Source organism: Gobio gobio (assembly GCF_949357685.1).
Source record: "Gobio gobio genome assembly, chromosome: 24".
NCBI classification, from domain to species: Eukaryota; Metazoa; Chordata; class Actinopteri; order Cypriniformes; family Gobionidae; genus Gobio; species Gobio gobio.
In genome coordinates this window covers 8453526-8560774 of record NC_137120.1, presented here as the reverse complement: position 1 = coordinate 8560774, position 107249 = coordinate 8453526, and the positions used below count along the sequence as shown (strand labels likewise).

General features: G+C 39.3%; 2 protein-coding genes across 3 annotated transcripts; one reads left to right on the top strand and one right to left on the bottom strand.

Moving 5' to 3' along the window:
- Nucleotides 1–15360: 15360 nt before the first annotated feature.
- Nucleotides 15361–24764, bottom strand: LOC307120825 (CD48 antigen-like; the record flags this gene model as incomplete). The annotated part of the gene is made up of 7 exons (XM_079808000.1): nt 15361–16046; nt 16200–18188; nt 18705–18772; nt 22425–22538; nt 23530–23832; nt 24035–24364; nt 24716–24764. The coding sequence occupies 6 exons, from the start codon at nt 24762–24764 to the stop codon at nt 18135–18137; spliced, it is 918 nt and encodes a 305-aa protein (XP_079664126.1). The 3' UTR covers nt 15361–16046; nt 16200–18134.
- An 8109-nt stretch (nt 24765–32873) lies between these two features.
- On the top strand, nt 32874–83072 carry LOC307120289 (uncharacterized protein). Of its 2 annotated transcripts, XM_079807256.1 has the most exons (7): nt 32917–33052; nt 50778–50953; nt 77261–77590; nt 81529–81888; nt 82160–82288; nt 82393–82430; nt 82633–82962. In XM_079807256.1, exons 3-7 carry the CDS (start codon nt 77296–77298, stop codon nt 82660–82662), a joined length of 852 nt encoding a protein of 283 aa, XP_079663382.1. In that variant the 5' UTR covers nt 32917–33052; nt 50778–50953; nt 77261–77295; the 3' UTR covers nt 82663–82962. The 2 variants fall into 2 exon arrangements, with proteins under 2 accessions (XP_079663381.1, XP_079663382.1); XM_079807255.1 differs by lacking the exon at nt 50778–50953 and having other exon boundaries at nt 32874–33052; nt 82633–83072.
- The last annotated feature ends 24177 nt before the right edge of the window (nt 83073–107249 follow it).

Below are 107249 nucleotides of genomic sequence, written 5' to 3'. Positions count from 1 at the left end.
ATCACGATGTAACTATTTATTGGGTTATAGTTTTTCCATTATGACATGTTGGAGTATGATTCTCAATTTAATCAGCCAGCATTATTTTATTTACATTTATTGATTTGTATTTACGCTATTCAGACACGTTTGAAAGTAGCCCAACCCCGCCCCTTAACCTACCCATTTGCGTTATATGATATAAAACACAGAATATAACAGACAACATGCACACTTTATTGAAAAATGTCAAGTATTCCAACTGTTCCGAGGCCAAACGATTGATTTGTGTGAAGAAAAGACCCAAAAGCGATCTGCGTTTCCATCCGCCCCGCGGCGTCATATTGAAGACGCCACAGGTACGGCCATACCCCCCGGCGTCAGACTATAGACGAACTGGGAACTCCATTGCTTTCAATGGGAAACCTTTGCCGGTATTCTATCGGTATGAAATCTCGCTGATGAAGTCTCATTCAGAATACATCGCGGTGTTTGGCATCAGTGCACGTGGGCCACATGTTGGTGAGTAGCCATGAATGTTTGATATAAAGTATTTTCTGTCGTTATTCATCAGATTATGTTCAGTCACTGCATTATATCTTTCATTTCCACTCAGGCTTCGCTTTTCTTTGCTTTCTAAATCAACACACCTTGCTAATAGGGCGATTAAACACTGTCATGTGACGTGCTATAGACCTTTTAAACAGTTATTCATATTTAATAATAACAACTAGTGTAGTTCCAACGTGGCATTTGTAGTAGAAGCACAATAAAAACAACCTTAGTTGTAATGTGATGTTTGTTGTAAATAGACAGTAACCACAACACTTACCATGCTTTTACCACAGTATTGGTAGTTTTAATGTGATTTTTGTTGTAAATAGACAGTAACCACAACACTTACCATGCTTTTAATGCCTTTTAATGTAAAATCCAAATATTGTGATGTAAATAGTACTTTGTCCTGTATATAATGTATGTGTTATATATTATGACTTTTTCTCTTTTTTTTTTTTTTACCTGAAAAGACCAAAAGGGCCTTTCGGACTCAGTCAGCCCATTCTTGTTCATGGAAAAGTAATGGAGAAGACCGAAAGCAGCAACAGCAAATATTTGCAATGGTAAGTATGTGTTGGTTTGAACTCTTTATCAAGCATTTGTTGTTTCTTAAACATATTCTTACAAACCCCATGGCTCAATCAGTGAGAACATATTCTTAATAATTCACAAGATTTAACAAGCTGTCAAATTCATATGATACTCGTACATATTTGTACAAATACTCGTACATAATCCTGCAGCTTTTACTCCGACTCCTGCCATTGGCTACAGCCTCAATTCCTGTACATATTTATCATGATTTTTGTAAATCAGTTGCGCCCCTTCTTGGAAAGCAGTCCCAGAAAGAAAAGTTTATATTAGGTCCAATGTATTCTTTAAAATGATTACAAATTGGGCCATTGGGGAGGTCTCTTCACACCTCATGACCTACCTCTGTTTGCAAGAGTGGAAATGCTCACATAACATCAGATATTCTATTATTTTGTCATCAGTTGCACTGCTGATAACGTCCCGTTTGCATGTAAATAATTTACGTGATCAAAAGATTAAGTGAATAATCAACATTTTTTAAACAAATTCATATGTGCTATTAAAAATATACTTTTAATAATGGAAATGCACACCTATCAGTGAACTTGTTACATAAATGTATTTAACATTTAATTATGCAACACTTTTTACAGAAGGAAATCCTACAGTTATGTAAAGGGACAACAACAACATCATCATCATGTCCTGTCCTGGGCACACTGGGCAACATGTGTCCTCCAACATATTCGATCTGTGGCCACGTTCTTCACATCTTCTCATGGAACACCTGCATTCTTCAGGTCTTCACGAAACATCTGTCTCATGTCTTCCTTGGTCTTCCCTGTCTCCTGCGTCTTCCTGGTGGTGTCCACTTCATAACTGTTTTGGGGTGTTGTTGTTTGGGCATGCGTAGGATGTGTCCAGTGAGGTGCACCCTTTGCTATGTCACAGTTTCTCTAAGTCTTCACGTGGAGTACCACTCCTCCTCATGATCTCTTCGATATATGCAGAACCAATATTCATAAACTGTACTTGATGTCTGCTTATGCCTTTATCAAAAAAGCATCAGTGCTCATCAGGAGTTTTAGTAAAGGACATATTTATTGCCATCGACTTCATGATGCTATATTCCAATGTATATATCTGCATTTGTATATTTGCATATATATGCATTTGTATAACAGTGTTTGTTTGAACAAATGAAGATAGTGAGAGTGAACACCTTTTGAAATCAATATGTATTTATTAAACCTTTTATTACAGTGGGATAGTATTCACTATAGTAAATGTCCACCATAACTAAATATATGGTATCATTATATCACTACCTTGCTAATGTACATGTAACATGAATGTATTTTATTAAAGCATTTTCTTACTGAAAATGGTTAACATTTATAATAATCATTAACTATTTGAATTGGCCTTTCATTTAGTTACAATAGAAGTGAACAATAATCACAAGGATATAGTTTATATAGTTTTAAAGTTGAGAATGTAAAATGTTCTTAATGTTTTTGCCTTAAAGGCAAGAAACCAATATATTTTCAGATAAAGTTTAACCTCATTTCTTTTATTTGTACCGCAGCATGGTTATTTTATACTGTTGTGCAGTAGTTTGGCCGCTACATTTGTATTTAAACTGTTTGACATTAAATATTGGAATATGCTTACAAAATTGTGTGCATTCATTATGCTTTTGTTACATTTATTTTAATTCCAAGAGTTCAGATGGTGAACGATGGCATAAAGTGATCTAATATATATATATATATATACACACACATATATATATATATATATAAATAAATAAATACACACACACACACACACACACACACACACATATATATATATATATATATATATATATATATATATATATATATATATATATATATATATATATATATATATACACACACATATATATATATATATATACACACACATATATATATATATATATATATATATATATATATATATATATATATATATATATATATATATATATATATATATATATACACACACATATATATATATATATATAGAGAGAGAGAGAGAGAGAGAGAGAGAGAGAGAGAGAGAGAGAGAGAGAGAGAGAGAGAGAGAGAGAGAGAGAGAGATATTTATGCATCAGTTTAACCACACAAAGGAGATTTTTGTTTTAAAATGTGAGTTGTATTAATTAATTAAAAGAAATAAATATTTAGCAGCCTAAATATTAAATATTTAAGGATATCCCTTCAGTTGGAACCGGATGAGATCTGTCATCATTTTCCATAAATGGACAAGTAAGTGTGACGCCTCTGTTCTGCTGCGTTGTCATTGGCTAGGACTTTATCGCAGAACTCGCTGTGATTGGACAATCTTTTAACCGATATAAAACGGCGTTTCATGTTACAAAGTATGTTTTGGTGTTATTGTTACGTTAGTAATACGTTAAGTTAACTATAAAGTGTCGCTATGTTGTGAGAAATTACTCCTTTACCGAGATCCCAACCCTAACCCTAAGCATTTCTGCACACTTCAATGAACTACAGCGCCATGTTTCCCATTGCATTGATACACTGACAAAGGTATATGGGTAATGTAGTTTAAAATGTTTAATAATGAGACAATAAATGTTAAGTAAATGACATCTTTAATGGACAACTGGATATCTAATTATGTTCATTGTGTAAACCTTTATGACATATATGAGGGGCAGGCTGAAATTTGATATTTTACTGTGAGCACTTTTAGAAAACCTTTATGCCAGCTTTCCATATCTGTCTGAAAACTGTGCCCAACATTATTTAGTAAACATAGCATAAGCAGTTGTCCTGCCAATTTTCTCTGTGATACGCTAACCAGACTTTGAGTAACAGCCATTTGAAATGTGCTTTTTTTTGCCCTTCCAGGGGCCTCCATTGGGTCCCTGAGGGCGGAAGGGCAGTACAACATACACAGATCTATTTTCCTCATCATGGACAACAAACTTTGAGTCACATTTAAATATCAGAGTATTTTCTCTTTTCTATTCTAACATCATGCTTGTATTAGGTTTTGATGGGTATTGTGAGACCATCTGATGAAATACAGAAATATTTGAAAGAAATGTAATATAATTATTAATATTTATTTTCTTTTATGGATAAACACCCATAAATATAATGGATGAACCCACAACAACTTGCCATTATCCAGTTTCCAGTGTAAACAAAAACTATTTAGATTTACACTTCACTATTATTATTAAATATAGGACAATGCACCATTAAGTAAAATAACAAAAGAGACATTGCCAAAATTGTATGTATTTTCACGTACCTGACATCGGTAATGTGCATACTTTAATTTTTATTGCAGTAGTAAATGTACCAGATTTATCAACATGGATCATCGTCAGTTAAGCTTGAAGTGTTTGAAATCCTTCCCTTTATTTCACTGAAAACTGGCGTATTGTCACAGCATGCAAATACAACTTTTTTGTGCATTGTTGTACCAAATATAATATAACCAGATGAAAAATGTTTATGTTTCAAGTAAAATAATATTGTTAATTACTTTGATAACCTAAATCAACTCATAAAATGTGTATTTACTTTAAAAACACCATACACAATATTCACCATACTTTATCACTCAACTCTTTATTGGAGGATACAGTATACAGTTGATAAAGTAGCATAAAGAAAAATTAGATTCAAGATAAATAAAAATGGGTCTTCAAAAATACATTAACATCATATTAATCCATTCACAGCTGCTGAAGCCACACAAATGAGTGCCACAGAATCCCATCCAGTCAACTATGATACAGAAAACAGATTTGATATTGTGTTGAAAAATAATGATTCATTATCACAGCTAGACTGGTTTCTTGCTCTTCCCTCTATCATGTTCATGTTCTATCCTGTTCTTCTTCTTCTAAACAGTTTGCCCACTTGTACCCTACAGTGTATAACTGATAAACAGATGATGTGGTCACTGATGTGGTGTAGCCTTTTCTCAACCAGAGGAAGAAGTTGTAACATCCCATTGTCAGGCATTCTCCAGTCCTGGTCTAAAAGTAAAAGAAAAAACACAATTCAAATTAAGTTTAATGTAGTCAGGTTAGCATATGTTCTGCATGATTTAAGCAGTGGTTGGCTACTCTGGCCCTCAGTGTCCATTGTCCTGCAGATTTAGCTCCAACCTCAAACCCACCTGCCGATAATTATCTATAAGTAAACCTGAAGACTTTAGTTACAAATTCCAGGCATGCTCGATTAGTCTTGGAGGTAAACTCTCCATTTCAAAAGGCCCAGAGTTGCCCATTCCTAATTTAAATTTACAAAGCCGCAGTCAGTACATTATATAATATACACATTGAAGCATTATGTATATAATATTGCAGCACATTATATTAGCCAAGTACTGACAAAAAATATTTTACCCATATCAACAGCAACCTTTTAAACAGCAGATCTTTAAAAATATATTTTAGAAAGGCATGGTCTCTTCTTAGCCTTTGCCAGTGATGCTAGATTTCTTTTAAGACAACATACTCTTCTGTCACTTGTTTCAAGAGCATCACTTGTGATAGCCTGCACAATGTAAAATTGTTAAAATACGGCAATACAATAGGTACAGAGGCACAGGACTTACCATACTTATGAAGCACCCATGGCCATGCTTATGAAGCACCCATGGCCATGCATAGTTCTCAGAGACTGGAGTTTTTGCCTCTTGTATTCCTCCTTGGCTGCACATTAGTCTTTTCCTGTAGAATCTTCTGAAGTGTGTGCCTTCTCTTGCTATCCATCTTAAAACACAAATGCAATGTGTTTTAGTCTGTGGAGTATAAAGCCTTGTTTCAAGCCAAAAAACTAACCAGATATTTCACATAATTCAAAGAACATTTACTATTTGATTCCTAATATATGCCACAACTCATTATCTTCCAAAGCTACACAGAACCACCCATGGTCTACAAAACAATAGAGAAATACCTGGAGTTTATACCAACTAAATGCTTTTTTTAACCCTTCAATACATGTCTGCTTTTATCTAAGACAAACAGACGGTGCCATTTTTAAGAATTGAAGGCCAAAAGTGTTCCAGCCTTTATGCTAAAAGGCAATCATTTTAATAATAATTGTATCAAAAAGGGAGACAAATATTTACCATTTTAGATAAATCCAAGATACAGAACCTAATTTGCTCATTTTAGGAGTTATAAAAAGATTTAGACATGAATAATGGTGTGTATTTTATCAGAGTATAGAAAGAATGATCACAGCTGTTCTTTGAGAGATCAACATCAAATTCTGTACTACATATTAAAGCAAGACAATACATCAATACAAGACATACCAATGGACTTGCGCACTTTTCTGTCGTCTTTGGGCACAAGATGGCCATGTTCCTTCCTCACCCTAAACAAAGGACTTATTCGATTAGCTTGCTTCGATATAAGGGTCTGGTCTTTCTTCTCTGCTGTAAAACAAGAAAGTCTCACTTACTCTTTGTGCAATTACTATTGTTTTTGAAACATATAAATTAAGACAGTTACAATAAAATGAATTTACATACAATTCAGGGGAGCATTTCATGAGTAAATACTGATATTCTAAAAATATTATTTACCTTATTACGGCAAGATTCGCTACAACTAACTAGTAGCTCTTGTGAGGGTTGGCTCATAAAAGTAATCTGCAAGTAATCCTGCAGAACAGAAATAAAGGAAATTTCATTACATTGCATGCAAGTTGTGATTTCATACATAACTGTTTCTTTCTTTAAAAAGTGTTGCATAATTAAATGTTAAATACATTTATGTAACAAGTTCACTGATAGGTGTGCATTTCCATTATTAAAAGTATATTTTTAATAGCACATATGAATCTGTTTAAAAATGTTGATTATTCACTTAATCTTTTGATCACGTAAATTATCTACATGCAAACAGGACGTTATCAGCAGTGCAACTGATGACAAAATAATAGAATATCTGATGTTATGTGAGCATTTCCACTCTTGCAAACAGAGGTAGGTCATGAGGTGTGAAGAGACCTCCCCAATGGCCCAATTTGTAATCATTTTAAAGAATACATTGGACCTAATATAAACTTTTCTTTCTGGGACTGCTTTCCAAGAAGGGGCGCAACTGATTTACAAAAATCATGATAAATATGTACAGGAATTGAGGCTGTAGCCAATGGCAGGAGTCGGAGTAAAAGCTGCAGGATTATGTATGAGTATTTGTACAAATATGTACGAGTATCATATGAATGACAGCTTGTTAAATCTTGTGAATTATTAAGACTTTGAGAACATGTTCTCACTGATTGAGCCATGGGGTTTGTAAGAATATGTTTAAGAAACAACAAATGCTTGATAAAGAGTTCAAACCAACACATACTTACCATTGCAAATATTTGCTGTTGCTGCTTTCGGTCTTCTCCATTACTTTTCCATGAACAAGAATGGGCTGACTGAGTCCGAAAGGCCCTTTTGGTCTTTTCAGGTAAAAAAAAAAAAAAGAGAAAAAGTCATAATATATAACACATACATTATATACAGGACAAAGTACTATTTACATCACAATATTTGGATTTTACATTAAAAGCATGGTAAGTGTTGTGGATACTGTCTATTTACAACAAACATCACATTACAACTAAGGTTTAAGTTGCATACAACAAATGCCACGTTGGAACTACACTAGTTGTTATTATTAAATATGAATAACTGTTTAAAAGGTCTATAGCACGTCACGTGACAGTGTTTAATCGCCCTATTAGCAAGGTGTGTTGATTTAGAAAGCAAAGAAAAGCGAAGCCTGAGTGGAAATGAAAGATATAATGCAGTGACTGAACATAATCTGATCAATAACGACAGAAAATACTTTATATCAAATATTCATGGCTACTCACCAACATGTGGCCCACGTGCACTGATGCCAAACATCGCGATGTATTCTGAATGAGACTTCTTCAGCGAGATTTCATACCGATAGAATACCGGCAAAGGTTTCCCATTGAAAGCAATGGAGTTCCCAGTTCGTCTATAGTCTGACGCCGGGGGGTACGGCCGTACCTGTGGCGTCTTCATTATGACGCCGGGGGGCGGATGGAAACGCAGATCGCTTTTGGGTCTTTTCTTCACACAAATCAATCGTTTGGCCTCGGAACAGTTGGAATACTTGACATTTTTCAATAAAGTGTGCATGTTGTCTGTTATATTCTATGTTTTATATCATATAACGCAAATGGGTAGGTTAAGGGGCGGGGTTGGGCTACTTTCAAACGTGTCTGAATAGCGTAAATACAAATCAATAAATGTAAATAAAATAATGCTGGCTGATTAAATTGAGAATCATACTCCAACATGTCATAATGGAAAGATTATAACCCAATAAATAGTTACATCATGATAACATTCACATGCCCAACACGTCTGTGTATGACGCCAAAGGTGTCTCTTTGGAATCACTGCAGTACCCTTAACGTCGTAAAATGCCTTTCAAGGGGTACCCTGTACGTAAAAAAGTGACGACGAGGGGTCCTGACCAAGCGTCAATATGTGACGAGTGGGAGTGAGACTGTGTTGGATGAAGAGATCATCAGTCTTATTCACTTCTCCTAATGTTCATAATGTTATGCCTGATCGGTTTACCACTGACATACATAAATATTAGTTAAAAACATCAGTAAACTCAATTGTCAGTTCATCTCTACTATGTTTATATGGGAATGTGATTTCTCCCTCTAGTGTTCAAATGATGTTTCATTTCTGAGGTTTTACAGCTGCACATGTAACAGCAGTCTCTGATCCAGTCTTAAAATATATCATATCTGTGATGTTTATGAACAACTTCACTTTTCAGTAAAGGTAACATTCAGTTCAATTCTACAGTGATTTATTGGTGTGACAATATTTTTACATTTATATCTGTGGGGTTGCTGCATACAATTATACATCAACATGAAAACAGAAACATAAAAAATAAAACAGTGTAATCAACAAAGAAATGTAAAATAGATGGCATTGCCAAATAAAATGAAATATTCAAGAATATTAATCGTTTTGGCCACCAGATGGCCCCAATACACCAGATTCAGGTGATGAACTTTTACAATCCAGTTATCAGAGAGAATAGGTAAGCAAAGCTTCACAATCAATAAACAATTAGTATTTGTATTTGTATTTGAACGAAGTATTTGTACTTCATTACTTGACACCTCTGATCCTCGCTCATGACTCCTCAGGAAGCCTCCTCGCGATGCAATTAGAGAATTGAGATGTCCTACAAGATGGCTGAGCTCCGTCGGTTTCCGGGTCATAGGATGGAGGACGGATGAGCGAGGAAACGAGGAGGGATGAGAAGCACCCATTGTGACGCCGGGGTGCGTCTTTTCTTCACACAAATCAATCGTTTGACCTCTGAACAGTTGGAATACTTGAACTTTTTCAATAAAGTGTGCCCGTTGTCTGTAATATTCTGTGTTTTATATCATATAACGCACTTGGGCAGGTTTTGGGGCGGGGTTGGGCTACTATTAGTGTCTTAATAGCTTAAATAAAAATAAATAAATAAATGTAAATAAAACTATGCTGGCTGATTAAATTGAGAATCATACTCCAACATGTCATAATGGAAAAATTATAACCCAATAAACAATTTCATCATGATAACATTCACGTGTTGATATCAGCGTCCATAGCAACCAAAACATTACAGTTTCACATATTTCTGGAGATCTGAAAAAGCTTCGCAACAACGAGCAAGCGAGTGATTATGTACATTCACTGAGTGAATATTATGAAAATAAAATATATATTTCTTGCTAGAAATGTAATAAAAACTTATTTTTATGCAGAAACTAACTCAAAATACAGATTTTTTTCCCACTAAAAATGAGAGAAATGTCCGCCATGTTTTTTGTTCGGCTGGAATCTTGAAAGTCACGTGACTTGGACGCAAAAAAAGAGGAAAAGAATAGGCAAAAAAAAAATTAACAGTCATACAATTCAAGGGCCATTATTGTAACCCCTCTATGTTTTGCACTTTTGGACCAATGTAGTCAGGGTACGTTTTTATATGAGACTGGGTTGTTTATGATTCAATTCAAAGGAAAGCATTGGTAAGCAAAACTTTATTTCGAACCCCTAAACAATTAGACCACACATATTTTTTAATCTTTACTGATTAAAACTCCAATATATATCACAATATATTTATGACATCGGTTCTGTTTTCTCTGTTTTAGCTCTTGTAGCTCTGACGTCATTGAGCAGAAGAACAGCAGCAGCCGCAGCAGCCACGCCCATCAGCGCAGTGACGACCAATCGGAGCACAGCTTCAACAGAATCACAACAGTGGGCGTGGACTTCTGAAAAAAAAAAACAATACAAAAAACAAAAACAAGTGAGCAATTATAAAACATAATTGTGGTTTGCAACAAGATGGTTTTGCTGCCACAAACTCAAAGTCAGCATAAAAAAGCCAAAAAGATTTTGCACAATCTCCTTTTGTGCTCCAAAAATCAAACCTGTTTAGAAAGACATGATTAAATGATGACAGAAGCTCATTTATAACAGGCTTGTGCAAAATGCAGAATTGGGCTCCATTCAGTTCATGAATTTGAATTTGAATTGGCTCCGCCCCACAGGAAGTTGAATTTGAATGACAGGAAGTGGAATTAAATTCATGGCAATTCAAAGCAATTCCACACAGTCACACAACAGAAATAATGTGTTGAATCTCACATACATTCGGTGTTAGGGAGGTTACTATAGAAATGTAATTGCTTACTGTTATAAGTTACCCATTATAAATGTGTTATGGGTTATACTTTATCAATGCAAAGCAATTTCCTTTTAATTTTTTTTTGTGTGTGTGGAATCTACCTGAATAAATTAAGTAAAATTTCCTAAATGATTTAGTCTATAGCACATGATGAATTTAATATTATTAGTGGAATGTGCTTTTTTAATTTAAGTTGACTTTATAAAAAAAGGTATAAATTAGAGGAAATAACTGTTACTGCACTAGCATTAGCAAAGTTATTGCTCATTGAACAAAGCAACATGCTTCATAATAATAATATTTGAAGTTATGCACATCACAAGCTAACCATAAGCTCTACTCTTCTGCACTATGGTAACGGTCAAAATTTCAACATTCTTAAAATTCGTTCAAATGTCAAACATAACTGATAATTAAAGGTCCCGTGGCATGAAATTTTAATTTTTAACATTAATATGAGTTCCCCTAGCCCAGGGGTCTCCAAAATTTTTTAAAAGGGGGCCAGATTCTATGTTGTGGACATACCTGGGGGCCGGTCCCTTTTCTATTTTATATATATATATATATACTGTATACATACATTTCCTGTGTCCTATCTCAAGCTACTCTACTGTCAGCTCAAGCTTTTGTCAAATCTGTCATGTTTCCATGTTTCAACAAAACACGTCATTATATATATATTTGACAAAAGCTTGAGCTGACAGTAGAGTAGCTTGAGATAGGACACAGGAAATGTATAGATATTTAACAATATCTGTAAAACTTTCATCAACCAAAATTTTTAAATGGGTGAAATTTAAATATTATTACTGAGTTAGAACTCTATTCTTATTTAAATTTAATAAGTGCTCTATTTAGATCACCACAGGTAAAACCACACTACAAAAAATACTTTTCTTACTTGGTATTTCTGTCTTTTTTCCAGGGGGGGTTCAAGTTTTTGCTTGAAACAAACAAAATTATTTGCTAATGGATAAGAAAAATAATCTTGTTTCTGTTTGGGACAGAAACAAGATTCCAAACAGAAACATTATTTTTCTCACCCCTTTGGCAGATATATTTGCTTGTTTTAACCAAAAACTCTTCAATTTCATTTTATTTTCCAGAAAATAAGAAAATATTTAATGTCATTTAACTTATCTAGTAAATACATCTTGATTTAAGAATTTTAGATATATTTATACTAGAAACCAGACAAAAATACTAAATGACAGCATTGTTTGCAGTGCACACAAGGCAAAAAAAAAACAAAAAAAACAATTCTATATCTACAATGGCTTTAAGGTATTTAGTCTATAAACATATAAATACAAATGCACAAAACTGAAAGTTTATGACAAAAATAGTCTGCAATTTGGCCTTTATTACTCATTTAATACATGTCTACATTACAACTGAAATAAATTTAGATATTAACCTACATTTCTGACAAATTACCACGGTTACAGGTAGAGTTACCACAGTAATAAACACATGATAAATGTTGGTGAACTGTTGTTTGAAAAGTATTTTAACTGAATCGGCTCAGCTGATTTGCATGTTAGTGTTGTTGATTAAGTCAGTGCTGTTTAACTGGATTTAAATTAAATCAAATCACAGAGAGATTCGCTGCGCCGAACTTGAACACTTCTCACGGGCTGTTTAGTGGTCGTGTGATCGAGACACTCAGCAGGTAAACACATTTTGTTCAGAGTCAGAGCTCGCGAGTTGTGCTCAAAGGGGTAATGCGGCCCCTGGAGAGCGTACCTTCCATAGGGGCAGCCATTGCTAACCAAGTCATCACCTGCTGTTAGCATCCCATTGACTCCCATTCATTTTGGCCTCACTTTGACAGCGAATAACTTTACATCTGAGGCGTTTAAAGACTCCATTTGTTCATTTCTAAAGAAACACGACAATGTATAAAAGGCTCCATTACCTTGTATCTTACACTATCGTCCCGTAGAAGCCGTTTTTGTAAAAAGTAGGCTAACGATTGCGTCATAACCACGCGACTGTGTCGCGCTGTACCGTATAGACCCGAGGAGAAGCTCGCAGGCAATCTATGAGGCAATCGGGGGGACGTGGAGGCATAAACGCCGATAGAGATGTCGCAAATCCTGCTTCATTCATCAAAAGTTGCTCCTGCTCACTCTCTCTGTCTCTGCAAGATTCGGTGATTCAGATTTGACTTTGCACATCTACTAGAAGACTTGCCACTGTCAGACTGGTTTGCTCTCGTCACATCTCCATCGTCAAGCTCAGTCTGAGGTTGCGCAGTACATCAGCCATCAGGAAGTGAGTACTTCTAACTGACTTAAATTTTCCCCGTCGAAGCCTATGGGGTCGCTGTGTCCATTTCTTTTACTGTCTATGGTTGTGCTGCGCACAAGTAGCGCTGTTTCGTTCCACTTTGGCCGCTGTTTCCCTGGCCTAAAATCTAGTACTGCCACCTTGCGTTGACATCGTGAAACTGCACGATTTGTAAATTATCCGTGGCGGGCCACATATAATATATTTTAATAGACAAGCTGCGGGCCGGACGTTGGACATCCCTGCCCAAGCCTGTATATGGTCCCCAAGTGGCTAGAAATGCTGATAGGTGTAAACCGAGTTCTGGGTGTCCTGCTCTGCCTTTGAGAAAATGAGAGCTCAGACGAGCCGATCTGGAATCTTCCCTGTAGGTCGTCATACGGGGAACAGTTACCTCCCCTTCCTCTGCTTTGCCCGCCCAGAGAGTTTGGGGAGAATGGATTAAGTTTATTTTAGTCAGCACAGGCTTTACAAACAGACTTTTACCATATGGATTCGACAGCACCGCCACAAACAGTGAGTAACAGTGTTCATTAATGCCTGATCTGTGATCAGTGATTTCTGATGTGTAGCTAATCATTCAAGTTCACGCAGACTTTCTTTCTAAAGCGTTTAATACTGTCAGTCCCGCCGCTGGCCATCTTGATGCCCTGAGTGTAATGCATCAGTGAATCAAGCCAGTGACTAAAACGATAAACTTCACATTGTTTCTGTTAGTAGCTGTGGCGACCAGCGAGGCTGAGGGTTCCCAGAGAACCGCGTGAAAGGCAGGACGAGGCCGCGGTCATCAAGGATGATGAGCGCCAGCTGCATGCCGCATTGGCCTCGTGTCTCACGGAGGAGTGACGGGAGCATAAAGGAGGAGCGACGACAGTGAAGGACAAGAGAGGACCAGGCCTGGATTTTACGTTGTGTTTTGTTTACGTTTTGTTTATGTATGTGCATGGCAGTCGTCCGTGAGGGGCTGCCGCTTTTACTTTTTACATTTTTGGATTAAAGTCTTTTAAAGGTTCGCCGGTTCCCGCCTCCTTCCCCTCCCTATTACTTATTCGTTATGATGTTTCTGAATGTAAAAACCACGCAAACGTCATAAGTTGACCTCAGACAACAGTATAAAAAAATGAAAAAAGCCAGTTCATGGCATTAACAGATGTTTCCCTTCACTCAAAAACACATAAAATAACACTTAATTTCAATATTAACTCTCCATTTCCAGCCATATGCAAACCATGCTGGGAACTAACAATGGTGTCTTTAAATAAAACTGCATAATTTAGCTAATTCTCTTAAAATAAATAGTTAACCTTATTTTCCTAAATTTTATCAGCTTAATCGGTTCTTCGATTGAAGCCTCAAAATTGCTTACATTTCCTTAAAAAAAAATTGGAAAATGTATCTCTTGGTTTTATTAGTGAAATGTTCTCAATATTTTCTATACATTTCTATACATTCATTTTTACAGTGTAGTCACTCCTCAACCCTGCATACATTTTGTTCTAAAATATTGATAATGATCAAATTCTTGAAATAAATTACCCCCTCAATGTAGTTTAATTGGTTTTGTTCAGTGTTGCCACAGTTACTTTGACAAAGTAATCTGATTACTGATTACTCCTTTGAAAGGTAACTTAGTTACTTTACAGATTACTTGATTTTAAAAGTAACTAAGTTAGATTACAAGTTACTTTATTAGTTACATTCAGCAGTTGCCGACAACACCCCTGCCGCCTCAACATAAAAATGACAACCATTTTTGCCAACACTCACTTTATTGGAAGTGCATTTTTAACCGTAACGTTCAAAAATGTATCTCCTGACATTTTATAAAATATTTCCTGAAAAAAAAAACATGTTTTAATAAAAAATTTAATAAAGACGGTCTTTCTTGACTTCGCTTAACATAAATACTCTCCTCGAGACGCAAGAAGAAAGCAAAAATATATATTTTTGCTAAGGAAAATGACAAAAATAGTAACTCACAGTGACTTGTATAAGTTACTTTAATCTGATTACTGGTTTGGAAATAGTAACGCGTTAGATTACTCATTACTGGAAAAAAGTAGTCAGATTAGAGTAGCGTTAGATTACTCATTACTGGAAAAAAGTAGTCAGATTAGAGTAACGTGTTACTAAGTAACGTGTTACTGGCATCACTGGTTTTGTTCAAGTGTTATTTTCATTTCAAAGTAATCAAATAACACAAAGTCGTTGTAAATGCAGTTGTCATTTATTCCAATGCAAAACTCACTTAGCAACACTGTTGCATCTAATTCTCAATCGCTCCTCGAATGTTTTATCATCGAGTCTGGACCATTCTGGTCTGAAGATCTTTCCTGCAACACTAAAGATTCTCTCAACAGGTGCAGAGGAAGCTGCTATGGCAAGATGGACATGTATATGAATTTCTTTGAATTTTTATTGAATTTCAATTCTGCTTCCTTTAATTCAAATTCAAATTGTAATTATAGATCCTGTTTTTGACATCAATTCAAATTCAATTCATTTTCAAGAATTGTGCATAAGCCTGATTCATAATGTCTCAATAAATGTAACAAATTAATTCAATGAACAAATGCTAATATCGTCGCTGCTGTACCTGCACATGTGTGACAGAGTCGACTGATGTCCAGATGTTGAGTCTGGTTGCTGATGGGATTGTTGAGCACACAGCTGTAGGTGTTTTTATCCTGATATTCCACCTCCAGAGGTAGAGAGAGACTGATGCTGAGATCAGACACACTGAGGCTGGACAATAAACTGTTTCCTTTGTACCAGGAGAGAGTCACATGACTCACATTCACCACTGAACACACCAGTGAACAATTTGAGGATGATGATGATGACGATGATGAAGGACAGTTTGAAGAGTTACTGCTGATGACAGGAACAGGCAGACGAGCTGAAAACATAAGAGAATAAACAAATCTGGATAAATCTAATCAACATCTCTGTGCCATTCAATGTGTTAAGTGTGATCACTGTGAATGTTTCTATGATCTGAAACTATAAAATTGAATATCTGAAGGATGAGACAAATGACGTCTCCACTCACCATAGACAGAAACACTGAATGTTTTTGTTGTCAGTTTCGCTCCATTTATCTCTAGTTGATAATCTCCAGCATGTTCAGTTGTGATGTTTGTGATGGTCAGAGATCCAGTTTGATCGTCCAGCTTCAGTCTGTCTCTGAATCTCCCATCAAGAACATCATCATATGTGGAGAAGATTCCAGCAGCTCTACTGATTTCAGCTATCAGAGAGTTTTCAGCTCCATATTTCCACAGTAAGTCTTCATCATGTATTTCAGTAACATCAGTGTTTAGAGTGACTGAATCTCCCTCCATCACTGACACTGAATCACCAAACACACCTGAAGAACAAACAGATTTTTCCTCACAGATTAAGATTTCCTCCTCAAGGACTCCTCTCACCCAGCCCACAGACTGTTTTCTCTCCTGCCCTCCGGCAGGCGTTTCAGGATCCACCGGACCAGGACCAGCAGACTAAAGAACAGTTTTTTCCCCAGAGCTGTCTCTTTATTGAACTCAAACCCCCGTTGATCCACTTCCCTCATAAACTGATAACTCTCCTACCTCACATCTTCCTTCACTTTGTTATTTGCACTTCCGACTGTTTATCACAGTAACAACTGTTTACATATGCATCTTGCACTGCCATATCTTAACTGGATTATGCTCATTTGCACTGCCGACTGTATTTATAGTACCAATGTTTACATTTGCATTTTTGCACTGTACTTCTAAATGTAATATGCAACCACTTTCCACTGCACTTTACACTTTTTTTTCCGGATAGCTCTGTCCATAATTTATTGCACTACCCTAATCCACTGCTATTCCTCATATTAGCCTAACATATTATTGTATACCTCTATCTGTAAAATTCTGTTTATAGTAATAGCCATCTGTATATTGTATTCATAGTACATATTCACCTGTAAATTCTGTTTATAGTAATAGCCATCTGTATATTTATTCACTGTACATATTCACCTGTAAATTCAGTTCTGTTTATAGTAATAACGTCTCTCTATTTATACATATTTATACATATTCAGTACATATCCATGTCCTGCACTTACGCATCCATTGTATATCCTGCACTTGCTGCTATTGCACTTCTGGTTAGACCTAAACTGCATTTCGTTGCCTTGTACTTGTACTTGTGTAATGACAATAAAGTTGAATCTAATCTAATCTAATCTAATCTAATCTAATTTGCAGGAACGGGCAGATGAGCTGGAAAAGGAATAAAGTGTTCAGTGTTCAGCATCAGTCAGTCGGTGTGGTCAGTGGTCAACGCTGATACTGACAGTCCTGATGTTCTAAAACATTGTGTGTGAAGGGTTTTTGGGCTGTCATCACGCGTTCACCACACAGAGGAAGGAGGAGTTGAGTGGAGGAAGAACATTTTCACTACAAGTTCAACAAAACTTCAGATCATCTACAGTGACTGGACAGTGGATTGTGTTTGTGTGTGAAGAACGAGTTGTGCTGTAGCGACAAAACTGCTTAGTTGGCATCACTGAGCGCGGCGAGTGTAGTCAGCTTTGTGTGAAGAAAAAGTGCACACTTCTGAGTGTGTAGCAGAAGAGTAGACAAGCTTTTCACATCACACAATATATATATATTTTGTAATAAAATATCCAAAAAAACACTTACACAGTGTGATATGTTTAATGCTGTTCGTGATCCCAAAAGTTCCCAAGGATTTGTAAATAATGAGGGTGAGTAAATCATGGGGTAATTTTCATTTTTGGGTGAACTTTCCCTTTAAGTCAAACATGAAAAAGTTGTAGGTCATTTAAGATCATAGATCGTTTGAATGCTCCTTGCACAAACTTTAAGAGAGAATTTCACTAGTCCATCATTGAATATCACGCTTTAGGAATCTTAAAACTCAACTCAAGAGCTCAGAGGAAACGGCAGACTCTGAGGTTTCTGTGAATGTGATCACACCAGTTTGATCATCTTCTCATGGCGATGGGCTCATACTCCACATGATCGTCCTCTTTCTCCTCCTGTCAAAAACACAATATATAATAATAAATACATGTCCTTGACATCATGTTACAATACGCAGATGTAAAACCAGCCTGAAGTGTATCACAAAACCTCCACAGGCCTGCGAGTGAGAGACTTGCATTGTTTCCTTCTGTTTGTTTCCTCATGCCTTTCTAATGCTTGCAAAAAAACAGTTTATTCCAAAAATATATTCCAATACAAATGATAGATTTCCCAAAAGCATTGTAAAAATCGTAAAAGCACACACAGTATGTAGATTTGGACTGTGAAAAACTTAATCAGTGGCTCATTTTGAACACTGGAAATATTAATTGTTTATCTGTTACTCTTTAGTTACATGGTAGAATGAGTGTTGTGAGTATTATGGCATTTGTTTCTCGCATTGAATGCTGATCTAATAAGGTGCTGTTTGTCTGTATAATGATCTATCACACACACACACACACACACACACACTCACTGCTGAAATGATACACAGACACATAACATGAATCAGTAATAAATGATCTTACCGATTTCTGTGCTTTTCTTTTGTAGAACGTTGGCTCGACGTAAGTGATTTCTTCTTCACTAGTCTCAACTGTTTGAATGATAAGATGTCAAATAATAAATACATTTATTAAAACAACAAAACTCAATGTTATTAACTAGATCTGGTTCTTTACATCATACACACTATATTGCCAAAAGTATTGGGACACTCCTCCAAATCATTGAGTTCAGGTGTTTCAATCACGTCCATGGCCACAGGTGTATAACTCAAGCACTAGGCATGCAGACGCTTCTACAAACATTTGTGAAAGAATGGGTCGCTCTCAGGAGCTCAGTGAACTCAAGCGTGGTACTGTGATTGGTTGCCACCTGTGCAATAAGTCCATTCGTGAAATTTCCTCACTACTGAATATTCCACATCAACTATTAGTGGTATTATAACAAAGTGGAAGCAATTGGGAAAAACAGCAACTCAGCCACTAAGTGGTAAGCCACGTAAAACACTGAGCGGGGTCAGCACATGCTGAGGGTCACAGTGCGCAGAAGTCGCCAACTTTCTGCAGAGTCAATAGCTACAGACCTCCAAACTTCATGTGGCCTTCAGATCAGCTCAAGAACAGTGTGTAGAGCTTCATGGATTGAGTTTCTATGGCCGAGTAGCTCACCCAAGCCTTACATCACCAAGTAAAATGCAAAGTGTGGGATGCAAAGCACGCCGCCACTGGACTCTAGAGCAGTAGAGACATGTTTTCTGGAGTAACCAATCACGCTTCTCTGTCTGGTAATCTGATGGGCGAGTCTGGGTTTGGCGGTTGCCAGGAGAACGGCACTTGCCTGACTGCATTGTGCCAAGTGTAAAGTTTGGTGGAGGGGGATTATGGTGTGGGGTTGTTTTTCAGGGGTTGGGCTTGATCCCTTAGTTCAAGTGAAAGGAACTCTTAATGCTTCTGCAGACATTTTGGACAATTTCATGCTCCCAAGTTTGTGGGAACAGTTTGGGGACGGCCACTTCCTGTTCCAACATGACTGTGCTCCAGTGCACAAAGAGTCGGTCCATAAAGACATGGATGAGCGAGTTTGGTGTGGAGGAACTTAACCTTTGGGATGAATTTGAGTGGAGACTGAGAGCCAGGCCTTCTCGTCTAACATCAGTGCCTGACCTCACAAATGCGCTTCTAGAAGAATGGTCAAAAATTCAAACATCCCAAAACTTTTGGCAATATAGTGTGTGTTTTTAGGGATGTCAAAATTGTTAATGCACACATTGCTTCTTGATATTAACTAACTGATTCATTTTTGACTTTCACTTACCCACCAGTCACAGGGTCACTTTTATACATACATTCAGAAAGACATAATTTGCACATAATTCAAACCCAGAAGAATGTTTTATTGAAGTAATTAACATGTTTTGTATGATGAAATTAAATTTGAATTGAAGAAATAGAGATGTTCATCTGAACAGGAAGCTGAGTGTAGAGGAAGCTGATTCCTATTTGCATTTCTGTGATTTAATGAAGAATATTTGCGACGATTAAAGAGCGCTGCCCAATGTCACTATGTAGATAACTGCCAAACCCAACATATTATTCAGTGTTTAATCCATCAACCCTTGCTGCTTTGAAATAATCTGTATTGTATAAAGCACTATAAGGTGACTTGGCCTTTTACTAATTGGGTGTTCCCAGCCTTTTAAAAATCGCTTGTAAATCCAAGATTTTGCTGTATTTCCAGCAAATCTTGGATTCCATCTTTTTGTCAACTTGTTTTCTTTCAGTTAGCACAGGTTTAGTGTTTTTTTTTTGTTTTTGTTTTTTACTGAACGGTCATAGGCCTCATTGATTTGAAACCTATTTGTTTCATTCATACTCGACATCGGAGGGCGCCCTCGAGCAGAAAGTCCACAACTGAGACCCATAGAAGGATTCAACTTTAGGAAATCCTTAAAGGTCCCGCTCTTCGTGTTTTTTTGAAGCTTTGATTGTGTTTACAGTGTGCAATATAACATGTGTTCATGTTTCGCGTGTAAAAAAACACAGTATTTTTCACACTATTTACTTATCTGTATACCGCTGTTTCCACTGTCCTAAAAACGGCTGGTGATTTCCTTGTTCTATGAAGTCCCTCCTTCAGAAACACGTAACGAGTTCTGATTGTGCAAGCGGTTCCTGTGCTGTGATTCGACAGCAGCTTAGCGCACGTGAAAGCGGTTCCTGTGTTGTAATTTGACAGCAGCTTAGCACACGTTGGAAAGGTCACGCCTCTTAACGGAGAGATGTATGCGTTCAATAATCTCTACAGCGTCCCTGGGAAAGCCAAACAAAGGTGATTTGACTCCTGGATGAAAATAACAGCGTCTCGATGACATGGCGATAAACACACTCAACGCAACACTTCCTTTTCTCCACGCGACCGTCCGCTTCTCCACGTGGGACAGCAACAAGACCGCGCCCCCTTTTTCGCGTTTCTTTGTGGGCGGAGGTTAGTCTGTTCTACTGCTCTACTGACGTAATTAAAGAAGGAAGTACCAGGATGTAGTCCAAGCCAGCCGTTCGCTGTAGGCTTTGAAAGGGAACTTCTGTTAAATAAAATATCTCGCTTGGCATTGAACTTTGAGCTTTATAATTTTACAGGTATTATTTATGCTCTAACAGCAACATTACACACTAACTAAAGTTTGAACAATGGAATCGCGAAGAAGGGGACCTTTAATATGGACAGCTACAGCAGAATAAAACGCAGATAGAGATGATTGAACTGTACTGATTAAACATGAAGAGAATTAACACACCATTGAGACAGTATATGGTTTATCTGTGTTCTTCGAGCCATGTTGGTTATTTTTGTAAGAATAATTTAGATTTTATAATGCAATGCTAATCAACAAAGCATTTCTCACTGTATAGCTATAGGCTACAATAACAACCGTTCTGCCTCATTCCGTGATAAGACATTTTATTTGTATTTTAATTAGGCTATGCCATTTCTTTAGGGTATGCTATTTCTTGGATTTGGGTTCCAAATGGGGATGCAAGTTGACAGGTTAAGGTATTAGTGTTGTAAAGTTTATTTATAATAGCCTACTGTTGAACTTGACAGTATTTTTTCTCCTGGTTATTTTTTAGGCAGTCAAAGATGCCAGAGAAAGCCATAGTCTCAATTGTTGTAGTATGCAATGTGATTCATTGGCAAAAAAGAAAACAAAACACATAATAAACAAAGTAGAGATGAATTTAACATTGTTTTTCCCCCAATGTTTCTATAGATATCCGACATTTTTCCGTGAATTTTTTTGGCGACGATAACTGTGGTGTGAAACATCTGATATTTTGACAGCCCTAGTCCTGATAATGCCAAATGTCTTATGTTGCCAATAAAATGTGGCCTAAGTTATTTAAATATAGTCAGTGACAGAGTGCAGGCATATTTATCTAAAATAACTCTGTATTTTCAGCTTCAGAATCATGAATATTTTTATTCTGGTGTCACCATTGTTCTGTACATTGGGCACTAAGTCTGAGGCTATTCATTTCCACCCCCAATTGAATACCAAATTTAGTATTTTAAATAAACTTTTACCATATGTCTTGGAGTATCACAATAATATTGTATCGTGATATGTATCGAAATGTGACATGAGGGTATTGTTACACCTCTAGGAACTATTAAAGTATATTATAATTTGTTATAACACTTATTACTTTAACAAATTCAACAGCTGTTTATGATTTAACACTTGCCTTCTTGATGGGTTTTTCTACATTTCCTGCAGATGCAGAAGATCACAATGACAGCAACAATCAGCAGAGATCCAGCGGTGGCAGCAGAGATCAACACTATCAGAGACACTGAGTCTGTAACCATAGAGAGAGACAGTTATTAGTGTGATCTAATGCCAACATCACAGTTAGTAGTACTTTGCTGCTTTACATTTAAATCAGTTTCTAGTTTATTCCATTCAACTGTGGGTTACAGTAAAAATCAATGCTGACGACACAACACTGAAAATAGGGAAGATATAGAACATCTGCTGAGGAAGGTCAAGAGAAGAGAGTCAAATGATGGGACTAGAACTGAACATGAGGAAGACCAAGATCGTGAGCTCAATGGAGAAGAAATTCAGATTGTTTCGAGTATGAACCTTTTAAGTGATCTTGTGACCACTGATTTGACTAGAACTCATTAAATATTACATCATTTGGTGGTGGGCAAGATGGCTATGAAGTCTTTAGACAAAATATTCAAAAGCAAAGACGTCCGACTGCTGACGAAGATGAGACTAGTTCAGACCCTCATATTCTTCTATGTATTCCTCATGTTGATCCAGAAACAAGACTGAAGGAAGATTGACTCATTCGAAATATGGTGCTGGAGAAGAATCATGCGGACCAACAAGTCAATCAGAGGAATTCAAACCAGAAATGGCACTCAAAGCACAAATTATGAAACTGGATTTGATGTACTTTGGTCACGTGGTTTGAAGGGAAAGATCACTGGAAAAGGACATCATGATTGGGAAGATTGAGGGTAAAATGTCCTCCAATGATACGATTACAATGACCACAGGACGGACGCTGGAGGATCGCATCAGACTCCAAAACCAAATCCTATCAAGTCACCAAGACTCGAATCTGAGCTGTATACACAACATGTGTATATAAATAATCTATAACAGAGATCTTTATGTTGAATAAACACAGAAGAGAGAACATAGTTCAACAGTTAGGAATCAATGTAATTTCTAAGCAAACAAATGCTGAACATTTGTTTTATCATCAATCATTGAAACCAGCTCCAGTCTTTATTATCAACAGTCAATGAACAATAATATAATAACTGCTGTACCTGCACATGTGTGACAGAGTCGACTGATGTCCAGATGTTGAGTCTGGTTGCTGATGGGATTGTTGAGCACACAGCTGTAGGTGTTTTTATCCTGATATTCCACCTCCAGAGGTATAGAGAGACTGATGCTGAGATCAGACACACTGATGCTGGACAATAAACTGTTTCCTTTGTACCAGGAGAGAGTCACATGACTCACATTCACCACTGAACACACCAGTGAACAATTTGATGATGATGATGATGATGATGATGATGATGAAGAAGAACAGTCTCTGCTGACGACAGGAACAGGCAGAAGAGCTGAAAACATTAGAAACAATAATTATATTATCTGCTGAATTAGTGTTTGTGATTTTCAGATATATAAAAAAATTACACTGAGATGCCAGTATGAGAATAATTATTGATTGTGTCTCTTAGAATTTACCATTTTAAAATTGAAACATCATATATTTAGGATATGTCTAAGTGATTAACAAATATTACAAAATATTACACTCACAATGGACAGTCACATTGAAACTCTTGCTCGGATTTATGATCATCTTTAGTTGATAATCTCCAGCATGTTCAGTTGTGATGTTTGTGATGGTCAGAGATCCAGTTTGATGATCCAGCTTCAGTCTGTCTCTGAATCTCCCATCAGGAACATCATCATATACAGTCATGCTATTGGCTGTTACATCTATTTGAGCTATTAAAGTGTTTTCAGTTCCAAATCTCCACACAATCAGATCATTATCCATCATTTCAGTAAGATCAGAGTTTAGAGAGACTGAATCTCCCTCCATCACTGACACTGACTTCAGTCCGTCTGTATCAGCAAACACACCTGAAGAACAGAGAGTTTGTCACAGATTAAAAGGTCAACAATATTCCTATAAAACTCATGGTCTTTGCAGTTTGCAATAAGAGATTCTGATGGTTCCAAAATGTTTGCCCACTAATTTTGCTAAATACAAAAAACATCTAAACATCTAAACTAAAACTATATTTTGTTCAAATATTTGAATGGGATATTCTTCAGTCAATTTTTATGGATTTGATGAGCTTATGAACAGGCTGACTGAATCTGTCCCTCATGTGATCGATAATGACAGACCTAAATCCAAAAGATCATAAATCCAACGTATTACTTTGTATAAATCAAAAGCATGAAACGCATTAAACATTTGTTACTTACCATCCAGTTGCCACAAACACAAGCTGAACAAAACGCACGCATGAACCATTTTCCTGGAGCACTGTAACATTAGTGAAAATCTCTGAAAGAACTCTGTTTTCACTTGACAGAAGTGTGACATTAATCTAGTGTGTGTGTGTGTGTGTGTGTGTGTGTGTGTGTGTGTGTGTGGATCCTCCCCCAACAGGACTCGACCACCCTTCACTGACCACACACTGGGTTTCATCGAAATTACACTACAATAGCATTAGACTCACTCTATAGGGGCAGAAAACATGCTATACCACAGGCAGTTATTATGCTAGTTTATTATTTTAGTCATTCATTATTTTTTGTAGCAATATCGCTCTGTGTGTTTGTGTGTGTGTGTGTGTGTGTGTGTGTGTGTGTGTGTTTGTAACTGGAATAATTAATGTCATGGAATGAAAATATAACTTAATTTATTAATGTGTGAATGATTTAAAATGATGAGTATGTGTTACCTATGACTCTTATTTGACTTTTTCTCAAACATCAGTGTCTGTAAAGCTGTTTTCGTGAAAAAGGAAGTCTGATCGTGAGGTTCATAATAACAGGGAGAGGAAATAAGACACTCTTTACCCACAAACGACTGACACACACATCAACTTGTGTCCAATCACACATACACAGGTTTTCCATCCACCAGGTAAAAATAAATTTTCTTTGTAAATAAATGAGACCACAGAAGTTTCACTTTGACACAGCTGCTGGTGTCACAGTCGGTGAATTGCGATCATTCTCTGCGCTAGAAAAAGAATGCGCTGTGGTTTTCTATAAGTCTGTGGTTTAAAAAAATATTGTCTATGTTCAAATGCCACCATAGTGAGGGCCTGAAAATCTTGTTTCCCTTGAAATTAATTCTTCTACTTTCAGTTTGACGTATGCGAGTCTCATTGAAGCTGCATTGACATACACCTATCAGGCATAACATTATGACCACTGACAGTTGACGTGAATAACACTGATGATCTCTTCATCAGGGCTCCTGTTAGTGGGTGGGATATATTAGGCAGCAAGTGAACATTTTGATGTGTTAGAAGCAGGAAGAATGGACAAGCGTAAGGATTTGAGCGAGTTTGACAAGGGCCAAATTATGATGGCTAGACGACTGGGTCAGAGCATCTCCAAAACTGCAGCTCTTGTGGGTGTTCCCGGTCTGCAGTGGTCAGTCTCTATCAAAAGTGCTCCAAGGAAGGAACAGTGGAGAACCGGCGACAGGGTCATGGGCGAACAAGGCTCATTGATCCACGTGTGGAGCGAAGGCTGGACCGTGTGGTCCGATCAAACAGACGAGCTGGAACTCAAACTGCTCAAGAAGTTAAAGCTGGTTCTGATAGAAAGGTGTCAGAATACACAGTGCAACACAGTTTGTTGTGTATGGGGCAGCATAGCTGCAGGCCAGTCAGGAGCCCATGCTGACCCCTGTCCACCGCCGAAAGCACCAACATTGGGCACATGAGCATCAGAACTGGACCACGGAGCAATGGAAGAAGGTGGCCTGGTCTGATGAATCACGTTTTCTTTTACATCACGTGGATGGCCGGGTGTGTGTGCGTTGCTTACATGGGGAACACATGGCACCAGGTGCACTATGGGAAGAAGGCAAGCCGGCGGAGGCAGTGATGCTTTGGGCAATGTTCTGCTGGGAAACCCCGGGTCCTGCCATCCATGTGCATGTTACTTTAACACGTACCACCTACCTAAGCATTGTTGCTGACCATGTACACCCTTTAATGGAAACAGTATTCCCTGGTGGCTGTGGCTCTTTCAGCAGATAATGCGCCGCCACAAAGCAAAAATGGTTCAGGAATGGTTTGAGGAGCACAACGAGTTTGAGGTGTTGACTTGGCCTCCAAATTCCCCAGATATCAATCCAATCGAGCATCTTTGGGATGTCTTAAACAAACACGTCTGATCCGTGGAGGCCCCACCTCGCACCTTACAGGACTTAAAGGATCTGCTGTGTTGGGGTAACAGCTTAGGACCCAGAACCAGTAGTGAAAAATGAAGACCAGGAGTCAGGAGTCAGATTAATTAAAGAAAATTTTACTGAAGAATAGTTTGCAGTTTCATCAGCAGAAGCCAGCTCAAGAGGAGTTCGTAGGCCGGGCTCCCTCTAACAGTCTCCCCGCCTCCGTCTAACGTACATACAATTTTCTGAACAGTTATACTGTTTTCAAGGTCTAGACACGTCATTACTGCCATGTGGAAATGATTCTGATTGGTTCTAACAACATGCAACGTAAGCAACTTTCCACACGTAGACAGATAGGAGCATATATCTCTAAAAATGCGTAGACTTGATGTCGCCCAGGCCCAGATTAGTCCCCAGTGACCTCGGAGGTCATAGAAAAGACGCCTCCAAGTCTAGAATCGTCTGCCGAAAGGACCATCTCCAATACTGGATCTGCACAAATCATACAACGCACACACACAATACTCCAGAGAATACCAGTTTCCATCAAGGTCGGGACATCTTAACTAACTATCAACAAAGCTGAATCTGCAAAACATGCTGATACTACATTTAGTACAGAAGTGACTTTATTCTATTCTATAAAGAAAGAAAAGTATATCAGAGAGGTACATTTCTGTTACATTTTGAGTCCCCAAAAGAGTCACATAGCTGTAACATAGATGACCCCGGGGGTCGCTTTAGGAAGACATACAGTTAACACATGCTGAGCTCTTCTCACTTCAAACACCAAGGACATTTGCCTGTCAGCACATCTTGACACAGACATCAGAGCTGGATTCAAAAGCACAGAGCAACTAAAACACTACAATATTCAAAATCACTCCTTGAATATAGAGAACTGATTTATCAAATGTAGGACACTGTTATAACTTGATTATCATTCATTCTTATTTTAATATTGAACATAAAATCATTCTTGAAGGATATGTGTCTGATGAAGAGACAAGTGATGTTTGGCTTGACCCTTGACCCTTGAGCTGCTAACATCTTGGCGCCAGATACCACAGCACACCTTCAGGGGTCTAGAGGAGTCCCTGCAGGGCTTTTTTGGCGGTAAAAAGGGGGCCAACACAATATTAGGTCATAATGTTATGCCTGATTGGTGTACGTAGCAAATGCATTCATGTAGAAAATGCATGAATTGAAAATGTGTACCTTGCATATGAATGTGATGCAAATTGCTTTGGATAAATGTCTCTGCCGAATGCATAGGTGTAAAAGCATCATCACACACATTCACAGAATAAAGTTACTTCATGAATGGTATCCTAATTCAGTCCATTACAATAGTTTAAGTTCGTGCAATGCTCATGTTTTTATTTTCGCGAGCAGGTGGACAGAGAATCAGTCAGCACTTCCTTTGTTCTCTTACACCCGTTTGACTGGTTCTGCCAGTTTAACACATTTAATTTGTATAATGCAAAATAATTATTAATTTTCTCTCTCTTTCTTGTGTACTTTGCTGCATGGCCACAAATACTTTCGACAAGAATAAAGTCATAAATCCAGTTCAAGATATCTTTAAAGTAATTGTTTTAGATAACAATAGCCTCCTGCATTATTTATACCTTTAAAAATGATAAATTAGCTTCGGTACATAGAGGAAATTAAGCCGTATGCCTTACAACAGCGCCATCTGCTGGAGTAACAGCTATAAATCCTGTTTCCTTATGGAATTTTTTGTTCTTACATAAGTCTTTGTAAAAATAACCCCTGGCTAAACACCAAACCCACACACACACACACACACACACACACACACACACACACACACACACACACACACACACACACACACACACACACACACACACACACACACACACACACACACACACACACACACACACACACACACACACACTCGTGATTTTGTGCATATAATGAAGGTTGTGAAATAATAGCCTTATATTAACTCTACTTTGATGCTGCAATGATATTGCACAGCTAGGCCTACTTGTATAATGTAGCAGAGGGTTTTTGAAGTTTCTGTCTTTGATGCGTGTTTTTATGTAACAATTCATATGTTCTCTAATTAATAATACATGTTTCTCTTGATTTGCATTTTAACACAGGAAAATACCTGTAAAGAAAATCACTCAGCTCAGAACAATGAATACTTTGTGTGAATAGCTATACTTGTTAAAATGTTTCTTACTTGTACAGCACTACATTCATAGAACGAATCCTGAGTAAAATAAAAAAACAAGTGTTAGCCAAATCATTTGGATAACTTAATAACCAAAGTAGCCTATGAGTATTGTGTCAATATATGACCCAACAAGTGGTTGAAAACTGACAAGAGTAAACACAAAGAAAGTCAGAGAACAAATATTTTTCCTTTCAGTCAGAGCTGCAAAATAAATAACTATCAGGACACCGTTTACAACGTCAAAACGATGTGAAAAACAACTAGAAAAAACAGAAATGCGTGCTCGATTAGTTGTGCTTTTTATCCCTAAGGTTACACAGCAAAAAAGACGACAAAACCATGAATAAAAAGCGTTCTGATAAACGCACATGCAAAGCCGATCATTTTAGCATTTTATGTAAAGATTTTAAACAGTTGTTGGCCTTGTAAATGTGGCTCGTGTCCATTCGGCTGTATTGCCTTATCGAAATAATCATTCGAACATGTTGTGATCCCATGATAAAACAACACCTTTCAATCCATTCGTTTGTTTGTGTTTCAAAGCAACATTATCCGGCTGCAATACCGGAGGCTGCACTTTCAGGACCGCATTTCTAGGACCCTATTTTTTTGGGACAGCGCCACCTACCGAATCGGAGAACCGCAATCCCAGGAACGCATTTCCAGGACCCTAGTTTTGGAGATCTGAAACAAGTGCCACCAACAGGGCCGTGCAGAGAGTTCGTCAGGGGCAGGGGCTCAAATGTAAAAAAGGGGCAATATGTAAATATATATATATATATATATGTATATGTGTATATATATATATATATATATATATATATATATATATATATATATATATATATATATATATATATATATATATATATATATATATATATATATCCTTACGCTCATCAAGCCTGCATTTATTTAATCAAAAATACAGAAAAAACAGTAGCCTAATATTGTGAAATATTATTACATTGTGTTCTTTTTAACTTTTTATTAATCAAAGAATCTTTAAAAGAGTATCACAGTTTCCATCATTGACATTAAATCCTCATATTAGAATGATTTCTGAATGACCATGTGACACTGAAGAGTGGAGTAATGATGCTGAAAATACAGCTGTGATCACAGGAATAAATTATATTTTAAATTATTTTAAAATAGAAAACCATTATTTAATATATTTCGCAATATTGCTGTTTTTTATCAAATAAATGCAGGCTTGATAAACATAAGAGACTTATTTCATAATGCTGCATAATATTCAAAAATGGTAATATAATAAAGTCCTTTCATGTAACCATTTCGCCACACTTCACTTAATAGGCCTGTAGGTGCCGGTGGCACTTGGGTTTTGTTAACTTTGATAGTTTCATGAAATAGTAAATGATGTATCAATATAGGCTACATAAACACAAGTGAATTTAACACTACTTACCATTAATGCGACTTTTGCTGATGTGGTTTTGTGCAGGGATTTGTTTGTTGTCTGTTAAAATCCATTTTGTCAGTGATGCAATTTATAAAATGAGCCAAACCGCAGGAAATTGTTCCACAAACGTTAGTTCGTCTGTCCATGTAATTTTCAGCCGATTTATGAATAAGAACAGAAAATTACCGCTTCACATCGCCCAATGGAATTTGAACTTGCTTTGCCAGATCACGATTGGTTGGTGTATATACATGACAAACGGGCATTGGTGAATTGTGTAATACTTTAAAATAAATAGCTCATATATAGCTTTGTAATTAAATCAACACATTAGCTCTGATTATGGATGAAAAAAAAAATATTGGTTTACTTTTTTCCCGTGAGGCCACACACTCTCTGAAAGGACCATATTTGGCTCGAGAGCCGCTTCCGAACAGTGGAAAATCAGCTGTCAATCAAAACGCACGCAACCCATAGCAACGCGTTAAGGCAACGCCTCAACAGAAATTGTCCGACTTTTGAGCCGTTCGTTACTATTGTATGCATTGTCATGTTATAATAATCACATTTATTTAGTTTTATTGACCACAATATTATCATTGATATTTGTCTGAGAGGGGCACTTTTGATTCATTTTGAAAAAGGGCAGGGGCTCGAGCACCCAAAGCCCCCCCCTCTGCACGTGCCTGGCCACCAAGGCAGTATTTTAACCCTTTTTTTTGAGGTTTTTAAAGGTTTATTACACCCAAATACTACTTTCTTTATTGCAAATAAATCTGGTTTCTAGGAATGTTGAGTAATTATTTGGTCCAAGTTGCATAATTGAATAACTCATCAAGTAAAATAAACAAGGAATGGTATAGCCTTTTCAGTCAATCACATTTTTAAGTACAGAGGGAATACACAAGGATGACTCTGGGGTAGATTTAAGATTGTGTATATTTTATAAAATAATATATTTCAACAGTTGAATTTGAACACACACAAAAACTAATTTGTTCATGACGTGAAGCACATAGGAAGAACTTCATGGACAACGTCTTCGCTGACTCCTAAGAGAGAGAAAGATAGAGAAGTTAATGAAATAAGGAACATTGAGTTGAACTTGTTCAACTCTCTAATTGTTAATTTCAAATTTCAATTTTTCTAATCTTAGTCACCACAGAGCACACACATTATATACACTCTAAAAAAAAAAAAGGTTCTATATTGCACCAAAAATGGTTCTTGGCTCGTAATCATAGGGGAACCTTTTTTAGTGCTATATAGCACCAATTTTGGTGCTTCAGTGGTTCTTCAGAGGTTCTTCAGCGGTTCTTCAGAGGTTCTTCACCGGTTCTTTGACTAAGGTGCTATATAGCACCTCTGAAGAACCGCTGAAGAACCACTGAAGCACCAAAATTGGTGCTATATAGCACTAAAAAAGGTTCCCCTATGATTACGAGCCTTTTTTTTTAGAGTGTACAATACAAAATTATATCAATCTTCATACCAAATAATGTTCATATTACTGTTATTGCATACTGTTCAAAGATTTGGGTGAACAGGTTCTTGAAACATTCATGTCAATAAAGCGCATCTGAACCGAGAAATTTTTTTTTATAGAGAAAGAGGCAAGAAATCTGAATAGAAATAACATGTTATTTCTACAATAATATGACTTTTCCTGTCCTTTAAATATTTAAAGCACACATTGTGATGAATGCAGCAGCACTACCTACCAACTGCTCTCCCCTCTTTTCAACAAGTTAATTTTATATAAATAAATAGACATAAATTAGGGCTAAGTCTAGGACTTGACCAATTAATTAATCTTTTGTTATACTTCTGCCTGCCCTGAGCTGTGTCCTTGAAAGCACTTCATATAGAGTACAGTACACAATACATGACACAATCTAACACGTGGTATTTTAACAGTCAATTATTATGATGGCCTGTTATACCTGACTTTAAAAACGTCATATGTCTCAATCAACATTATAAAACCATGCCAAAATGAAGAGACGTACTCTTAACATGTCATGTATTGTGTGCTAACGTTAAACAGGCTGACTGTGAGCACGTGACAGCTAAAACATTACTTTTATTTTAACTTACTCTTAAAAGGAAGAAAAAAACAACGAGTAACTAACAAGCTTTCACAACGAACGCAATACAGTTGTCTTAAGACACAATTGTGCTGTCACTAAGTCAACACAAGCTTTCATGCAAGTTTAGTTAAACGAATGTGCTAACAATTCATTTACAGCACTATCTTAAATACGTATGATAGCTATGCATTCAAACTATTTAGCAAATCACGATCCTTTCTACGTTAACTTTCCAATGAAATGCATTACGATTGTTTAAATGTTAAAATAAAAACTGATTCACATGTGATACTCACACTCGTCATCCATCTTTGCTGGTCCTCTAATTCGCTAGGTCAATAAAAACCTAGGGTCCTAGAAATGCGGTCCTAGGACTGCGTTCCTGAAAATGCAGCCTCCGGTTGTGCAGGCAGATGCTACTCTTTCAAAGGCGCGCCCACAGCTGGGCGAATGTTCATGAATATGCATGCTCCGCCTCCGCCCATTGGAACAGTTTTGTCACAGGAACAGAATATTAACACCTGTTCGAGTTTGAAGCACGCTTCGGAGCGTCGGTGTCAGACGTAACATCACTATTTACAGAATCTGCAGTCAGTTTTAGGACGGAAAGTGTCGAAAATGAAGCTTCTCTACATTGCGATGTCAGTATGTTCAGTATTACTCGACCAAGGTAACATACAGTCTCTCTTCTGGTCTATGAAAACGCAGTTTCATTTTGTCCAGCTGTAGATTGCTTTATACTCGACAGAAATTAATTTGTATTATGTTTTATCACGCTCGCATTGTGTGTAGTGCTCGTGCATAGTAAAACCATTGTAAAACATTAGATACAACCTTTCTTTAGGTCGACATAAACCAAACAAATGACGTGACGCAGTTTCAATTTGTCCAGCTCTAATAGCTTTATACTCGACAGAAATTCATCGAATTAGCTTTATTTTCGCATTGTGTGTTGTGCTCGTGGATAGGCTACCAGGGTCCCGTTTCAGAACGGAGGTTAAGTGAAAACTCTTGAGTATGTTAACCCTGAAATAAGGGAAGCTCTGAGTTTTCTCTTTCAGAATGTGAGGCATGTCAAACACCGGTAAGCACACAGTCAATCTATCCGCCACGTTATTTTGGGGTGCGCGCATACCTTGGCTATTACGATAGGACCGTCAGAGAACTGATATGAAAACAAGTGATCTTCCGGTGAACACGAATACATTAATTTATTCAGTCCGACAGTCTGATTAAATAAAACAAATATTTTACCTGTAACTGTATGATGCCGAATTCCAAAATAAAAGTCTGCCTGAATAATAATTAAAAAAAACAACAGGCACAAATAATTAAATATAAATAAACATTTCACAACCCAGTTTCACCAGTAAAAGATGGTACACACCTCAAAGCCTGTCACTGTATGATGCCTAATTTCAAAATAAAAGTCTGCCTGAATAAATAAAAACAACAGACCTAAATATAAATCAATAAATAAACATTTCACAACCCAATTTCACCTGAAAATCATAGTACACCTCACAGCCTGTCACTATATGATGCCGAATTACAAACTAAAAGTCTGCATGTGTAAAAAAAGGACCTAAATAAATACACATTTTACAACCCAATTTCACCTGAAAATTATAGTACACTTCGCAGCCTGTCACTGTGTGATACCGAATAACAAAGTAAAAGTCCTCAAACACACAGTTTATACATTCAGAAACCCATAAAAAGAAAAGTCCTAGTTTCCACAGACTAATTTCACTGCAAATGGAGAGTACACCTTCTCACAGTGTCAACTACACCGTTTCAGGACAGTCTGATGTGGAATTACAGAATAAGAGCCCCCCAAAATTCATATTTGCACTGTTTTGTATGTCCATGAAGTAACACATAAAAAGTAAAGTCCTAGTTTCCACAGACCAATTTCACTGCAGATGGAGAGTACACCTTCTCACAGTGTCAACTACACCGTTTCAGGACAGTCTGATGTGGAATTACAAAATAAGAGCCATCCAAAATCCATATTTGTGCTGTTTTGTATGTACATGAAGTAACCCAAAAAAAGAAAAGTCCTAGTTTCCACAGACTAAATTCACTGCAGATTGAAAGTACACCTTCTCACAGTGTCAACTACACCGTGTCAGGACAGTCTGATGTGGAATTACAGAATAAGAGCCCCCCAAAATTCATATTTGCACTGTTTTGAATGTCCATGAAGTAACACATAAAAAGTAAAGTCCTAGTTTCCACAGACCAATTTCACTGCAGATGGAGAGTACACCTTCTCACAGTGTCAACTACACCGTTTCAGGACAGTCTGATGTGGAATTACAAAATAAGAGCCATCCAAAATCCATATTTGTGCTGTTTTGAATGTACATTAAGTAACCCATAAGAAGAAAAGTCCTAGTTTCCACAGAGGAATTTCACTGCAGATGGAGAGTACACCTTCTCACAGTTTCAACTACACCGTTTCAGGACAGTCTGATGTGGAATTACAGAATAAGAGCCACCCAAAATCCATATTTGCGCTGTTTTGTATGTACATGAAGTAACCCCAAAAAAGAAAAGTCCTAGTTTCCACAGACTAATTTTACTGCAGATGGAGAGTAAACCTTCTCACAGTGTCAACTACACCGTTTCAGAACAGTCTGATGTGGAATTACAGAATAAGAGCCAACCAAAATTCATATTTGCGCTGTTTTGTATGTCCATGAAGTAACCCATAAAAAGAAAAGTCCTAGTTTCCACAGACCAATTACACTGCAGATGGAGAGTACACCTTCTCACAGTGTCAACTACACAGTTTCAGGACAGTCTGATGTGGAATTACAAAATAAGAGCCACCCAAAATTCATATTTGCGCTGTTTTGTATTGACATTAAGTAACCCTTAAAAAAAAAAGTCCTAGTTTCCACAGACTAAATTTACTGCAGATGGAAAGTACACCTTCTCACAGTGTCAACTACACCGTTTCAAGACAGTCTGATGTGGAATTACAGAATAAGAGCCACCCAAAATCCATATTTGCGCTGTTTTGTATGTACATGAAGTAACACAAAAAAAGAAAAGTCCTAGTTTCCACAGACTAATTTCACTGCAGATGGAGAGTACACCTTCTCACAGTGTCAACTACACCGTTTCAGGACAGTCTGATGTGGAATTACAGAATAAGAGCCCACCAAAATTCATATTTGCGCTGTTTTGAATGTACATGAAGTAACCCATAAAAAGAAAAGTCCTAGTTTCCACAGACTAATTTCACTGCAGATGGAGAGTACACCTTCTCACAGTGTCAACTACACCGTTTCAGGACAGTCTGATGTGGAATTACAGAATAAGAGCCCACCAAAATTCATATTTGCGCTGTTTTGTATGTCCATGAAGTAACCCATAAAAAGAAAAGTCCTAGTTTCCACAGACCAATTACACTGCAGATGGAGAGTACAACTTCTCACAGTGTCAACTACACAGTTTCAGGACAGTCTGATGTGGAATTACAGAATAAGAGCCACCCAAAATTCATATTTGCGCTGTTTTGTACTGACATTAAGTAACCCATAAAAAGAAAAGTCCTAGTTTCCACAGACTAATTTCACTGCAGATGGAGAGTACACCTTCTCACAGTGTCAACTACACCGTTTCAGGACAGTCTGATGTGGAATTACAGAATAAGAGCCCACCAAAATCCATATTTGCGCTGTTTTGTATGTACATGAAGTAACCCAAAAAAAGAAAAGTCCTAGTTTCCACAGACTAATTTCACTGCAGATGGAGAGTACACCTTCTCACAGTGTCAACTACACCGTTTCAGGACAGTCTGATGTGGAATTACAGAATAAGAGCCCACCAAAATCCATATTTGCGCTGTTTTGTATGTATTTAAAGTAACCAAAAAAAAGAAAAGTCCTAGTTTCCACAGACTAATTTCACTGCAGATGGAGAGTACACCTTCTCACAGTGTCAACTACTCCGTTTCAGGACAGTCTGATGTGGAATTACAAAATAAGAGCCACCCAAAATTCATATTTGCGCTGTTTTGTATTGACATTAAGTAACCCTTAAAAAAGAAAAGTCCTAGTTTCCACAGACTAAATTCACTGCAGATGGAAAGTACACCTTCTCACAGTGTCAACTACACCGTTTCAAGACAGTCTGATGTGGAATTACAGAATAAGAGCCCCCCAAAATTCATATTTGTGCTGTTTTTAATGTACATTAAGTAACCCATAAGAAGAAAAGTCCTAGTTTCCACAGAGAAATTTCACTGCAGATGGAGAGTACACCTTCTCACAGTGTCAACTACTCCGTTTCAGGACAGTCTGATGTGGAATTACAGAATAAGAGCCACCAAAAATCCATATTTGCGCTGTTTTGTATGTACATGAAGTAACCCATAAAAAGAAAAGTCCTAGTTTCCACAGACTAATTTTACTGCAGATGGAGAGTACACCTTCTCACAGTGTCAACTATACCGTTTCAGGACAGTCTGATGTGGAATTACAGAATAAGAGCCCACCAAAATTCATATTTGCGCTGTTTTGAATGTACATGAAGTAACCCATAAAAAGAAAAGTCCTAGTTTCCACAGACTAAATTCACTGCAGATGGAGAGTACACCTTCTCACAGTGTCAACTACTCCGTTTCAGGACAGTCTGATGTGGAATTACAAAATAAGAGCCACCCAAAATTCATATTTGCGCTGTTTTGTATGTACATGAAGTAACCCAAAAAAAGAAAAGTCCTAGTTTCCACAGACTAATTTCACTGCAGATGGAGAGTACACCTTCTCACAGTGTCAACTACTCCGTTTCAGGACAGTCTGATGTGGAATTACAAAATAAGAGCCACCCAAAATTCATATTTGCGCTGTTTTGTATGTACATGAAGTAATCCAAAAAAAGAAAAGTCCTAGTTTCCACAGACTAATTTCACTGCAGATGGAGAGTACACCTTCTCACAGTGTCAACTACACCGTTTCAGGACAGTCTGATGTGGAATTACAAAATAAGAGCCACCCAAAATTCATATTTGCGCTGTTTTGTATTGGCATTAAGTAACCCTTAAAAAAAGAAAAGTCCTAGTTTCCACAGATTAAATTCACTGCAGATGGAAAGTACACCTTCTCACAGTGTCAATTACATCGTTTCAGGACAGTCTGATGTGGAATTACAGAATAAGAGCCCTCCAAAATCCATATTCGCGCTGTTTTGTATGTACATGAAGTAACCCAAAAAAAGAAAAGTCCTAGTTTCCACAGACTAATTTCACTGCAGATGGAGAGTACACCTTCACACAGTGTCAACTACACCGTTTCAGGACAGTCTGATGTGGAATTACAAAATAAGAGCCCACCAAAATCCATATTTGTGCTGTTTTGAATGTACATTAAGTAACCCATAAAAAGAAAAGTCCTAGTTTCCACAGACTAAATTCACTGCAGATGGAAAGTACACCTTCTCACAGTGTCAACTACATCGTTTCAGGACAGTCTGATGTGGAATTACAGAATAAGAGCCCACCAAAATCCATATTTGTGCTGTTTTGAATGTACATTAAGTAACCCATAAAAAGAAAAGTCCTAGTTTCCACAGACTAAATTCACTGCAGATGGAAAGTACACCTTCTCACAGTGTCAACTACATCGTTTCAGGACAGTCTGATGTGGAATTACAGAATAAGAGCCCACCAAAATTCATATTTGCGCTGTTTTGTATGTCCATGAAGTAACCCAAAAAAAGAAAAGTCCTAGTTTCCACAGACTAATTTCACTGCAGATGGAGAGTACACCTTCACACAGTGTCAACTACACCGTTTCAGGACAGTCTGATGTGGAATTACAAAATAAGAGCCCACCAAAATCCATATTTGTGCTGTTTTGAATGTACATTAAGTAACCCATAAAAAGAAAAGTCCTAGTTTCCACAGACTAAATTCACTGCAGATGGAAAGTACACCTTCTCACAGTGTCAACTACACCGTTTCAAGACAGTCTGATGCGGAATTACAGAATAAGAGCCCCCCAAAATTCATATTTGCACTGTTCCCTTTCGAAAGGGAACTCGCGCTGCGTCAGCTTGACGCTACGGGGGAACGCCTTCAGCGTGACAGGTGTCTGAATCACAATCGAATCACGTCAATCCTATTGACCGGCGACAGCCCATGACATCATCAAAGTGCGACCAGGAAGTATATAAGGGCGCCTTACCAACATGACACTGCCTCTTCGTCTGAAGGGACTGTTCGGCGGGCAGGCCCTGAGGCATGGCAAAGCGATGCAGCGTCTCGTTCCCTGTTCTCAGGGAACCTAGGTTACATACGTAACCGGAGACGTTCCCTTTCGAAAGGGAACTCGCGCTGCGTCAGCTTGACGCTACGGGGAACGAAATACCATCGCCGCCATGCCGAGGGGAGTGCATGCCCACTGGCAGTGACAACTGTCAGGACAAGCAAATTGAAATAAAATGCCTGAACCACTCCCCCTCTGGTCACACAAGGCTGTCAGTGACAGCATTCCCTACGGTCATAGCCCGAGCTATAAGCCTCGTCAGGAACCTTAGTGCGGCTGCACGAGGTCCTACTCAGGCCGCTCAAAGGCCTGGATCCAACCCATTCAAAGGAAGGGGGCTCCTTTAACGGAATGTGGCTAGGGGGCCCTAGGGCGCCCCAGCCAGCCACTATTCGGGAAGAAATCACCGAATGCCACCAGGGAGACCTGACCCAGAGACCTCTATATGGGACACATGGGACCAGCCATCCTTGTCTGTTCGAGAACAGAGCCTCTGGAAACTCACCTCCAGGAGAGGCATCCAACTCAAGGTACTGCAAGCTGGCAGTGTCCTCCTTGAGCCGGATCTCAGAGACGGGCATCCTGGAGAGCAGTACTCAGCATAGCGCTTTCGACCCTTGCCAGCGAGGGGAGTTAATCTGCTCGATCCTAGGATCTACTGAGTTATTATCAAGTAGAAACACTCAGGAGGCCAGAATGGCCTAAAAGCTGATCTAATTGGGAGGCCTCGCGAGGGGCCTACGACCATCTGATCAGGCCCAGGCAGCTTCGGGCTCACATACGACCCTCGAAGAGAGGGGAGCTTAAAAAGGGGCTGCCCGGTAGGTAAGCCAGGTTGTAGGCTAGATTCCCTCCCATGGGAACCAAGTAGCAGAAGCGACCTCAGTCGCGCCAGGGTAAGACCATCCTCAGATGCTGCCAAATAAGGGGCAGATACCACTAGCTGTCAGCATATGCCAGTAAACAGTTCTTGAACTGAGAACCCAACCCCTCAGGGAGGCCTAGTGAGGCCTATTACATGATAGCAGTACATGCCAAATGCTCGAGGAACCAACTCGGGAACTCGGCTAAAGGGAGGCCAGATGAGGCCCATCCCCATAATAGCAGTCGAAGCCCACTGTCGATGCAGCTGGAAACAGGAGCTCATCCCCTCAGGGAGGCCTGGAGAGGCCCGCTACCTAATAGCAGGCTATGCTAGCCGCCCGAACATTCTGACTCGGGAATTCCCCCTCAGAGAGGCCCAGTGCGGCCTATCGCCTGGTAGCGAGCTCACCGGGAGGCAGAGTAAGGCCTACCATCTGCCAGCAGTCCATGTTAGTCCACATGACTGAAACCTTGGGGTGTGCCATCAGAGGAGGCCCGGCTTGAGGCCTACTCCCCACGGCAAACCTTCAGGGGGGCCTGGAGAGGCCCGCTACCTGGAAACCCCACATGCCTGCTGCCAGAGGCATCCTGGTCCCGGGGCTCACCCCTAGGGACAGTCAGGCAGCCGCACTGACTTATCATGGTCGAGTGGCGTCCATGGAGCCTTACAGCAGATCCGCGGAGGCGGCTTCCTGTTGTGGCAGGCACGAGACTGGCTGCTATATCTCCCGGCTGACAGCGGCTCCTCTGCTGGCTGACAAGACAACAAAGAGAAGTTATTAGTTGATAATTCTGCTACTTGAGGCCGACATCGTTGGGGAGTAAACACATAGCAATACCAAAAAAAAGGGCCGACTTTGCAAAGGCCAACTTTCCGAGGCTGACTACCTATCTAGGTTGCAGCTATTAATCGCTAACCTCCCCAACGTCGGGACTCACTCGCAAGGAGGCCTACTGAGGCCTACCACCTGACCCGGAGTCTACTGCCCAGACTGCCCAAGTTGGCTGCTCACAGCCAACTGGTTTCCCCAAGGTCTCAACCTGGGGCTAATCCATCCCAGCGGCCCACTTTTCGGGCCTACTGTTTGACAGTTGCAGTCTTACCAGCAGCGCCTACAAGCTCTGGAACCTAATTACATTACTCATGACAGGATACTCGGCAAAACAACGCCCTGGACCCCCTAAACGGGGGGAGTACCACGTTCGCCACCCGCCCAATGAAGGACCTAGCTTTTGAAGCGGCCTATCGTTTAAATGCAAGGGCGTCAGCCATGGCAATGCAGCCATGGCAATGCTCTGGTTACAAGGGAGCTCACTACCAAACCAACAAATTTTGCTTCACAAAGGTTAAGAAGTGTGAGAACTACACTCTGTGAGAAGCTGTGAGAACTACACTCACATTGTGTAAATTATTTATTGTAGTGTTTACTGTGCTGTGAGTAATTGTGGGCGCATCAGATGTGTAATCTGATGCTGCTTTAAATGTTGTACATGTCATGACTGCTATGTTGCTCGGAACTGCACCAAGAATTTCACCTGCTGTTGCACTTGTGTACATGGCTGTGTGACAATAAAGTGATTTGATTTGATTTGATTGATTTTGAAGTGCTGCTCAACCCAAGCCATGGGTGAGGCAGAATGATACAGAGCTAGGTTAGCGAAATACTCTAATCTACCCTGTTTTAACAGAGGAGTACTGCCACATGCCTTCAAAAACCTGCTGAATATACTTTCAAAGCAACTGGCTTGTAAAATGCATTTGTTCTGGCCGTCCAAACAGAGGAACTATAGGCCCTACAGAAATATCCAACTACTCCAAAGTGATCCCGAAATCCTCAGCAGGGAGCATGGAACAGAAAATGTATTGATATTTTCCCCACAGGGGACTTACCCGCTCGCCTGCAGCGCGCCATTGATATTCAACCACAATCTTTATTCATAATGTGTGTGCTTAGGTGCAACATTACCACCGACCCGCTCGAGGGCGCTCTCACACACCAGGCCTGGCGGGCCGTCAGAGATTGGGGTACTTCCTTTTCCCGCTCATCACGGGCCCACCGCCTGATGTAAGAGGCGTTGGGGAAAAGGGAATTGTTAGAAGGAGGAAGGGCCTGCGTTAGTCTAGCGCCTCCTCGGAGGCGGAGACTGATCCCAACGTGGCCCTCCACGGCGCTGGTTCCGGGTCACTTGTCTGACGTCCTTCCTCTTCTGAGTGCGGGAGTCACGCTTTTTCCACGCCCTGCTCCGACCAGGAGGGGGCGCGTGAGAAGCGACGCTGGCTCGCTGGTCCTGCCGCCAGTCCTCAGACCGTGACGGACCGGAGCTTCCCGCCTGTCTGGGTGCTGCCCCGGATCTCCGCGGAATGCATGATCTAAATGCCGCCGAGCGCGCCCTCGCCTCTCTAAACCTTCCCACCACCGCCTCGACGGAGGTGCCGAAGAGTTCAGAGGGTGAGACCGGGGCATCGAGGAGAAAGGTCTTTTCTTTCCCCCCGATGTCCGCCAGGTTCAGCCACAGATGTCTCTCCGTGGCCACCATGGCCGCCATCAAACGACCGATGGCGACCGCTGTTTGTTTGGTAGCCCGGAGAGCAAAATCTGTGGTGCGACGCAGCTTGGCCATCGCATCAGGGGGTAGGCCCTCCCCCTGATCGAGATCCCTCAGCAGATCAGCCTGGTAAGCCTGCAACACCGCCATAGTGTGCAATGCCGACGCAGCCTGACCTGCCGACGTGTATGCCCTGCCGTTAAGGCTTGAGGTGGTCTTCAGCGCCTTAGAGGGCAGGGCGGGAGTTCTCAGTGTCGATGGCCTCCCAGACGCGAGATAGTTCGCGAACGTCTCGTCGATTGGTGGCATCGAAACATAACCGGACTCGGCGGATCCCTCGACATCAGCGAAATTCCCTCGCTGATAACGAAAGATCCGGGCCGAGTACGGCTTCTTCCATGCCCCCGAGATCTGATCATGAAGATCGGGGAGGAATGGAAGGCTCCCGGGAGCTGCTGGATTGACGTCGGAGAGAAACCGATCGTCGAGGCGGCTCGAACGCGCGGGCTCTCTCCTCGCGCGCCGCCACTGTAGCTGCAGTCTAGCAGTGGCACGCTCCATCACTTCCAGCAGCTCGTCATACACGGGGCAGGGCGGCTGAGAGGGTTCAGCTGATACTTCGTCACCACCCTGCTCAGCTACCCCTTGCTCATCCGGAAGAACACCAGCTGACGAAAGGGAGGAAAGGTCTGACTCCTCCCCCGGCAGCTGCCCCTCGCGATCTGACCGATCGTCAGAGAGAACCACGCCTCTCTCTAGACGATGAGCCAGATCCATCTGGAACCCCATGATTGCAGCCGGCGCTCGGCCTCAGCACCGGCGGGACCGTCCCCAGAAGCTGGACCCACTTCCCTCGAGAAGAGGGCCAGACGAGAGCGGAGCGTCCGGATGGGAAGACGCTCGCAGTTGGCACAGGAGGCTCCCTCGAGAACCTCCCGTGCGTGCTCTTCCCCCAGACAAAACACACAAAGGGTATGTTTGTCCTCAGGTGTAAGGAACCTGGGACACGGATCCGCGCACTTCCGGAAGCTATGCTTGGACTTCCCTGTGTGTTTCATTGTAGCTTTCGTGATTCTTTCTTTCGAAGCAGACAAACAGTCCCTGAAGACGAAGAAGCGGTGTCATGTTGGTAAGGCGCCCTTATATACTTCCTGGTCGCACTTTGATGAGGTCATGGGCTGTCGCCGGTCAATAGGATTGACGTGATTCGATTGTGATTCAGACACCTGTCACGCTGAAGGCGTTCCCCCGTAGCGTCAAGCTGACGCAGCGCGAGTTCCCTTTCGAAAGGGAACAGTGCAAATATGAATTTTGGGGGGCTCTTATTCTGTAATTCCACATCAGACTGTCTTGAAACGGTGTAGTTGACACTGTGAGAAGGTGTACTTTCCATCTGCAGTGAATTTAGTCTGTGGAAACTAGGACTTTTCTTTTTATGGGTTACTTAATGTCAATACAAACAGCGCAAATATGAATTTTGGGTGGCTTTTATTCTGTAATTCCACATCAGACTGTTCTGAAACGGTGTAGTTGACACTGTGAGAAGGTTTACTCTCCATCTGCAGTGAAATTCGTCTGTGGAAACTAGGACTTTTCTTCTTATGGGTTACTTAATGTACATTCAAAACAGCACAAATATGGATTTTGGATGGCTCTTATTTTGTAATTCCACATCAGACTGTCCTGAAACGGTGTAGTTGACACTGTGAGAAGGTGTACTCTCTGTTTGCAGTGAAATTAGTTTGTGTAAACTAGGACTTTTGTTTTTATGGGTTACTCAATGTATAGAAAAAAACAGCGCAAATATGAGTTTTGGGGTGCTCTTATTTTGTAATCCCACATCAGACTGTCCTGAAACGGTGTAGTTGACACTGTGAGAAGGTGTACTCTCTGTCTGCAGTGAAATTAGTTTGTGTAAACTAGGACTTTTGTTTTTATGGGTTATTCAATGTATAGAAAAAACAGCGCAAATATGAGTTTTGGGGTGCTCTTATTTTGTAATCCCACATCAGACTGTCCTGAAACGGTGTAGTGGACACTGTAAGAAGGTGTACTCTCAGTCTGCAGTGAAATTAGTTTGTGTAAACTAGGACTTTTGTTTTTATGGGTTACTCAATGTATAGAAAAAAACTGCGCAAATATGAGTTTTGGAGTGCTCTTATTTTGTAATCCCACATCAGACTGTCCTGAAACAGTGTAGTGGACACTGTGAGAAGGTGTACTCTCAGTCTGCAGTGAAATTAGTTTGTGTAAACAAGGACTTTTATTTTTATGGGTTACTCAATGTATAGAAAAAAACAGCGCAAATATGAGTTTTGGGGTGCTCTTATTTTGTAATCCCACATCAGACTGTCCTGAAACTGTGTAGTTGACCCTGTGAGAAGGTGTACTCTCTGTTTGCAGTGAAATTAGTTTGTGTAAACTAGGACTTTTGTTTTTATGGGTTACTCAATGTATAGAAAAAAACAGCGCAAATATGAGTTTTGGGGTGCTCTTATTTTGTAATCCCACATCCGACTGTCCTGAAACGGTGTAGTTGACACTGTGAGAAGGTGTACTCTCTGTCTGCAGTGAAATTAGTTTGTGTAAACTAGGACTTTTGTTTTTATGGGTTACTCAATGTATAGAAAAAAACTGCGCAAATATGAGTTTTGGAGTGCTCTTATTTTGTAATCCCACATCAGACTGTCCTGAAACGGTGTAGTGGACACTGTAAGAAGGTGTACTCTCAGTCTGCAGTGAAATTAGTTTGTGTAAACTAGGACTTTTGTTTTTATGGGTTACTCAATGTATAGAAAAAAACTGCGCAAATATGAGTTTTGGAGTGCTCTTATTTTGTAATCCCACATCAGACTGTCCTGAAACGGTGTAGTTGACACTGTAAGAAGGTGTACTCTCAGTCTGCAGTGAAATTAGTTTGTGTAAACTAGGACTTTTGTTTTTATGGGTTACTCAATGTATAGAAAAAAACTGCGCAAATATGAGTTTTGGAGTGCTCTTATTTTGTAATATATATATATATATATATGTATATATATATATATATATATATATATATATATATATATATATATATATATATATATACATACATACATACATACATACATACATACATACATACATACATACATACACACACACACACACACACACACACACACACACACACACACACACACACACACACACACACACACACACACACACACACACACACACACACACACACACACACACACACACACACACACACACACACACACACACACACACACACACACACACACACACACACACACACACACACATATATATATATATATATATATGTGTATGTGTGTGTGTGTGTGTGTAAATATATACATATATTCATATATATACACACACACACATACATATATATATATATATATATATATATATATATATATATAACTAAAATAAAAGCCCTCCCCCAAAATTCATATATACGCCCGTTTATTTGTTTATTTATTCAGGGAGACTTTTATTTTGGAATTCGACATCATACAGTGACAGGCTGTGAGGTGTACTATCCTTTTCAGGTGAAATTGGGTTGTGAAATGTTTATTTATTTATATTTATTTAGGTATGTTTCTATTTTTATTCAGGCAGACTTTTATTTTGGAAGTCGGCATCATACAGTGACAGGTACAATATTTATTTGTTTTCATTTATTCAGACAGACGTACTGAATAAAAGTATGTTAAATCGCGTTCACCAGAAGATCACTTGTTTTCATATCAGTTCTCTGACGGTCGTACCGTAACAGCCAGTGTATGCGCGCACCCCAAAATAACGTGGCGGATAGATTGACCGTGCATCTCGGAGTGGCGGCTGGCTTGACCGCAGTAAACAGCAGGGTAAGTCAAGCCAGTTTCTGAAAGAGAGGTTACTCAGAGTCAGTCACGTTACCAGGGTAACTTACTCTGTGAACCTAATGCTGCGTTCCAGGCAGGTTTTTGAGCCCGTAAATTACAACTTCAAACCACGACTCACGACTTTGTAGTGTTCCAGGCAAAGTCACGTAAAACTGCCTGAGCGCAAGGAATTGTGTGGTAGTTTGATGTAAACAAAGCATGTCGGACCGTACGGGGTGTATGCTCATTTACAATCATTTCTATCGCCAAAGGTGCTTACTCCTTGCTTATTTGAGGGAAACTGAGGAGAAAAACAGCGCAGACGGCAAGAAAAGCTGTTAAACCTTTTATTTTACGTTATTTGTATATTTGTTTCATAAACACTGCATCCGTAGGGGGCTGCCATTGTTGCTTCGTGGGCTATGTGACGTCAAAACTCGTAACTGGGAGTACATCTATCTAGTACGAGTTCACGGGTGGGAAGTCACGGGTTTGACTGCTGTTCCAGTCCACTTTCACGGGTAGAAGGTTGGAAAAACACGGGTTACGGGTTGCCTGGAACGCGGCATAACTTGCAGTCTTACTTTTCGTATCAAATTAGGCCAGTCTATGTTTTTATGATTTACTGATTTAAAAAAATGAACAGTCTTAAAGAAAAAAATGTATGTCTAACTTGTAAGACTAGTCTTAACGGTTTATGCAACCGGCCCCTGGTCAGGAGCAGGTTTTCTTTGGTAAACAAGTTTCTTTCTGTCTCCCCTTTTTAAAATGCCAGCGGTGTTTAAATACTTCATTCATTCAAACTGAACAAATGCTTTTCTTACTGAGTATTTTTTGTTGTATTTCAAGTATCAAAAAATTATAAATTAAATCTAAAGTAAGCAAAGTTTACTTAAAACAAGTTAAATTATCTGCCACTTCACAAAAATACAAAGTAAGAAAAGCATTTTTTGCAGTGCAGGAACATTCATTCAATACTCATATATTTCATCATGAGGAGGACAATGTAAAGTGACAAAAATGGCATGTCCTTTTATACAGGATCCTGACATTCACTTGATAAACCTCTAGAAGTAACCTAATAATTAGAGTTTCCTTTAGGATTTCCAGTGCTTGGACGCATTGATGACACTCATATTCCCGTCAGAAAATTCCTAATCTGAAAACAGATTATTGTGTGGAATGGAAGAGTGCCAGATGGTAGTCCGAGATATATGCCATAACCACCACCACAGCTGTTAAATACATTTATTTACATGGTTTAACTTTATTTTCTACAAATACTTTATTCTTTTTCCTGATTGATTTTAATATTCTTCCTCCATCTCCTCTTCATCTGTCAGTGGTGCTGTAGTTATTAATAAATGTAACCGGTGGGATCAGAGAACATTTCATTATGTGAAAAGAGCATAGACCCTTTTCACATTTCTGGGTTTCTGAAGCTGAAGTCATCATAGTTGGGTTAACTTTTGTAGCGGTGAATGAGAGAATACATTAAATATATTTGTTTGCGTCCCCATTTGCTCAAATAGCAAAATAAAAACTCCACAATAGTGATTTCACAACTTTCAAAAAGAGGGAAAAAATAGAGATTGATAACGGAAGTGAAAAGAGAGAAAGATGTAAATTTTTACCATCACTCGCATAGATGCTGTATTAGAAACACCCTCACAGCTGCGGTAACTTGTTAAAAAATTTGATGCAAAAGTAATATAATACAAAGTATTAGTGTTATAAATTTACATATATTTAAAAAAAATTTAAATACAAAAAACTTTGCAGGATTTACAATATTGATGACGTGTCATCACAGTCTGTGAAAAGGGTCTACTCTATTAGACTAAAAGCTGCTGCACATTGGACACTGAATGATATTCATTTAATATGTTAAATGTTTGTAAAGTCATTAAACCTACACCCATGAACATTTTATGCTTAAAGCTTTACCTGATTGAATTATGTTTTTATTTTTCATTTTAAGCTGCTACCACAATCTTTTTTTGCCTTTAGGATACCATGAAAATTAAAATAATTAAGAATTAAACTTGCGTATTGACCCGGAAGTATGCAAATGTCTTTTTGTTGGGTGCTGTTGCCATGGTGAATCATAATTTCGGAGCTCCGTTGATCGTGTCTTTTCATAGTTGGGGAGCATGTGCTTAAGCTCCTTATTGAAATGGGCCCCAGTAGGGTTAAGGGACACCCGTTCACAAGCTCTAAATAACTCTTTAGTAGCCTATTTGGTGCACTTTAAAGGGACAGTTCACCCACAAATGAAAATTCTGTCATCATTTACTCACCCTCAAGATATTCCAAACCTGTATGAGTTTCTTTGTTCTGCTGAACACAAAAGAAGATATTTTGGGGCACCATTGACTTCCATAATAGGAATGAATCTTCATATGTGATCAACATAACAAAGAAATGTATACAACTTGAGGGTGAGTAAATATAATGACAGAATTTTTCATTCTTAACCACTAGGCTAATCCCTTTTTTGACAATTCAAAAATGTTTACAATTTTATGAATTTACTTAAATTATGACCATATTATTATGTAATTATTTTTCCCATTTTTATCTAAATATTTTCTTTTAAATGTCATAAACTTTAAATGACAGGAATATTTATTATATAGCCTAGCTAAATGATAAATTAATAATAACATTAATTAGGCTATAATTTATTAATTAACCTATCTAAAAATAATAATAATTCTGTCTGCCAAGCTCTGATAATGGAATATTATATTAATATTATCCATAAAAAAAGCAATAGGCCTAACAGTTATACCTTTAGAAGCACAGATGTGTCTGTCACCGCTGCTGCTTTAAGTCAGACAAACCTCAAACAGTGGACGCGAGCTCGACCTGTTGTGTACAGCGCATGTTCTCTAGACTCCGGCGCTATGGCAACAAAGCCGAATCAACAAAATAATGCGCAAATGAGCTTCTCTTCTACTTATTGTGAAATTTCTTTATATTTGCTATTAGTATTCTCCACACTGCAAAATCATTGTGTTTATTGAACGGGACGATTGATTATGTATTTCACGGGACGGATGGCAACCCTAGTCAGAGGCGAATTTAGTGATTTGGGGGCCCCAAGCAAAATACAGGAATGGGGCCCTATGCTGTGATGATTGCTGACCATAGTTGTGGACAATTTTTATTTTATTTTATAACATTGTACATGTTATAAATAATTGCTTTCGCCATGTTGTAGATCCTTTGTTCACGTGTAAACGGGTTATAACAGTATTAGAGTAGTTTGGACACTAGGTGGTCATTTGTGGTAATTTTCACTGCACAATTGTTTACACAACACAAGGCTGTCTAATTCTAAAATTTAAAATATTTTTTATATTATCAAAATAAAAAAGAAATTATTACATGCATGAGAATTTTCAACCAAAAATGTGTGTACATGTGTGGAAAGTAACTGTACATGTGTCATCTACTCAGGTCCTTGTGTGAATGCCATTTAAAACGATAAATATATCATACGCACTGTTGCTCCATATTTAATTATAACTTCAGATGCATATTTTCATTTGTAGGGCCCTATGAAATCTCTTGTATTTTTTTCCAAATTCCATTTAAAAAAATTCCAGATTGCTTTTTTTCTGTTTTAATTTTTTCTGGATGGTTATATACAATTTTATTAACCAAAAAGCATGTCTAATTAATTGAAACTTGAATAATTTAACAGCAATTTATTAAAAGTTTAACTAAATATATATATTTATTTGTTTTATGTAGCTATTTACATTTTTCTGGTAATCAAATGAAGGCATACAACATTTCTTTTATTCCAATGAAAATTAAACAAACCCTTTCATTTTTGTACATTCAAAGTGCTACACAACAGAGGTTAAGGCCTACTGTTAAAATTGTTACATTAAGAAATACATTATACTGTCCAAACTTTTATTTTGACGGGTTGCCTTAGACCTTTTTCTGTGTAGCCTATGTTATGATGATAGTTTCTCTCAAATGAAACGGTTCAATGCTCGTCGCCTATGATTTCCGCGATGCAGAAAATGCGAACGGAATAGCAGAATCCTGTCATAAAAATTGAATTTAATGTTTAACGCGGAATGTCACGGAATTTGTCAAATTTTGGATGAATAAATCCAATGCAAGTCAGTACACTTCAATCAAATCGCGATATGGACTAGTGTATGTGAATATTAAACGGCAAAAATACTATTCAAATATGAATCCTGCATGTTTTGTGTCTCTGTGTGAATGAATTGAGCGTTGCACGTGCTTCAGTAGTAAACCGTGCTACTGAGTTTTTATGAATGGATTCTGTGATCCTGTACGCGTTTTTTGAATCGCGGAAATCATTTGGGCGCTACACTTTCAAGAAGCACGTTCAACGCGGATGCACAGGCGGTTGTCGTGGTAATGAACACCACAGCAACCACTTGTGCGTCCGCGCTGAACTTGCATCTCGTATGTAAAAAGCATTTTAGGGGGCCCTTGGCTTTCGGGGGCCCCAGGCTGTCGCCTACCTTTGCCTAAAGTCCGCCCCTGACCCTAGTTACCAGTTCTAATCACGTCACAAGCCACACTCAAAATAATTAATTAGGCTATGCCTATTTCTGAATTATTGCCGTTTTAATTAATTAATTGAAATTAAATGTATTGTTATAGTTTTAAGATAAGGGGACGCAAACGAGTCACTTTCAGACTTCAGTAAAGTTGGCAATACACAGATTTGAACTTGTAGTATAACCGGCAGGAGAGCAGTGATGTGTGAAATGAATTTGGTGACAGTGCAGTGTGTTACAGTGACATTTGTTGGGGACAACAGTTTAGGACCCAAAACCAGATGCAGCAGGACTAAAATCTTTGCGTGGCAGGGGGAGCTGCCCCAAAAACCTGCCAGGACTGAAGGCAGCTGTCACAGAACCCGTCACTGTTGGAGGCAGCTCCTCTGAAACCTGTCGGTGCTGGAGGCAGAGGCCAGTCTGGCAGATGCGTGGGAACGTAAGGACAATGCTCTTCTCTTTTTTCACAATATGTAATTCCGCCGTTTACACTGTACGCACAATAGGTCAATATTCACCATTAAAGGTCCCATGGCATGGCATTTTTCTATTATTTTATAATGTTTCCTGAGGTGTACTTGTATTGTTAGTATGATTTTTACATCATAAAATGTCATAATTTAGAAATAAAAGGCATTTTTTCTATACTGCTGTTTGCCCTGTGGCTGAAGGCCCTGCTTCAAGAGGCGTGTCTGCTGTGAGACTTCAGTAAAAACGCCCACTGTTGTGATTGGCTGACATCTTGCAATGAGCGGAGGGGGCGTGGTTTAAAAGGTCTACGAGGCACGAGCAGGCACGAGCTGCTGCCAGAGAGACGGATGGACCAGAGTTCACTTCACATCAGTTCTGTCAGTCTCAGTTCAGTGAACTGTTGTAGTTACAGCATATACTTCAGGTTATTAGTCTATTTCTAGTCGGAGGGGCTGTCACTCATGTCAGAAAGTTAGTAACTTTAGTAAATTATGGATCAGCGCTGACTGGAGACGCGAACCGTTTAGAACGATTCAGTCCGATTTGGTGAACTGATTCGGTTCACTAAAAAGAACCGATTCAAAAGAAAGATCGTTCGCGAACCGGACATCACTAATGTACCAGAGACTGAGCTCAGCGATTGCTAACAAAGTTATTTATAGACGCGACGAGGACGTACAAAAACACTGACTCACAAGATAGAAAACACGAAAACACCGTTCTGTCGGGAGAGAGAGAAGCCGCAGTGTGTGCACGAATAATAAATAATTAGCTACACATCAGAAATCACTGATCACAGATCAGAAGGAACTGAAAAAAGACTTCTGTTTTCATTTGTACATCCAAACACTGAGAAACTGCCAGCATTCACTCGTTCACAAGCAATGATCTCTCGAGTGTTTGCAAGGGCGTGCCAGATTCTCTGGGTGGAGGAAAGGGAGGTAACCGTTCCTGTGTGGACGTCAAACCAGGAGACTTCAGGATTGGCTCGTCTGGCCTGTCATTTTCTCAAAGGCAGAGAAAGACAGCCAGAACTCGGGTTTACACCGATCAACATTTCTATCCACTTGGGGACAATATTCAGGCTAGGGGAACTCATATTAATGTTGAAAAACCTCAAAAAAATGAAAATTTCATGCCATGGGACCTTTAACCAAACGCTTTTCGACTGCCACAAGATCTGTTTTCCAGCTGTCTGGCACACAGATTGATACAGGAGAGCAACAGACAGTGCAATCATGCTCTTATTTTACTTATTTGTGACCTTACCATGTATTTTAACACTCATTTGTCTGTAATGGAGCACGACGGCGGCATAAGTTCAGTGAAAGGAGGTAGCCTACTTAACCTTTAGATATATGCATGCAGACTAAAACTAAATGTATGTGCTGTTTTAAAGCAAATATGTTTTTCACAACCCTGTTAATAAACATTAAGATATTATGAGCCCTATAAAGCAATAAATGATTTAAATAAAACAATTATAAAAATCTATTTACTCTTTACTAAAGATCTATTTGTAAATGCATCAGGATTTTCATTTCATGCCCTGTAAAAACGCAGTTGTATTTCTAAAACATTTTTACAGCTATTAAAGGTCCCATGGCATGAAATTTTCATTTTATGAGGTATTTCAACATTAATATGAGTTCCCCTAGCCTGAATATTGTCCCCAAGTGGATAGAAATGTTGATCGGACCCGAGTTCTGGCTGTTAGGGCTGAACGATTTTGGAAAAAAATCTAATTGCGATTTTTTTTTAACCAATATTGCGATTGCGATTTAATATGCGATTATTTTTTTAACTCTTTATCTTCTGTATTATTCAACAATACATCATTGTATAGTAATGGTGGAAATCTTTAATTGGTACCTCACAATCTGATTCCGATTCTGGGAGTCACGATCCGATTCCAAAACAATTCTTGAACTTTTTCATTTTTAATTTTTTAATAAATTAATAAGATTAATATTAATAATTAATGTTTTTTATTATGATATATGTAATTATAAGCTTTTTAAAATAACTACACATTATAACATTTTAATTAAAACAATTGCATGTTAATAATTTTAAATACATAAACTAATATAGCTGCAAAACAAAGTAGTAAATCATAAAGAGAAACAAAAAAACATATTACAAGCAATGAACAAAGAGTGCTTTCAGTATTTAAGAGTGTCTGAACTGTGAGTGATTTTTCTCTTTCTCAGCTTTACTGTTTGATTATTAATGATGACATCATAGACAGCGGGAGACCTGCATTCACACTAATGCACAGATCTCTTTTGAAATATAAGATGTTTTTGCCCTGTCTGTTTAATTCATTAAACATTACTGATGGTGTTTACATTAATTTTGTGTCATAAAAGCATTTTGAGACGCGCACAGACGCGTGCTCGCAAGCACTCTTCACAATGCGCCGCGTGAGCATTTGAAATGGAAAGCCTTCTGTCAGTGAGTTACTAACGACATGAATGAAGCCTTCGTTGAGCATTTGTAAGGAAAATACCGGCGGCCGAGAACACACACACTGTAAGCGTGACATCAGTTTCTCACAGCGCTTATCCTGTGCAAAGAAGCCTGCGAATGTCATTGCAATTCGTGCCGTCAACCTTTCCGAACGTTATGAAATATTATTTTATGGTTCGTGCGTGTGTGTGTATGTGAGAGATATAATGGAAGCAATCAGAATACGGGTGTTTCTAAAACACACGCAGCGCCACCGCGCACCTGCAGTTAAAATCTAAGCTCAGAATCGATCCAGAATCATTGGAGAGATGATAGTAGCCTATAGTATGAACAACACCATATTAGATGGATCAAACACAAATAGTTTTTTTTTTTCTTTTAGGCCAGGCATATGATAGGCTATGTGTAACGTGCCAAGTTGTTGCTTCTTCTGCAGACTACTCTCGCGTGTCACGTGACCAGACTGTAATCGCAGCCTTTGCGGTTAGGAAATCGCGTTATAGCATATCGCGATATTATCGCAAATGCAATTAATCGTTCAGCCCTACTGGCTGTCTTTCTCTGCCTTTGAGAAAATGACAGGCCAGACGAGCCAATCCTGAAGTCTCCTGTTTTGACGTCCAAGCAGGAACGGTTACCTCCCTTTCCTCCGCCCAGAGAATCTGCCACGCCCATGCAAACACTCGAGAGATCATTGCTTGTGAACGAGTGAATGCTGGCAGTTTCCCAGTGTTTGGATGTACAAATGAAAACCTAAGTCTTTTTTCAGTTCCTTCTGATCTGTGATCAGTGATTTCTGATGTGTAGCTAATTATTTATTATTCGTGCACACGCTGCGGCTTCTCTCTCTCCCGACAGAACGGTGTTTTCTATCTTGTGAGTCAGTGTTTTTGTACGTCCTCATCGCGTCTATCGGTTCTAAAATGTGCATACAGTCATGAGTTTCTGCTCAACATCGGCCTCACACACGCCGAAGCTCGAGCTGCACTGGCCGTTGGCCTTCAACATCCCCGACCCCCAGCACTGCATCTGGCCCACAGCGGAGGCACCAAACGCGGCGTGAGATTAAGCAGAAGGGGGGTAAGCGTGAGGATATCCGGCTAGCCAGCCTAGCCCCACAATAAACTGGATTACATTCGATTACTGCTGTTGTGTCTTTGTTTGCGCTGTGTACTCAATGCGTGTCACTGACGCTTTTATTTTATTTTTAAAATAATGCTATTATCAACACTTACTCGTAACTCGTTCATCTCGCTGTAATGGTACTTTGCATGTGTTACAAAGTTGGTAATAATGATGAAGACGGACTCGGTGTGACTGGGACTCGTGTTTATTCAGAACTCTCAGATACAAACACAATAAACTCGCGCTGACTGACAGCGCTCTCATAACTCAGTAGTTACTATAAATAACTTTGTTAGCAATCGCTGAGCTCAGTCTCTGGTACATTAGTGATGTCCGGTTCGCGAACAATCTTTCTTTTGAATCGGTTCTTTTTAGTGAACCGAATCAGTTCACCAAATAGGACTGAATTGTTCTAAACGGTTCGCATCTCCAGTCAGCGCTGATCCATAATTTACTAAAGTTACTAACTTTCTGACATGAGTGACAGCCCCTCCGACTAGAAATAGACTAATAACCTGAAGTATATGCTGTAACTACAACAGTTCACTGAACTGAGACTGACAGAACTGATGTGAAGTGAACTCCGGTCCATCCGTCTCTCTGGCAGCAGCTCGTGCCTGCTCGTGCGTCGTAGACCTCGTTAAACCACGCCCCCTCCGCTCATATCAAATGCAAAGATGTCAGCCAATCATAACAGTGGGCTTTTTTACTGAAGTCTCACAGCAGACACGCCTCTTGAAACAGGGCCTTCAGCCACAGGGCAAACAGCAGTATAGAAAAAATGCCTTTTATTTCTAAATTATGACATGTTATGATGTAAAAGTCATACTAACAATATAAGTACACCTCAGGAAACATTATAAAATAATAGAAAAATGCCATGCCATGGGACCTTTAAGTAATTAATAAAAAGTTATATCACTGATTCTTGAGATAAGGGACAAAACATGTCCTAAACACAAAAGCCCTATTTATGTTAAAAAGTAAAAATATCACTAAATAAAAATACTTAAAAAGTTCCATCGAAAGGAAATGTGTGTGCTCAGGCATTCATTACTTATACTTATAATTTCTTTAGTATTATTTTAAAAGCATACTCTATACTTGGAAACGCATGTAAATTTACCCTCCTCGGCATGAGGTCACAAAACTGCCAAACAAAGTGTTTTAAAATGCAACAAATTAAAAAATACAGTTACATTAAAAGGCTGAGATCTTTAAGATATCGAACAATACAAAAAGTAAATCTTGAATTATATTTTCCATTAAAAATGGCTATCAAAGTTGTGTCCTCACTTTGCGTCAACTCCGTCAGGATTTTTTATAACTCTGAATAAATCAGGCAGTGTCATGGACAGCTTTAACTCTGAGGAGCACTTACTATGTCCTGCTCATTCAAACAATATTGAAGAGTCTGCGTTCACAGCTTTAACATGTTTAAATAGTTGTGGGATTTTTTTTTTATACGTTTATGGAAGCTACAACTGAGGGAAAAAAAAAATTGCTCCACTGTACAACACATGGTTAAGGTGGGAAAAAATCAATTATGTCATCTCTGTCAGACGTCAACTCCACTGACAAGTGCTCTTAAAACGTCTGTATAATGTGATTTAATATCATTTTTGCAGATGGGGAATTCTTCTAATGCTATTTCATGATTCTATTTTCATATACTGTATATTTGGCCTTAGCTCGACCATTGTCAACACCATCAGTATTTGTCAACTCCCTCAGTATTTTACACCGTCAGTATTTGTCAACTCCATCAGTATTTTACACCATCAATATTTGTCAACTCCATCAGTATTTTACACCGTCAATATTTGTCAACTCCCTCAGTATTTTACACCGTCAATATTTGTCAACTCCCTCAGTATTTTACACCGTCAGTATTTGTCAACTCCATCAGTATTTTACACCATCAATATTTGTCAACTCCATCAGTATTTTACACCGTCAATATTTGTCAACTCCCTCAGTATTTTACACCGTCAATATTTGTCAACTCCCTCAGTATTTTACACCGTCAATATTTGTCAACTCCCTCAGTATTTTACACCGTCAATATTTGTCAACTCCCTCAGTATTTTACACCGTCAGTATTTGTCAACTCCATCAGTATTTTACACCGTCAATATTTGTCAACTCCCTCAGTATTTTACACCGTCAATATTTGTCAACTCCATCAGTATTTTACACCGTCAATATTTGTCAACTCCATCAGTATTTTACACCGTCAATATTTGTCAACTCCATCAGTATTTTACACGTCAATATTTGTCAACTCCATCAGTATTTTACACCGTCAATATTTGTCAACTCCATCAGTATTTTATACCGTCAGTATTTGTCAACTCCCTCAGTATTTTACACCGTCAGTATTTGTCAACTCCATCAGTATTTTACACCATCAATATTTGTCAACTCCATCAGTATTTTACACCGTCAATATTTGTCAACTCCATCAGTATTTTACACCGTCAATATTTGTCAACTCCATCAGTATTTTACACCGTCAATATTTGTCAACTCCATCAGTATTTTACACCGTCAGTATTTGTCAACTCCCTCAGTATTTTACACCGTCAGTATTTGTCAACTCCATCAGTATTTTACACCGTCAATATTTGTCAACTCCATCAGTATTTTACACCGTCAATATTTGTCAACTCCATCAGTATTTTACACCGTCAATATTTGTCAACTCCATCAGTATTTTACACCGTCAATATTTGTCAACTCCATCAGTATTTTACACCGTCAATATTTGTCAACTCCATCAGTATTTTACACCGTCAATATTTGTCAACTCCATCAGTATTTTACACGTCAATATTTGTCAACTCCATCAGTATTTTACACCGTCAATATTTGTCAACTCCATCAGTATTTTATACCGTCAGTATTTGTCAACTCCCTCAGTATTTTACACCGTCAATATTTGTCAACTCCATCAGTATTTTACACCGTCAGTATTTGTCAACTCCATCAGTATTTTACACCATCAATATTTGTCAACTCCATCAGTATTTTACACCGTCAATATTTGTCAACTCCATCAGTATTTTACACCGTCAATATTTGTCAACTCCATCAGTATTTTACACCGTCAATATTTGTCAACTCCATCAGTATTTTACACCGTCAGTATTTGTCAACTCCCTCAGTATTTTACACCGTCAGTATTTGTCAACTCCATCAGTATTTTACACCATCAATATTTGTCAACTCCATCAGTATTTTACACCGTCAATATTTGTCAACTCCATCAGTATTTTACACCGTCAATATTTTACACCGTCAATATTTGTCAACTCCATCAGTATTTTACACCGTCAATATTTGTCAACTCCATCAGTATTTTACACCGTCAATATTTGTCAACTCCATCAGTATTTTACACCGTCAATATTTGTCAACTCCATCAGTATTTTACACCGTCAATATTTGTCAACTCCATCAGTATTTTACACCGTCAATATTTGTCAACTCCATCAGTATTTTACACCGTCAGTATTTGTCAACTCCATCAGTATTTTACACCGTCAGTATTTGTCAACTCCATCAGTATTTTACACCGTCAGTATTTGTCAACTCCATCAGTATTTTACACCGTCAGTATTTGTCAACTCCATCAGTATTTTACACCGTCAGGTGAAGGTTTTTATTAATTTTGAAAGAAATGTCTTATTTCAGAAAAATATATTTTCATAACCTTTTCCCTTACATGGCTTATTATCTGAGACCTTTGTACACAAATATATCCATTTTTAAAAGTGTTATGTTAGTTTTTATTTTTAAACATCTTCTAAAGCATGTTTTGTCCATTAAGAAGCGTGGATTCTTTAGGGCTAGCATTTGTCTAGTACGCTATGTTGAATCTTTGAATTTGCATCAGTGAGAACTGCAAAATAAACAAAAAAGCTTGTTTATGCAAAGAAGAAAATGTAAATTTAATAATTAAAAATACATTTTAATAATCATTACGAAAAGAAAGAAAAAAAGCGTTTGGTTAATGGTGAATATTGACCTATTGTGCATACCTTAGTGGCTCTCGCATACTGTAGTTTGTGTTAAAATGGCGTAATTACATATTGTGAAAAAAGAGAAGAGCATTGTCATTTTGTTCACACGCATCTACCGGACTGGCTGCTGCCTCCAGCACTGTTGTGCTTGGTCTACCGCCCGCGTACAGCACATATTTCGGAAACAAACGGCCATTACCGTAATTGATCTCCAGCTCCAGCTGATCTCAAAGCTCAACGATAATATACACTGTAAAGAAAGTAATGATGACTTTGATTTTACATCAATCTCAGCACGAGTCTGAATCGATGATGAAATATTGGAAGAACTAGTTATTTAACCCGAACCTTGAGCAGGACGTTTCTTAGTGTTGCTACTCAGTTTCAGGTACATTATGAGATGTTTCAACTGTAATTCCTCAGCATTAGCAAGTGTGCGTCCATCAACAAACCCGTGTGTTTATTTATTTATTTATGTATTTATTTATGATTTAATGCCATATCAGCAACAATGGCTATATTCATGGCAATCAGCAGAATCACTTCAATACATTGTTTACAATAACTTAAAGTCCCTGTAAAGTCAAAACTAAACATGTGTTCTGAGTTCCTCACACCACAGATAAATGTGTTATTAACCACCCAGCCAAATTTGAATCATAAAAAAATCCGGGAAGTACATAAAATAGCGTCCGCTGTCGGCGCCGAAACCACGCCCACTCGCGGGAAAGCGGCAGTAGCACACAAGACAACACTCACTGATCACGAGCGTCTATGATCACGACGCACCAGATGTCGGCGGGACGGGAGGATGAAGGCCTGGGCGGGGGATAGTCGGTTCTGCAGCGGATTATCAGTGAATCCCAGTTGTCTCCGGTGAAAGTTTGTAAAACGATCCGGTGTAAAGTCACTGCAGAGGCAGGTGTAGGTGATGATCCTCAGCTCTCCATCAAGGTTGCTGTTCACAAAATGAATCCACCTCTTCATCGTTTTTGTTTTGTAAGCTGTTATGTAAGTTGTTGACTATAGTAACTAACAGTACTAACAGTAACTCGCTATCGAACTGATGCGAATGTGCTCTAGTTATGATCGTGTTAGGGGAGGAGCCAGGCTCAGTGGCTCCAGTGCGTCATCGAGCCACCGTTTTAGCCCCGCCCAGAAAATCCTGAACACAGCAACGGTGAAAAACTGTTTAACGGTCTAACTTCTGAATTCAGTACTTCATAGTTCACAGTCTTTGTAGTGTTTCAGCAATACATTTCTAACATTTATAATGTGTTTAGAAACAAATCTCAGAATTGCCTTTACAGGGACTTTAACAATTTTATCTTAAAAACAATCACTATACAAAATCAGGCATATATACCAATAACAACAACAGTAATAATAACACCAATTACATAGAATCTTTCGATTTAATATTTGACAGAAATTCTAAAATGACTCAAGAAGAAACCTTTTTAAAAATGTCCATTAATGTGTTTTCTGAATAAAACCGTTCTCTAATATTATTTAAAAAAGGACATTCTATTAAAATATGTTTTACACTCGTGGAGCTCTTACACAGATCACAAACCGGTTTCTCTTCCCCGTTCAATAAATAGGAATGAGCGAGTCTTCAATGTCCAATTCGGCATCTTGTATATACAACCTGGTCATATCTATTTTCAAAATAATAACTCCTTGATTTGAAACTGGATTCACTTCATATAATTTGTTATTTACACATTCGTTCCATTCCATTTGCCATTTATTGTAAATGTACAGGTTCAATATGGGTTTAACGTCAGATGCTGGTATTTTACATTCTGTCATTTTTCCAACTGCAGTGCTTCCTTTGCTGCTTTATCTGCTTGTTCATTACCAGTCAAACCCATATGGCCTGGTATCCAACAAAAAACAATATTAACATCTTGTTTCTTTAAAGAGTCCACTTTTCCTATTATGCTGGTAATTATAGGATGTTCAGTTTTCAAAGAATCAAGTGCTTGTAGGTAATACGATATACTGCAATAATGAACATGCACAATATTGTTATCGTGGGCACTTCAAATTACTGTAAATAATTATTTCTTACAAATTATTCAGATTTTTAGAATGCATATTAAGAATACTTTACCCATCAACAGTTTAAAATGAGTCAAAGAGGAATGCGCACTGATGTAAACAGACCGTGCATGAGCCGAGCACATGGCGGAACGAGTGAAGGAGACACGCTGAAGTGCACATTCACTCTCTGACAGCAGAGGGCGCTGACAGAACAGCAGAAATGCAGCCATTTCCCCGGTAACCCTCGTAAACAAAACGATACGGTGAAAAGACTTAAGGCTATTCATTTTCAAACTTAAACATTTTATATTTTAATTTGGACTAAATGACATGCGCTAGATATTGTTTAAATATATTCTGACTGTTGTTCAGTTACACACTTTACAATAAGGCTCTATTATTTAACATTAGCTCATTCATTAACAAACTGACAATGAAAAATACTTCTAAAGCATGTATTAATCTTAGTTAAATGTAAATTTCAGCATTTAATAACACATTATTAAAATCAAAAGTTGTAACTGTATTATTTAATGGACCTGAGCTAACACTAACTAACAGTTGCTTTTTTAAACTAACATTATCAAAGAATAATAACTAAATAAAAATGTAGCTACTCGCTCTTTGTTGATGTTAATGCATTAACTGGTGAGACATTATTGTAAAGTGTTACCTATTGTTCTTTATAATTCTTTTGCACTTAATCTGTTTTAAATATTTGTTTACTTTATACTAGTGGTGGGCCGTTATCGGCGTTAACGTGTGACTCTTATCGGGCGATTAAAAAAAATATCGCTGTTAATCTATTCTCAAAGTTGGGTTGGGACCTGGGTCTATACGCAAACTATGATGACTTTCACCTTGATATTTTAGCGCGGATGTATACCTAGCCGAATTGCACTGTAGAGGGCGAGAGAACGAGTCTTCGAACCTGTGTGTATGCCTACTAGTGTTGTCAAAAATATTGATATTTTGCTATGTATCGATACTGAAATATCTGGAACGATACAATACTCATTTTCTACAGTATCGATATCAGCTGCACTCTCCTCTCCGACCGACAGCGAGTTGACACGCACCGCCTCCTCTCATTCAGTCCATTTAATCCTCTGAACATTGCGAACGCGTGTTCTGCTGGACTTTTGTTAGTATTGGTGTGACCGGTCTGAATTTCGCGTGGGGTTGCACATAACGTTAATTCGACTAATTCCCGCAGATTTTGCGCTCGCATCTGAAGCACACACACATACCGTAATAAAGCCGCCTCTGACATACAAGTGCAAAAATTCCAGCTTATTAATGGTCAAATACACTCAAAAATGTCTCAATGCCCATCTTGGTCGTAACCAGCTCACAGGAACAGTGGGATCCAAGCGTGCGTCAGGTCTTAAAGGGACAGAAGTTATTTATTATTCAAACTACAAAAAGACAAACGATCACTTACGAGCACACTCTGAATGCTTTCGGCAGAATTCAAATGAGCCATTTTAATCTAAATGAATCTAGATTAATCTTGGAATTAAAGGGTTAGTTCACCCAAAAATGAAAATTCTGTCATTAATTACTTACCCTCATGTCGTTCGACACCCGTAAGACCTCCGTTCATCTTCGGAACACAAATGAAGATATTTTAGTTGAAATCTGATGTCTTTGAAAGGCCTCCATTGGCACAATGCACGGTTCACTCTCAAGACCCTTAAAAGACACTAAAGACGTCGTTACAAAGTCCATCTCACTACAGTGGTTCTACAATAACTTTATGAATCGGCGAGAATAGTTTTGTGCGCAAAAAAACCCTAAATAACGACTTATATAGTGATGACGATTTCAAAACATGGCATCATGAAGCTTCGAAAGCGTTATGAATCAGTGAGTCGAATCAGCAGTTTGGCGGTTTGACACGCGATCCGAATCATGAATCGCATATTGAGCATATTGAGTATTTATCATCTCTACTAATGGTTCGCTAAGTGTATAACATTGTAACTTTATGCTAAGTAATGTTATGTTAGCTATATTAGGCAGCTACGTGTGCTAGTGAGACATGCTTCATGAAAACATAAACCAAAAAAATGTATAATCAAAATGTACCTGTCTAGCGGAAATAAAGCCTCTTGAACTCAAACGGGTGCGCCAGGGTTGCCAGGTTTTCACAACAAAATCCGCCCAATTGCTACTCAAAACTAGCCCAAAATAAGCCCAATCATGTTTCGCATTTGGGGGGTAAAATATGTGTCTTTTTGGTAGGGCTGCCTGCTAAAATTCGCAAATCCCGGGGCAAAACATCACATAATTGGGGTCGCTTCAACCCGCGGACATGAAAAACAGCCGCGGAAACAATGTTTGAAGTAGCCCGACTTGGCAACAGTGGGGTGCGCGCATGTGGGCAGATCCTGTAGCAAAAGCGGTGGTAGCCATGGTAGCGAGAGAGAGTGACAGGCGCCTAAGCCAATCACTTGATTCTGCCCGAATGAAAATAATGAGCGGTGTTTATTGCAGATTAAAAAGTCTAGACTCACTCGATTTTTATACTCTCTTTTTCAGAGTACTTAAATTTTAATTATGTATTGACATATAAAGAAAGTTTAAACAAATTTGGACAAAAGTGTTTTAGATCAGACTTACCTACCCCACCTTTAAGTCCTCGACAATTCCACTGAATTACATGATTCTTCATTTTCAAGTAGGTAAGACAAGTACCTGCCCTTTACCTTTGCATATGGGAGACAAGCTTCGGGATTTTGTAGTCTCTGTCATTTCAACATCTTTGTTCTTTGGGCACTCTATCTTGTGAGTTTTCCCCTCTTGATTTGATTTTGTTGATTGAGTTTTGGTACTTTGTTGTATCTTTTTCCCTCTCAAGGGCTGATTGTGCTCATTTGATGATTTTTCATCTTCTTTGGCTTGGGTTTGATTTATCATTGTTTGACTTTGTGTTCCTTGATTCCTCTTTTTGATTAAAACAGAACTTCTGTTGCTAACATTTTGTGGTTTCTCACCATTGATCCAGGTCAAATCAGTTTGACAGTCAATAGAGCTCATGGTTGGTTTCACCACAGAAGCATACATTTTCCTCATATTAAAAGATGGAGACTCCTCAACCTTTTTGCGTGCTTCAACAAAGCTGATCCTTTCGACACATTTTATTCTTTGGATTTCTTTATCTTTTATCCAAATTGGACATTCTTTTGTTGCTGGGTGATCAGCTGAACAGTTGCTGCATTTTGATGGTTTTGAACATCCTGATTCATGCCCTTCTTCTCCACAATTCCAGCAGATTGTTTTTCTTTTACAGAAAGCAGAGCCATGGCCAAATTTCTGACAGTTATAGCATCTCAATGGGTTTGGAATTAAAATATTGACCGGTACACTCACATAGCCAATCTGAATCTTTTCTGGAGGTTGGGGATTATTAAAAGTCAAGATGTAAGTGCCTGTCTTAATAATCTGTTCTCCTTTTTTAATTGTAATCCTCTTGACATGAGTTACTCCTTGTTGAGTAAATTCTGATGCTATTTCAGGTTCATGTCATGTAGCTCTCTAGTACGCATAACTCCTTTGCTACTGTTCAATGATGGATGATAAAAGACCTTTATTGGTACATCTGCCAGCATACTTGCATGCAAGATGTTTTCAGCACGGCTTTTCTTAGTGCATTCTACTAGTATTTGTCCAGATCTTAGCTTTTAAAAAATCTTTAACTGTTCCTGCTATGCTTGAAATGCCTTTCTGTATTGCAAATGGAGACAATTTTGTAAGAGGCATGTCTGTTATTTGTGATTCTAGCAGTATAAATCTTTGCCAATTTTCACTCTTTTGAGAATAAATACATCCAGTATCTGAGTCATCATCCAATGTTTGTTCTATCATCTGTCGTTTTGTGTTTTTGTTGTTAGCCATGTTTGTATTTTTTTTCTCCTGCTCCCCATCCACCTCGGAGCCCAACAAGGAGGTGCACAGGGCAGCAGTAATCCTCCAGATATGCACCAAGAGTGTGTCTGTGTCTGTGTCTGTGTCTGTGTGTGTGTGTGTGTGTGTGTGTGTGTGTGTGTGTGTGTGTGTGTGTGTGTGTGTGTGTGTGTGTGTGTGTGTGTGTGTGTGTGTGTGTGTGTGTGTGTGTGTGTGTGTGTGTGTGTGTGTGTGTGTGTGTGTGTGTGTGTGTGTGTGTGTGTGTGTGTGTGTGTGTGTGTGTGTGTGTGTGTGTGTGTGTAGTTGGGAATTGTATCAATAACAGCAAATACGTTAGCCGAACACTGACATGATTGACTGATGTAACATTAAAGTTTGCAAAACAAATCTTTCTCCATCCTTTATCTCTACTCAAAGCAGTAATAATGACAGACAATCTGCATTAATAGACACAGTTTTAGGTAATACTGCAGCCCACAGCTTATTTACAGTAGTATTTCAGTAAGACAGTAATAATGTGAGTTAGCCGGTAAGCCAGATACTTACACAATATGAAACACAATAAACACATTCTAGAGCACAGCGTCTTCTCAACATGATGCTGCCAGTATCCGCTGCAGTGTTTGAGGAGGTTCAAGTTTTCCCTGGTGTCTGCGCACGCAATAATGTTTCGTCATGACGTCACAACGAAACGGCTTGTGACTCATTTGAAAAGTGATTTGTTTATTTGACTCAGAGTCGACTCTTACTTTTAAGAGACAATAACTTTATATACGCTGCACTTTCAGATTTAAAACTTTGCAGGATGTTTTCATTCACTTAGAACTATGTTACACATTACATGAAACGTCATTTTCAAAAATCCATAATAGGGGCTCCTTAAATTATCTTAATATGGAGGAGGATAAATATTGATTAAGACCTTGATTATAAATCACTCATTAGGATATTTATGTATACTTAAGTGGCAGTGGATCTCAGAATCCACCCCCTTTAAGTTATTGATTTTATTTTATGATAAACAATCATAGAATTTATGCAAAAGCAATTTTTTCCCACACTAGGTGTTGTACTATAACCATCTAAAGAGCAGTGATGTCTGAACTGAATTTGATGGCATTGCACTGTATAACATTGAAGGTATTGACTATTGTAGTAACGCTTTTCGGTTTTGGGCTTTGCAGACCGTCCCCTTGTTCTTTTAGCCGCCTGCTCATAGGCCCTGTTTCCACCTGGTATGTGAAAGATGTGTTTTGGTCGATTGGATCACAAGTGGACGATGCTAAATACAGGTGTAAACGGGGGGTAGTACATTTTGAGCTTGTCCACTTTAAACCACTTCCAGAGGTAGTCGAAAGCTCATTCGACCGAATTGTTCTCGTAGTGTAAATGCTCATGTGATCGAATGTGTTCAAACAGCCACAAAAGACCTTCTCTCCGCCTACTGACTTAATGCGTAAACATTGCGTAAACAAGCGCTCTAGCCAGACAGGATTTTAACTTTGTCAGCTGAAGACCCAAGTTTGGTTTGAAGATGGAAAAACGTAGCACAATGTTCTCGCACCATTCCTGATTTCTAACACAGCGTTCAGCTGGTCTTGCGGCTGCCAGAGCAGAAACGAAAGTTGATGCTCTCCTCTGCGTGCATTAATTTGTAAATTGTTCAAGCTTATTTCGTCCATTATATCAAAAGATAAAAATAAAGAATCCATACATTTACCCACCCATAGACCCTCCCCTCGAAGAAATCAGGACAGAAGTGACCGTTGGTCCACTTGTGATCCGATCGTCTAAAACACATCTTAATACCACATGGAAACAGGGTCATAGAGATCAATGTAGGCTATTTTGTCCAGTGTGGAGGAAGGCATGTTTTGAGAAAAAATAGGTTGTAGCTTGTTGTCTACGTTACTATTAAAAGAGGTGTCATTTTGTGTTTTAACAATGTGTAGCTCATGAGTTAGATCTGGGAAGTTTGAATCTGTGAATATACTGATGTTGTTACCTAGGCCTGCTAGCCTTTCCTTGCTCCTTATTTTAATAAACATTAAAATTCCCAGTGTTCATCTTTGTGAAAAAGGGCAGATACACAGATATTATGATAAACGCACAATTTAGCACATAATCTTCAGTTATATTTAGATTGCTCCTGCCGACTTGAGCAGCCATTTTTTTTTTTCTCCTCTGTGTCAAAACATTCATACTCCTTTCTCTGAGCGACAGGACTACAAGGACAGACAAAATGCTTGACATGCAGTTCATTAGAAATTTATAAATCCATTGTCCTGAATCAGTGTAAAAGTCAAAATACATATGCATTAATTTATATAGTACATAAATGCATAATAATTGTAAACATTACGATTAATTATATTTCACTTCAATCACCTGTCAACTGCAGGTTTCATGTCCTTGTGAAACCACAGTGAACCTTAACTAACATAGAAATAAGAACTTAAAAATACTTAAAAACAACTGCAACACAGTCTTTAACCAAGGTCACGTTAGCCCAAGGCAGGTGCTGGTTGACCACACTATCCTCCAATATTAGCAGATTTTTTATCTTTAAAAACAACATTTCATACACACTACATTCACTCTGTGTATTATATAAATATTGTAAACAAACGCATTTATTGACTAAATAGCAAAAAATAAAAATAAAAACTTGAATTGTTTGTCACTGTTGTGCCGAAATTTGACTGGCTGCCAGAATCAGGCTGCCCTCCGCATGCACGCGCATGACATCATTCGTTGACATCGGTGCAGCCAATGAATTTAATATGCTTGCGTCGCCCTTTCATTTTCATTTTATTTTATTTATTGTATGCAGTTATTGCATCCTTATGCTGATAAACATTGTTTGTTAAATGTCTTGAGAACATACTGAATTGTTTTGTATTTTTTAAATTCAATAAAAAAATTACAGATAACATAAATAAATAGTTCCGCACTGTTTGCTATTCAAAGCTTTTTGTAACCAAATCGTTTCCTCCCAAGTTACACCACAACAAACTTTCAGATCTTCTCATTTTTTGATAAACAAATGTAATCCATAAGGCCTATTTGGCTGTAAATAACAGGGAACGTGTAGGCCTATATCCGATATAAGTAAAATAACTGAACACAGTGAAGAAACGTCATCTTTAAAACTTGAGTAATGGGTCTATAGTATTTCATGTGATATTTTTGTCATACACATTAAAATAAATTTGATACATAACATTGATCATAAGTGACAGCTGTTACATTAACATTCTTTCAAATAAAAAAAGAGAAATTTCTATTTCTATTCAAAGAATCATGGAAGTCAAATGTATTCCGGTTTCCACAAAAATGTGACACTGAAGACTTGAGTAATGATGATAAATTCAGCTTTGATCACAGGAATAAATGACATCTGAAGTACATTAAAATATTATATTATTTTGAATTGTAATAATATTTTACAATATTTATTATTTTGTAAATATATTTAGACACAATCTTCTCATCAAACACACTTCACAGCCAGAAATGTCTAGAGGTGTAGAGGGCAAAATCATTTTGGCAGGTACATTTTTTATTTTTTTACTTTATTATACTGATGAAATAATGCTGGACCACTGGAAACCTCTTGCCTTCTACAGCCAGTCTTCTCAGCAAACACACTCCATAGCAGAAATCACCAGCATGAGTTGTGATGCTTGTGAACCTGTACAGTGGAGCTGGGAAGGGCTGCAAAATTCGTGCATGTGTACTATTGTAAAAATTATATTAAATGTGTTCTGCTATGGCAGGGGTTAATAGGCAGCAGAAATGAGAATAATGTATGTACAGAACTAAGCAGAATTGATTAGAATTGAAAATGTTCGATTCATTCATTCATTTGTACTTTATAAAACATGTTGAACTCAAAAACTGCTAGAAAATCAAAGCCATAAATCTAAACAAATTGTGCTATACATTTGAGGTTGATCTCTCAAAAAGTGAGCTATCAGTAAGATTTTATTTGGGCGCAGTACCAAATCTTTTCCATTAGATGCCAGCTAAGCTCCACTGGTACACATGTGAGATTAGTTATTTGCAGTACAGTATTATTTCTCAAATATTACATGCACACAATTTTTAGTACACACATAACCACACTCTGACATCTGCACCAACATCGCCTACCCCCACAATTATAGCTGCATATTTTAATGAAGCTACAGTATATAACATTTAATTTTATATTAGCCTATTAACAAAGACTGTATCATTTTATAGTTAAATGGCCTTTGGTAAAAAAATGGCTGTTTTACGGGTTTCAATGGGGACATTTTATCATTAAGGCCCTACTAGTGTAACTGTGTTTACAAAGTGTCAAATGTTTAGGAGAGGATATAAGGGTGAAATATTAAAATTCCAATAAAAATACACACTTCTGCCAAAATGTAAGCAGTTGGCACTGACATGGGGAAAATAATAAAATAAAAAACTAAAATGTCCTCAAGATGTTAGGGTTAATTCACACATCCCCTTATACTTTGTGTTGATAAACCCAATACAACAACAAGAACAACACCATACCCCTAAGTGGAGTATTCATTTCATTTAAACTTTTCTTTCACTATTTCTTAACGCTTTTTTTTTTGAACGTTTGATGTTGTTGTTGTGGTGTAACTTGGGTGTAGAAAATTGGTTACAAGAAGCTTTGAAGAGGAAACGTATAATGTATTATTTATTTATTTATTTGTTTTATAATTTTTTTTTAATTGAATTTCAAAAATACAAAACAATTCAGTATGTTCTTAGTAACAAACAATGTTTATCAGCATAAGTTAGTCAGTTTATTTATCCCCGTAGGGAAAGTACATATGCAGCATACTCACACAGACATTTAGGATTTCATAATTGGCATATACAATCATAATTTAAAACCAATAAATCTACTTTAGAGTTTAAGATAAGATAGCCAGACCAGCTGACCATCAATCATCATTAGAGGATGAATTTAAAAATCTGATTGCTTGGGGAACAAAAGATAGTTTGGTCCTGTTTTTCATGCATCTGGGAACACAATACCGCCGTCCAGATGGCAGTAGTTCAAAAGCATAATATAAGGGATGCCTCTTATCCTGCACTATAATGTTGGCTTTATTTATTACTCTCTCTTTGTGAATGCTCTCTAAACTTTTTAATGAAATTCCCAGCAGTTTGCTTGTCATTGTCACAACCCTCCGTAATGATTTCTTCTGAGCCTCCGAAGCATTACCGTACCAGCAGCTCACACAAAATGTCATAATACTTTCAATGAAAGCCCCATAAAACAACAAAAGCAGTCTGCTATGTACATCAAAAGACAACAATTTCTTTAAGAAATACAACCTCTGTTGTAACTTTTTACCTGTATACATAATCAGTCCACTCATTCCATTTCAGCTTATGATCCAAAACTATACCAAGGTATTTATAATGAGTAACTACTTGTATTTGTTCACCATGTATTAATGTAGGATGGGTTATATCCTGTTCTCTCACTCTAAAATCAATAATCATCTCCTTAGTTTTGGAGGCATTTAAGATGAGACTTGATTTCTCACACCAGTTTAAAAAGAAATCTAAGACAGGTCCATGCTCTTCCTCCCCATCATGTAGAAGGCTCACTAAAGCAGTATCATCTGCATACTTAATAATAAATCTGTTTTTAAAAGAACTAGAACAAGAATTTGTATATAAAATAAATAATAAGGGCGATAGGACACATCCCTGAGGAGATCCAACCGAAGTAATAATTTTTCCTGAAATTGACCCTCCTAACTTAACCTGCTGGATTCTACAGCTGAGAAAGTCAATCACCCATGTAATCAACCTCTTGTCTAATGAAAAATCTTTTTGTAGGATCTCTGCTAATGTACTGGGGGAAATACAGTTAAAGGCTGATGAGAAATCCACAAATAAGATTTTTGCGTGAGTCTTTGGTTTCTCTAAATGTGTATACAGCAGGTGAAGTACAGTTAAAATGGCGTCCTCTACACCCCTAGAGGCTTGATAGGCAAATTGCATAGGATCTATGAGATGCTCCGTTTCAGATACAATATACTTTTTTACTAAACGCTCAAAACATTTCATCACTAAAGAAGTGAGTGCTATTGTTCGAAAATCACTAAATTCTAAGGGTCTAGAGACTTTTGCCACTGGAACTATATTAGATGTTTTCCATAGAGTGGGGACAATACCGGAATTATAGGAAACTCTAAAGATATTAGTAAAAACTGGTGCCAACTGAACCGCACAGTGTTTTAAAACATTACCACATATCTTATCTGGGCCTGGACTTTTCCGAGGATTACATTTCTTAAAAATCTGGCTAACCTCTATTTCATTCATATAAAATCCAGCCGGAGATTTAGTCATAAATGATGGTGACATTGGGACAGCATCTCCATCTCCTCTGTCAAAACGACAGAAATATGAGTTGAGCTGATTGGCCATCTCTAGCTCCTCACATCCTTTTAACACCCGAGGCTGTGCGCTTCTACCCTTGTGGGGAGCATTAGTCATATTTTTAATGCCCTGCCAGGCATATCGTGAATTGCCACATGACATAGATGCCTCAATTTTTTCTTTATATACATGCTTATCTATTTGTATTTGTCTTTTAATCTGCTTCTGAATATCCCTTTGAGCTGATATATCTTGATTTTTATAGGCTGTTCTCTTTTTATTAATAAGGGTTTTTAATTCTTTAGAAAGCCAGGGTTTGTCATTAGGGTACACCTTAAATGTCTTAATAGGAATAATAGTGTCCACACAGTAGTGTATATAATCAGTAACTACTTCAACATGTTCATTGATATCTACACTTTCAAAAACCATAAGTTGCATAAGGACGCAATAACTACATACAATAAATAAAATTAAATGAAAATGAAAGTGCAACACAAGCATATTAAATTCATTGCCTGCACCGATGTCAACGAATGAATTTAAATGATGGGTCTAACTGTGTTTTTTTTTATGGGTCCCGGCTCATATTGGTGTCCAAGGACATTTAAATGGCAGACAAGGAAGCAATTACAAATAAAGACATTAATGTATCAGTTAATCTAAGTAAGAATGAAATTAAGAGTATTATTAAGAAAAGGTTGAAGGAAAGGTGGCAAAAACAATGGGATCAGGAAAAGAAAGGTCGATGGTTTTATAGGATTCAAAGGAAAGTGGGAGAGATGAGAAGTGCAAGTAAAAACAGGAGAGATGCGATAATATCAAGGTTGAGATTTGGACACACAAGTCTAAATAGTACACTTTATAAAATGAGGAAACATGATACGTGAAAGTGTGAATATTGTGGGCAAGAAGAAACAGTGGAACATGTTATATTGTCAGAAATATGAGATTGAAAGAAGGGTTTTAATACTAAAATAATTCAGGAAATGAATGTTATAATATTATTTTCCAATATCTAAAAGTGTCTAATCTGTGGGAGAGGATATAAAAAGGAGGAAATGTCATTTCGATCCACACTCCATACCAGTTGGTGGCGGTAATACACCATTTAGCTGTTTGTCAACCGAATGACGTCATGCGCGTGCACGCGGAGGGCAGGCTGCGTCTGAAACCTGGAAAATGCTGCTGCCTTCTGAGGACACATTTCAAGACGTTTTTTTAAACCAACATTTTCTACTTCTGATGTCATTTCTAGCGCGAAGTGGCTAATGTAGTAGTTAAATATGTGTTTAGTTCTACTCTCTCTATTTTGCTGTAGATCATTAAACGGTTACACTGCCTAAGAAGTCTGTCCGAAATTAGTTTCGTGAGGTGCCTTCATGCACAAACGCTGCCTTACAAACCATTGTCTGATAAGGCAGCGAGGCAAAGAGTCACTGCCTAGGTTTTCGGACGCAGCCTGATTCTCCTGGCAGGCAGTCGAATTTCGGCACAACACCACCAAAGCACTTCCCGGAATAAATGTCCGTGACGTTCAAGCATAATTTGGACTTCCATTGACGCAACACTCGCCTGAAATGAGCCGAAAATATATGCCTCCGTGCAAGAGCACACTTTGCAAGAGGCAAAATTTAGAAGCGACTGAGGCCAAGCAGGTATAAGTCCTGGGCTGAATCCGAAATCGCCACATAAGTTACAGCCATTTGTAGTGGTTTTTTGAAACCATAGTGGACATTGTCCAGTGCACTCGTTCTACCCCACATTTCACCGCAATATCGAGTGAACAGATGTAACTTACACTGAACGGCTGTCGTTCACTCCACGCGAACTATAATAGTGGACTAACGTAGGAAATGGTAAACTGGCGGTTTAGGGGATACATGCTCAATGTTCCGCTCCTTTTGTATGAGCTCAATACACAGTTGCTCACGGTCCAAGCGAACGCTGCACTCCATACCGCTCACATGCTCACTGGAGTCTGCTCAAATAACGTGCCGACATGAAATTGCTCTGTAGAAGACTGGTTTCGGTTTGCAATAGCCCTACTGTGCTGTAATGGTGGTATTTTCACCTGGAGGGCAAAAACTTTCCTCCATTGCCTTACATTTTCACCAGGTTTGTAGTCAGTATTAATGCAAGACAGTGCTATTAAAATGCTAAATTCAATATAGCCTACACCTTATTAATGATGGATACTTTGTACAGGAAAGCAGATGAACACAGAATATTAATGCAACACGAGGTTTCACGTTGTGTTTATCCCATAGAAAACCATTAGAAAACGCGAGTTCATCTTGGCACATCTACTCGCTTGTAGATAGATGCATCATCAAAAAAGGTTTAAACTGAATTTAAACTTTTAATATCACTGTTTTAATACATTAAGGCATTATAAGGATGGGTTGCACAAATAAGGATTATGCGCTTTGGAGAAACGCGGTCACGCAATCTACGCTTTAAATGCATTGCCTAAATGAGGTTGCGTGGTAGACACGGCGCGCATTGAAGGAATTGAGCGTTTGACGCGCGTAAAAAGCCTTGTTTATACTTATACTAGTCTTATACTTATACTATATTAGCCTGGTTCCGCAGCGCTAGCCTCCGATGATTGCGCGCGCTCCTCCCCGAACGGGCGCTCGCTGCTGTGCTATTCTTTGAAACGACAGAGGGCGACTCGGAGTAATTGTTCTATAAACCATCAGGAAACAGCGGTGAGAAGAAGTAAAAGAATGTACACAGGTGACGATATTTATTTTAGTGCACTTCACCAAAAACCACACTACAAAAGAATCGTGTAAACCTTGAAATGATTAGCCTACTTGTGACATGATAAGATATGTACATACAATAACGTTAAATTAACGATCTCTTAAATATTTCCTAATTTCAAACATTTTCATTTAGTTTTGTGAACATTTTAATAATGGATCATTAAAAGGGCTTATTTATGCCTTTTGTAGGCTCTGTTTCTAAATATAAGCAAATTTGTATGTTGTATGCAGAGGTGGACAGTAACTAAGTACATTTACTTGAGTACTGTATAGTACACTTTTGAGTATCTGTACTTTACTGAAGTATTATTTTTTTAGGGAAACTTTTACTTTAACTTCACTACATTTGAAAGACAAATATTGTACTTTTTATTCCATTTCTTCCAAGGTCCTCGAAGTCGAAAGTCTTTTCTGTAGCAGCTTTGCAAGTCAGTGGATTATTTTTTTTCTTTATTTTTTTTTTTGCAGACAGCTTATAAGTAATCACTTTTGTAGGGTCATAATTTCCCAACATTTTTTGAACACTGATCAGTTTATAGCAAAATGGAAGAAGACGGTTCCTCGGCACAGTGTGCACCCATATTAGAAAGTAAGTTTCAGTTTTCTGAAAAGATTAAAGATTAGTTTCGTTGGCATACACTTGATGAATGTCTCATAAAATGTAAAAAAAATGTAAATGTCTGGGAGAAAGAGAAGCATAGACTTATGGATGAATCATGAGAAAGCATGATGAAAGAGCTCAGTTCAGTCTGGTTTTTGTGCCTCTCAGATGCCAGAGCACGAGTACTGAATAGAGCTTTCTTTTGCGTTTTTTTGCACTTAAACAGACCAATACACACAAAATGTAAATTTTCATTTTAGAAAGTATTCATGTAAACAAAGTTGATTATGTCTTAAGTGAACGTAAACAGTTGGGGGAATATCGGATGTGTATCAGTGTATAGGATTTGTGCATTTTGCACCATGATGGCTATAGCGTGCATTCATACAACAATGGAACAATAATAAAATAATGCATTGACATAAAAAAGGAAATTTACTTTTGATACTTAAGTACTTTTATAAACAAGTAATTCTGTACTTTTACTTAAGTAAAAATAGTTTTTTACAACTTTCACTTGTAACGGAGTAATATTTGACCAGTAGTACTTTTACTTTTACTCGAGTAATGGAGTTGTGTACTTTGTCCACCTCTGGTTGTATGTAATTTGTACCCGCCCGGTTAGCTCATTCGGTAGAGCATGAGACTCTTAATCTCAGGGTTGTGGGTTTGGCGCATCTATTGGTGGCAGTTGTGGCCTAATGGTTTGAGAGTAGAGCTGCCTGCAACTAACGATTATTTTTTCTGTCGACTAATCTAATGATTATTTTTTTTTCCGATAAGTCGACTAATCTAACTATTATTTTTCCAGATTCATCTGATGATTCTTTTTTTTTTCTTTAGATTATTGTATTTCGAAGAGGGTAGTGGATTTATATTATTGCATAACATGAAATCAATGAATGATGACAATGTTAATTGTATTTCAGGAAGGGTAGTGTACTTAAGCCATTTTATAATGAAATATATGGACACAAGAAGCATTTTAAACATTATGTATAACTAATGATACTGATCATCATAAAATGTATACAGAGTAGGCCTAATTAGGAAATGTTGTTTACTATAATAGTTGAGTATGATTTACTTATTGATTTGTGTGAATAAGCACAACGGGCGCGCGCGGCTCCCGCTCTCCACGCGCACAGCTTCTGCTCTACCACCGCGTGCAGTGTGAAACCGGCGTTACAGAGCGAACCAAGCACAGTTTTATTCGGCTTATGTTTAAAGTACTCCCACACTTTTGAATGTCGCGGTCTGGCTTTATATGATAAATTATCATTTTCACCTTGCCCGGGAGCAGAAGCCGCCATTATTCTAGATCTTCTGTTCTATTCTAGAACGTAAATAATGTGACGCCGACGCGTCGACGCATTTCACGCATGTTGACGTATTTTTCGTAGTCGACGTCGTTGCAGCCCTATTAGAGAGTTGGACTTATAACGAAGGTTGCCAGTTTGAGTCTCAGGTCCGGCAGGAATTGTCGGTGGGGGGAGTGAATAACCAGCGCTCTCCTCCACCCTCAATACCACGACTGAGGTGAGACCCTTGAGCAAGGCACCAAACCCCCAACTGCTGCCCACTACTCTGGGTGTGTATTCACGGTGTGTGCACTTGGATGGGTAAAATGCAGAGTACAAATTCCAAGTATGGGTCACCATACTTGGCCACACGTCACTTCATGCTCGGCTAGGTTCGCCTCGAACTCGTGCATCTTCGGAAGCTGCACACCACCATGCGAAATGAGGTTGCGTGCACTACCGCCCACTCCTATGGGGTGTGGTTTATGAGTTGTGGATTATTCAAAATTAGATGATTGCTAAGCAAACTGAGAGGAGAACTAACTTTTATACGCTTGCCAGCCGTCTGGCAAAAATCCCATAGTATTCAGGCGTCAGACATAAGATATGAGACGTTAGACGTCACTGTCACGTGTCGGAGCTGTGCTCAAAGTGTGCGGCGGCTATGAGAGGTGGATTATACAAAATGTGGTGATTGCTAAGCAAACTGAGAGGAGAACTAACATGTATACGCTCGCCAGCCTTCTGGCCAAAATCCCATAGTATTCAGGCGTCAGACGTAAGAAATTAGACTTTAGACGTCACTGTCAAGTGTCAGAGTTGCGCTCCAAGTGCGCGGTATGTGAGAGAGTATTTTTTTACTTTGCGTCTGAATAATGTACGTATGGATAAATGCCTGGATAACGGATAAACGCATGGATAACGTGCGTGTGGATAAACGTCTGGATATGAACACTACCACTCAAAAGTTTGGACTACTATTTGGATTGTTTTTGTAATGAGTCTCTTCTGCTCACCAAGGCTTCATTTATTTGATCCTAAATACAGCAAAAACAGTAATTTTGTGAAATATTTGTACAATTTAAAATAACTTTTTTCTATTTGAATATATTTTAAAATGCAATTTGTTTCTGTGATCAAAGCTGGATTTTCAGCATCATTACTCCTGTCTTCAGTGTCACAAGATCCTTTAGAAATCATTCTAATATTATGCGTTGCTGCTCAAGAAACATTTATTATTATTATCAATGTTGAAAACAGTCGTGTACTGGATTTTCAGGATTATGTAATGAATAGAAAGTTAAAAAGAACAGAATCTTAGTTTTTTTGGGGGGTGGAGAACTTAAATAAATTAATACATTTATTCAGCAAGGACACATTAAATTGATACATTTATAATGTTGCAAAAGCTTTATATTTTATATTTATCTTAAATCTAAAACTTTTGCAACATTCTAAATAGAGATGCACCGATTGCAATTTTCTTGGCCGATTTACGATTTTTTTGTTAATGAGATCGGCCGATACCGAATTTCTTTCTAAGAACTATAATTGAAAGCATATCTTAAATGCATCTTGATATGTAGTTAACTATTCTTCTTTCTTCTTCAGGTGTTTCTGGTGCAGATGAAGTGTCAGTGTTTGTGATGGAGGGAGATTCAGTCACTCTAAACTCTGGTGTTAAAACAAACCAACAAGACAGAATTAACTGGTATTTTAATGACACTCGCATCGCTCAAATCACTGGAGATCTCCGTAAGATCTGTACTGATGTTCAGTGTAATGAAGGTACCGAGAGATTCAGAGACAGACTGAAGCTGGATCCTCAGACTGGATCTCTGACCATCACAAACACCACAACTGAAGACTCTGAAGAATATAAACTACAGATCACCAGCCGCAACAGCGACAGTGAAAAGATCTTCAATGTTTCTGTACATGGTGAGTCAGTTAACGAATGTTTAAAAAAGGTTTTATGTGTTTAATCACATAATATAATGTCAGATCAATAGCCTTGTGAGCATCACTCTTGAGTGTTGTCCCTTTCTGATCCAATCTTCCTCTTTCTACCACTTCGCTTCTAGGGCTGTTTCGAATGCCATTTTTTGAGCTTCGAAGCTTAGGTGGCAATCAATATCGAATATTCGAAGCTTCGGTGGGTGGGGCTAAATATATAATAATAGTGTCGGTTTGCATTTGTATCATCTTTCACGACTTCACGTTTCACTCTTCGGCATCGTAAATGTGTTGCGGCAGACCCAGTGGAGTGCAGTGTTGCATTTGGTGCAATATGATCAGGTGGCACACATTCTTTAAATATTAATAAACATTTAATAATCTTTTAAATAGAACAGTTTCCGGTACGCATTACACGGGCAGGTTTATGCTCCGAAAACGGACTGTGCACAAGTGATACAAAACACAAAGTCTGTTGAGAGCAAGAACTTTAATAAGGTATTAATAACGAACATTTCTTTAAAACAAATGAATCCCAAAACAGAAATTAAATTAGTAACACACAGTGATTTCAACGAACTGTAATAAATAAAGAACACGGTAGCATGCTTATAAACAGTTGAATAAGAATAAATGAATTGTTTTTAAAATGACACAAAATGTAATATCTATTACAATTAGTTTTATTCTATATAAGGGATTTATTTTGTCTTATTCTGACTTTTTGTTAATTTAAATCTTTAAAATGCGCGATGCTTTTATTGAAAGCATGTTGCGGTGTTTTTTTATTTATTATTATTAGCCTGCAGTTCGTTGAACTACATTAATTTATTATTCGTAAATGTAATAATTACTGACACCGCAACGGGTTGGCTATTTAAATTTAAAGTAATTGTAATAAATTTGATTCACTCCCTTATATAGAATAAACTGTAATAGGTTAAATAGAACAAGGTAATGTTAGCTTAGCTAGACAGCTCACATTTCAATGACAAAAATATTTAGGCTCTTTCAAACACTTAGCCTATATAAATCGCAACCCAGTGGTTGGAAACTATTGTGAAACTACCTATACTCGTTTCATGTTGTGTGCGAGGAAGATGAGTTTGTCCACATTTTCTGGTAAAAGGGAACTTCGGGTCTTGTTGACGATGTAGCCAGTTTTTGAGAAAATGCGCTCTGATGGAGTTGAAGTGGCCGGAACGCAAAGAAGGTGTTTGGCTGCAAATGCCAGTTTAGGGTAGCGGTCACTGTTTTGCTTCCACCATGCCAGTGGGCCCGACTGTAATTTAGTAGCATCTCTCAAATACTGCTCCATCTCTGTCTTTGCGCTGTCTCTGCGTTCTTCTTCCTCTTCGTCATCAGCCTGCATCAGCATTGAAATCTCCTGCTGTTTTTTTTTGGCGGGTGGTGGTGGTGCATCCGTCTCCTCTTCTCCGTGGCTTGCTGACAGCTCTTCTCCCTTGCGAACGATCTGTTGCTGATGCAGATGTTCAGCTTGTCTGACAACCTAAACAAATAGCATTTTCTTAGTCTAATCTATGCGTAGCGCACACAATAATCTTAGTGGCATAATCACTATACATTTTAATTATTTACTATTATATAGTAGTAATAAAAATATAAGTCTAACCTCAATGTATACCAGGTCCTTCTTCTCATCCTCAAGGAATTTAAGGTGCTTAAATCTCACGTCTAGTGCTGAAGAAAGGAGATAGATGCTGGTGGGTTCCAAATTTAACAGTTCCCATCTGCTGTCGATCTCCTTGACAAGGGTATTCTTCATTTCTCTGATGGCAGGGCTGTCATCCTCTTCTGGTGACAGGTGGCGTTTCTTCAGGTTAAAGAGCATTGGCACTGTTGCCGACAACGACAAGTTTGCCTCCTGTGATAGTAGTTCTGTGAGTGTGAGCAGGGGCCCAAGTAATTCTGATGTCTCTTGTGCCAGTTTCCACTGGTCTCCTGTCAAGTCAAGGGTGCGATTTCCTTTCTTAGTGATGCTGGGATCTGACAAAACAGCTGTCACTGGCCATCGCTGCTCCACCAGTCGGTTAAGCATTTCATACGTAGAGTTCCAACGAGTAGCAACATCTTGAATGAGTTTGTGTTGTACAACGTTCTGCTGCGTTTGTTTCTCTTTCAAAGCAGCTGTAGCCTTGGCACTTTTTTTGAAGTGCCCTACGAGATTCCTGGCAGCTGAAACTGTGCGACGGATTCGGTCCAGTTTCAGAGCTTCATTTATGCATAGTTGCAGCGTGTGTCCTGAGCAGCAGACCCCTTGAACGGTTCCCCATTTCTCCAGTTCTTTATTCAGCGTCTCTGTGCCCAGCTTCATATTGCTGGCATTGTCGTGAACAACGGCTATTCGCTTGTAATTTGGAATTGCGAATGCATCTGCCGCGTCTCCAAGCTGTTGTGCAATGTTGACTCCTGTATGGCTTGACTCAAATGCTTTGGTTTCCAAAACGAAGGCAGAGAGTTCCCACTCCTGAGTTATAAAGTGACAGGTGACAGCCATATACGCCTCCATACTCACGGAAGTCCAGATGTCCGTTGTGAAACTTAAGGCCGTAGCTTTTTCAACGAGAGCATAAATTTGGCCTCGCAGATCGCTGTATTTAAGAGACAGGGTGTTTGAAATACTGGAACGGTTTGGGACAGTGTAGTCTGGCTCCATTATCTTCATTAATTTTCTGAAGCCTTCGCCTTCAACTACATTAACGGGCCTCATATCCATAGCGACAAACTCCACTATGGCATCTGTTATCTCTCTCTTTCTTTTCTCTGTTAACGGTTTTCGGAATTGTAGGATCTGCTGTGAAGTTTTGGGTTTTGTTGAGCATGTTGATGGCTGCGATACCTGTGGATGTACCTATAAACAAATTATTATTAGCCTGTGCTGCTGTATGTTTTTAAATAGTGTCGTATTTGCAATTAGCCTATTTATCATAGCAAATTAAGCGCATAAAAGCAGTTTTTTTTTTTTTTTTCGCGTGCTACTTACAGAACTCAGGTGATTTTTCAAACTTGTGGTGCTGTTGTGGTAGGCCAGTTTCAAATCGCATATTTGACACACTACCTTTGTCTTGTCATCCTCACTTAATTTAAAGTGCTCCCAAACAGCTGAGGTCTTGTGCATTTTGTACCTATTCAGTATGAGATGAAATAAATCACTACGTTCGCCAACGGGTGGTTCAAGCATGAGTGAGAATGAGTCCGCGACGGAAGTCACGTGTTGAAAAAAAAAAAAGAATATTCGAATCTCAAAACTGAAAATCGAATGCCACCTCACCGAACGAATATTCGATTATTCTAGTCAGCCCTATTCGCTTCCTGTCGTTCTCTGTACTGTACTGTGTACTGTACTATTACATGTATATTTATAATAATTCATTTGTATAAGGATTGTACATTAATCATACAGAAATAAAGTGGTATTTACCATTATTTCACAAAAGAAAGAGGACACATACTTATTGAGTCATGTTTGTAACTTTATTTGTATCACAGGACATGGAATATGGATATCAGGCAGTCCGATATAAAGAGATGAGCTGTATTGATAGATAAAATATGTAAACAAACAAATACATGATTTTGATATATGATTTGTCTTATTTCTTCAAGCGGTATCTTTTATTTACTATGGTAATGCGTAGCCTTTTGCATCGCATATAAATAATATATTTCTGCCTAATACTGTGATCAGAATCCACATCGGATCACAAACTGAAGTTATTTCAAACACTCGCTGCTCTGTGAAAGTGAGTTGAGCTAAAATGATTTTAAATGTCTTTAATGCGGAAATTATCTACCGTACTGACCCTCTCCAGACTCAGATAAACTGTAATATGCACAATTGTTTTTACAGTTTTTCTTGTTGCAAAGTTTCTTCCTTCAAGCTCTGTTGGTTTGTGTTTCAGGTGTTTCTGCTGCTGAACGAGATGAAGTGAAGAGAAAGTCAGTGAAGGAGGGAGAATCTGTCACTTTAGATCCTGGTGTAATGAAAACTACAAGTGATTCGATGACGTGGTATTTTAATGACTCTCTCATCGCTGAAATCACTGGAGATCAGAGTCAGATCTGTACAGATGATCAGTGTGATGAGAGATTCAGAGACAGACTGAAGCTGGATCATCAGACTGGATCTCTGACCATCACAAACACCAGAACCACAGACTCTGGAGAATATAAACTACAGATCAACAGCAGATTCAGTCGTCGTCGCCGCAGCATCAGCATCAGCATCAGCAGTGTAAAGAACTTTGAAGTTACTGTCACTGGTGAGTGTAATTTAGTCATTCAGACATTTGTCAGTGAAAACACCCTTACATTGGAATATAAAGAAAGATGGTATTGTTACATCTTTTACTGTGTTGATGACTTGTCACTGATGCAACTGAACTTTTGACATCACTGTATGAAACAATGTTCACCTTTGAATCAGATTTATGTTTACTCTCTCAGTCTGATATCTCATTTTGTGATGTTCTGTCACTAAATCAAACTGCCACATTGTCTCACACTAATGCTGTTTCTCTTTATCTTTTTCAGGTTCAGGTCCGTCTTCAGTTGCAGGTCTGTCTGCTGGTGCTGTAGCAGGAATAGTTGTTGCTGTTCTGCTGATGTCTGCTGCAGTTGCTGCTGGTGTGATTTACTGTCGCCACAGGAGATCTAGAAATGGCAAGTATCACCTACAGATAGAATAGTGAGAAGAAAACATCAGTATTGTCCAAAATTAATATTTAATTTGTGTGATTTTTGTTTTTTTTTGTTTTTCAAAGCAGATGGGAGAAGAAACAAACGAGAGCTTCCCATCGACAAGGTAAGATACTGCTACTGTAGTGTGTCTTTGTAGTAAATATGAAATTACATCACATTCAGATCTGTGTTGATTTCACCTGCACTGAAATCTTCCTGATAAGAACTAAACATTCACACAGAATCTAATTCATAGATTAATGACAGATGTGCTGATTTCTGCTGTTAATGCTGTTTATTTTTCTCATTAACCTTTGTTTTCTTAGATGGAGAAAGACAGAGGTCACGTGATCTGAGAGGATCGCAACAGCTTCCAGCAATATGCTGTTTTTTCCGCCAAATGTCTACCCGGGGTGGTGAAATACTATTGGGTAAATTAGCAGCGGGCGGTCACAGGTTGAAGTTATTGCCAATAGTTGGGTTATTTACACAATTGCCAAGTTATTGTGTGATGAAAATTACTGCAAGGATATTTCAAGCTTATTAAGCTTATTGATCAGGGGTCCGTTATTCGCACGTCGCTTAATACATCTGAGATAATTTGACAGCAATGCAGCGATTGGCTGGGGTCAAGACAACGTAATGACATCATATATAATAAAAAAAAGCCACCTGGCAAAAAAACTTGACAAATTACACACAAAAAAAACCCCCATATGAATATCTGGACCTTTATAAGGAAACAGCCAAACGACCAAACCAACATAAAAGTTATAATAGATAAATGATAAATCTTTTTTTAAAAGACTCCCTCACACGTCCCGGTTCCTTGGTTAAAATAGAAATTTCTCACGATTTACAAATAGTTTTTAAAATAATTTACAATTATTTATATTCACCATTGTATAGTATTTGTACACCCTTTACATTTTTATTTCAATGTTGTAATTAGCAATTAATTTAATCTTTAATTCAATTTTAAACAGATTTGTTACGTGACAGCATTAATTAAAGTTTCTTAAGATCAAGTTCTCTGCTTCTCCTGCGCTGCATCAAGCCATCCCATAATATCCGTCATCACTCAAATTAATGCACGGCTCAGAGTAACAGTACAGCATGTGTGTGTGTAAGATTCCAATAAAATTATAAAGTAATTATTCCATCACAAATAAATCTCAATTTTGTGTCTAGAGTATTATACACCTTTAACACAACATTATAATATTATTTTCAAATATTTTTTAATATTTTCAAATATTATTATTATTTAAAATTAGTATCGCCCCTGGTTCAGTAATGAACTCTTGTAATAAAGTAGCAGTGGCTGGGACAGATTTTAAGTATCACCTCAAGGTGCAATCTAATCCTGTTTACATGAAATAAACTGCTCCCGAGCAGGTTTAAGTTTACGGACCTGTTGCTATGACAGCAAGTCCAGGATGAGCTTCGAAGAACCAAACAATCCAAGATCATGCCAAATCATCAACAATCAAATCCAGCTAACTGAGTTAGCGACGTACGAAGAACGGACCCCTGGTATTTGACACTAGTACGAACAGTATTTAAAACTGCAATTTCATATTCACAGCTTTTAAACCTGCAGTACAAATGGAACATCAGCAGTTGTGGTTGTGTTTTAAGTGATTGTAAAATAATTGTATTTTTTAACAGATATACTATGTACTGTATATGTATTTAGTGAGAGATCTCACTGATGCAGATGAATGAATGCAGTGAATGTTTGTATCAAAACAAGGACTCAAAGTCGCTGTTAGAACTTTAAATGTTGTCCCTCAGAAGTTTAAATGATCTTAGTCTTTATACAAAAGAAAAGGGCTATATTCTCTGTAATATTTATGAACAATTTTGTAACTTCTATGGCAGCACAGATTCTGGAAGTTAACGTCTTTATTTTCTCCATAGAGAAAGGGATTTTTAATTATTCTGTATGAACCATTCAGACAGACTCGCCATGATGTCTGAAGTTAAGGTAAATAGTTCTGCTAACTATTTATCATTTACAAAATCCATTTAACCGACACATTTCATGTTAATAATTACATTACACATAATCCTGAAAAACATACATCATAGTCTTGGCAAATATTGCATTGTGGGATTGTAGTTAATTCCATCATAAAATATGTTAAGTACAGTGTTTTAAACTGTTTTTCCCTTATGTTCATTTCCTTTTTTTTTTTTTTTTTTCGTGTGCTTCAGACCAAAGTTTGTAATGCTGTAATCATATTGGAGTTTCATAGTTTGCAGGATCACTTAGATCACTTTTAGTAAATTCCTTATGGAGAATATAAATAGGAAAAAGACTGCTGAACTAAAGACTGCTGAAAAATGCTTTTGTTATGATGTGTACAATTACACTGTCTGTGTGGTTTTAAATAAACTGAATCCACTGAAAATGTGTTTCTAATCAAACGTCATTATTCATACAAGTCATGGTTAATTTATTGACACCCCCTCAATTAGAACTGAGGCCTGTACATGATTTATAGATGTAATTTTAAATACATTATAAAAATATTTTTTAAATTAAATGAGGTGCCTCTCCTCCCTGTTTCCTCTCCATCTCTGTACATCTCTGCTGGTGGAAAATGTTTGTAAAAATGTAGGCCTATACGTCTATTTACGTCTAACTATCATTACGTGCATTTATAACATCACATACCTGCACGTGGAACACGATTTTTCTTCAATGAGGCGGGATGTATGAGGACGGATTACTACAGCGCTTGTATCGTTGCACTGAATGGCTATTAGCTGTGAGAAGACAGTGTCAGTCAATGTATTGGACAAAAAAGTGACCATAAATGTAAAGAAACGAAGTTGCTTATTATATTTTCCTAATAAGCAACCACATTTTTTTAAAATAAGTCCAAAAAACCGCAACCCGCGACTCGTGATTTTTTTAACGCTACTTATGCAAATCTTATCCAATCCTAGCCGTGGGCGTTTACTTCCAAGTGTTCAGTGCAGCACGCCCATCAAAACCTATCATTTTTTCAGAGAGGCTCAAAACCAAGGCAGAAAATAGCCTATTACGTATTCATTATGATGTTTTTGAATGTAAAAACCACACAAACGTCATAAGTTGACATCAGACAACAGTATAACATTTTTTTAAAAAGCAAGTTCATGACACCTTTAAAGAATAAAATGATATTGCAGAATATTCATCGTTTTGGCCACCAGATGGCCCCAAAACAACAGATTCAGGTAATGAACCTTTTACAATCCAATTCATAGGAAAGCACTGGTAAGCAAAGCTTTGTTTTGCATCACTAAACTATTAGACCATATACATTTTTTCCATCTTTTCTGATTAAGACTCTAATATAGCCTTTGCCACAATATATTTATGACATCTGTTCTGTTTTCTCTGTTTTAGCTCTTGTAGCTCTGACGTCACTGAGCAGAAGAACAGCAGCAGCTGCAGCAGCCACGCCCATCAGCGCAGTGACGACCAATCGGAGCACAGCTTCAGCAGAATCACAACAGTGGGCGTGGACTTCTGAAAAAACAAATGAACAGTTATAAAACATAATTGTGGTTTTCAACAAGCTGACTTCACATACTCAAAATTAAAAAAGTCTCCTTTTGGTGATCAACAGAGGAAACAATCGAACCTGTTTAGAGAGACATGAGTAAATTATGACAGAAGCTCATTCATCATGTCTGGCATCTTAAGTTATCAGTCTCTAATAAAATCAATTAATTCAGTAACTTATATCAGCCGTGCTGTCGTACCTGCACATGTGTGACAGAGTTGAGTGATGTCCAGATGTTGAGTCTGGTTGCTGATGGGATTGTTGAGCACACAGCTGTAGGTGTTTTTATCCTGATATTCCACCTCCAGAGGTAGAGAGAGACTGATGCTGAGATCAGACACACTGATGCTGGACAATAAACTGTTTCCTTTGTACCAGGAGAGAGTCACATGACTCACATTCACCACTGAACACACCAGTGAACAATTTGATGAGGATGAAGGTGATGATGAAGAACATTGTAACGAGTTTCTGCTGATGACAGGAACAGGCAGACGAGCTGGAAAACATCAGAGAATAAACAAATCTGGATAAATCTAATCAACAATTTATGTTCCATCATGTGTTTAGTAAGTGTTTCTGCTATCTCAAATTATACAATTTCAGTAGGCTACATGGAAAATACAATAAGAATATCTGAAGGACGAGACAAAAGATCTCTACTCACCATAGACAGAAACACTGAATGATTTTGATGATTGTTTCACTCCCCTTATCTGTAGTTGATAATCTCCAGCATGTTCAGTTGTGATGTTTGTGATGGTCAGAGATCCAGTTTGATTGTCCAGCTTCAGTCTGTCTCTGAATCTCCCATCAAAAACATCATCAGATGTGGAGAACATTCCAGTAGTTCTACTGATTTGAGCTATTAGAGATTTTTCAGCTCCATATTTCCACAGTATGTCTTCATCTTCCTGTATTTCAGTAGCATCAGTGTTTAGAGTGACTGAATCTCCCTCCATCACTGACACTGACTCACCAAACACACCTGGAGAACAGACACAGAATTTTTCTGTTGTTTATAAATCCTCAAATCAACTGTAGTTTGTAATCTTTAGATAAATAAGTTTAGTTTTTGTTAGATGTACAAGGATGATGGTTGGTTGGTAGTATTTGTCCCGCCCCTCCTCCACTGTGATTGGACGACTGGGTAAATAAATGACAGTGACAAGCACTGTGTTTTACCCAAAGTTGAACAATTTTCAATCTCAGCTAAAAACAACAACAAGGCAATCAAATTTGTGAAATGTTACTATTGTACTGAGAGTTGAAGGTACACCACGCACCTCATATGCAAGCGAAATAGCCTCCGTCACCCAATGGGAAATCCTCAGCTTCGATGCGGCAAGCCCGTGGCAGCCAACACCGAAGCATACTAAGAGCTGGTTTGATTTTCTCCAACCACCAGACCGTTCTACATAACACTTCAACGCTCAGACAGGGCAGAGCAAATGAAGCTTTTCGTTTTCAAAAGGAGGAGGGTGGAAATAGGGTGAAGGGTGATAACTTGAAAACGAAATGAAGTGGACAGAACTTTGGGCACATAACTCTGGTCTAGGTCTTAAGGTTACCTTGACTAGACCAGGAGTGAAATCCATACAAGTCTCTTTAACAGAGAGAGCTTGTAGGTCGCCCACTCGCTTCAAGGAGGTTAAAGCTAACAAAAGGGTAACCTTGAGAGTTCTGGAGCTGACTCCAAGGGCTCAAAGGGAGCCTTCGTTTGCCCCTCCAGGACAAATGAAAGGTCCCAAGAGGGAATACCAGGGGAGCGTGCTGGTCTCAGGCGCCTAACCCCTCGCATAAAAGATGAAACTAACCTATGTTTGCCCAGATGAACTTCATCCAACTCCCTATGAGCAGCGATGGCAGCGACGTAAACCCTAAGGGTGGTGGCTGCTGCTCCAGCGGCAAACTTCTCCTGCAGGAACTCCAGTACCGAACCCACCAGGCAGTGGCAACTGGGTCCACCGCATGGGATGAGCACCAAGACTCGAAAACCCTCCACTTGGAAGAGTAGAGTCTCCTAGTGGAAGGAGCTCTCGCACTCGCAATGGTCTCCTGAACATCGGCAGGAAGACCAGCACCTAGAGCTAATGGCCCCTGATGGGCCATACCCACAGCTTCCAAATCTCGGGGTGAGGATGCCAAATCCTGCCCTGAAGCTGAGACAGTAGGTCCTCTTTGACCGGGATCTCCCAGGGGGGAGAGTCCAGAAGGAGAACCATCTCCGAGAACCAAGTCTGGGATGGCCAGAATGGGGCCACATGCAGGAGACTGACTCCGCTCTCCCTCACCCTGCACAGAACCGCCGGAATCAGTTTGATGGGCGGAAAGGCGTAGAGTTTCAGTCTGGGCCATGGGTGCGCGAACACATCTATCTATAAATGGCGCTGGGGAGCTCAGAGAGAACCAGAGCCGGCACTGGAACGACTCTTTTGAGGCAAAGAGGTCCACCTCCACTCTGGCGAACACTTCCCAAATCTGAGATACAGTTTGAGGGTTCAGCATCCATTCCCCCGACCTCAAGATCCGGGTACATGGACTGCTCTCAGGGACAGGCCTGAGCCCAAAGGAGGAGATGGCACGCATGCCTGTCCAGGGTGCGTGACCGTGAGCCCCCTTGGTGATTCACATGAGACACCACCGCCTTGTTGTCCGTCCTGACGATGACATGGTGTCCCCTGAGAGAGGGGAGAAAGTGCCGAAGGGCCAGGGAGACAGCTTTCAGCTCTAGGCAGTTTACGTGCCAAGAGAGAACCTCCCCCTCCCAGACTGTGCATGCTGGTCTGCCCTTGAATACCGTGCCCCAGCCGGTCAGAGAGGCGTCCGTCGTAATCATTTGGCGACGGAAAACAGCCCCCATGCTGACCCCCCTCTGGAGAAAGAGAGGGTCCCGCCATACTGATAGGGCGCGGGAGCAACCGCGTGACACCTTCAGTAGGCGAAGGGCCAATCCTGTTGATCGGGCGCCTAAGAGCTTCATCCACCAGAGGAAGGGCCTTATATGGAGCAGTCCCAGGGGAAGCACCGGGGAAGCTGCGGCCATGAGACCCAGGAGCCTACGACAAATACCCACAGAAACATGATGGCCGAGCCTGAAGCGGGCCAAACATTTCATGAGACTGGAAATCCGGGCAGGAGCCAAACGGGCCTGAATCAGAACGGAATCCAAGTGAACCCCTAAGAAGGTGGTCTGCTGTGCTGGGGTGAGAACACTCTTGTCCGTGTTCACTCTCAAGCCAAGAGACTGAATGTGCTGAAGGGCATAGCATCCATACACTTCGTGAACATCCTCGGCGCCAGGGCGAGGCCGAAGCGATGGACTTTGTATTGATAAGCCCTTCCCTCGATGGCAAATCTGAGAAACTTCCTGTGTCGTCGGACGACCTGAATATGGAAGTAGGCATCTTTCAGGTCTATTGTAACGAACCAGTCTGAGGTGCTGAGGTGCAGTGGACATACCTGATATAGGGTGTCGAGCTGATCCTTAAAGGGAGGCTTGGTCATCCGCGAAGGAGAGTGCATGGGGTCCTGATGCGGAGTGGGAGATGTCACAGCCTGAGTGGAAAAAGTAGGCCCCGCTGGCTCCTGGAGAAAACCGAACGTGTCTCCGTCTAAGCGAGTGGCGGATGGTAAGCCAATCGGACGTGAGGGGAGAAAGCAAAAAGCATCTCATTCCTTCAGCGCCAGAGGAGGCGTGGTTCGGGCCAGTTCTGTACTTCGAAACCTGCTGGGCGGCAAAAGTGTCAGAGCTGGACAAGGAGCTCTCCTTTTTCTGACCTGAGGGTCAGGAGCGACTCGAAGTGGCCGGAGCGGAGGGTTTGCTGGGCCGCTTCGGGTCAATGGACCTGTGGAAATCCTCAGAGTCGGACGCTGCAGTGAACACGACATCATCTAGCCCGAAAGAAAGCGACTCGCGTGCTTCCGGGCTAGGACATAAGTATTCATGAGAAAACTCGACCGGCGGAACCCTGCGCACATGCTCGGGGGAGGGAGGGAGAGAAAGGGCGAGGCCCGTCTACTCGCACTCCACATCCTTGAGCTCTATATCCGAACCCCAGGTCGTGGATCCAAGAGAGGCCTGCGTGGCTTCGGGAGCGCGACGGGGAAAAACAGATGACTCCCTCTATAAAACGGCAAGCCTAGAGCGGAGGGTTTTGAGAAGGAGATTATCCCAAAATGTACATTTTGAAGATCCCTGAACTGCCTCGCGCGCGTGTGTCATCATTCGCGATAAAGCGAGTGCACGGCGGCAGGCAGCGACGAAACTCCATGACACTTCACCGCAAGGAGAACAAAGTTCCACTATCTGCAGTCGCTGAAGTGCTGGTGATAAAAGTCGAACGAAATCCAAGATATTTGGGCCAGAAAAACCAAAACCGAAGGGCTAGAAATGGCCACTTCGTGAAGGCAGAGAAATCTGAGGAGCAGATGGCGCGCGTGCCAGTATAGTGTGGAGCCTTAAGAGCGTCGGGGCGGTGCCCGCGCCATCAGCCAATGAATTGCCGTGATTCTATAAGGGCTTCAGACAATCGGCACACCCAGAGGGCGATCCCATTACGTCATAGCTACGCAGTGTTGAGTGAACCTATGAAAGAGAACAGTTCATAACTGATCAGTTCCCACCCTTAATCTAAAGCCCTTGATTTCATTAATACTTGTCTATATGAAATTGCAAGTGTTTACTAAAGTATTTGTAACAGACACTGGGAACTACGCAATAATCAAGACTGTGATTTTTAGATGATTATACTTTTATCCTGCCTGCAGAAGCTGACATAATTTGCACATCAGATTCATGATTAATAATTTCATGTGATGGACAATGAGCCATGAACTCTTTGAAATTATCGCAACACTTTTATTCTAAACATGTCGTTGTACAAGAGAAAAATAGGGCAAAATCAAAAGGAGCGGAATCTATTTTATTTAACAGAAAATGCAATACCTTTTGCTGATAAAAAAGTAGCCAATTGCTTTATATTAAAACTAAAGCAAGATTGAATGTCTTAAAAGAAATACAACTTACCAGCCATATGCCACACGTAGCACAAAATAAACAGATGAACCATCTTCAAATAACACTTGAAATATGTGAACATTCACTGTGACAGACAGATTGTGAACTAACTCAACAGACTTAAACTGTGTTGCGCGTGAATCCCCCACCACCAGATTTGACCACCACCACCCACATGCTATTCTTGCATGTCCTGGATGTGTTGGCTGTAAAGTTCTTTTTTCTCCTTTCAAGACTTATACTGTTCATAGTGGCAGACAGTATTGTTTAATTTACAAGTTGTACCATTTAAGTTCAACATCGTTGTCGATTATAAAACTTACCTCTGGCCTGACTCTAGTTAGCGGTGCTTGTGGAGGAAAGCATCACTATTGTTCTCTTGCATACTTATTAGTTGTGCTTGCCTTCATCATAGTCACATGAATGAGGTGTCAAATCATGCTGCTTTTTTAGGAGAGGTGTGCTGTGACTGTTGTAAGCAATCGGGCATACAATGTTCACCCAGGAGGCAAAAAATTACACTGACTTAACATGGACTTTGACAGGTCATAAATGAGGATTTTGTAGAAACATGGGTTACCACGTTTGAAGAGGCTTTCAGGCTCTGTAAGAACATACTTCACAAATGGGTGTAAGTTGTACCCCTGGGGCGCAAAAGCTGCCCAAAATTACCCCATAGACATATTATGGTGAAAGGATTGCCCATGAAACAGGAAGTGCTCATATGTGTTTTTCCTACTCTGAGAACTTGCATAGGAATATTGAATTGAACATAACTCTGGATCACAATGTCATAGAGAAATGGGAGTTGGGCTCATTTCACTCACACAACCAATCCGTCTCCCAGGATCATCGTGAAGCCACGCCCTAGCAACCATTTCGAGCACCCTAGCAACTGATCCCATTAACTGCCAATATAAAGGCCCAGATGGATATCTTTGCAGCACAGTGTCATAGAGACATGGGCGTGGGCTTGTTTGATTCATGCAACCATTCAGTCGTCAGTATCTTATTGGACACTAGCAAAAAATTCCATAGACTTCCATTCAAAGAGATCAAAAGGGAATAACTTTGGATAGAAGGGTCATAGAAACATGAGGGTGGGTTTGTTTGACTTGGGGCAGCAAACAGCCAATCACGAATCATCTTCAACAATTCCTAGCCATGCCCTAGCAACCATTGTTGAGGGATATCTTCAAATCCGAATGTCATAAAGGCGTTGCGGTTTTTCTATCATCTTTTAAGCATCATCATTGGGAGTTGCCAAGACACTCCCTAACAACCAAACAGAGTACCTTAGCAACCTTACACGCCAGACAAGCAAGCGCACAGCTATTTTTATAATTTTGTGTTTGAACTTCTATTTCTGTAATTTTTTTTGGCATCGCCGTTGAAGAGTAATCAGCTGAGTAATCAGTAATCTTCTTATTATAGAGTTAACAAAAGTTATCATGAGCATTGTGATGTTTGAACCTTCATGATGTGGGAATACAAACCAGAAGACCGAACACAACGAGTGCTAAAAAGGGGAGGGGCTGCATAAGGTCTATATCTCTGCATCAGAACATTGTGTAGACATGGGAGTTGGCTCTTTTGTTAGCAAACAGGACTTTCAACATGCTACATGTTAGCAGTGAACAGCTACATGCTAATAGCAATTAAGTTATAAGTGCTAAACATTTTTAAAACTGATAAAAACAAGTAAAAATTGATAACACTTTACTTGAAGGCGTGTGCATAAGACTGACATGACACCTTCATAATCATGACATGATACATGTCATAAATATGAAGTGAAACGTTAAAACATGCTAGCATCATGCTAATGACATGCTAATGTAACGGGTCCTACTGACCTGCTCCAAGCAAGATTCCAACTATGGTCTTTGGCATGGGAGTCGAGCACTCTAACGAGGAGGCTAAAGACCACATCCTCCATAGCGTCAGTCGCTAGAGTGCCTCTTGAGACCAGGGAAGTGAGGTTTACATGCATCTCGCTCACTTTTTTTTTTTTTTACTCGAGGCAATGTAGTTGTACACAGTAAGCACCATTCAGTCTATTTGTTGTTGTTGTTGTTTTTCCACACATTAAAGTTGATGGATAAAGGGGTCGAGGTTTTTTTTGCAAGCAACTTATAAATGACAATTTCAAATATTTTACTATAAATCAAAAGCTGTTAGTGTAGCCATCAGATCAAACCGCATCTCTGTTCAGAGGTAAATAGATCAGACCACTGCTGGTTTCACTTTGACTCACAAACTGAGCTGCTCGAGTGTCATATGCATTCAGACTGAACATGTTTCACTCGGCATGAAGATACACTCTGAGGCCTTCTGTGACTATTGTGCATTTTGCTAATATTTATAATACGTTTTTGTATGATAGTTAAAGATTAATTTAAATTACATGCTTCAAAACCTGCTGCTTTTATGGTCACATTAACACAATTTCAATTCAAATGCAAAACAAAATGCACAAAATTGTATTTTCATACTGGAGTCACAGTGCAGAATGTTTACAGTCTTATTAAAATGTATTTATTTATAAAAAATTTAATCTACTTGATAACAATAACTGTTTGGTTGAAATTATGGCATCTCCATCCACTAGTCCTGTAGTTGGTGTTATACACCATCTGTCATAAAATACCGAAACAGAGGAAGTGTTATTGATTACATCACCCTGTGTGTGTGTATCATTTCTTTGGGCTTGTTCTAGTACCTACACTTGTGTTGTTTGCTTGAACACTGGGGCATAATACAGAGAATACGTCATATGATTGGTCAAATGCAAAGACAAGAAGTGTGGGTAAAGGGTGGTGAAGTGTGAGGGAGTTGTTTGGCCTAAACTTTTTCTAAAACTAACAACCTGAGGTAAATATTGGTATCTTTTATATCATTATAGGGGGTTCAAAGGGTAAAACATTTTAAGTAAAGTCCTAAATTGGATTGAAAGATTGCAATAAATTAATAGTTTTTTCACCCATTTGAAGGGGTGTAATGCCAAGCCAGCCGAGGGAGCCATCACCCGAGTACTGACTGAGCGCTCCCTCTGCTGCTTCTACAATTACTTCCTGTTTGGGACTACTTAAACTGTGACCATGGCTGCGTTCGAAACCGCATACTCATTGAGTAGGTACTCATTTTCAATAAGTACTTACTTAACGAGCTCTAAAAGAGTAGGTACTATATTGCCTGATCTCCTTAAGTATGAATGCGATCCGCACTTTATGCGCCATGTTGACGTTATCATGTGACCTACGACGTTATCTCAAGCGCAACAACTTGAAAGACGAGTGACAGGTTTAATTCATCGATCTATAAATATCTTAATATTGATTAAACTTGCTAATTGTGTGGGCTTGTTGAAGAAACAGCTGCCCATTTATTTTGTGATATTAACCCTACTAATCTGACCCAGTTTTATCCTTACCAAAACCCACAATCGTGATCTCTTAAATATGTTGTTAATTTCTTTATTTTATATGCAAAGCATGTCATCCACAAGCAAAATTGGCCTAAATCTCCTTTATATTTTCCTTTTTAAATTTAACTCCTGTTTTATCCCTCAATCCCTTATTCAAAGATATCTAACCTTGTTATTGTTTTTTCTTTGTATATAATGTATGCAAACCCATGATATTTGTTTTATTATTAGGATTGTTAAAGATACAACCATGTAATTATAAAATAAAAGATAGGCCTATGAGTGACAGGTGCAGTAACAGCTCAAAGCATCAATAACTCCACAGCCCGACCTGTGCGGTTTCCCTCAGTGTCTGCAACGAGGACGTCTTTCAGCTGCTCGAAGATCTCACCTTGGGAGAAAACTGATGATTTTATACTCTTAAAATGTAAGTTATTACTATTCAAAATGAAGATTACCCCAGAATGAATTGCATTGCTAGCCCACTAAAACACTTACAATAATAATAACAAATGCTGACCAATACTTAATTATATAACTTTTTTTTTTACTGAAAATTATATTGTTTTAGTAAAACAAGCAAAATGCAACTTGTTGTCATATGACATAGCGATGCATGAAAATACACTAGAACAAATGCAGCCGATGTGAATACCAATTTTCAGTCAAGCAATGAATAAATGCATGAGTTAATAAAATATTTTATTTACTGACAACAATAGGAAACATGAATTAATGAGTAAAAGAATGAATAAAAGTAAACATCACAAATGAATAAGTCACCATGAAACAAAGCTTTATTCAAACGTATTGTTCTAACAAACCATCACACATTTACAGACGGTGAACCCCACATGTGCTGCCATCTCAACACAGCTTGATGAAGCAGTTGAGCACCGTGAACACCTTCGCCTGTCCTAGCCGTCCATCATGTCCCTTCTGAACCCCACAACCTTGAAGCAAGAGTGGAGAACGTGCGGGACAATCTGACTGCTGATGTCTACTCCAAACATCCGTGTGCCTGCTCTCCATCAGCATGACTACTTAAAACGTTTTACAATTCATGTTGTCAGCATCCCATTTCTTGCCATATTTGATTTAATATTTTTTACAATTACATGCTACTTGTATTGTAGCTTTATGACTTTTGTGGTGTAGTGGGCTAAACACTGAACTGATAAGCAGAAGGTTTCTGCTTGGATCTCCGCAGCCGTCACCACCAGTGTGTCCTTGAGCAAGGCTCAACCACAGAAGCTCTGCAGCAAATGCACAGACATCAAGAATCAGAAAAGTGCTGAAATAACTCTGTTTGAAATTAAAATAAAATACAACTTAAGATTTAAATGTATGTTTTATTCATTTCTGTAGTATACTCAAAGCCTTTGATGACAGGCTTCCTTCATCACCCTCTCTCCAGTCTCCACCAGATAAACACACACACGTGCTCTTCTACCCCTGTAACATCACACAACTTTCATGTTACCTGTATCTTAAACAACACCTTGATAAAAGCATAAAAGTTTATGTGCTCAATAGCCTTAAATGTTGAGGTAGTTGCTGATGTGTTAATGTTCCTCAATTCATCAACAGTACTAATGGACAAATAAAAAAAGATAACTTATGTTTAGTTACTTTATGTAGATCTATTAACATTACTGACGTTCATGTAAAGTAAGCAGTGTTGACCACAGTGAACTCTACATTATAGCACACACACATCACTCTGATCAGATGTCTATTTCATGCTGTGATGTCATCTGCAATACTTATCGAAAATGTTCCTGTCAGATGTTAAATAAACATTTAGTAAGCATCTTTATCTTTAAGTATATCGTTTATGTAAATCCACTTTGGAGACGTGTGTGTGTGTGTGTGTGTGTGTGTGTGTGTGTGTGTGTGTGTGTGTGTGTGTGTGTGTGTGTGTGTGTGTGTGTGTGTGTGTGTGTGTGTGTGTGTGTGTGTGTGTGTGTGTGTGTGTGTGTGTGTTACTGGAGCTCATTCATAATAAAACGTGTTTTTACAGCCCAATCACAACTACACTATACTGTCTGTCGTCTTTACACTTTTAACAATTCAACAGTTTAACGTTACTCTACAGTAGTCCAACAAATGCGATTTTAACACAAGGAACCGTGATTTTGGTTTGTAATACTCACATTTGATTCGCTTTTCTCCGCCTGGCGTATCCTTTCCTGTGGCCTCATGGGAAGGCAGGGATAGAAAAGTATCCGACGATGGGTACTTCACAATCTGGGCGGAATCAGTAAGCTATCCGGGAACTTCTCGCCTACTCTTTTATGATTACTGAGGTTTCGAACATACTTCTCCTTTCACGTACTGTTTTCGCCTACTATATAGTAGGTAAGTAGGCATATTCGAACGCAACATCAGTATACGCACGTCCGAATCTCGCGAGAAATACTCCAAAACCCTGGTAGTTCTCGCCTACTCTTTTATGAATACAAAGGATTCGAGCATACTCTTCGCTCGCCTACTGCTTTTTACATACTATATAGTAGGGAAGTATGCGGTTTCGAACGCAGCCCATGTGCTTTCACATCGCGAAGTATTGCCAGTTAATCCTGCCTTACCAAGCGTTTTTCCTGATATTCTGATATTCTGATTGTCTGCATGTGTATGATTCTGCCTCGTTCTCTGACCATTGATTTTACGGATTTCCCTTTCTGGATTGTTTGCTTGTGTGGACTGATCTCAAGGTTTGACTTCTCTGTCTGGTTTCTCTCTAACGTCTCTTGGATTATCCCTTGGATTGTCGAAAGATCGGACTGCTTTGCTGTTATCGACCCTCTGCCTGTTTTCACGTGTCTGTTGTTTGATATTTGCAATAAACTTCTGCAGATGGATTCTAATGCCGCATCAGCGTCCTCATTACAAGGGGTGATATTTATCAGGGCTGTGTATGTGAACGTATTCACTACTTGTTTGTATGAATGCACACATATATGCCATAAGCACTCAAATATATGAACTTAGACATCATGACACATGTTAGGGGTTGAGCTGCTGTGATGCTGTTTTAGCGTCTCGGTTACGTATGTAAACTTGGTTCCCTGAGTAGGGAACGAGACACTGCGAGACGTCGCTATGGGAACGCCTTCGGTGTAACGAATGTCTGAAGCCCTTGTACCATCACGCCAATTGATTGGCTAGTGATGCTTAGCGCCGTCTTAGGAATACATCATGTATGCTTATATGCACGCTAGGCGTCATATTGTCAGATTTTAAAGACGAAGGAAGCTACTACTCGGAGACATTCTCTGCTTGGTGACGGCCGCTCCTCTGTTTTTACCGCCAAAGCTCACAAACAACTGTTCTGATTTACGCCACTGGGCTGTACGGAACTTAGATCTTTAACCCAGAGTCCTGCACGGGTGCGGGTATCCGCGGGCAGGGATGGGCAGTATTTCAGATACATGTATTTAAAATACGTATTTGAAATACAAAATACTATTTTGTATTTTAAAGCCTTTGGGAAAAATCAAATGTAATTTGTATTTAAATACATTTAAGATGTGTATTTTTGTATTTTCAAAATACTTTGAGCCAGTCAACTTCTTTATCAGGATGCTGTTTCCATGCATCAACTAGTTCAGACCAGACATGCCCCTCCACCCAACTCCAAAATTAATGCACAACTTTTCTGGAATAAGGATGGTCAATTCTACTTATTGATTAAAGTAGCTTGTCAAATGTGTTTGAAGCATTAACGTTACTGCATGTTAGGGATGGGTGATATCATGTGACAATACATATCGTAGATTCGTAGCGATAATATAAATTGTGAATCGATGGAACTTTTTCTAAATCGTTTACATAGGCCTATCGGGGTAAGCAAGTATATCTGTGCAGCTTTTAGTGGGCAGGAATCATTGGAATGGAAAAAGAAGCAAGGGCGAATGAGTTATTGGGTGTGATGTGATTTGTGTTATTATATCTGCCACGAAAGGAAATTCAAATTCACACTTGCACGTTGGCAGGCAGTTTTTTTGCGCGTACTCTGAGATGGAGTGGACCGCTGACAAATAGGCCTACACCTTTGACTTAAAGGCCTTTTTAATGCGGCAAGCGGTGGAAGCACAGAATTGCCGCTTTCTCTTTAGCTTTGTGCAGTTGAAGCCTTGTTTATCTTTTCGCAATTTGCATGGCTCTACGCCGCAAACCTGCTCACTGCGCATGCTCCTCAGTAAACCTACAAGCTTTTATGCTTGACGTGCTCTCCGTTGTATAATTCTGTGAAACGACAGAGGCCGACTCTGAGTAATTCTTCTACAAACCATCAAAAAGCAGCGATGAGACAAAGTAGTTTTCCAAATAATTTGTCAAACACTCGTCTCGTGAGAAGTTTGTGAATAAATGGATTTCTTCACATATAAACTGATTAGGTTGTGGGTCATTTTGAGGACACATGTGAAAAAGTTTAGTACACTTCTTAAACCCTAACCAAATAATCAAGTTAAAGGAACACCGACTTTTTGGGACTTTATCTTATCTAACTCTGGGGGATACGGTGAATAAGTCCATACATACCATTATCATCTCCGTGCGTGCCATAACTCTGTCTGACACATCCACCACTAGCCTAGCTTAGCACAAAGACTGGAGGTAAACGGCTCCAGCTAGCCTACTGCTCAATAAGTGACAAAATAACACCAACATTTTCCTATTTACATGTTGTAATGTGTATAGTTAGATCGTGTCCTAAGACTGACGGAAAAGAAAAGTTGCGATTTTCTAGGCCAGTATGGTTAGGAACTATACTCTCATTCCTGCATAGGAATTGTGGAACTTTGCTGCCATACCATGAGTGCAGCGGCGCAATGATATTACACAGTGCCTGTCTCTCGTCTTGTCTCATCATCTCACTCATGTTCTCTGCCTTGCAGTGGCGAGTGAGCTTTTGAACTAAACAGGTCTTGTCTACTTGTGTTTGTGTGTCATATGAATAATAAATATGTGCCCCATACATGGAATCAGAGTGCCTACTGTATGTAGTAAATGGAAAATCTCTACAGCAAAAGGCCAACCGCTACATGCATTTGGTTTGTTTCTACCCTTTATTAGTAATGATTTACACAGTTTGTTTACTATTTACTATTTACCTGAGCATTCAGTATTGTGCAATATAGCATATAGAAGGTGAGGGACATTTTGGGGGCAAAAAAGTGCTGCATTTTATAATTTAAACATGTGACTTTTCATGAAAATTCTTAAATCCAAGATAGCCACCACCATGTGACATCATAATATGCAAATTAGATGGGAAAATGTAATCCCTACATAAACTTTGGGTCATCCTTAATATTTCTCTAATTTACAGAAAGTCCCTATCTTTTATCACTTTTAAGATATAGCCTTTGGAAATTAAGAAATTAAGAACCTTTTAGGAAAAAACCTCTGGCGCCTAAAGGGTTAAGAATGGTATCAGTAAGCTCCTCAGAGAGACCAGAACGTCTTAACGCACCCCGCTCAGGGGCCATACCAACAACTTCCAAAAGTCAGGACAGGGGTGCCGAGTCATTCCCTGAGCTTGTGTCAACAGGTCCGGTCTGAGGGGAACCTCCCACGGAGGGCCGACTAACAGACTGACCAGGTCCGAAAACCATATCTGAGTGGGCCAGTGAGGGGCCACCAACAATAGACTTCTCACCCTGTCCGATCGCACTCTGAGCAGCACTGCTGGCAGCAAGCGAATCGGTAGAAAAGCAAAGAGACTGGTCCTGAGCCATGTGTGGGCCAGAGCATCTATCCCCAGAGGGGACGGCGGTGACAGAGAAAACCAGAGCAGGCAGTGCGTGGTTATGCTCGAAGCGAACACATCTATCTCTGCTCGACCGAACCTCTGCCATATGAGGTCCACCACCTGAGGATGCAACCTCCAGGCCCCGGGATCCAAGCCCTGCCTAGAGATAGGGTGAAGATAGCAAGATAGACAAACCTGCTCCAAGGTTAAAACAGCCCGGAATGTTAACTGCTCTGATGACAGAAATCTGGTCTGTGCCCAGAGAAGCACACGCTTCGCCAGCCTGTACAGGGGGAGAGAGCGTAAACCTCCTTGATGATTGAGGTACAATATTACTGTCATGTTATCTGTCCTGACTAACACATAACATCCCTTCAGATGGGGTAAAAACTGTTTGAGCACCAGAAACACTGCTAGCAACCCCAAACGATTTATGTGCCACCCATGATGCATTTCGCTCCATACCCCGAAGATCGGGTTTCCTTGATAGACCGCCCCCCCAGCCCTTATGCGTCTGTCATGATTGTCTTGCGACGACAGCATGCCCCTAGCTGAACTCCCTTGTGGAGCAGCGGGAGCTTCGTCCATGGATGAAGGGCACGACACCCTCTGTGTGTGAACAGGACTTTGCGAAGAGGGTGGCAGTGGGAAGAGATACCTAGATCCTTCATCCTCCATTGAAATGGTCTCATATAGAGCAGGCCCAACTGAACCACAGGGGATGCTGCTGCCATAAGGCCCATCAATCTGAGGCAAAGGCCAACGTGGACCAGACGGCCTGTCTTGAAATGGCTCAGGCAATCTTGTAGTGACTGTGCACGTGCAGGAGACAACCGTGCCCGCATCACGCCAGAATTCAGGTCCACACCCAGAAAAGATGTCTGCTGGCTTGGTAGTAAAACGCTCTTCTGGTGGTTTATGCGTAAAACCAAGGCTCCTCAAATGACAGAGAGCTAAGTCTCGATGAGCTACTGCCAATTCCTGGGATTGGGCTAATATCAGCCAATCGTCCAGGTAATTTAGTATCCGGACACCCTGGAGCCGCAATGGGGCCAGAGCAGCATCCATGCATTTTGCGAAATTCAGAGGAGCTAAGGCTAGTCCGAATGGAAGGACACAGTACTGGTAAACTTTGCCCTCAAAAGCAAACCTGAGCAACTTCCTGTGTCTCTTGACGATCTGAATGTGGAAATACAACTCGTTACAAACCAATCTCCGGTTCAAACCTAAGACAGAATGGACTTCAACGTCAGCATTTTGAATTTTCTCACTCTGAGCACAAGATTCAGACAACGCAAGTCCAGAATCGGACGCAGTCCACCATTCTACTTTGGCACCACAAAATAACGTCTGTAAAAGCCTGCCCCTCACTGAGCAGGGGTATCTCTTCTATAGCACCCTTCTCTAAGACAGACACAATTTCCTGTCTCAAAGCCGGAGCTTCCCAAGGACGTACTGTCGTGGGAAGAATACCATTGGAAAGAGGTGGGCCTTTTGCGGAATTGGATGGTGTAACCGTGGCGAATCATACGTAAAACCCATTGCGAGATCTCGGGCAGGCGTTGCCACACGGCCCAGTGCTCGGCTAGGGGCGTTAACCGCTTCGTCTTTGGTGCCTGTTGAAATGTGGGCACCAATGTATTTTCTGATTGGCACCTCTGGCATCGGCGGAAACAGGAAGTACATGTGGGGCTGAATCGTTCTCTATCGTAGAGAAGTCTATTTGTATAGAGCTCTGAAGCACGAGAGTAGCGGATGCGTCTAATATAGGGAATTGTCCAACTGCCTGGTCGGGCTGACCCCCCATCCCGGTGCTGGGGGGTTTGAATGCCGTCATAAACGGGCCACACGCATGTGACCCTAATGCTTTTTCCTGAACTCCGAGGGCTAGAACGCATGGAGTGTCTGGTATGGTGCTCGTCGATGGGGCCCGGTATAAAGCCCGGAGCCAGGAGATGAGAGAGGCGAATAAGCTTGCGCAGTTCGTCCAAACTCTCCAATGGAGGGCCTGGCCTCCGGGGACGAGCGAGTGTTTCAGGATCTACTCTTGGGGACCTGAGAACGAGAGGCCTTGGCCGTTGAAGTCAGGTCAATTCACCTGCGTTGTCGATGGCGAGCTTGTGGGCGGGTCCTAGGGCCCCAGACTCTGCGAGGCGGTTCCATGGATGAAGGTTCATTTCGCTGTGCCTCATGGGGGCACTGAAGAGAGGATGAGCGTGAACAAGCCGGAGGCGGTTGCCACTCGAACTTCCTGAATTTGCGCGGGATGAGTTGGTGAATCACAGCGGACTGTTGTTTTGCCGCTCTGAATTTTTCGACCACCGCAGTCACAGATTCTCTGAATAGTCCGTCATTGGAAATGGGGCGTCCAATAAAAATGACTTCTCTTTTTCTTTAATGTCAGTGAGATTAAGCCAAAGGTGGCGCTAGACTGACACCATTCCTGCCATGGACTTGCCTATTGCACGGGCGGTGTGCTTGGTAGCTCTCAGCGCCAAGTCAGTTGCTCGCCTGAGCTCTTTAACGGCCTCAGGAGTCAAACCTTCTCCTTCATCCAGCTCCTTTAGTACGTCGGCCTCATAGGCTTGAAGTGTTTCAATCCTACCCAGCTGCCATGTAGGATTTTCCTACCAAGGAAGAAGTAATCCTGCACGGTTTGGAAGGCAGCAGGGGGCGTGACTTCCAGGAAGGAGCTGAAGTCGGTGCTAAATGGGCCGCGAGAGCCTCTTCAACGGGTCGGCATCATTGCATAGCCATGATCCGCCATTTTAGAAATGGGTGCGAAATCCACGGCCACGGGATTGGTGATTAAAAATGTCTGCTTCCAAGACTTCGAGACCTCGTGGTGGAGGTCTTGGAAGAAGGGGAGAAGCCTATGGGGCTGGGTTGGCGCGTGACTCGTAAAAAAACGATCGTCCAACTTAGATAGAGCCGGGTCTTGCACGGGCTCGTTATCCCATTCCAGCCCGAGTTTATCTACAGCGCGGGTGACTACTTCCAATAGACTGCTGTATGCCGGGGAAGCGCGTTTCTCCTGTCCGCTTGGGGGGAGAGAACTACACAATTCGCCCACGAGCCCTCCGGAATCAGAAGCCGCCGTAGATAGCACATCGTCATCGAAAAGGCCACAACCAAATCACAAGCTTCTGGGGTGGGCCGCATTTTGTCATGAAAGAAGAGAACCGGATCGTCGCCGTCGCGGCTTTCGAAGGTGCGGACGCGACCGGGGAGAGAGAGAAAGGGATCATAATCTGTCTGCTCACTCTCCATGTGCTCCAATTCGCCAACGTCATCCCAAGCGTCCATCTCATGCGGTGCCTCGGCGGCCGCAGAAATGGAGGGGCGGGGATTAGACAGGTGGCCTTTAGTAAAGGCGGCGAGCCTCGAGCGCAACACTTTCAAACGCAGGCTATCACAGTGTTGACAGTCAGATAGGCCGTTAAGCACGGCCTGAGCATACTTAAAGCCTAGAGTTTCTCCTCCTGCGATAAACCTGCCGCATGGGTCTCCTGTAGCTCATCGTGTCCGCTTAGAGCTCTGAAAGGGGGTAGCTATGAACACGAGAAAAGCTTTCCAACAGGCTTACAGAAAGATCCGCTTCCTGAAGGAATAAAATCTGACGATATGACGCCTAGCGCACGCATATAAGCATACGTGACGTATTCCTAAGGTGCTGCTAAGCATCACTAGCCAATCAATTGGTGTGATGGAACAAGGGCTTCAGACATTCATTACGCCGAAGGCGTTCCCATAGCGACGGTCTCGCAGTGTCGGGAGAACCTATGAAAGGGAACTGCTGTTCTTCAAAAATTCATCAGATGGCGCCATTTAGCTATCAGTTATCATTTGGAATGCCCTGCAACGTCATCAAAGAAAGGTAACGAAGGGGTTGTGCAGATTTGATATAACAAAAAAATATTGTAATTTAGTTTACTTTAAATTTTAAAATCATATAATAGTCCTATATATATCCTATATATATTCCATTCACCTACTTCTTCCCCCAATCTTCCCAAAATCCATAGGGTTTAATGTGATAAAGTGTTATACATGTTTGATATCATTTGAAATGTCTAAGTGTGACTGGTGCAAAGATCTCATCCCCACAGAAGTAAACAAGAAGATAATAAAGGTTTTAAGAGTTTAGAGATATTTTGCTTATTACGTTGGGTGTGGCTTTGGCCAAATGGTCAAACTCCTGCTGTCAATACAGGTCATATGGGACAGTGATTAATGTAAATTCCCATTGTTAACGCGTTTCCATTTGAAAGAGTTTTCTGTCTTGGTCTGAGTACATAAGGAGATGCTTGAGAAGGGTCAGGACACAAACTTTTACATCGTTCAGCCCATAACGCCGAGTGTCTCCTACAGATGCTCAGCGTTATGTAATTTTAAGAATTCAGGTATCCATATTTTATTCTTTACTGCAGAGCATTTGATGTTATGTATGGATTATCTTTGAATTGATTATACATTTACCTGACTGTTAATAAATTGTTACATTTTGATCTATTCTGACTTAGGGTTAAACAGAATAATTAAATGTGTGGTTAACTATTAAATATTTAAACTATTTAAATATTTAAATATAAACTATTTAAATATAAATGTCCAAATATCCAATATTGGCATTCTAACCTAAATTCGAGATTATGATAAATGGAGTCAGATAAAAGATAAAATCCCTTTGCCCAGCTGAAAATACTGAACGTGCAGCGACCTTCACCCGTGGATCGTTAGCCTTCATTGGAACGATTTTAGCGGGCCTTACATACCCCTGGGGCACAAGAGCTGCCCAAAATTACCCCATACACATACTATGGTGAAGGCACGGCCCATGAAACAGGAAGTGCTCATATGTGTTTTTCCTACTATGGTAACTTGCATATGAATATTGTAATGAGCATAACTATGGACCACAGTGTCATAGAGACTCATTTCACTCAGGCAACCAATCAGTCTCTCAGGATCATCGTGAAGCTTTTAAGCCACGCCCTAGCAACCATTTAGAGCACCCTAGCAACTGATCCCATAAACTGCCATTATAAAGGCCCAGATGGATATCTTTGCAGCACAGTGTCATAGAGACGTGAGTGTTGGCTCGTTCGATTCATGCAACCATTCAAGCTTAATTATCTTCTTAGACAATCTGTAACAACACCCTAGCAACAAATTTCAAGCTCCCTAGCAACAAGTTCCATAGACTTCCATTCAAAGAGATCAAAAGGGAATATCTTTGGATAGAAGTGTCATAGAAACATAAGGGGCCAATCACGAATCAATTCCTAGTTACGCTCTAGCAACCATTGTTGAGCACCCTAGCAACCCAAACCCAAAGGGATATCTTCAAATCTGAATGTCAGAGGCATTGGGGTTGTTTTTCATTATTCATACTGGCAAGCAGCCTTTGGAGTATCATCATTGGCAGTTGCCAAGCCACTCCCTAACAACCAAACAGAGTACCCACCCTAGCAACCGTTTAGCAAGAACTATAGACCTTATGTGCCAGAGAAACAAGTGCACGGCCATCTTTAGAATTTTATGTTTGAACTTCTATTTGTGTGGATAGCTCTGTATATTTCTATGGCATCACTGTTGAAGAGTAAAGCTGGGGAAGTGGATTTACGTACGGTAGAGTTAACAATGGTTATAATGAGCATTGTAATGCTTGAAGCTGATGACAAAACAAATGTCAGTAGACTAGAAAGATTATAAAATGATCAGTTCATTCATAAATCTGTAAGATCTAACCTTCATGCTGTGGAGATTCAAACCAGAAGAAAGAACACAATTTTGGAGTGCTGAAAAGGGGTCAGAGGAGAACAGAGGTGAACAGAGGAGCACAGAGGTCTATATTTCTGCATCAGAACATCGAGTTCATGCTAGCATGCTAGCAGTGAATAGCTACATGCTAATAGTGATTAGCTAAAGGCTGAAATATTTTTTTTAAATCCCAACTAATTATTAAAACATGATCAAAACAAGTCAAAATCTGCTAGCATAATGCTAACAACATGTTAATGCTAATGCTAGCATCTTGTTAAAAACATGCTAATCTGTTAACATCTTGATTAAACCACACAACCCTCTCAGAATATCATAGAGGCATTGTTAATTTGCTTATTTATTTACTTGTTTCTTTAATTATTTCGTTTTCGTTTTATAATTACAGAAAATTTTGCGAGCAAAGGTGGAGTTGGTGAGGAAGGAAAATGTCTCTGTTGCGTGGAAATATTTCACATAAAAGACAAGTCTGTGGATATCACACAGGCAATTTTTTTTCAAACCCCAATTAATTATTCACAGAAAGTGAAAGTGAAAGTAAAAACTGCCCGAGTTTTTTGCATCTGACGCTGATTAATGACACATTCTCTCAGAGACGATGACGAGATTAATCTACCTCAATTTAAGATGATATTGGCAGCCTATATCATCTTAATTTACTGGCTTAATTTTTCTCTTGTGAACCATACATTAAAGGTGCACTATGTAAAAATGTTTCAGTAAAATATTCAAAAACCTCTAGGCCAGTGTTATACACTCACCTAAAGGATTATTAGGAACACCTGTTCAATTTCTCATTAATGCAATTATCTAATCAACCAATCACATGGCAGTTGCTTAAATGCATTTAGGGGTGTGGTCCTGATCAAGACAATCTCCTGAACTCCAAACTGAATGTCAGAATGGGAAAGAAAGGTGATTTAAGCAATTTTGAGCGTGGCATGGTTGTTGGTGCCAGACGGGCCGGTCTGAGTATTTCACAATCTGCTCAGTTACTGGGATTTTCACACACAACCATTTCTAGGGTTTACAAAGAATGGTGTGAAAAGGGAAAAAAATCCAGTATGCGGCAGTCCTGTGGGCAAAAATGACTTGTTGATGCTAGAGGTCAGAGGAGAATGAGCCGACTGATTCAAGCTGATAGAAGAGCAACTTTTACTGAAATAACCACTCGTTACAACCGAGGTATGCAGCAAAGCATTTATGAAGCCACAACACACAGCACAACCTTGAGGCGGATGGGCTACAACAGCAGAAGACCCCACCGGGTTCCACTCATCTCCACTACAAATAGGAAAAAGAGGCTACAATTTGCTCGAGCTCACCAAAATTGGACAGTTGAAAACTGGAAAAATGTTGCCTGGTCTGATGTGTCTCGATTTCTGTTG

What these genes read in the sequence shown, in the direction of transcription:
- LOC307120289 (XM_079807255.1), top strand. Translation starts at nt 33,001, where the DNA reads ATGAAGCTTCTCTACATTGCGATGTCAGTATGTTCAGTATTACTCGAC. An exon ending in CTTCAATGTTTCTGTACATG is followed by an intron (nt 77,591 to 81,528) that starts GTGAGTCAGTTA and finishes TTTGTGTTTCAG; the next exon opens with GTGTTTCTGCTGCTGAACGA. An exon ending in GAGAGCTTCCCATCGACAAG is followed by an intron (nt 82,431 to 82,632) that starts GTAAGATACTGC and finishes TTGTTTTCTTAG; the next exon opens with ATGGAGAAAGACAGAGGTCA.